General features: G+C 44.5%; 1 protein-coding gene and 2 long non-coding RNA genes across 5 annotated transcripts; 2 read left to right on the top strand and 1 right to left on the bottom strand.

The window, feature by feature from the left end:
• Positions 1-324: 324 nt before the first annotated feature.
• FPGT (fucose-1-phosphate guanylyltransferase) lies at positions 325-11,224 on the bottom strand. The gene is made up of 4 exons (XM_052800711.1): positions 10,989-11,224; positions 10,681-10,848; positions 9,035-9,127; positions 325-8,161 (listed from the first exon to the last, which is right to left on the bottom strand). Exons 1-4 carry the CDS (start codon positions 11,065-11,067, stop codon positions 6,732-6,734), a joined length of 1,770 nt encoding a protein of 589 aa, XP_052656671.1. The 5' UTR covers positions 11,068-11,224; the 3' UTR covers positions 325-6,731.
• A 384-nt stretch (positions 11,225-11,608) lies between these two features.
• Positions 11,609-61,077, top strand: LOC128147750 (uncharacterized). Of its 2 annotated transcripts, none has more exons than XR_008237091.1 (5): positions 11,609-11,977; positions 18,783-18,844; positions 30,089-30,625; positions 31,927-32,026; positions 60,520-61,077. It is a non-coding gene; the product is annotated as an uncharacterized LOC128147750 (long non-coding RNA). The 2 variants fall into 2 exon arrangements; XR_008237090.1 differs by having other exon boundaries at positions 31,830-32,026.
• Positions 61,078-66,398: 5,321 nt separating this feature from the next.
• LOC128147749 (uncharacterized) lies at positions 66,399-85,394 on the top strand. Of its 2 annotated transcripts, none has more exons than XR_008237088.1 (5): positions 66,399-69,544; positions 70,739-70,834; positions 76,223-76,307; positions 76,962-77,079; positions 77,628-85,394. It is a non-coding gene; the product is annotated as an uncharacterized LOC128147749 (long non-coding RNA). The 2 variants fall into 2 exon arrangements; XR_008237089.1 differs by having other exon boundaries at positions 66,400-66,843.
• The last annotated feature ends 36,502 nt before the right edge of the window (positions 85,395-121,896 follow it).

The raw sequence follows: 121,896 nt of genomic DNA, 5'->3' as shown, positions 1-121,896 counted from the left end.
TGACTCACAGCGGGGAGTGAAAAGCTAGCAAAAAAAAAATCTGGAATTGGCAAAATAGGTTTTAGCACACCTCGTGGCCTGAAGAGCAAGACTTTTCTTCCATCCAGACCAAGCAAACTATGACAGAAACAGGACAGACTCCCAAGCCCAAGAAATGTTCTGTTCACTTCTGCACAGAATATGCATTTTAATACAACAGCTTTGTGAAGTAAGAGTGTTAAATTTCCGTGATGAGATAAAATGATTTGCTTTAAAAGAAGTAAATACCTTGCACACTCCTAGTACCATCTACTTTATGAAAATTTATCAAAAAGAAGCCATCAGTTTCTATACCATATTTTTATTCACTCTTTGCAGACATTTGTGTGGGTGAGGATTCATTCATATGGACACTCAGGGAAGACCACTGGAAACTACAGCACAGGAGGATAATCTGGTCAGCCAGCAAAGTCAACGCAACAGCATTTTTCACCATGAAAGCAACTTTCAGGTGAATTCTTGAAGCATTCACATCATAGGCTATGTGAAGCAGTTGTAGAATAATTGAAACTGGGGAGGGGGCAGGGAAGACAAAAATTAATAATTGCAGAGCCTGTTTGCAGAGCGTTTGCAAACAGAGAAGAAAGGAATAACTGCACTGACTACTATGTTAGGCCAGTTCTAATTAACACCTATACAAGTAGCACTAAAATGTCAAGAGCAATGTTTTTCAGAGAGTAAAGTCTTCAGATGTAATGTTTACAGAATACTGAGCTGTACAAAGTTCTTTAAGTTTTCAGAAGTTTTATTGCAGTTTTATGTTTGGAATGTGCAGCTGTCGTGCAATCTTACAAGAGAAACGTGAAAAATTCTTCTCCCATTTCTGGTTTTAAATGTCCTTCACAGGGAGGATTTACATGATTAAGTCTTTTGAAATGATCTTTATGTCAAATTAATTAGAACATATCCATATCTATAATTTACTTCGAGAGGCTGTAAATTGCTCCTATACATTTCAATGTTATTCTGGTGACATTCTGTTTTGTCACAGAAAATGAAACGGGCATTAAAAGACAATGCATTTTTATGAAAATAAAGTACAAGGAACTCTGTAGCCCATATAAGGAAACGGGTGTTTACAATGGCTTCTCTGTGGCAGTGGATTAAAAGAAGTGTACAGAAGAATAGTACTGCTATTTTTGTTCTCACATTATTACACTGGCATTTGCACAGGGATTAATTTTCCACATGTGCAGAGAGCAGAAAATGAAGCTGTTGCATCAGAGATTTACGAAATGAGAAGAAGCTGGAACCGCTGAGCTCCAATACAGACAAACTCCCTGTCCAAGTCAAGAACATTTCTATGCAGATCCAAATGTTGGAGCTTACGTTCTTTCATTGGTTCCCCAAATCCTTCTGGCACAGATACCTTTCAGCTGCTCATTTTTATTTCAGCTGCCTTCCCTTGTGTTCTTTTTTAAGTGCCCAATTTCTCAGATTTCAATTTCCTGCCTAAAAGGTTACTGAAATAATCCTCCTCTCTCAAATTTCATCGTGTAATATATACAGTATGGCTAAATCTCCGTTCATTATAGCATGGTCTCAAAGCATTCAGGGAAATCATTAAGATGATGTTCATTATGAGCCCTATTATTGCACTACACAGCAAAACTAATTAAATAAAGAAAGCTGACATGAATAAAATCATTAAACACTCATCTTGGCTTTATTTGAGACTGTACCAGCCTGAGTTGCATTTCAGGATAGATGGAGCCAGGCAATGATCTAGACAGCCAGACAAAAACTGCATCCATCTAGGAAACTCAGTAAGCTTTAATCAAAATCAAACTCCAAATTTCAATAGATGCCTCCTGTTCTTAGAAGGTCCTACCTGACTGGCATTTTCAGCACTGCATCCTTTATTACTCAGACTGGAGGACAATCACGAGCCAGGATACCCTGATGGTCTTGTTTTCAGAATCTGATATTAGAAACCAGCAAACCCATATTGCTATTATCTTGCTGTTAAGTTTTACTGTGTGGCCTTGCACAAGTCTCAGTTTCCTCAGGACAAGTTTATCCCAGCTGGTTGCAACAGAAAATTGTTGTCATCTACCTTAACAGCAAGCTGTGAAAAAGAAAGATTAGCTAAAGCTTGTAAGATGCAATACGAATAAAATACATATACATATTGTGTACACCAAACTTAGATTATTATAGTCAGGAAGTGTCCAGTCTGAAGACTTTTTGATTTTAATAAGATTTGATCACACTATAACACAGCCCTTTTAAGGACTAGAATTTGTTAGAGCTAAAAATCATGCACACTTCATAAATAGCTGCAATACATACAGCAAAGAGTTATTGCATGCCTAAATAAAGACATTATTTTTCAAATGTGTCAAGGATACATAAAAATACTCGCTTATCTGTCATCTCCTCTCTCTCCTTCAACAGAAATATCGTTAACTCAAAAATGATGTTACATCCACTACAGACTGACTGTTCTCTTTGCAACTACTTCTGTGCTCTGCAGCTCCAGTGCTTTCTCTGCCTACTGATCTCTTGCTCACCCAGTGCCCAACACAACTCAACAAGCTGCATAGCGAGGTGCAGTAGATTAGCGAAGGCTTGTCAGGCGTATGCAGGGTTCTAACACTCGCTGTCAGGATACTCAATGAGAGGTCTGCAGTTCTTGTTCTTCTTCAGAGATTCCTATCCTTGATGGACTCTGGAAACCTTTGCTCCATCTATATGCTTGCCAGGGGCAAAATCCTGGCCCCTGCTTAAATCAAAATCAAAACTCCTAGTGACTTCAATCAAATAGGGTATTCATTCCAGGTTTTCAGATTTTATTCTGAAGCTGGTACAGGAAAATCAACAAAACTAGATACTTTCTGTAGCTTGACAGGGTAAAGCTGCGTTTCAGCATTTAAGACTCACAAAAAAGCCTGCAGAAAAATATGCCTCATATCTACCAAATCCTTTCAACAAAATTCATTAAAGTGCAGTGGATGTGTATTTTAATTTTTAAATTCCAGCAGCCCTTGACAGATGGACGTCTGGATTGCCAATACCATTATCAATCTTCATGCACTAACATTCTCTATGGCACAGTCCATTTTCTCTGAATATTTCCATAAACTTTCTAATCTCATACTTCACAATGATAATCTTACTATCAGTAAAAAAGACCACAAAGGATTATGGATGCATCAGAAATTCAATGGGAAAACATGTGCCTTCTGTGGCTCAAAGGAAGTTAGTGGAAGCTTATATATAAAATTGTGTTTATTCCTAAGTGTGGAGTCCAAGAATGAATTTACAGAATGTGTGTGTGAACAGGCAAACACATAACCCTGTATGATAGAAAAACATATGGGAAAATAGAGCTCTGTATTAAATAAAATATAATTTTTAATGTTTTTCATAAAATTTTAAAATTGATTGCAGTTTAAAAATGAAAAAAATAGTACAAATCCAGGTATTTCAATACCTGTGGAATAAATTCATTAAGGCTGCTGACATTTCCTATGGCTAATATTGACCAAAATCTGCTTTTGAAAATTTGAGACAATAATATTTACTGTAAAAGGAATGCGTGGTGTGGCATAAAGACTTAAAGCAGTCTAATGTGTCTTAGCTAGTAAATCAAATCTAGGCTTATTCCATTACAACAGATTTTTTTTTTTTAATTAAGTTCTTTGCCTCGAGATCTAAATGTTTTATTTCCTAACAGGGCAATTCATTGACATGCTGCTAAGAACTGTTAAATGAGACTGGACATTACATGCTTCACAGGTTTGCCGAAAAAGGTACCTTAGGCCTTTAGTCAAAGGTTAAGAAAATATTTCTAGCTCCTCACTGAAGTGTTTAGCCACAAAGCTTTTCAACTTGGTCACATATTTAAAGAGCTAGAAATGAAGGAGCGTCTGCACATTCGGTGTGTTTAAACACCATTTGTTTAAGCAATAGCTTCATGGGGCTGCGCTTTACAAACTGCATAGTGGAAGAGAAGATAATGAAAAAATTTCAGGTTTTGAGGTGTGCCAACACCCAGCTCTTCTGTGCACTGCCTATAGTACAGCCACACTCCCTGGGGCTGTGGCCAAAGAATACTTTCAGCAAATCTTTACAAAAGTTTTCCTCATTTAGGTCCTTGACAGCAGGACTAAGCAGAGCAAAAGTGTTATTGCCCTTGGTGGGAAAGACGCAACTGAGCTTTCCAGCAGTTATCTGTAAATTGTGTAATCTGGTTTTTTTATGAGCCTTTACTGTTTGCAAGTGCCAGGACCCTAATGAGCACCCACGAGGCTCACAACACTTACCGCAAGAGTGTGAGCCCAGGTTTACAGTCAGACCTGCAGGCTGTCGAGGTTAAGGGATTACCAGTGGAGATTACCGCCCTGTCAAACCAACAGAGTCACTTGCCAACACAGTATGTTAGAATGACAGAATTTTTGTGTAACACTTACTGCTTCATAGTAACTTGGATGATTCTGACTCAGAGGCAAGGTTAAGGAATGACAGTAATGGACAGCACATCCCAGAGGATAATACTTTCTGCAGGGGTGCGAGTAGCTACTTCTTACCCATCCCGGTTGCAGCTGTGTCAGCACCTCTGAGCAGTCCAGGGCTGGACAGGCATGACAGCAGCACACTAGGAAAGGAAAACTGAGAGAGAAATACTCTAACAAAGTACCTCTTACCTCTCCTTGTGCACTTGGTGGACTGACAGAGCCTGAGGCAGCCTGCTGACCCAGGTGCTGGGCACAGTAGTCTAAGACTACAACCAGGATTCCACTCCTGTTGGTTTTTTTTTTTTTTCTTGGAAGCAGTGTTGCTTGGATAGCAGCTGCTGCTTGATCAAGTCTACCCCAACACTTTCCAAAAGCTGTTTAGTCAGTATGGTTTTCCTCTTTGTTTTTTCCCATTACTTATGTGACAGAAGCAAATCCATTTCCTAGTTATATCCAGATTGCTTTCAGTAATGAAATCAATACATGGTACTTAGGGAATTTAGAATAAATGCAATTGTAACAGTTGAAGTGAATAATCATGTTAAATGAATGCAACTTCATTTTACTGTTACTAAACAGCCAGAAAGCTTGTCTAGCAGTAAAGCAATCATCAAGAAGTCTTTTCAGAACAAAATTTGGTCTCCCAATTGAAGATGCAAAGTCTATGTCAAACATTTGTTTTTCCCAAAACATTTTGTATACTCTAACAATAGATGAATAGATTATGCAAATAGGATGATGCACAAACCACAATTTCATGCTCCACGTTCTACGACTATTTTTACTTTGTGACTTTATGCGTTTGTCTTGGACCTCAGTGTTCTCAAATCTGCTGCTGTTTCCATTGTTAAGCTAGTATTCTATAATGACTTTTAAAACCTCTATTTGCTCAGAAATTCTCCTTATTCCTTTGAAGTCAACCTTGGCAATTCCCAACCTCCACATCTAGCTCCTTTGTATTTCTTCTTGCTCAGAAAAGATCCTCAGGAAAAATACTACATCTCTTCAAAGGTTTCTTTATCAGTGAAGAAGAAACTTGGTGAAGGTTAAACCAGCTTGGGTAATATTCAGGAGATATTACACTACTGCCTTGTAGGTGGCATAAGAAAGATGCCATTAGGGAATTGAGTCAGCATAGAGATAAACACTGTTGTAATGAAACATTAAATAAAACATGAAAACCCATAGATAAATGCAAGAGAAAAAGATGCATTGTGTTTACAGTCAAATTACATTGATATAATACACAGCACACTCTTAAAAATAGCATGAAATGGAAAAATTAAAACCGCAGTCATTGTAGAAGCAAAATTAAAAATAAATTATTTGAGGTCTCTGAATATAAACTTAGTGCGAACAAGCTTTTTTCCACCTTGTAGCACTAAAGTATATAACAATTGTTTATGTAATGAGCTGTTGAAAACACAGAGGATCACAGAATTGGATAGGCTTCCACGCTCTCCCTGCACACCATCTTTGCGGTGCCACAGCCCGAGACAGAATATGGGGCTAGACGGAGCACTGGCATGGCCTGCTATGACACTTCCTGTATTTTTAAAAAAGGGGGTGCGGAAGAGGGAACAGAGAAGAGTACATTTAAAGTTGTGCACATACAAAAAGGCACTTTCCTTTTTGATCAGGTCAGAAAAAAAAGTATAAAAAGCATACTTATCTATTTGGAGCTGGATTTTTGGCACCTAAACTAGAAACAAAAGGACATCTTTATTAGTAAAGGGTGGAGAAGGGGAAGAGAGAATAGGTATTGTGTGTTTCTCTGAAGATGTACCAGAAGGCAGCATGAAAAGAGAGAAAAGTAAGTTATTGCTATATCATTCCATGTTGCTGGAGCTAATGTTCTACTCTGAAAAACTTACAGCAGTTTTCAGTCAAATTTCTAATTAATTTGTTCTGTATCATATTCTTACTGACAAAGACTACAAAACATAATAATATGCACCCCTAGAAAAGTCAGCAATTCGTGTTTTCAGAGATCTGAAAAATTTCATTATTTCTTTCACTAAAATAGTTTATATGCATTTGCTGCATTATTAATGTTATGCTACAACAATGTTGTTAATGCAAATTCGTTATTTCTACTGCAATGAAATCAGAGAAAAGATCTGTGTACTTTTTTGTTATGATTTTTACAAGCTGGGAAGCAATCAATCATCCACAAATGAAAACAGGAAATTTGTTCAAGTACTGTTCATTCTACAAATCAGACTTTTCTCTTCATCTTTGCAGACGGATTTCATCGTAAATTTGCTTCCTAAACTTCAACATGTCTTCTACATCTTTGTAGGTGAGCATTTCTTCAACAGACAAGAGCTTAAAGCCATTCAATTTAAAAGCTGACATGTGCTGCACAGAATTTAACATTTGTAACGACAGTCTAACTGATTCACTTAACGTAGAACAAGCAGGAAAAATCCTAGCAGTCCACAAGCCCAAACATGTGCTCTCATTGGAGAAGAGCTGGTCTGAAACCTCTACACCCCAGAGGTCCAAGCATTCCAAGAAGCTGACTCCAAAAAACTGGAGTGAATGTATATCTGACAACAATTTCACACTCTTTTTCAAGTCGTCTTCTACACTAAACACCATACTTACATACTTCACTTGATTGTTAATTTTTACACTTAAGGAGCTCAGGAAGCAGTTTGAAGGTATGTCTACTTTCAAATTTATGTACGCTCCACTAATAATGCTGCTCTTCCCTACTGATACTTCAGGTCCAATTCTAGAGTATTCAATAACGGATCCAGGTCCTACAAAACATCCAGGCTCAAGTATGCTTTGAATGATACTTGTGGATTGATCCAAGGTCTTGGCTTTGTCAGAAGAGATGCTAAAAGCCACAGACAGTAAGTCAAGCTCAAATTTCAGTTTGCTATCAGATGTAAAGTGAAACAGATACTCTTGAGTAGTTCCAATGTGATAGAACTTAGAGTTGTTTAAGACTATAACATTAAGCGCAGTTCCTTTCAGAAGAGAGTATAGTTTCTGCCGTACTTCTACTAACTGTGATTCCTCTGTTGTGACGTTATTTGTGTTTTTTGTGTAATCTTGAGTGGCTCCAGGCCCCAGGGCCTGGAGGAAGTCACCATATGCATCTATTTCACAGCAAAGAGTGCCCATCTGCTTATAAAATGTCAGTAATTGTTTTGCAATGCTATGATCAATGTAAAATATACTGTCTGTATACACACACTCCGAGTCCATTTCTGAGTCGTTGTGGTCTTCAGAGGAACTTAGCTGAGAACAATTCCCTCTTACGCATACTGCGCCACACTGGCGCATTGTCTCAATATCAGGCTTGTGCAGGAAATGATGGCAAGACGTGTATTCAAGCCCTCCTCTTCCTGAAAAACTGGATGGATCTAAAACAAACACTCCGTGAGTAGTCCCAACTGTCAAATCTGAAGGGTGAGCTAATGCGGTAAATCCGGGTTTATCAAACGTGATGGTTTCTGTAACTCCAGTGCTGTAAAGTTCTATGTCATCCGAGCACGTAACAAGAATTCCTGGTTTCATGTGACTAGGGAAATCAATGTACATGGCGAGCTTCAGTTCCAACATCTGGTAAATGGGATCGCCAAAAGGCAAAGCTGTGAAAATCTTTCCCAGGGCACTTGCATTTGGTAAACGTTGACTGTAACCACCTTGAAGAGAAAGACTTTTAATTATACAGAAACACTGTACATAAGTAAGCAAAACCTAAACCTATACAGCTATTCTACATATACAGAGAGGTATTACGCCCCCGCCCCCCCCCCCAGCTTGGTCATTTACTATGTATTCCTCAAAAAATGACAGATGTAAAAAAAATCACCAATCATTCTTCTTCAAACATTTCTCAAAGCAGATCTGACCTTATGTCCAAAATTTAGCATGCCTTAAATAGCTTATATTAAAATTGTGGTTGATTTCATTACCTTTAGTTTGCTTCAGAGCTGGAATATGGACCACTTGTCTACAACTGAAGTGAAGAAAGCAAATGATGCCTGCTTTTTGATTGAAAAAAAGGAGGGCCCCCACAGCCCCGCTAGGAATTTTAAGTCAGGGATGAGTCAAATAAGCAGTGGTTTGGTCAGGTGACTTGTTATTACCTGGTTTGTTTCTCTTCTGCAAAACTGAAGCCCCTTTTGGAAGTGTTCTGACTAACTGGGTAAGGTGGCAAGTATTCAGCCTGCCTGTAGTAATGAGGACCTCTAGGTCACCCTGCCAGAGAGGGCAGTGTTCCTTAAATGGGTATTTCAAGGCAGAAGCTTAATTCAGATACTCTGAATTACACTTCTTTCTCCACTGTGTCATCGAACAACTGAAGTGACGAGAAGAAATGCTTAAGAGAGAGTAATATCTCCTAAGTATCAATCTAAATTTGAATGATCAGATCAGACACATTTGAGATTACTTTTCTGAGGGAACTGTATTTCAGAACTCTGACTCCTCTGCCATCGTATTATCTCTAGGGGGAAAAAAAAAAAAAAAAAAGGTGCACAATTTTAGAGTGTGAAATGTAAACCAGAATTTACCAGAATGAATTAGCAGCACAATAAAAGAAGTCCATTTATCACCATACAGATCTTCCAAGCACCGAAGAACATGAAGTGTTGATCCACCGTTTCCTAAGAAAAAAATGTTTTAGTATCTGCTGAAAAGAGCACCAATAATATCTGCACTGACATGTGAAACATACTGGGATCTGGTGCTGTGGTAGGGTGATCAGGAGGCATGTTTTAAATGCTGCCTTCTGCTGTAGAAAGTAAGTTGCTGTTTATTTTTAAAAAGTCCTTATAACTGCAGAGACGATCTTTTAAACAAACCGAGTGTCAGCGGATGTACAAATACCTATCTGAAATTTCCTAAACCAGTTCTGACAGAACAGTCCTCCTACTGCACCGTAGTTGATAAAGTCATGCAAAGAAGATGAAGGACAGTCACTGTGGAAGCCTTGTGCACTCAGAGGGGAGGGTATCTGGAGTAGGCAGCTCTCGGGAAAACACCGTGTTTTCCCCTCCCAGTCGTTCTCTGAACGGCCCCAGCACCTGAAGCATTTCATCATTTCAACAGGCCATAACCATAAAAACTAGCTCCAGCAGGAAAAAAGTCACACAAAGTTCACTAACGACTTGAAGCAAGCGTTCAAAAGCGCTTCTGACATTTACAATATGGAAATGAGGAGAAAGGTTTGGGATATGAGGAAATGGTTTGGGATATTTTTATGTGCTACTACAACTTAAAATTTCTAGATTTCTGAAAATTAATCTCTGCCTATTATTGTACACTGCAGATAGACTACTGAGATTAGTTACTTTCTACATCAAAGTGAACAGGAATTAAGAAATATAGGATGGTATTACGGACAGTCAGGCTACTTCTAGGTTTTTGCTGCGCTTTGGCTGAAATATTAAAACATATTCAAATTGTTTAAGCAATCAGGTTAAGGTAAGTAGTATGAATTTATACAAAACATGGGTCAGTGTTATTCTGTATTCCATACGATACACTCAGAAGAGCCACACGGTATCACCAACACGCACTCATTCACCACCACCACGATGGAGTCCCAGATATTACAACGGGAAGTGTAACGGCCAAAATCAACTTACGCCAAGTCCAAAAAGCAGCCAACCCACGAAGCTAGGAGTTGCACAACCGAATCAAAACTACGCACTACTTCACGGCATTAGACCCTATGCTTGTGGTTTAATTAATACTTCAGACTTTAGCAGCGTTTTGGAGACAGCTGTCGTAGCACGTATACGCAAAGCCTGCTTCCACCTGACCGAAACCGAGTCCAACTGTGTAAATGTATTATATGAGCATCAACATATTAAACGAAGGCACGGTATATCAAGCGAGAGCAACTCGCGCAGCGACACCGCGAGCCGCTGGGCCTGCTCCCCATGCCCCGTGCCGAGCCGTGCCGTGCCCAGCACACGGGCCGTGCCTGCGAGGGGGCCGGACTCCTCCTTCCTTTTGGGTCTACGCCGACTCCCGCTTGACCTGGAGCAAGAGCCGAGGCCAGGGCAGCCCTCGGCCGGCCCGGCCAGCCGCACGGAGCCCCCTCCGTCCCTCTGAAGCCCGACCGGGCTGCCTGCGGCGCCGACGTGGGGCTCGGCCTGACCAGCCCCTCTTCCCCGCGGGGGCGAGGGGAAAGCCGACAACAGGTGCCCACCGATTTTCGGTCCAGGTGGATCCACGAAGACATGGTAGCGGACCCCCAGCGGCAGCTCCCTTCTGCTCAGCTTCTCGGCCAGCTGCTGCCGGTAGGCCAGCGCCTGCTCCGCGTCGGCGGCCGTCACCGCCACCACGTCCCAGAACTCGCCGGGGCGGGCGGCCCTCCCTGTCGGGCAGAGCGGCATCCGCGTCAGGCCAAAGCCCGGCTCGCCCCCGGGCGAGCGCTCCACAGCCCCGCGCCGAGGGCGGCTCGCCCGGGCCGGGCCCCCGCCGCCTCCCCGCCCGGCCCGGCCCGGCCCGGCCCACCTCTGAGCGCCGCGAACCGCGCCAGCCGCCGCCCCGTGGCCTCCCGCCGCGCCGCGCTCCGCTCGCCCGGCGCCGGCATGGCCGAGGGCCGGGGCCCGCCGCCGAAACCGCGGTGCGAGGCGGCCCCGCAGCGCCCGACCCGGAAGAAGCCGGGCTGGGGCCCGGGGCGGAGCGCGGGGCGGCCGGTGCCCTGGCTCGGCCCCGCGGCGCCGGCGCTGAGCTCAGCCCGCCCGGGGCAGGGGCTGGGTCGGCGGAGGGCTTGTGCCGCCTGCCCCGGCCCGGAGCGGACGGGAGACTCGCCTCGGGCCGCGGCGGGGGTGGGCAGAGCGCGAGGCCGGGCAGCGGGGCCCGAGCGGGGCTGGGCCGGCCCGTCGGTGCGCGGAGAGGGGCGGCTGCTGCGCCGGGCCTCGGCCTCGGCCTCGGCCTCCCTGTGAGGCGACGCCCGGCCCGGGTCTCTGTCGGGTCTGGCGCGGAAGGGGGCACGGCGGGCCGGGCCGGCTGGAGGCCTTTTCTGGCCTGCCACTGCGCTCGCTTGTGCTTTATTTTTCCCTTTTTTTTTTTTTTTTTAAGTGGTACCCGTTCAGTAAGTTCTTGGGTCTAAAGACGTGGCAGGTGGCGTTAGGAAAACACGCCGCGTCCGCCGAGCTCGGCGGCTGCCTGTTGGTGCGCCGGCCCGCTGAACGGGCACCTTCCCTCGCCTGCGCCTTGTCCGCCACGGCCCTTGGGTTACTGCATGCAGACGAGGGTTTTTAAGGAAAGAAATCTCTTTCCCGTTCTTGCTAGCTGTACAACTTGCAGAAAATCCATTCGTACACGCAGGCTCGGGTGGGGAGTACCTGGCTGACCCAACCGCGGGTCCGGGGCTGAGCTGAGGATCCGAAGGGCCGGGTTTCCCCGGGGCGGATGCGGTCAGCCTGCGTGCTGGTAGAAATCGATCATCCTGTTGAGGCCCACGTTACATCTCCGTGGCAGTCACAGGAGCGAGTAGGGTGAGTCAGATTGCTGGTTTGGTGATCTAATTAGGAACGGACTCCAGATTGCACGTGAACTAGTCCACTTCGGTCTTCCTTGTCCATACCTGACCAGTTGGCATTTGCTGTGACGCTCCCCAGCCGTACCCGGGGTACGCTTGCTGAGCAGGGTTTGGATTTGATGAATCGATCCTACAGGGGCTTGCTGCGGGCTCTTTGATTGTGTGTAATTATCTGTTATCTGCTGGCAGTATTCACACAGCTGAAAGTTTTTCGCACTGCAGTTCTTTCCCCTGGATATTGTGATTTTTGATCTGTGGACTTCATTTGTCTTCCTGAATTTAGAGTCTGCTGACTACAGATACCAAAGACAAACAGATGAAAATGAAAGGAGGGTTTGTCTTGCTAAGATCTCATTATACATAAATCTTACAATAAAAAGTAGCTGTAAAAGCCCTATAGGAGCTACTGAAAAAAAGGGAGTAAAAAAAAAGTTTAAAAAATCCATAGTTTTTCATGATTGTAAACAGCTGACAGAGAAGATTAAAGAAAAAAAGGTGACTACTTCACTGCTGCTTTATCAGTTTGAGACTTTTCTGTGATGTATGTGGTAACAGCCTTAATCAGAGTAATGTACACCACAAAGATCTGTTTGATCCTTCCTTATGTTCTTAACTTACTCTAGTAAGGAACACAGTCTATTTTGTTGGAACTGTACTTTTGCTCTTTTCTTTTGTATTGAGTTTTCATTGTTGACAACAACTCTCTTGACCTCAGTGAGAAAAAGTTCCTGAATCCCAAGTCCAGCTTTAGAGATGTAAGGTTTAGTTACCTAAGGTACCTAAGGTTTAGTTAGGTGAAGATTCACTGCTTTTTACAGTTGGTTTTTTTTAATACTGTTTTCTCCTTTCTTACCTTCTGGCTAATGTAGCTTTAGTGGTGAATCCTATCAATTTGACTGTGTTTTAGGAACCCAATTAAAAACTGCATTGCCCCGCTTACATTAAAAAGTGCTCTAGACATTAAGCAAACATTTTCCATTTTAAGTCAGAAGAATGAGTGATTCTTAACATAGCTGGGAACCCTCACATATTAACCAGCAAGTTTTCCTGTGTCCCATTCCTTATGAGTAATTTATTTGCCAAAGGAGAATTCCTAGCTTTCTGAATTGGAAAAAAGGAATCGGAAGTTGGGAAATCTTTTTATTGTGTTGTGGTAGATTCCCCCTTACTGATTGTGCTCTTAATCCATCTCTGACTCATGTGTCTTAAGACATTGTATATAATAAATACAGTTTGGGAGAGGTGTCTTTTATAACTCACATACATTTCTCTCAATAGTGACACAGTTTTCACAGTGTGATTAAAAGTACATGCTAATTTACAAGTAATTTAGGAAACTACTAGAGATACAAAGTAATTAATGGTTTACTGACAATAACACTGACTTCTTTTTAACTGCAGCAAGCCTTTGAAGCTATAATTGGGACCCTAATGCTTGCAAGAAAATATTGCTGCAGTTCAACAGAATTTTTGTTTTGAACTTTTCATCATTAGTCAAACTTCCTAATGCATATGTTTCTGTTTGCACTCTCTAGAATAATCTTTGCACTCTCTAAGATAATCTAAGTCTAGAATAATTATTGGATCCAACTATTCATGGTAATAATTTCTTTTAAAATTATTTCAGTTGGGTGGTTATTCATACTTTTAATAGTAGTATTTTATAATCACTTAACCTGATAGTTGATTCCAGGAAATAATAGATTTTCATCAATACTGCATTGCTCTGTCCCCCTAAATTTCAAATAATACATAAAGTGATGTTGGTGATTCATTAGATTCAATGGCAGAGCCAGTAAAATGCTCCAGGAAATACATTTTGTCTGAGCGAGGGAAGTGGAGGTGTTCACTGTTTGTGCTTAGTGGAGAATCCCAGGAGAGCTTTTGTAAGAGCAAAACTATTTACACTGGTATTTAACTGAAGTGTAAGTCCCCAAATTGTGTTTTCCTATGGAAATTGTGGTTACAAAACAGCAGAAAACTCATATGTTGGTGTGTGTTGCTGAAAGCTACCTCACCTCCCATCTGATCATGCTGGTCTCCCTTATCCTTCAGTGTTTGGTGTAAACAGCCTTAGATCCAGCCCAGGTCTACAATCCTCGTGTCAAGTAGAGAGAATGGATTGATACACAGCTCATTGTATTTGTGCATGAACATTTGGTTGAGTAAATGTGAGTGTTGTGGAATCTTGCCAGTAGTTAGCAAAGTACTTTCTGTCACCCTTTGGAATGCAATATGTCGTGTACAATATGTTGTTAGCACAACAGTATTTCTTACTTAAACAATTAGTGCCACTGGAGTTTTTTCTACCCTGTGGGTGTATGGTATTTCATAAGTAGTATTATAACAAATACTTGGATGTTTTCTTTAGTTATCTGAAATTCTCCTTTTAAAGCTGAACACGTAGCCTTTTACATAGTCTTTGTATTCTTCTTTTCCTGGATCTCAAAGCAGAGAGCTTATCATGAGGAAGTTAACTGAATACTGAGCATCTTGTTTCTACTTCAAAAAAAGTCTGATACTTGAATCATCAAACTATTGATCAAAGTCTGTTGTAAAAAAGTTAGAAGGTCTGGTCATAGTTTAGTTAAATGGGCTGTATCTAAGGAATAGGGGGCATTTGCAGTATTGTTTTTTCCCTTAAAATATACATCCTCTGAAATAATTACATTATGAATATTGATTCATTTGGTGTTGTGCTGGAGGTCCACGCACATCAGGTAAATAATAATATTTGTGAAGATGCAAAAAATGAAGTTGATGTGTCTTTAGACTTGTGTAATTGTATTCCTTAGGAGCAATATATATTTTGAATAAGGTATGATTTCTTCACGGACGAAACTCTTCTGACTGAGTATATTCATTTTTTTACTAGGAACAGGTGGTTACATCTTGGCCTCACAGAATTTTTGCCATTTGTGATAAAAAGGCCAATGCTTTTGCCATGTCCACCCTGCTGTTAGGTGAGAAGGCCTGATACCAGGAGTTGCAGTGACTGAGGTCTCCCTTCCTTTATAAATGAGCGGAAAGGATGACGATGATAACATGGTTAGTTACATGTGAATTCAAGATTTTTCAGTATTGAAATGGATTTGGCTTAAGGGCTGTCGTTTGGGAAAATAAAAGTCTTTGCTGTACAGAGAAGACGATAGAACAACTTCTTGCAAGTATTTTGTACGTGTTTTAAATGACATAAGTAAACAATAGGAAAAGTTTATATGACAGCTTACATATTGTAAGCTGGTAATGATTTATTGTTCCTACTGTGCATTGACCCCTATCCCCAAACTGACTCAGAAGGTTTTTCTGTAGGTATTTGGTATACATTTTCCAGTTCTCAGTTTTAATCTACTGTTAATCTACTATTTAATCTTTCAGTTCATGGAGCAAAAGTTGAACTTTAACCTGCAGTTTCACATTTGGCCTTCTGAGCTCTATATGTGCTGGAGATAAAATGAGACAGAACAAGCCAGAAACAGAAAAATTCTGCAACACTGCTTAGAGCAACCTAATCCAAAATTCCAGTCTAATGGAAGATTTGCAGTAGGCCCAGTTTTGTTACATGTGTAAAAAGATGGCGCCATATGGAATGGCTCAAAGGCTGCCTGGTGTTTCATAGCTGCTGCCGTGACCTCTGAGTTTCGCATGATCATCCTGCAGTCGTGAAGGCCAGGTTCAGCCCTTGTCTAGTTGGTAAATTTACTTCTATTTATTCCAGTATTGAGCTGGCTTGTGTATGATGGTTTATAATCTTAGGTGTTAATAAATTACATTTTTCTGAAGGATGAATTTTCATCATTATTTCGGATATGGCATCTTCCAGGTCCAGTGTGTTGGGAAGGCATGAAGGAATTAAGTCTGCTGTATCTTTGTGATAATGAAATTGGAAAAATGGCTAATGTGCATTCATTATCTTTCAGTCCTAATCTGATAGGCCTCTCCTTGTATGATACTCCACTGAGTCTGCAAATAGCCTGTAGGCGTATTGTTGTTAATGGCATTTTCTCCCTCAAAGCACGGGGTTACTATGTAATTTCTGATGAGGAAATTGTTGGGAAATGGAAACTTCCTGACAAATAGAAATGTTTTTGCCATTGTCTTCTCCTTGACATCTCTCCTGTTGCTAGAGAGGTAAGCCAGCTTGTAGCATGCTGTTCCCTAAAAGGTTCGGTTGTGAGGATGTTTTTTCTAATTGCATGGCTCTTGTTTGATTAGAGAGTCATTAACACAATACTTTATTGAACTGTGTTCGATCTAATAGGATTAGGGATCCATTACTGAAAATGTTTATTTCATGTGGCTGCATAATAAACCAGTTGAGCCTCCCAATTTGAGCTTTTTGCAGAACTTGTGCTGGGTTCCAGTACTGGGGTCCACTCCTGAGATGCGTAGAAGTGGTGCTTGCCTCCCTGCGTGCGGTTAGAGCAGCCCTGGCAGCAGCGGGGGGCTGGCGGTCCCCCCGTGCCAGCAGCCCGGGGACTCTGCTCCGAGCCGGGCTCAGCCCCGTGGGCTGCCCCGCTGCCGTCTCTTGTCCCTGCCTTCCGGCAGGTGAATTAAACAAGCTGGGGACATTGCTCTGCCCCTGGGGCCAAATGGCCCGCGTGGAGATCTTTTAGAAATCTTACTTCATCCCTCCTTACTTGGTAGGACAAGAAAGATGCAGATGTAGACAGATAGGAAGCCCGTGCTCTATTGCTTTCTGGCGTTCCCTTCTCACCCCGGACTATATCGTCCCATCTTTCTCTACATTCCCACGTCTGTTTTCTCTAGAAGTCTTTTCAGCGTGCATTTTCTCAACTTGGCTAGATTTACAGCTAAATGAAATATTTCTTGTTTACTGCAAAATCATACTAATTTGTTTTCCTCTATATTCAAGGCTTTCCATTGGGCTTTTTAAAACTTCCCCGTTTATTCTTTGTGAGAGTCCTTCCTAAACATTTTCATTATCATTTCTGTTACTTTGTCTTTGGGGAACCCAAGTCCTTTGCCTGAAAGCAGATAGGGAAAAACTCATTCTCCTGCTTCTAACCATTCTCTAAGCCTAGTAGTTATTGTAAAATATTTTCCATTTTCTAGGCCACTGGGCGTATGATAAATCTTTCATCAAAACTAGCTACCTGAAGACATTTCATGATAAAGCTATTTTTTTTATTACAAATGTTCATCAAAATCCATGACTTAAATACAGACAAGCTCTCACATTACTGTTTGTGCATAGGACAATATTTTTCGTAGGCTATTTGTAAATTGATCGTTGCCTTGGTGACAAAGGATAGCAAAGACACCAGCAAAACCATTTAAACTGTCTTTTAAAATTTCTGACCATATTTCTGTAAATGATCACTCAGTTTTGCTCAGGTCCCTTTTGATGTAACAAAACTATTGCTTATGGAAATAATTTCAAGGTCTGTTAATAGTCAATCATTATTTAATCTATACAGTTTTAAATATGCTAGTGGTCTAAAAAATAATACTTCCAGAAGTTAAAAAGCAGTATGAAAAATTCTCTGCATAGAACAGACTATGCTTTTACTTAACATAGCATAATTTGATTTTACAGGATATGTAAATCCACTAATGTTATGAGATATGAAAGCTTCTATGTTATTTGCTTTTGCCAAAGTATGGTAACATGAGATTCTACCTCAAAATAAAAAATACACAATGACTGTACTGTGAGCCAGGACATTGGATCTGCACAACTCTGTGCAGAACTTGGTGTCTTTCATACCATATGCTTTCAAGGACGTTATATTAGAACTATATTGCCCAGAGAAGTTGTGGATGCCCACTCCCTGGAAGTGTTCTATGATTCTGTGTGCACGCTGCATTCAACAAGATACTTCTTTTGTCATTGAGGATGAACTTTTGGAATCTCAGCATTTGTTTACTAATATACTTAGTTTAAATTGTTAAACTCAGGTGAATGGCAGAAAACAAGTATTGTAAATAGCATCTAATGCAGATAAAATCATTACTGCATTTTCATTTTATCTCTTACATTGTTAAGAACTTGATTCTCTTTCATTGTGAAGATGTAAAATAACTTAATTTGCATGTAAACCTGCCCATACTTCGTAACTATAAGAACAATCACTCCAGTAATAATATTAAAAAGCAGAAGGTATTTGATATCTGTATTTATTCAGTTGGATGACTTTATCAAAAAGTTTATGTATTAGGATTTTAGTGTTTTGTCAGATCCCAGTGCTGAAACTATTTACAGAAGTTATCCAGACTTGATGCATTTTTACTGTTTGGTGAAGCTAACAGATGCGGTTCTGTTGGTCAAAACATTTCTTCATTCAAACCTTTTTTGATAAGTCAGTGTAGTGCATCCTGACTCTGTAGGTGACATGGTTTATTTTCTGTGCCTTTCTGTCTAGCTTGTATGTTTAGCTGTGCTTTTACCAGGTACAGCAATTTGTGCTATTCCCCACCGTTACTTGTGTACTTGGATTGGCATAATTTTCCTGGGCCTGGAGGCTTTCTGCAGTTTGTTGACATTTTAACATACAGATGTTGTCTTATTATTTTCATGAAGTAGGCTATTTTCTTGCAGCTTTCCAGAACAAGGTTGTACCTAACGCTTTTTCTTTACCAACTCTACTGTCTAGTATAAGAACGTATTAATGGAACATCACAGTATTAGTATTCTTCAAAAGGGGAAAGGGGAGGGGCTAACTGCATTTGACAGAATTTCCTTCTTTTGACTCTCACAAGCTTTGGTAACCTGTAGCATATTTATGCTCTTTTCCTAGGATTGAAAGCATGTTCTCATGAGCAAGTGAGGGAGAAATGCAGAAGAATGCCTGTGGAGGAGGTAAAACATACAGTTACTCAACTTTGTTTGACATAGACAATAAAAGATTGCTTTTGAGGATAGGTTATTCCTTCCTTCCCCAAAATAGGTGGTGGTTTAAGTGCAGCCTTAGCTTTGGTTACCAAGTTTTTGCAGAACTGTAGTTTCAAGTACAGCAGAGTCAGTTTTGGCCCTGACCTTTCTGTAGTGATGGCTAAGGTCCATGGAATTTACCCTGCATAGGTTGCTGTTCCTGTCTTTAGATGATGTGTTTGCTTTATATCTGGTTAAAAGCTCTCGGGTTTTTTTTTTTTTTTTCAGAGGAAGACTTGCCTTTTGGGTGGTCTTGTGAAAAATTCCCTGTTCGTGACTGGTGCTATAATTGGATCTTTTTGGTATTTTTTGTATTTTCTCAACTCACATTCTTTTCCTGAGGATCATTTTTTATTTGTATTCTGGCCATCAGAATTTTAATCAGGACAGACAGAGGATCATGGCATTATTTTTCTGCCTATTGATCCTTCTTCTTTCAGTTTGTTTCAGTGATATTTTAGTCTGTTTTTACTTAGTGGATAAATAAAAGAGATAAAAAAATTTCTGTGCCTCAGTGATAGTTTTCTTGAACTACTAAGCTTGTGAAGAGTGACAGCGTCTGTATTATTTTGAAAGATCAAGTTTTTCCTCTGGGAGAGTGACATTTTCTCACTCCAGCTACATAATTAAAAACAATCTTGGAACGCTAATGCTGTGGGTATGCAGAGTGGTGTGCTGCTTTCGGGGAAAGCTGATGGAACTGGTTATTAACCACTGTGCTCTGACTAGGATGTCGGTGTGGGTACCTGGGGAACCCTGCGAGCTTCCTTTGGTGTCTCAGAAGCTGCGTTTGAAATGATGGGAAGGGGTTTTGCTCATGCTGTTTGATGCGCAGTATCTGAAGAGCCATAGTCTTTGTTAGCAGAGGTAGGCCACCTCACTAGTTCACTAACCGGCTGCAGCTCTTAAAAACGTCTTCTGGGTGTCTGAGGGTGGAAACTGTTAAAATGGAGAAATAATATCTCCAGAATTTTCCGTTCTGCTGTAGTGGCCTGCCTGATTTTGCCTGTTATTTTGCATAATCCTCAAGTTATGGTAACTTCATATCCAAGTGATCCAGAAAAAACCAGTCTGCGATTTTTATTAACTCATGACTAATCATGCGGAGGATAGACCACCACCACCACAGGGCTGGCAGATAAGTGCTGTGCAAGGTTGGTGGTGACTTCCAATGGCGCTGGGCCGTCAGAGAGGCCCGTGAGGCGGGGGCTGCTGGCAGGCCCCCCTCGGCCGCGCGCGGCGGGGTGAGCTTGCCCGCAGTGGCCCTTTGCAGCACGGCCCAGCGTCCGTCCGCTCGCCGCTGGCTGTGGGACGCGCTGCAGAGGTGGCGGGGCGAGCCAGGCACCTTGGCGATGGCAGAGCATCCCTTCGTCCCGCCTGGCAGAGTGCGTGCGTGCGGGGAATGGGCGGGAGGCACTGGGGAGGCACTGGAGGACGCAGCAGCGAGCGGGTCAGGATTCCGAGTGAGCAGAGAAACGGTGGGAGGAGGGAGAGCAGGAGCGGTACTGCGGGAGAGGCAGGAGGGAGAAGACGGGGAGCGTGGCACGGCACCAACAGTAGGGAAACCCGCAGCAGGAGACGCAGCCGGCGGGGCTGGAATAGTGGCTCTGTCCCCGAGTCAGCCAGGTGCCAAGCACACCGAGAGGGTGATTTTTCAAACACCCTTGTTAAGGTGATGTGGGGTTATGGCAGGAGAAAAGCGCTACCTTGCTTTAATGCTTTGCTGGGAGATTATGTGTGTGCTGATGTGATTCCAAGGAGGACGTGGGCTTAATTCTTGCCAGCTGTACCTGGAGCCTGATACCAAATACTCCAAATAGGTACAAGGAACATACTGTGCACTGGTAATTTTGGGTTCTTAAAACAGATAGCAGGATTAAATATGATCATTGCCACAATGACAAAGCTTGCACGTTTTTCTGCAAATTGGACACAAAACACATTGTCTTATTTATTCCAGTGTAGCAGCTGAGCTGTGTTTATTACAGAGCAACAAGACTTGTCTTGCAGGCTTTTCTGTCCAAGTCTCATGTTGTCCTTCCAGGAGAGAATGGAAATGGTGCCGATGCCCTGATTGTTTTCAGACAGAGGCAAATAGCTGCAATTACTAAACACAGCTGTACTCTTAAACAAATAGCTGTTCAAAGCAGGGACCTTTAACATTTTTGTTCTTCATGCTTATGCATTTTATGGGGTTTTATTGCCATATTACATATTACCATAAAAACCTTGGTGTCTCCATAATGGCTTGAAAACTGTTTCATTATTATGTTAATATGAAGTCCTTTGCAGATAATGTTTCGTCAATCTTTTTGAAGTACTGTACATTACATTCTGAAAATTATATACTTATTCTTTATACTTACTGAATATTAACTGTGACTAGTACGGGTTTCCTTGAAATGTGAAGATCACTTCCAGACAATGTTTCATTTGATTAAACTCTTGTTTTTGTAACAGACCAGAGTCAAAGCTTTCAGGACAAAAAATATCCTTTTATAAAAACATCCTAATTTTTCTCATTTCTGAGACATTAAAATCCGTCTCTACTTTAAGCAAGGAATACCTGTGTAAAATTAATTTAGAATGACTGATGCTCCTTCAGTAACAAACCAGACTTAAATTAAACCAAAGATGAACATGGTACCATGTCTTTTTCATTTACAAGTGCCATCTGGATGAGAAGAAGAGTAAGAAAATTCATGAAAAATCATGATTCTAGAATTTAACTTATTTTCATATGCTAAACATATGGAAACATATGAACATGAAATATATGGAAACCCACGTTTAACATTTTATATGTTAAAAGCCTGTCTTTAGGCAGTATGCCAGTACTATAAGGGGAATGCTACACTAGAGCATCCACTCTTCAACTCGCAGCAGTTGTGGGCTTGGGGGAGGAGAGGCTGGGCTTTCCTTTCCCTGGGGTTGAGTGCTCCTCTCCCCATCACCACGCTGTGCTGATGTCCCACCCTTCCACAGGCAGAATTATGCATTCCTTAAAGACCACTTATTCCTTAAAGACCATTATCTCATTCCTTTTGGTTGCTTTTGAATTTGACATTTTTAAATGGAGTTGTATTTGCCTGTTTTGTACTCTGGGAAACAGAGTGGGAGTCTCCAGCCTCCTTTCTGATCCTTACAGGATTTATTTGAATACTTGTTTCAATGCGCATTTGTATTTATTTTATTCCTTATCAATAGTAGTGATCTTCATTAGAATGCTTATCTATGCCTTACATAATTTCCATTTTTCCATAGGTGAACTTTTCCCCAACATCATCTTTTCTAGTTGGTATAACCAGAACTGAACAGTATTCTGGGTGAGAATATACAATTGACCTAAAAAGTGTTACCGTATCCAATTTAATTTCTTTGGCACTCATTTATTGCATACTATTGTTACATTTTTTCATTGATGGTGCACTGTTTCTTTTCACGATTTTATGGGAATTTTAGAAATCAATGAAGTTTATCAATAACATCATATTATCAGAACATATCAATGTTATCAGAATATTCCTTTACATGTGCGCTAACCTTGCATTTATCAACACTGAATTTCACCAGCTGCTATTTGTTCATTTGCTTACCTCTGTTAGGTTCCTCTAAAGATCCTCCAGACTGTATTATCTCATTTGTTTTGTGAGATGCACTTTTTGCAATTTCACAAAATTATATTTATTAAAGAAGGTTAATAAATCCTCCTTAGAGGTCTGGAGAGTATGCCCTGAGTCACACTGACCACATTTGCTAGTGTACTGCCCTGTTAAAATGCCAGCAGAGAGCAAGGCGGCATTTTAATTTCTGCTCAGAAACTTTGCTGCTTTGTCCATAAGGTATGGGAGCTTTTATTTCTGTTTTAGTTTCAGTCATTTTATTTGGCACTGAAATGGGGCTCACTAGTGGTCCTTAATTTGCAGGATTACTGCTGGCACCTTAAAAAGACGTGGGGCTTTTACCATACACTGGCACTCCTATGTAGCCACTGATTTTAAACAAGAAAGAGTATTTTCTGTTAGCATCTCACCCTTCAGCTTAAACATCCTTCAAAGAAACCCCAAGTTAATACTGCAGTTCTGCGTGGGGTTACATGGGGTGAGGTCCTGTAATTGATTTCAGTGGGAGAATCCACTCTGTGCGCATGGTGAACCCTGGACGAGGGTGGAAGGGGCATAACTAGAGCTTTGGATTTTTGTGACAGTGAGATGGAGTAAAGTTGGGACCAGAGAGCCGGAAGATTTCCTCTCACTGCCTGACGATGGTGCTACAGTGCTGTGGGAAAATTTGCTCCTCTTCATGGTACGTCATGGATTCAGTTCTTGTGATCACTACCATTGTTTCTTGGGCTGTGTCGGTATGAGATTGGTTATGTCTAATGCTGTTCAAGTGAGAATATGTCACTCATTGTACCTAAGTAGGTTTGTTAATTGTAAATAGGCAAAGAGAGGGAAGACTTGATTATCCTTACTGGAATACTGTACTATTCATGTTAACATCCATAAAAAGAAAGTAAACAATATGACAAGTCAAGTAGTAACCCTGGGGTAGATTCCCCTTTTCAGTAGACAGGTTCACCTTACAAGCAGGCTGTGCAAATCCTAATTTGGATGGGTCTAACTTTGACTGATATAAGCAGACCTTTCTATAGCCTATTTTCTTTGTTATTGATGGCAGCCAGTCAGTCCACCCCAGCTTGGCAGACTTCTTGCCCAAAGAATCTGAGAAGACCCTTATGTTTGTATTGGCTCTGCATATATCACTGCATATTGTATATGAAAAAATCCTTCATTGTTCATCCATCCTGCTGAGATATGTTAAATAAGCTTTGAGGGGTTTAAATATGGATTTTCTTAAATTTTCTAAGGTTTCAGGCTAGATATTTCATTAATATTAAGTAAACATTTCAGTATGGCAGTTCACTTAATTTCAGCTGCGACAAAAGAATTTACTCAGCTTTATTCCAATTTTGTGTACTACCTGCTTTTTTATATACTGCGAAATAGTCTCAAAGGTTGTTTTTACAGTAGAATTCCTTTGCCTGAACTTCCACTGCGGAGACATTATGTCAGAGATGAAGATAAACGAATTAACAGTCAAAGCACACCCTCAGTGTGTGATAGGAAAAACTTTATGTACCACATCATTAAACCAGAACAGAACACTAAGGGTGAAGAGCATTCATCTGGGAAACGAGTAAGTGCACTATTCAAAACATTTTTTTCTAAGAAAAATGAACTCTGCAAACAGAGGAAAGAACCATTCTAAGAATTCTGGGAAAGTGATAAAAACAGAGACTATATATAGGAAATTGTCACAGAATCGCAGGCCTGTCGAAGTTGGTGGAGACCTCTGGATGTTGTCTAGTCCAACCCCCTGCTCAGGCAGGGCCACCCAGAGCTGGTGGCCCAGGACCGTGTCCAGAGGGGTTCCGAGTTATCTCCAAGGATGGAGACTCCACCACCTCCCTGGTGGTACTCGGTCACCCTCACCATGAGAATGTGTCTCCCGATGTCCAGAGGGACCCTCCCGCGTGTCAGTGTGTGCCCGTGGCCTCTGGTCCTGGCACTGGGCACCACTGGAAGAGCCTGGCTCTGTCCTCTCGGCACCCTTCCCGCAGGTGTTTATCCACATGGATGAGATCCCCCTGAGCCTGCTCTGCTCCGGGCTGAGCAGTCCCAGCTCTCCCAGCCTCTCCTCGCGGGAGAGATGCTCCCGTTCCTTCAGCATCTTGGTGGCCCCTCGCTGGACTCTCTGCAGTGTGTGCATGTCTCTCTCGCACCAGGGAGCTGGACCCAGCACAGCTGGTGTGGTCCCACCAGTGCTGGGTGGAGGGACGGACCACCTCCACCTGCTGGCAACCCTCCTCCTCAAAAGTCCCAGGACACTGCCGCCTTTCTTACGGTTATGTTGACATATGACACAAATATGAGATAGGGGTAGATCTCTAGGTTTAAATCCTGTATTTATGTATGTGAAATCTGAAGCCTTGATAAGTTAACTGGCCTTTAAATGTCCTGGTGCTTGAAAGTAAGTTCTTGAGGAATGGGTGGGGGACTGGAGGCAAAGGAGAGTCGGGGGGGGGGGGTACAGGGAATCAGGGGCTGGGAGTTACTGCAGGGGGGTGGTTTTGGGGTAATTTTTGTTATACTGTTACTGCAATATGATCCCATTGCTACTGCAACTGAAACACAGGTACGTATTATGTATTTTCTGTATTTATGTATTGCAGTCATCTCTAGGTTATGTCTATACATATATAGCGCTTCACTGTATTAGTTGTTATTGTGTGAGCTCCCTGCCACTGAGCACAAAGTGCATATTTAGATGTGCCATCTTTTATGGTGCTTAAATAAGAACTGCTGTACTATCTTAGTGGTATCAAGTATAAAAAGCATTAGAAATTCCACTTTTATGAATAGAAGAAAAAGTTTGCTTCCTTTTTAGATATAACTTTTCTGCTTTTCTGCCTTTCCAACACCTTTTTGCCCTTTACACTTTCAAGGTAGGATGGTATTGTCCTACTCTTCTCAGTTAATGGTAATTTTCACCTCAGAGAACAGAACTAGGATTTTTTTCTTTTTAAGTTTAAAAATAACAAAATTATACCATGTAGACCATATGGCAGAAAAAGGAGGTGAGAAAGATGAAGGAAAGTTCAGAGCAAGAGGGTTGGTACAATTGTTGGATTTGGTCCTTTCTCTTTTCTGTAGGTGACTTATCTACAACATTACTCTGTTCCTTCTTTAAATGGGCTTATATTCTACAATATTAATTTCATAATGACTTCTATGTAGAAAATTCCTGCCATAATGGGGAGTGAGATTATTATTAATTTTGAACTAACAATGCTGATTATTTGAACCTGAAAAGCAAAATTTGCTGAAGAGGTGGATTCATCCATCCTTTCTGAGAACCGAGTATTCAATGATAGACACAATAAAGTAACCACTTATGGAGTCTTTAACGTTTGGGGTTTTTCTTGTCATGTGTCTTTCCGGAGAAAGTATTTTACATTTCTTTCCACTGCTCCAAGAAGAGCAGAAAAGTTCACAGAGCATTTCTTCCAAGTCTTTGATAACTTAGGAAATATCTGGCCTTAATATGACAGTTTGTATTAGGACTTTGCCCTTCCTTTCCCTGGATTCATTTCATGTATTTTAACAAGCATATGATGAAGTATGAGAGGAGCAGATCTGTGCATTATTCTTGTGAGTTTGGTCGCTGGCTTCAGTAGATCAGGCTCTAACATTTGATTAAGTGACTTGATCAAGAGGTTTCACATATATGTTGCCTTGCCCTTAACGTGCTGTTTGTGGCGTATGTGCTATAGCTGGAGTTGGAGTAAAGGGTAGAGAGAAGCAAATGAACAGCAGAACTTCCCCATGACGCACAGGGTTGATTTCTATCTATCTGTTGTGAATTACTGGAGTTTAAAACTGTCACTATTCTTTTCAGTGCAGCAATGCATTTTGGCACAGATATAGAATCGGTGTAGTGAGTTTCCGTAAATAACATAAGCTGTAACTAAATGAAGTTTTGAACTCTGGAAAGCAATAACTGGGACCCTCATAGGAGATGTGCTGCTGAAGGTACTGTTCTTGAGTAAGACACTGAGAAAAGTCCTGACAACTTGCAGCTGTTAGAGGAGCAATTGAGGCAGAGGGGTGGAAGCGGCTCTGGGAAGTACACCAAGGTATTCATTTATATTAAATCCTGTAGCAAAAGTGTTTCGAGGATTTATAAATATAAATGAAATAGCCTTTTGAGAACTTTTGTTTAAATGTGTGGAAGAGTAGTTGATGTAACAGAGAGGTACGGTGTCTTAAAACAGGTGTGTACTAGTTTATCATAGGAGAAAGCACAGGATTTTGTGAGGGGAGTATTTTGTAAAGGGCAATTACTCCTGATGTAAGATCTGAAATGCTTTCAAACCAGACAGTCCTGAGCCAGCAATGAGATACTTCACGTTTTCATCAGTTACATCAGGTTTTCTCATAATGTCTCTGCCTGTGCGTGGGAGTGGCCTTGAAGCGGCGGGCAAGGTCCTACCCCTTGTTTCCCCAGCTGCTGGAAATCCATCTACGGGTGGGTTAAGCTTTGGCAAACACAAGCTTCGACATTCAAGCAGACATTTGTGGGTCTAATTCTAGTAGAAGGTTAGCTATTTCCAAGATAAGATGTGGTGAAAACACTGCTTTTTGTCCATATTAGGAAAAATAAGATCAAATTGGTCTTCCTCTTGTATTTGGCTTTGGATACAGTAGCTGGAAAGCTTGGTAGGGATCGGCTGTGGCAGGGATTATTGTGTTCCATTCTCGTGAGGGTCTGGCCAGGTTGGGAGTGCCAGAGCCATCTCCAAACTGCGGCTGCCGCCACTGCTCCGGGGCCAGGGCTGCGGGCCCTGCTTGGTCTCTCCTGTGCATTCATCCTCTCTCTCTCCTGGGTTGAAAAATTACTGTTTGATTTGGAAAAAACCCACGAGGCCTCGGGAAACGGCAGCAGTGTCGTGCGAGGAGTGGTTTGTGGATGGGAGAGGGTCCCTCGGCTCCTCGTTTCACCTGTGACGTGGCACAACGTTGTCCACCTGCTTTCCTGGTGGCGCGCGGGCTCGGGGAATGCGGCGCAGGCGGCACGGGCCGTGCCCCGCGTCTCCGCGCGCAGCCAGGCGAGCGGCAGCGCTGCCGGTGTCGCGGCTGCGACGTGCCCTGGCTTTGCCAAGGCAGACCTTGCGTTTGGCGCGCTGTGCCTGGCCCGAGAAGAGTTGTCCCCAGAAACGTCCTCACGCCTGGCATGTCCTGCCTTGTGCCGTACCCGCGGTGCCCGCGCCGGTCTCGCTCTGCCGCGGGGCTCGTCCTCGCGTCCCTGTGCTGCCGCTGTCACGGCTGCTGTGTCCAGGTGCGGCGGCCGGAGGGGTGAGCGCTGCTGGCCGCAGCTGCAGTCCCTGCTGCGCCGGGGCGAAGGGTGGCATTGGGGCTCCTGCGGCGCAGCGGGTCGTGTCCTGTGGAGGTTTTGTAACGTGGGCCGATTCGGAGCCGATTGTACCGCTTGTTTCGGAGTGTTGGGGCCTTCGATATTCTTTTGCGTTCTGTTAATGAAAAGGAAAACATTTGGATACAAATACGACAATTGTGCCGATGTTTATAAAACATACTGCTCTAGTTACACAAATGTTGAAAAGATGGTGCGATTATCCTTTCGGTTGCAAAAACCTGATTTTCTAATTGTGTTTAGTTCTTCTTAATACCCATCCTCATAGTCATGCTTGGTACGTGTCATACCATGCATCATCTTCCAGGATAATACAAAACTGTCATTAGATAACGGTTGCATTCAATGATCTGAAAAGTCTTTTCCAACCTAAATGATTCTATGATTCTATATTAGGGAGGCACTTGGACATATACTGCAAATACCAGCTAGTAAAACTATGCTAATGAGGATGTGTGAAGCAGTTAGGAGTTAATACATCAGTTCTGAAGTATTGATGTTAGCTGCTCCTTCACTCAGTGGTCCTCCTGAACTTTATCCTTTCTGCAGCCCGGTTTCCGACAGCCGCCCTCTCCCAGGCCCGAGGGGCCCCTCACCTCTCCGTTTCCCCATCGCGGGTGGCCCCATGGGGACGAGATGTTCAAGTTACAGTTTCCCTGTCTGCAGCATTGCATCCGTGTTCGTGGGAGCCCAGTCGTTTTGCCCCGTGTCCCTCATTAAGTGACGGTAGACGAAGGCTGTTCCTCCTTGAGCGGCTGCGTGCAGGCAGGCGGGTGCCTTCCAGCAAAGGCTCGTGAAACTGCGGCAGCTTGGCGACTCCAGAAAATAGTGTCTTGTCGCCAGACAAATTCTGAACTTGCCACAGACGTTCGACCTATCCGATCTACAGAGCACTGAAAGAGTAAATGAAGTTTAGACTAAACGGGGGGAGGCTGGGGTTCTCTCGTGTCCTGGCAATCCTCTTTCGGCAGTGAGCAGCGTGAGCGCGGGAAGAGCAGTCCGAATTCTGGCTTCCCTCCCTGTACCTTCCTTGTACCGAGAGTGGAAAGGCTAATCCTTTTTAATCTGCCTTTGATAAATTGTTCACACTACCTCCAAAGTAGTATCAGTGGAAAGTACAAAAAATCAGGCAGAAGAAGGATGTGTTGTAACTTCTGGAGTGCTGCACAGTCTTAGAAACAGAACACTTGTTTTGCAAACAAAATCCCCTGCAAAAGTAATTCACCGTCTTGTATATGGTCATGCTGAGAAAATTTTCCTCGTAAGTAAAGTAAAATAGACACTATTTTAGTCTGGTTTATATCGGGATTATGAAAAACAGGAGAATTGGATTTTAAGTGTGAATATAGTAGATGGAATATACGTTTTCACATAAATCTGATGCATAATTTCAAAGGAGATACTCGAAGAACTATTGTACCAGTAGAGAAGGAATACATTTCAAATATGGACATGCAGAAACATCATTTGTATTATTATCTTCTACTCGTATACAATTTTATGCAGTGAGTTTTGCATTGTCAGAAGATTTTTTAAAATCTATTTTAAAAAGCAGCTACTGCAGGAAGTTGTGAAACTTTCAGAAAATTATTGATTTTTACTTACTTTGTTTATAGAGTTTAGGGTCTAGAAGTTGTTTATTGAAAGGCTTGGTTTGACTTCAGTGGGAACAGTGCTGGACTTTGTCTTGGCAGTCACAGCGAGCACTTGTGCTGTCTCAAGGGAAGGTCCTTACGAGCTTTTTACTTTGAGCCATGGTGTAGGCTTCATCAGCGTGTTTGGGCAGATTCTGGGAGATGGTGGCATAATATATAGAGGGCAACCTGTTTAAGTCATATTTCAAAGGACTATGATACTTAATTCAACACAGCAAGACAGAAGCTCATGTTACACAATAAATCTGTTGTCAACAAATACTAAATTCTAAGAAAAAGTGAGAATTTTTGTAATTGTACATTTTTATAGTCCAAAGACTGGATTTAATGCTATGTTCTTTTCTTCATCAGCCCACTAAAAATGGAAAACACTGATATAGAGAAACAAACAGAAATGAAATTTGGCCCTTCCAGGTGTACAAATCTGTTCCAGCAGCGAGGGATAAGCTGGCAGCCCTGCAGTGTGAGTGGGGTGCCTGCAGTGCCCTGCAAGTCTCATTTTCACAGTCGTTCTGCTCCGCAGGACAATGCCCGACTCTGCCCCATTAACTTAGAAAAAAGCGATTTTGCTGGAGTGCGTGGATCTAGAAGATTTGGCCCATTTCATTTTGCTGCTAAAGCTACTCAAAAAGTGAACAACATGACAGCTATGCTCCGATGCTGCACAGGGTTACACAAATGTAAACTGACACAGAGAAAGGCAGCTGGTATTTTCAAGAGTTTCTTGAAGAGAAACAATGTGGAATTCAGAAAACGTGTGAAGAAGAGGTCTTGAGACCTGGAAGAGCTTTACAACAGCATCAAATGAAAAGATCAAGATTATTGAAACTGTGAGGCAAAGGTATACTTGGTTCTTCGGAAGCAAGAAACAAAACCCATTTCAGTGTTCATTAGGTCAAGACTTCAGTGCTTGACGTGTTGCTTTGACATGGGCTTGGTTAAGACTTGACAGATGGAGGAATCATGAAGGTACCATAAAGACAAGACAAAGAACTGTTGAGGAAAATAGAGAACAAATGAAGAAATATTAGCAGCTGATTAAAAATTTTCAGGATGAGAGGTATGTCTCTACTATAAATGTGGATGTATTGCACAAAAGGAGTTTATTTTTGTATACGTAAATGCATCTGTGTGCTTGAAGGATATTTTCCGCAAGTACTTGTTTGTTGAATAAACCAAATCACAGATAAATCACATTCAGCTTCACAAATAGATCAAAATATTGACTATAGTATTGTAAAGAAAAAGCTCTACTAAAATAAAAAATACAAACGCAAAAGAAACATAATGTCTTCTACTGCTCTGGTAAATCGGACGAGTGAGATCATCTTAGGACTCCAGTAGCTCGTGTAGTCGTATACTTGCTTCTGTGGTGAAATACTAGCACGTGCCCAAAGGGTGGATGGAGAGGGGCTGCGCGTGGGTCCCACTTGACGCGTGGTGTGGAAGCTCCCCCTCGCCAACACTGCTGGGGGAAGGGTCCTTCGTGCTTTGCCCTTGCTGTAAGAGAAAATTGCAGGGTTGGAGCTTCGCTTAAAGCGGGTGGCTCGCTCTTTCCTTTGTGTCTTTGAATAACAGAAAATAATAATGAATATTTATACTCTGCCATGCTGCTGCTGAAAATATTTGCTTAGTAATATCTTGCTTAGGTTAGACACAAGCACTTTAATCTATTTATGTGTTGCACAGTACATTGTTAAATTGAATGCTGAATTGAAATTAGTGATGCAAAACTTTTAAGTGTTTCCTAACTTAAGCCATTTTGGGTGCAAAAAAAAAAAAGAATCAAGCACGTCGCTATGTATTTTGGAATATATCCTGGTTCGGTTAGGATAAGATCTTGAACCAGAAAGGTTAATTTTTTTAAATGAATGGTAAAAGTAAATTGCCTAATACAGTTTTTCTCTATACCCAGAAATTGCTTTTTTATCATTTTATTTGTAAGTATTCTTCTCAAAGGCACTTTACAAGTTGCCATTTGCTCTGAAAATTGACTTAAAAATAAATGTGAAGTTCTGTGTTTGTTGGATTGGAGAGATGAGATAATCCATTTCCATTTTGAGTTTCATTAGTGTTTGTAAAAGTTCTGTGGGATGAAGTAAGTTACAGCTGTGCCACTGATCCCTTGATTTATGACCTCCGTGTCACCCAAGCCCATCGACTATGCTCTTTTGATTTACACTTGGGATGAATAGTAAATTAATAAATGATGCACAAAACATAATTGAGTGCTGCTCACTACCCTTAAGCTGTTTATTCTTCAGGCTAAGTGGAACAAGAAACAATAATGGTGTTGCAAAAGAGAAATCAATTACGGAGAGACATGTGAATTGACGGGAGAAGTTTGTCTCGTTTGTCCAGGAGATGGTGAGGAAGCAACATCATCCTGGTCTGTGAGAACCTTTGTGGAGAATTTCTTCTGTGACTGGAAGCTGATGCTATAGGCAAACTTGGAGAATAAGTAAGTTGCAGTTATTTAACAGCCAGTGCAATTTGCCATAGGAACAGCTCACTTAGAGGTGTAGTTGATCACTTGAAGTCACTAAATCAAATTGGGTGGATGTCTCTGCATTAATCAGCCAGAAATTATGGGCTTCATATGGAAATCACAGAATGAAAATTGGTTATGTTATCTAGAAGGTCAGGCTAGATAGCCATTATAGTCTCTTTCTAGCTGTAAAATCAGCAAATCGGTAAATGCTTATTTTTGTCACAAATGTCAGTGGGTATGATTCTGAATGCACACAGGTTGCAGCACTGAGGAGAAACCCCTTTGGTTAGGTTTCTCCCACTGCTAGATTTATCCCTAAACAGGTATATTATTTCACTAACAGTAATACTAGAGTATGATATAATAAAACAAGCATAAGCATTTATTTCTGAACATGATTATTCAACATCATCAGGCTAAACCCAAATCCTATCAAACTGTGTTTCTCTACCAGGAATAGCTTTGCTACATTTGCGGTATGAGAAGCAGCAACCTGTGCTTCCAGTGGAAGACACATAGTCACTCTAATGCCTGAGATGAAACATGTTCAGACCCTCAATATTTATGGAAGTGCTGAAATTTGATGTAAATTTTATAATTTGAACTGAGCTCTTATACAGACACAATGAAAAAGCACTCATTCTTAGAAATTACAGAACTGTAATACTAGACCCGCTGCTCACATTTGCCTGGCTAAAACAACCACAAAAATTAACTACCACACTGTAGTCTCTGATTTAGCTCAGGTTTTTCTGTAATCCCGTCCGAACAGTAAATATCTGATATTTCAGACTGAATAGTGTGGCATTGAATATTTATGTTGATGAAATAAGCATTGCAGATCTGTGCAGTTACCTGTCCTTTTTCTTAGAACTAGATTTTTAATACTGCATAATAATGGGAGGAAATGCCTCCATTGTTAAGGTGGCAAAATATAAATCAGAACCTTGACTCGAGCTCCTTGCGGGTGCTGTGCTAAGGCTGTGCCCCGAGCCTGGGGACGGGCAGTGCCTGGCACCGCTCCTTCCCCAGGGATGCATTTTCACCCTCCCTCTGCCCACTTCTGATACAGCAATTTTTTCCTGGCTGCTAACTGTCATTAACTCATTTTCTACTTTGATTAGTTTCCCTGTTTTCATACATACAGTTACTTATGCTTCGGGTTTATTTTGCATAAATTATTTGTGTATCTGTGTCACTGTGGAAATATACCTGGTGTGTGTTGGTGGCCACACTACAGACATCCTCCTCTAGGTCCCAGATCAAATATGTATTGTTATTAGTATTAACACCACTGTGTGTTCAGGTTATTTGCCTGTAAGTAGCCTTTTCCCCCCTAAAACTAGTCTTTCTGCGTAGAATCGCAAATTTTTTGGCCATACATAATTTGATTAGAAAAAGTTTTAAAAAAATAGAGATAAAATATTTTATAAAAGTTATATGTTAGACAAATGTTAAATATTTTACAAGCATATCAGCTGTGCCTGAAACTTCTTTGCTGTGCTTAGTTACCAGTTGAAGGTAATATCTGTAAATTTTTTGGAGAAAAAGCAATTGAAATACTCAGCGTAAGATAAATGATCTTTTTAGCTGGAGTATAGAGTCCACAATTACAGTATGAACAGATTAGGAAAAATAACATTCCATCATATCTCCTGTTCAGCATTTACAGAAATTCTGGGTATTTATTTAATATTTAAGTAGCCCATCTCCAAGAATGTTTTCATTGTTTGATGTGGTCGAGCAGTTCTCTGACACCTTTCATCATTCATCTAGATTATTTTTGTAGGCCTACAATATTTTAAAATTCTGTCTTTTTATCTGCTGAATATTTTTACCCAGGCATTTTGTTAAACTGCTAATGAGACCCACGGGGCAATATGTTTAAATTAAACATACATTAATACCTGTTACAAAAAAAAACCAACAAAAAAGTCTCACTACATATGTATAAAACCAAATACGAAGCTAGAGCTATGCTGTTAAATAATAGATTAGGAGTACAGCTGCCTTCCCGGTGTCTTTGGCGTAGGCGAGCTGTCCGGGAGGCGAGACGGGTCGGTCTGGCGGGGCCTGGGGAGCCGAGCTGGGGCCGGGGGACGCGCAGGTCCAGCGGCTTCGGGTGCTCACGGAGGGGTTTTTCACGCCAGCACCGCGAGGGCACGTCCAGCCGCGAGCCGGCCGCGCGGTCGGCCCCCCAACGCGGCACGGTTGCTGCGGCCTCACCGGTGCCTGCCCAGTCCTGGCGCGGCTCTGCCGGGAGCCAAGGACCGTCGGGGCTGTAACCTGCGCCCCGGCATCGTCCTCTCAGCTCCGCCGGGGCCTGCGCCGTTACCCGGTGGTCCTCCGTCTCCTCCGTTGCTCCCGGCGTCAACGGGACGTGACGGCAGCACCGCGAAGACGCAGCGGGTGCCCGTGTCCCCGCGTGTCTGACTGCGAGCGTTGTTTTGCTCTGTTTTCATCCTGCGAGCTCTCCCTCTGCCGCGGTGGCGGGCTGGGATCGGGGCGAGCTGGCAGCGAGAGTGCGCGTGCCCGTCAGTGCGCGCACCTCCTCCTCAGACAGGAGCGTCCTTCGCCGGCTGGCCCCGGGAGAATTTTTAGCCCACGAGACTCCTCCGCCCAAGCAGCAGCTCGGCCGATGGGGTCCTCAGGGCGGCGTGGGTCGGTCAGCTGGAGAGGACGGTGCAGGCTTATACAGCGACTTTCCGTAACGTGTTTCCTGGAAGTGAAGGGTTCGATGCTGCCTCTTGTGTTCCGTGGTGATCGCTTTCCCTCGCCGTGCTGCTCGGGCGGCGTCGGTGCCGATGCCTGCCCCGCTGCAGGAGCCGCCTTCGCAGCTCGTCGACAGAAAAGGAGGAGGTGGGCTTGCCTGAAATGGGCCCTTTTACCTGATCTTACCCACCTCGTGCTGTGGGAGGGCCAGGAGGTCTCACCAAGGTTTCAGCTGCATCTGAAACAGTGATGGTGGCTGCAGCAAATGCACCTAGCTCTCAGGAGAATTTGTTGCTTTTGGAGGGGCAGGGATGCAGCCGCGTGAGCATCTCTGTTACCTCTTTATTTCTGACTTCACAGGTTGACCTGCCCCTCATGTGAACTTGCAAATGAAATTAAATCCCACTGAGTAGCTTTATCTGTAAATATGAAGTTGCTTCGAACTTCACGAAGGACAGGCAAAGTTAATTTTCAGTGAAGAATAAACAGTTGTAACCTTAGGTCAGTTCTTTTAATCCCACAGTTTGATAGCGTAAGCCACTAAAACCTTTCCCCTGTGCATCCTGCACCAGGCCACCTTGGCATTTCAGGTGTTGCCATTAGCTCTGATTTCCCGGTGGTGACAAAATGTCGGGTGCTGACGCCTCGGTGGGCAAGAGATGGCGATTGCAGCGGTTCCCGACGGCAGCCGGGCTGGGAGCAGCTCATGAGCTGCCGCCTGCGGCGTGGGAGAGTTTGCTGCCCTGGGGAGAGGAGGTTTGGGCAGCGATGTGGGTGTCCACGGACACGTCGCCAGGACACCACGTCAGGCTTGCTGCTTTTCAGCTGGCACTGAAGTGCTGCCCTGAAGAAGTGCAGGCTGTTATTTCAGTTTATTTGGCTGAGAAGCGCTGTTTGGTGACACCGGTGCTGCCTGTGCGTTTTCAGAGGAAAAGGGCACCCAGCGCAGAGGTCTGGTGGGGAGGGGAGGACCCGGTTGGGTCGGTGCAGTCGGGGAGGAGGCCAGGGGTGGCTGCCTTCTCCTCTCGGTCGGACCCGCCGTCTCCTCCGGTGCAGCACGCTCATGTGGGATTTATGTGAGATTTTGCATTGTCCTTCACATTACCAGCGAAGGGACAGGAAAGAACAGCTTGCTAAGGACTGAGCTTCACAGAACCCTCCATATTTGGAGAAAATTAATCACTGTACTTTGCTAGTTAATAGCTACTTGCTTGTGGCAGTTTTCTTGGTCATATTTTTCCTTCAGTTGTTTGGACAATAGTTTGTTTTCATCTTGTCAGTAAATCAAGTTACCTGGTAATGATATTTTAAAGCTAAATCATGCCTAGTTTGTTCTAGCTGTCCAATGCTGCAAAGATAATCCCCTTTTTAAAGATTGTTAGGCCAAATGTTTGCCAAGACTCGGCTTTCATTAGTCCATATTCTTTCTCTACCTGTTGCTCTTCTTCAGCATAAGAGGATTTGTTCCTAAATGCTTGCTTTGAAATTCCCTTGCTGCTGGTCCTAACCTCTCTGTATGTTGAGTTAAACTGGTCAATGCTTTCCCGCTGCGCACCCCACAGCTGAGACCCTCTTGGCATTTCTCCTGTTGGGCATCAGGAATACTTTGCCATTTACTGGTCTCTTGGTGCCCCTTCTACTGTTGTATTGGGCTGTATACTTAACATTCCTAGGTGCTGTCAAAACAAATTTTTCACTGATACTTTTACCTGAATAACCTCTGTAATCATCTAGCTGTGTTTACTCAGAAATGAGTATTTAAGTGAAAGACTTCTTTTACTTCCCTTTGTACTTCTCCATCTTTGTACCTCATCCTGTATTGTTTCCTTCCCAAGTTTATTTGAGAGTTTATTCTATTTCTTCCCCAGTACTGTCCTTTAATGGATGTATTGAATTTGCAGAGGAATCTGTAGACAGCTCTTACTTCTGTAAGCACTTTTTACTAACATAATACCTTGTGCTTTTTTTAATGATGTTTGCTTCTAGACCTTATTGCGACGTCTTCCCAGTCCTCCATATGTTCTCTAGTTCTAGTTAAATAGAACTTTTATCCAGCATCAAAAAAGCTGCATTGTCTTAATGGGCAAGGCCAGCTGGGCGCTTCAGGTCTGGGCATCCTTCTAGCAGTGTGGGGTAGCTGAGGTGAGGCAGGCTCTCCCCAGGGTATACCCGAGATATCCCCCAGCTGTCTCAAAAGGAATGGGAGTTATCTTACTGGGCAATTGCATCTGAGTGACGAGTGTCCTGTGCATCAGCTCTCAGTTGTGTCATCCCTCCTGCTTGGCATGCTGTTGTATTGGCAGCTACAGCCTCTTCTGACCTGGAAAAAAAACCCAAAACAAAAAATGGAGAAACAGCTGTTTTTCACTGATTCACTAATATGGTAATAACTGGAATTGCAGAAGAATAGTGTGAGTCTCCTGAGACACCAGTAAGTGCTTTAGAGACCAAAACTTAGGAATGCAGGTTAAGAGTGCTGGAGCTTTCACTTTAAAAGGACACTTGGGCTATGCCCTACCAAAACGTGCAGAAATAGTAATTGTTTATTTTCCCCTGTACTGTAAGCAATAGACCTGACAAGCGCTGCCCGAACATAGTGTGTTTTCTGCAGCTGAACGGCCGTCTTGTGAAGGGCACGTACGTGGTTGGGGACGGAGCTGTGCCGACGGAGCGCTCTGGCCCCACGGGCTCGCTCCAGCTCCCGGGGAGCAGCCCAGGCGTGGGCACTGCTTGCTCCCTGGATTTGCTCCCCGTGCCTGGTGGGGAGCACACCAACGCTGACCGCTGGCGACGATGGGTCGGATGCTGGAGGGCAAGGACTAATCCTCTGCTGACTTGAAGAGCAGGGTGAGAAGCGTCAGTCTGGGTGGGGAAGAGATTCAGTTGAGACTAATACCGAGCATCTAGCAGTGCTTTGAAACTGTTCTCCATGTTCTTTCTGAGAGTCAGCAGGCTGTAAGGAGTGTGGCCAGACAGTAACGCATGAATACCACCTAATTCCTTCCTTACCAAAAGCTCAGATATGTATTCCAGCAAAAAAAATGTAATTTACCTATTTGTTCTCACCAGTAACAAGTAAAACTTGCAGAAGGTGCAGTAAGCCTCTGCAGTGAGTTTTGCTCCTAGTATGGGGCAAACAAACAGTTGAGGCATATTAGGTATTTTTTTTGTTTACCATTTTAGCTTATTTTTCACTGTTTTAAATATAGTCTTGTATATATATGCTTAATGTTAAGGACCAGAGTTAAGCAGAGCAACTGTAGGGAAGTAAAGTTGATCCCTTCTCAAGGTTTTTGGGGAAAAACATTTAAATTTTGCTTGATGAAGTTACACCTTCCAGTAGATGGCAGCATATATTCAGTCTTTAAAAAAAAAAAAAAAAAAAAAGTAAAATCTTTAGAAAGTGTGAAGGAAATGCTTACAGAAGTCCAAAATATATTCTTTGCAATGTTGTTTACAAGTATCTATTTTTGATATAATCACTGAATATTTGATAACTATTGGTCCTAATGTTAATAAATCCTTTTAGAAATTGCTGTTGAGTCGCACACTGTAGGAGCTCAATAGAGAAAATTCAGTGAAGTGTGCAGTAAGTGTAAGAAAGTCTCTATTTCTGACTGTAAGGTATTTTTTGGCCCTGAAACACGAATGACAAAGGCAGGGGTGTGGGGCTGTTTTTTTCCCCACAGGAAAATGAAGGCCTATGACACATGCTTTAATCTAAAAGTAATGCTGCAGTAAGGCTTTGATTCAAGTTCCCTAATATCAAACACACCTTGAGAAACATTTTTTGGGTGGTTTTTTTTTTTTTTTTTTTTTTATATAGCCCGTGTTGCAGTGCTATTTAAAACCAGCCAAGGATCCCACCTCTTGGGTTGTTGTACCAAGCACTGTGGATTACGTGCTGTGGGGAGATGCCATGGCAGGCTGCGGCTCAGCCAAGGGGCTCACTCGCCTTGGCCCCGACCCGGAGGGACTCTGAGCAAGGCCAGCTCTCAGTGTCTATGGGGGACTCTGACCCACAGAGGTCTAGCCTTGTAACTTCACACTTGCATGGAAATGAGGGGTTTTGTAGCAAAATCTTGTGTGCTTTGCATTCTCTAGGTATGCTCCCTGAAAAGTGATGCTAATGCAGGAAGACGTGAATGATTATTTTGTACTGCTCTCAGCAGTGGTTTCAATATTCTTATTTTCTGTTTATTGCCAGCACTTTCTTTTTCCCTTTTCAATACTGTACTTTTTTTCTTTAATACATGACTTTTGTTTCTGTTACACTTATTTATTATAAGTACATAATTCTGCTACTGGTTGCACTAATGTCTTTTGGGCACTTTTTTCCTTCAAAGATAGGGAAGGAAAGAGGAAAAGAAAAGAGTTTTAGTTCTTCTTTTGGGCCTGGTCAGTGCTGCCCACAGAATGGGTAGATTTGCAACTTCTTTTGTGAGAGGCTCCTTCAAAATACCACGCTCCATACTGCTACCTGTCAGTGACTCTGACTTTTGAGGCTACAGGAAAGTTACCTAGATACCAAGGCGTGGACTTGATTTTATATAAGTCCATGCTGATAGAGGAGGTCACTTGCGTTGGATGGGGCATGGGTGTCCAAACTGACACTACACCTGCTGGGTGTCCAGCATGTTGCTGATGGGAAGCTGCCGCCGCGCTTACAGGTGACGGCGTGGCTCTTGGAGCAAGGTCAAGCTTTGTCTGTCAAAATCCCATGTGTGTGAGTTCATCCCTGCCCTTCCCTGGTGTCCCAACACAAGTCCAGCCTGAGTTTGTCTTGCCAGGGCAATGGAAGCCAAGCGGGTGCAGCACCCCTCTTGTCAAGCGGTGCTTTTACATAAAGCCATATGTGATCTAACCATTAGAGAAACCACCTTGTTCTCCTGTGCTTTAGAGGGCTGCCTGCACCCGTTGCTCCAAAATCCTTTGCCTTCCTGGACCCTGGAGACGTGCTTGCAGGGCATGTGAGAATGCTCAGATTTTGAGAGGATGGAGAAACGAGGCAGGGACAAATGGTTGTGTTGGCAGGATGCAATGGTTAGGGTTGATATACTGTGGCTGGTTAATACCTGGCCTGGGGAGTTAGAAGCAGCTTGTGTCTTTATTGTTTGTTTTTATTTTATAGCTTTTGGCAGATACCCAGAGAACTAGATGAGTCCCTTTTTTTGTTTTCTCCTGTTACAACACCCCTCCCCCCCCAACAGCCCTATGCTATGCACCACTGAGTATATAAACATAAAAAATAGCCTCTGACACAAAGCAGTACTTCGTTTCTGCAGGAATGCTGTGTACTTCTCTTGTGAACCAGGGAAGTATTGTCAACCCCGTCTCATGAGCAGGGAGCGAAACCCCAGGGCATCCTGGCTCTTCTGCAAGCAGTAAATGGTTTCCCCTTAGAGACGACGGGGCTGTGCCGGCAGTGCAGGAGTTGGAGTAGCTTCCCAAGTCTCCAGCTGAACCGGGGGATTCATGTCCCCTGTTTGAGTCCGGTTTGTTATCCACAGCCATTTCCTCTGTGTGTTTGTTATTGAATTGGGGAACACCTGGCAGACACAAATGATGAACTCTGCACAAGGGTGAGTGGTTTTAGGTGATATAACTGGCATTTCTCCATTCAGTTTCCATGAACTCACGTTCATCCCTAAAATATTGGAACTCAGTGAGCAGCACAGCTCAGATAAATCTCAATGTTTTCATGACATTTCTTAAAGAGTTACAAGTTTTCACTAGCACATAGACAGTAAATGGCTACATTGTTGGTTTTTTTAAGAAGAGTCAAAGTGTTTACCCCAGCTGTGGTTCTAGAGGCTTTTGACTCTTCTGTATATTAAGCAGAGAATTCTGGTTTTCTATTTTTTTTTTTTTTTAAATCCACTGATTGAATTCAAGACTACTAAAGCAGGACCTTCAGACCAAGAGACTTGACGGGGGGTGGCAGTGAACTGCGTCACTGAGTCGCCCGTTCCTTCCACGCTGGCTTCAAGCACAGACGGAGGGTGTGTACCACAGATGCTACCAAAGACGAGCCAATGAAGTTAACTTTTTTCATCTTCATCCATCCTCGGGTACGGCTCGGGGCAGGAGGGTTCCATCCTGACGGGAGGTGCTTTGAGAAATCTCATGTGTATATGAAACATACCAATGCACACCTAAACAAATATGTAATATATTATATATACATGCATGTATATAGGTATGCATACCTATGTGCACACACACACTAGCTGCCTTCCCCCGTTGTTTGAGGCCCCCCTGATGGGATCCTGATGCCTCTCTCCTTGGAAGGAAACCCAAGCGTTCCAGTGTGTTCTGCCCACTTACCTCTGTATGAGCAGAATGAAACAAGTGCTCCATTACGGTGCAAAAAAGTCTGTGTTGAGTGATTTGGTGTGCCCACAGCCAGCGCAAATGTGCAGGACACGTGGTCTGGCTCCTGGTAACCCACACCGCCTTCCATTGCTGTTCACAATAGGGAGCAGCATGGAGCAATCCTCCTGAGGCGGGTGGAGTGCTAGATGATGCTCTTGCTCTTCTCCAGCTCTATTTTTCCCAAGAGTCTCTTAAAGATAAAGCTGTGAGCTGATTTTACATACCTATCTGTAGGGGATGTTGCCCTCGTGCTGTCAGGACTCCCGCTGGCTGCCAGAGTCGGTTCGTAGCCGTTGGGCTTCTTCAGCCCATGGAGCCAGCATGCAGTGTACTGTACGTGACAGATAAGCCAGGTTCTCGCTGAACTCTTCTTGAGCAATTTCTCTAATGTATTAGGCATAAACAATCTTTCTTTCAGAGTCAGGCATGCATGTCTCATTCTAATTATTTTTTTCCCCTCTAACCCGTTTTTGTTGAAGTTGTTGCCACAAGCAGTGGTGATAATGTTCTCTTTGCATTGTTACTATAGAGAGGGGATCTGCTATAATTATTGCTTAAATTGAGTTTTTCTTCATTGAAAATGTTAAAATAGCTGTGGATGCATGATAATGGATTCATAGATCTACCAAATATGTCATCTTCAGGCCAGGCAGAGATGCTCCTTCCGTGTCTCGGTCATCCTGCTGTCGTGGGTGTGCAGGACAGGACCTGGCTGCGCTGGGGATGCAGGCAGGAGAGGAGGCATGAGACATAGTGCGGGCGGGTGCTGCTGCACCAGCCGCAGCAGCATATGGAGTGCTGCATCCTCTGTGCACACACAAAGAGCTGCAGTACTCATTGTCCTCTTGAAAGACTGTCTGATTCCTCAGGCATTGTCGTTAGCCAGTGGCAGGTAGCTTACCTATTCTTCTGTGCCTTTCCAGAAGGACGGCGTTTACACCACCAAAAAACATCTGAGAAAACACTGCTCCAGCAGTGCTGTCTGCTCAGTGGTTGAGCCATCACCCAGATAAAGCTGTCCCAGTGCTTGTGCTACTTGGCATAATGGGATCTAAAACTACGCTGGTTGCTTACAGTCACTGGACAGTTGTGTTCCAATGTTTTACAGGGCTACAGCTGAGCTCTGATGTACGTGAGATGTGTTCATCTCAGACCCAGCCTGACATGATGCTTTTGGGAGTGCTGTCAGCTTTCAAATGTGGTTTAGTATTGTCTGTTTTAAATGCAACTATCCTTAAAGCTGGGTTAGCTCACTGCCAGCCTGGACAGGGCTTGCGTCAGCTTCCGTGCCAGCTTGTAATGCTGTGAGCAGTTATGGGTGTGAGCAGGGGCAGACAGCTGAACGTGGGTGGCAGCAGCAGAGAGGAGAAGCTGATGCTGGAAAGTCACTCAAATTGCTGCTTTGAGGAGGCTGCAGAAGGAAGACTTGAGCAAAGAAAGGCACAAAAGCCATGGGCCAAACTTTCATTTGATGGCATTCATTTATCCTGGGGTTCTTGCTAGGTCCTTGAAAATCCATTTTTCTCCCTTCAGAGTCCCTTTGTTCCTGACTACAGAAAATGTTAAGAGACCTCTCTTTGGAAACTGAAGCACTGCCCGTTAATTGCCCCCAGAACTGCTGTGGAGCAATGCTACCCTCGCTCTCACCTTTGCTGCCTCAGCATAGGCAGCAGCAGCTTGCGAGCAGGAGGTAGCGTAGTTTTCTGTGCGTCTTCACGGGGTGCTGCTGTGGGGCCTCGGCTTTACCGCCCATTGCCGCGGGCTCAGTGTGTCGGCTGCTCTGTGTCTGCAGCACAAGCCATGGTAGGATCCTTCTTCCTAGTTATTCACTACTTGGGGTGTTACATGGTCACCCAGCCAACTAATGGGATGACGTGGCTTATCTTTTTCTCTTTTAACTGGTTTCCAGTGTGCCCCAGTCACAGTTGAAGCCCACACCAGAAGGTCCTGTGCTTTTCCAACAAATCCAGGCAGGTGTTGAACCTGTTGATATGAGACTTGCTGAGGCGCAGCCTGAGATGCAGCTCAGCAGCCTTTGTGGTATGTGAAGGCACTTCTGTAAGCATCTGGGGTTTAGGAGAATGACTCTATACATTCATTTCTGTAAACTGGGTTCCTAAGAAAATGAGATTTAAACAGTGGTATGCTCTGTTTGTCTAGGTTTTTCCCAAAGGTCTTTGGAAGCTCTTAGCTAAGCCAAAGTAACATTGAAAGAAGGATGGAAATCTTTAAGATAATCAAGCACTTGCTTTCAAAAACAGGTAGGAAGCTGGGTGGGTGGGAAATGACCTCAGCTCAGCCAAATGCTGATATGTTTATATTCTGATGGAATTAGACCCTGAATGTGACCCAAATCCATGTACAGTCTCAGTCAAGCCCATTTCAAACTTTTTGGTAAGTCTCCTATTTATCTGAAAAAAAATTCGTCTTACCCTTGTGTGGCCAGCGGAGATCTGTCTGGTCTGTATCAGTGGCCACTGGGAAGACACATGGAAACACTTTCATGGCAGCTACTTTTCCCTTTAAAAAAAGAAAAAAGTAAAAAAATTTACAAATAATTCTCTCTTTTCCTAGCCCTGTCTTTAATAAAAGTCTAATGAAACCATGTCAAAATGGGTGAGTAACTGTTAGATGTATAATTAAACCTTCCTCTGTAATATGGGGCACTGCAAGATCAAATGAATTATGAGATTTCCCTTCTGGATATATTACCTTACTGAAAGCTGTCAATATTTTTTAACAAGAAAGACTGAAAGGATGTGGGTATTTCAAAGAATGGGAAAGCTGTAAGCTACGCAGCTGTCTAAAACTAGCTCTGAAAGGAAAAAAGTATAGTCTATAAAGAAATATTATTGGTTGTATTGACACCTGAGACGAGGCGATGCCTTTAGTTGACTGGATACAGTATATCTTAAGTGTTGTGTTGTTGTTGTTCTGAGCCCTTTGTTTACAAGTTCATTGCCAAGATTTAGTCCTGTAATGGTTTCTGGTTGATAAAAAGATGAAGAATGTGATCGATGGCATTTTAGATGCAAACAATGGATGCTTGATTTTGTCCTCTTTATCACATCCTTACGGGAAGAAGAAATAGGTATGAGGAGCCCTTCACAGCTGGGGAAGGAAATGAGGCTCTGGGAAGACTTTTGAATGCTGCTCTGAACAGATTCCAGATGCTGCAAAAGAGCAAAGCAGCTTCTAAAGTGCAGGGAAAAATAAATATTTTTAAAGGATTTCAGCATATTTAACATAAAACATGTTGATTTATAAGAGTCTAATTATTACAATCATTAAAAGACCATGATTACCATTAAAAGGCTATTATCAGAAATGAAATGCTAAAAACAAATGGTATATATTAAATAGGATCATACATATTTCATAGAACATATTATACTGCAAAATAAGTTGTCATGTAGCCATGGCAATGACTTTTAAGTTACCCTTTTTGATGCCTTAATGCACTGCTCTGCATGTTTTAGTGTCACGCCTCTGAACATGCCCAGCACTCAAAAGCTCCAACTGAGAATGAATATAAAGGGGCAATTATACACCCAACCGGTCACTTGCATATATAAATACTGTTTACCGGCCCAGGACACGTCCCCCGCAGTTGCGGGTGTTTAAACAGAAGCTGGCAGTTGTGGGCGATCTGGCCATTTTTCGTCTCCGAGGACCTCGCTGGGAGCGGCTGGTGGCAGCTTAGCTCCGCCGGCCCCACCGTGGTCCCGGGTGCTCGTCCCTGCCTCCGGGTGCTCATCCCTGCCGGACGGTCCCCTCGCCTCCCTGGGGCTGGGCTGGCCGCCCTGCCGTGCCTCCCTGCCGGGGGACGCTGCCCTGCCCGGGGCACTGCGGCTCCAGGTTCCCCTGGCAGGGCTCCGGAGAGCCCAGCCGTGACATGGCTAGCTGCGCAGCACAGCTGCGAAAAAAGAGTTCGTTTTCTTGCTAGTTAGTATGCAATGGTTCGGTGCCTCATAAGCTTAACTTTCAATATCGGGTTTTCCATGGAGTTCCCGGTACAAGGCATTTAAGCTTCAGATGTACGTGCCTGGATCTCACAAACCACAGGCAAATGTATTTATGAGGACCTAGATTGTCTGCACTTCTAAATGCCCCCTAACTAAGAAAGTTTTCAGAATGCAATTAAAATGCAAAGGCCAATATTGACGTCTCAATTAAATTCAAGGCCAGGATAGGTAGGAATGGTTTTATTGTAGGCAATGGGGCTACTCCTGATCGTCTTTGTTCTGAATTGGACATCCGGCTGCAACAACTTTTTTTTAAAAAAAAGGGGGTTCTGAAATACATTTGTGCATTTAAAGTTCATAATGTTTTTATAGATATCCTCCTTTTTCATTTTATGTCCGTCTCCTTTTATTTTGAGTGTTTTCTTTGATTTTTGTGTCAAAGAGCTGATAGGTACAGCATGTCTGATAAGATCCAACTGAGATTAAAATAAATTCTGTTTTGTGGTACAGAAGAGAACAGTTTTTACATATCAGATCTCATAAAAGCAGGAGAGATGTATGTGTGGTGGGTGCTGAACTCTCATTTACCCTCTCATTATATCCCCTGGAACAGAAGCCCGTGCTCGGTCCTGACACTGCAGAAGCCATTGGAAGGCTTTTATTACAGCGTTTAAACACCGAGCTGTTTCTTCTGTCACAAAAGCTTCCCCGACGCTGAGGAGTCAGAGATGTAATTATCCACGTGAAGTTCTTGCCGACGGTGTGGAATTCCTTGTGAAAAACCTCTCCTCTGTCACATCAAGTTTGTTTTGCTGTCTGGGCTTTCCCCATTTCCCCCTCAGCCGGGGCCGGTATTTGAGCTCCTGTGGCGTGGCTGCCGCCAGTGGAGAGAGACCGGCGGGTGCGAGCGGACGGTGTTCTCCGAGAGGAGGGCTCCAGGGCGAGGAACTGTCACCGAAATACACCCTGGAAAATGTCCGGGTGCCTGGCCTGGGAGACAGCTCGGAAGACAAACCCTGGAGGCAGAGTTGCATAGACCTGGCTGCGTCAAGTAGGGCAGCTTCTTGTTTCTTTCTTAATATTTCAACACAATGCATTGTGATCTTCTCTTTTTATGGGTACGGCATGCTCTCTTTCTGTGCTTGTTTGGCTTTTAAAGAGGCATTGTAGGAAAATATTCCAGATTGTGCCTTCATTCTTCAGTTACACATTAATTAGTATGTTCAAGGCCAGGCTTTATGTCCTCACCTGTCTGGGGATTAAAGTACGTCTATCCAAGGATGTCCCCACAGGCCTCTCTCCTGCAAGGCTGGGGAGAAGGGGCTGGACAAGGCGGGGGAGAGGCTGGTCCGGGCAGGAGGAGGTGGGCAGCGGGAGGAGACCCGCCTGTGTAATTAGCAAAAGAAAAGCAAATGGGAGTGAGTCATGGGAGAGCTTTGAACACTTCAGGTACCCGAGTAATGTTTTCTCAGTTCACTTCAAGAATGCTTTTCTTTCGTGGATCAGTGTAAATACTGTAGCTTCAATAGGAGAAGAATTGGGAATCCTGTCCATTTTAAAGGGACAAAATTTCTTGTCCTATGTATAACATTATGATTAATACCTGGTTAGATTTTGATTATTGAGCTGAAAGAAAGGGGGGAGAGAGGTGCAGTTTTGTGAAATGCAGCTCTGTTTATGTTAATCCATGAAAACATTCAACATGACACATACCACTTGTTTTGTTGTTGTCGGTCCTCAAGCTCCTTCTTTCTCCCCCCCCTTCAGTTTCTTGATCAAAAGTATTTTTCTTCAAATTCCAAAAGAATAAGGATTTCCACAGCATCTCTTAACTCATTCTTCCAAAGTAGTAGGTTCAGAGGATTATTTTCCTCCATTCTTTCCCCCCAGCTCCACTGCTGGTGACTCGCATGTTGCCGTCACACTGGTGTTAGCGAGTGGCCAGGCCTGCGGAGCCACGAGCTGGCACAGAGCAGCGAACCTGACATCCACCCCCGAGCCCTTTGGGGCGAGCTCCCGCCTGGCCCAGCACTTAGGATGGGGATATGAGCCAGGATGAGCACCGGGCGTCATCCAGGATCACCCCTTGAGGGCTGCATTCGCGTGTCCTAGCTGGTGTCGGACAGCATGCTCTTCCAGGCAGAGAAGAGAGAAAAGAAGAGAAAAGCCACCGAAATCTGCCTGCTCTTCATTTAGCTTCTGTGTATTGCACGGACTGTGGTCATTAGCTCAGGATTACCAGATCTAAGCCTCAGAGTATGGAGAAAACAGTGTTTCCAAGTGTGTGAGTGCATGTGCGGGAGGAGTTCAAGTGGGAGCTAAGCTGAAGGTGAAGAAAGTTATTTTGGTTCATTTTTGTTGTTAGCTTTGCTTTGGTTGCAGGCTTTTTGGTGACTGCGGGTGAAACGGTGTTATGCGACTGCAGCGGTCGTAGCGTATGCCTGCACCCAAACGGCACACCCAATGCATGGGGCAATATTGCAATCATGTCATCGTTACCACCATCAGAGTGCCTTAAACAACCTTCAAGGTGACACCTAGTCACTCAGAAATTACACAGATGTGTTAGATAGTGACATTCATGTCATCCTGACACAATGGTGACATTAGCATCTAATTATCTTGTAGTCAATTTAACATCAGTCACATCCTGTATATCATGTATCGTACCACCTTGACTTACTGATTCTCCCGGGGACATTAAATAAGTTCAGATCACCAAGAATTCAGGTGATCAAGGAAGCGTTCAATAAATTCGATAGGCATTGTGGCGCTGAACTGTGTTTTGAACGACAGGGCAGTTTGCTGCTGTAAGGCCTGGATAAACAGCGATGCACATAATGGTGAAAATGAATGGAAAGAAAAATGAGAAGCTTGGACTCAGAAAACCAGACAGGAATAGCATTACGGCTGTCTGGGTTCCAGAGCCACCCACCTCGCTGGGACCTGTTGTCTGCTGGACGTGGCAGCAGCCCTGCCAGTGCAGGGCCGAGGAACGGGCGTGCAGGAAGCACGACAGAAACCCCAGCTTTTCTGGGATGACCATCCCAGTGATTAGCCCAGTGCAACTATAGCTCACCCAACTTAAATTTGTTCAGCTTCTTCCTATTGTTAGGGCTTCACTAATTTCTCATTAGCACCAGCTGCAGCCAGGGTTGTCAGGGCATTATTGTGTGAGATGGTGAAACTTAGTTTGGATGAGCAGAGGACAGGGTGATCATTACTGTCATTACTGAAGACTGATCGTTTCATCCAGACATCTGAGCCATCACTGAGGTTGGTCAAGTAATAGGAGAAAACAGTAAGTAATGTATTCCACAGAAATTCCAATGTGAGTGAGATAAACAATCCGCATTAAATGATTCAGCCAGTTATGCAGTCCTGAAGTCTTCAAATTCTGCTCTCATGTGAGATGCTCATTGTCCCCAAAAGAGTGAATTTTATTGAATAATATCAAACTCTTCTGTAAGAGCATGCACATTGCTCTAAAACAATACCACTATTCTTACTAATAAGCGCTCCTGAAGAACAACTGTGATGTTAGGGTTCTGGGAGTCTAGCCACCAGAATGTTTTCCTCTATTTAATTAGATAACAGTCAACATATTTCAGAAATAATGTCTCTCCCTCAAGAACCATTTGTTGTAAGTGTCAAGTTTTCTGTTTCTCAATTACCCTTTTTTCAGGAAGCATTTCTGATTTTGATTGATCTTCAGTTGTTATTAATGCCTTCCTGGCTGTTTTATCCAGAGATGAGAACTATAAATTCATATCTCTGAAGGTAATCATACCTGTATTACAGGCTCCTCACAGAAAATAAAACAAAAAAATGAATGCATCTTTACATGTCAGTATTATTCAAATGAGTTCTTATTTTTCTTTTTTTATGGGTGACCTGGTTTGGGGGTAGTTTTATGCATGTTTATTGTGTAGGTAATCACACCTAAATATTATCTTCTTGCTTAGCACTTAAGGTCATTTAAGGTAATTGCAAAACTTAGTTTTAATGACATGGTTAGTAATGAATTGCATTGGCTACCCAGAGCAGTTGTCCTAATGTTATCAGTCAGCTGCTTAGATACTCACAAGGGAAATCTTATCGTTATTCACAGAGACAGAGAAACAAACATTAAATTTAATTGCACTACGGAGCACCAGAGTCATAATCTTTATATGACAGTTAATGCTTTCATTACTTATCAATTCACTTATTGTGTTACTCTTTCAAAAAGCTAAGCATCTAACAAATAGAAGTAGATCTTTCTCTTCTACATATGTAAAGACAGATAAATGACAGAGTATGTTTGAATAAGTATACTGAATAATTTTATTTTATATGAATAGTTTTACTAACTCCTGATGGCATCTTTATATATCTTGCTAAATACATTTCCCTTTCAAATTTAGAAAAAAGTTTTCATCCATTTTATGTAGGCCTTATTTCAGCAAAGCCCGCAGTACCTCATTAGACTTAGGCAGTTCCTAAAGCACATCCCTTTTCAGAAGCATCCTTAGGCACAGACCTAATTCATACAGCTGGGATTCACAGTGTGTCGACTCTGATCCAGCAGGATTCCTACATGCACAATTAACGTTATGTACATGAGCAATCCCGTGTATGTCGACAGTGTTTCTACATGTCGAAAATTAGTCGTGTCCTTTAGTACCCTCCTGATTGTTTTCCTTCAATGCACTTTACCTGTTTAAATATTTGGAGGAATGAAGTCTATAAGAGAATCAAAGAACAGCAAGAAAGTCCAAAAGTCATATTGAAATTTTGATGCTACTTTAATGAGTTTCATGAAGTTTTTGCATGCAGTTGTTTTATGTAGAACCAAGCTGTAGTGGCCATTCCAAGCTAGTGTTATCAAAGAGCTGCTGATCTCCGATTTCAAACTATATCTGATAATAAAAACATGGCCCCTGATTGATCAGTCTGTGTGGACACCTAGAAGGAGCTAGTGGAGTGCGCTCTGTGAAGCCTGCTACTTGGTGTTTATAAGCCACATGTTATTGCTGCGGTGTAGTTGTGGTAGTTGCCTTCAATGCAGTCTAGCTTCTTGCTGGGGAAATAACGCAGAGTGCTTGAAAATTTCTGTTTGTTATCTGGAAAGAAATTAGATTTGGCCATATTTTCTACTACCCATTCAGATATGCATGATTGATAGAGGCAAATACAAACAAAAAAAATACAGCATCTTATCAAGTTGCCTGCCCAGTGCTAAGGGACATAGGTAACCGCTGAGCCTCTCTGTTCCATGCTGGCATCAGAAGAGCTATAGCCATAATTTTGCCTTTAATTAAAACTAGGGGTTGTTTAATTTGTTGCCTGCAATGGTATTGGAGATGTATCCAACAGCAGGCACAGTACATGCCAACTTTTTTCCGATTCAGTAATTCTTGCTATGCACCTCTACTTAAGCTCGAAAACCAAAACTCTTCAGCAGTCTAAGTCTTTAGCTTATTTTTAAATGATTATAGTGCTGGTAATAAAGCTTTCATGTGGAGTAAGGAGATGAACATTAAAGTAGTCAGGTTAAGTGGCACAATAATTGAACCTGCTAACAAATGGGGGGAAGCCCTTTTTGTAATAATTTCTTTGCTTTGCATAATATTTGAGTCTAAAGCAAACAGGTTTTTTTCAGTGTGCTGTTGATGTGTGTATACTTGATGTGCCATGTTAATAAAGCACATGAAAATTGAATAATCGGCAGGTTGTCCTCTTAACACGCAGGCTTGCCATTACCCAGAGTGCGCACAGCAAATGAAGAGTTCAATAATTCATAAACAGTGCTTTGTGCTTGGCAGAATTGAGGAAGTAAGGGTAATCCTGCCTTATAATGCAAGATCACCCTGAAGTAAAGCCCTTTAGGAAGAGCAAACCTTAATAAACAAAAACTGTCTGGAGCCACTGATCTTTTTGTTTCAGACAGACAGCTCCGCTGTTACTACATTCCAGACTCGTTTGATCGTTACGGTTTGCATCGCTCTCTTTGGGCCCAGCACCCTCCCAGCGTTCCGAGATTTTGTTCCTACATTCACTTTCGCTGGGCTCCTGCTGCTGCTTTGCCGGCACTGGGTGATCTGCTGCCTGGCCCTAATGAGCCGGCACAGACAATGGCTCTCTAACTAACTACGTCTGCCTGTTCGTCTGCTCCTTGTGCCCCTTGGTCCAGGGTACCACAGTGCATTCAGAGAGGTGACGCGCTGTTTGAGGATGGCTGAGAGTCGCTCCCCCAGGAGCAGCAGTGGAGCTCAGGATGGATCCCCATGGGGATGCAGCTTCCTCAGGCTGCCCGCTGCCTGCTGCCCGCTGCCCGCTGCCCGCTGCCTGCTTCTGGCTGCCCGCTGCCTGGGGACCCGGTGCCGCCCTGCCTCTCGTCCTTCTGCCATGCTGTCACCATCAGGACCCTGCTCCAAAACACACTGTGACCGCGTTGTCATTTCCCCATCTGATTTATGTTTCTGTGCATTATCGAGCGGCATAGCTACCTCTCGGCATCTCTGCGTTGCTGTTTCCGTCCTCCCCATTACTGTCTGCAGATGCTGAAATGCACAAACAACTTAGTAAAATCACTCTCTTAGTGCAGGATCCAATGTGTTTCTGTCATTTTTAATACAGCACCCAATTTACAATCTTCAGCACACTTACGAAGCAGTAAAACGATAACAAATTACCAACCTCATTTATTTTGTTGCATAGTTTGTTTTGTAATTATCGAAGGATGGTGGCTGCTGACTGGCAGGGCTGGCTCTCGGGCTGCGTTGGGTGCGTGTCTGTCTCAGGAGCGGTGAATGCTCCCGACGTGGCGTTGGGCATTCGGTCACCCTCGGAGGAAGGCCGGCAAAGCCATTCGAACGTCTCTGGTTGGAAGGAGGGCTGGCCGTGCCGTTTCGTTTCGTGTTGCTTCGGGCGAATCGCCCCTCGATCGTGACTGAAGCCGTGACTGAAAGGCCTGGGGCCCCGGGTGGCTCTGGCCAGAGCGATGGCTCCGCGGCGCTGGGCAGCCCCAGTGGCTCTGGTGGCCCGGCCCCCGTGGTTGCCGGCCCTCAGCGGCGATGGCCAGTGCTCCGGCAGCGCCTCGGGGCTGTGGAGGAACCGGCGCCTTCCCTTCATCCCTCCCCTGGGCGGCACGGAGTGGCCTGGGACCCGTCATGGCTCTGCCCGGCGCCCTCGGCTTTCCCTCAGCCTGCGGCAACGCCGCGGCCGGGCCCCGAGCAGCGCAGATGGTGTATGATTCTTCCTACCAAAATGGCGCTCAGTGCTACTGAGGCAGCGTGACTTCCCGGCGCTGTACTTTGTGCATTGACTTTTAATCTACGGGATTTAAATGTGCCTCGTAATTGTGCGTAAGATTGATGAATGCAGTGTTAAATTGCACGTCTGGGAGGGTTTTTTAAAATAACAAAATGTAAATTGCCAAGCTTTTCTGAAGTTTACAAAATACTTATCTATAGGTCTATCAGTTTGCTACCAAAAGCCAGCCAGGCTTGTGGTACTAATCATCTGTCTGGGTGGCATACTGAGGGGAAAATGTCCAAATTAACAGTTAACGTAGATTACTTAATGCATAAACTTTCCTAGGCAGAACTAATGTGGCTTTTCTTTGACTTAGTCAGCCATTTTTCAGTCTCTGTTTCAGGGAGCCCTGGGGTTTGCTTGAAAAATGAATCCGGCAGAAGCATGTTGTCCAGAGCCGTGCACTGCTCCACGGTGGTCTGCAGCATCTCCCTCCGACAGTTCTGGTGCCTGCAAATCCTAGGAACCCTGAAAGCTGCCAGTTTATTGTAATATAGTTTGTAAGAGAATTAAGTTTAAGGCAATCAGGGGAATTTTCCTTCTGAATAAGAGTGTCCACACAAACATACAATGACATTTAAGTAATCTGCTCTAGATTCACAACTCTTGTTAATTTAGATTAGCTTCTGCCAAGCGCCTTCTTGAAGATGAGCATGTTGGTGTGGGGAGGCATTGAGTTTGTTTGTGTTTTGTCCACAGGGCATTTGTTGCCAGGAAGAAGTTTCCACCACGTAATAGGACTATTGGAAATACTTCTGCATGTCTGATTGTGGTGCTCGTGTTCCCCTCTCTTCATGGCGTTGCCTTTTCAGACCAGGTGGCTGCTGGAGGCGGAGGTCTCCACCGTGGTATTGCTGTCCTCGCCAGCAGGCGCCTGTTAAACAAACGCCCAGCACAGGGGAACTGGTTGGACCCTGCTGCCTCCAATGCCCCAACACCCTCGTCTACTCACCGACTCGCTGGGTTCGTAACGCCGTGCTTACAGACTGAGAGGAGTATCGCCCTTTCCCGGGACGTGGTGCCGAAAGCGGGGCTGCAGGCTCCGTGCCCGTGGTGGAGGATGGGTGACTCCGAGCAGGTGAAGCAGGAGCTCAGGGGCGCACCGAGCTGCCCTGGGGAGGTCCCACCTCTCCGGCCGAGGCACGTTGCGTGAGAGCTGAAGGGAGCCTGTGTCGGCACCCCTGGGGAGCGGCAGGTACCAGGGCAGACGGGGAAGTCCAGCCTGCCAGTCAAATGAGAAATGCATAAGGAAAATCGTCACACATCTCATTTTTAACTGTCATTTTTTTTTAATGACTGTTACTATTGGATTCTTCAGAAAAACGCCTCTCCAGGCTTAATGAAATTTGCAGCCTGGCCATGATTTAAGCCTGGTTTGTAAGTGACGCTAAAGGTGATGTGGTTAAACAGTTGCCACATCCTGTATAATGCCACAGATAACTGAGACTGTAAAAGAAAATACAAGCAATATCTGCATTAATGAGCAAATGAATTTGCTCTGCCTGTGCTAATATTGATTTTTTTTTCTTCACTTTTTGCAAATCCTGGCTAATGAATTTCCTGGCAAGAGTGCTTGCCAAAGAAGAAAGTTTTGGTCAAATGTTGTAAAATTTTGATGGCATATAAAGTGAGGGTTTAGATCCCAGAGTGTATTTGCTAGAACCCAATTGTGGAGTTCATCTTGCCAAGAAAAATATGAAATATTATCTGACTTGCTTGCAAACAGGCAGCAGACAAAATTACTTCCAGGATGTATTCAGTGAATGGCTTAAAACTCCATAAAAGAGAACTGCGGTCTCTGAGGCAAAGGCTGTTGAATAGTTAGAACAGTTACTTGCTGTATTTTATTTACCTAACTCCCAGTGCACATTGCGACCTCTTAGAATTTCACAGCTGAACATATCTCAGGAGCTTCTGCTGTAATACTCAGTGCTTAAAGTCAAGCTAAAAAAAAATCTTGTTTAATTATAGCAGTGTTAAGGCCCATCTCCTCCATGGCCGAATGACTAGAAGGCGATGTGATCGATGTGTGTCCAACAGGGATGTATCAGCTAGTTGGTTACCCACGCATCTCCTCCCTCCCTAAAAGGTCCTAGCAATAGTCATTGCAACTCTTGTCTCTCCTCTGGCTAGGAGCAGCAGGAATAGGAGGCTTTAGTCTAGGTGTCTAGCACTTTTCAACAGCACCTCTCAAGCACTGTACAGAGAAGGCTAGTGGTGTTAGCCCCATCATTTCCAGATGGGAAAATGAAGCAACAGAGCTTGTGGCTAGAGGCAGACATGGTCAGGATCTGAATGAGCCTCTGTTGTGTTTGATGTCATTGGAGTTATTTTAATTTTAAGCTAATTTTTTCTATTGTCAGACTCAATATCATCAGTGTCACTACCACGCCTATCTGCAGCAAGGCCATCGCTGCTGCTGACACTGTGGTCATGGTGTCACTGCTGATAATTTAAGTCTGACATTAGAAAGATTAATTTACTATGAAAATGACCCTCGAGAGACTAGTTCACACACAGGATGAATCATATTTGAAAAATTGGATGTCTCCTTGTTTCAGAAGTTCTAATTAACTTTTTTAACCATCAAAAGTAGTGGATACAGATATATCCTGGCTGCCAACAATCAAATATTTGTGCAAATCTTTTCCTGCTCTTTGTGAGCTCATGTCAGATACTCAGTCTGACCAAGTGCTTGTAGTTGCATGTGGTGCAAGATGGATTAGAATCAGAAGAAAGAGTAAGGTTTTTGCATAGGCCTTGCTAGCACAGGAGTGTTTATCACATCTGAAGATGTCAATGCTCAGTGTAGGCTGTCTCCAGCCAGAGGTCTATGAAGCAGCTTCCTTCTGAAAAACATTTGCACAGTGCCTCTGTTATAGTGGGTGGTGATATGGACAATTAAGAGCAGAAAACTTTTAAAATATTGGTTTAGAAGTGCACTATTACGAGAATCGCCAGCTCTGCACAACCCTCCAAAGGTGTACATGCACTGGCTGATTACCAGAGACTCTGTTTGGGATGTGTGAGTCTGGAGAACAGGAGAAATTAAACCAAACTTAATGTTTTAAATCTGAAACTTGCTAAGTTTTCTGGTAACTTATCTGCTTTTCTTTTTTTCTGATGTTATTCTCATTTTCCTCACTGTTTCTCCTGATGACACCTTTCATCCAATATTCTATAAAAGATGATAATACAAAACTCTCAAGACACGGAGGCTATGATAAGACCCAACAGTGACTCTAACTAGGGAATTTCTGCCACTTAAGTATTTTTGTCTTACTATTTTGACCTGTTTTATATGCCCTAGCAGCTTCTTACTTTAGGAAATTTTGTGTCTCAGCCATTCAGAAAAAGCTGGGATATCTCTGAGATATGTTCGAGGTGAGCTAATACACCTGCTTGCACATGAAAGGTGTAGGAAGAGGAGAAAGAGGATATGACACAACCAGCAGCATGAATTCAGTCTAGTAGTCTGCTAGCAGTAGATCAAAAGAAAAGAAAAAGTATTTCCCTCTTTATTTTCTTGACTCGTGTTTGTGAAGTGGGGTCATGCAATGCCTGCAAAACACCGTTCCTTACATATTTTCAGTCTGAGACTTTGGGTGCTCAAAGCACTTCTGCAGCAGACCTCCAGGGTTTGGTCTGCTTTTCTCTGCAGAAAGCCACATGTCTGCGTTCTTGGCTCAGTGCTGTTAACTGTCCAAACCATCATCTGAACATTAATAATGGATTCTGAGCAAGCTCTCTAGAGCAGTGATATAACTGTAAAAACTCCCCATATTTCCCATGCACTTTCCTCTCTCTGTTCTCCCAGGATCAAAAAGCATGAGCTCAGCTCAGTGCAATTGGAGTGCCAGCCCGAAGGCGTGTTTATGCAAGGCTGCCGAGGATTTTTCTAATGTGGATTGCTGAGTTTGGTTTGTAAGAGCTGAGGTTGGTTTTGCAAATCCACTCGTCCTCTGTGAATTGCCATATTTGTTGAGGTAAGACAATAATTGAAAACAGTAATTTCTGGGTCCATGTGCCAAGGTGCTAGAAGCAGGTTCCTTTCATTGGAATGTGAAATGCGTTGTTTGAGAAGGACCACTGGGATGTGTCTGTGCCTAGCCAGTACAACTAGTGTCTCTGCTGCTGAGTTACTCAAGGATATACAATTAAAGGAAGCTCTGAGTGTGCTCTCACCAGGACTGCTCTCCCTGCCTCGCCTCGGTCCTGCTGCACAGCTGCAGTTCAGACTTCAGGCTCCTGCTCTTTCTCACATCCGTGCTAATCAGCAAGGTACTACTCATGCCAGCGCTGTCAGCCGTGCCTGCAAACTGGCCTCTCCCTGCCGGTTCTGGGGCACCGGTGGGATTTTTGTTTCATTTCATATGTAAAAGCTCTGTCTTGAATGTATATGGTTGAAAGCTTCCTGATGGCTCTTGCTTGGAAACTTGGCACTGATGAAGTTGGAGGACAGACAACTCATGCATTAGATTTCTTAGAACAGCTTTCTTGTTTGAAAAGGAAAAAAAACCCCAAAACCTACATTCACAAAAAAGCATTTGGTAGCATGTGTCAAATCCATCTGCACATGTAAAACATGAAAAGGAGGTGAAAACTGTTATTAAAATGTAAATGCCAAAATTCTGTAATAGATGGGAGATTCAAATGACCTTGTTTCAGCAATAACCAACCATAGGATTCCCAATTTATCGGTCTATGTGTACAATAAATACATCTCGTTCAGCATCTCTGGCTGACGTTTGTGGGCCATCCTGTGCACAGTGCCTGGGCTACTCACATCCACTGCTCCAAAACCAGACCGTGGGCTGGCAGCCAAGAGATGTCAGTGACCTTCCAAGTTCATTTGCTTGTATTCACTAAAGCAACTCAATTTTGAATGCAGCTTTTCCCTGGCCATCTTCTGTGGAATTTTGTCTGAGCTTTTGTATGGGTGTGTTAAACAAAGGCAGACACTTCTTGTCAGTGAGAGGCATTATTTAAAAGATGATAGGCTCCTAAAGATGCAGTTAGGTGCCCGCTAGGATTTTTCTGAGAGCTTATTTGTTCTGGAAATATGCCTAATTCATACTAGTATCAGTATTTTCATCAACTTCAATTTCAGCTGGGCATCTAGGTAGTTTGGAAGGCTGTCTGAGTGGTTATGAGCATGTATTTATACCCCAAACTCCTCAGAAGTCAGGCCTTTCACTATTGCCATGACGGATGACAGCGGTAAGTTCCCGAGTGGATCGTTTATCTCCCAGCGGCTGCTGAGCCTCGGCCGGCCGCACGGGCCGGCTCTGCCCACCACTTTCAGAGCTGGGAAAGAGGGCAGCGCTGCAGCGGCAGGGGATGCGAGCCGTCGGGCGCCTGGCACTTGGTGAGGTCTGGAGAAGTTCCTCCTGGGCTGGGGAATGTCATTTGCGTCGCTATCTGCTAGACCGAGAAGCTGTTGTAGAAGGTCTTTGATCTTGGCGCCCTTTTAAATTTCTTACTGCCAAAATAGCTTCTGCCTGTGGGGAGTGCGGGAACCAGGCACCATATAGCAATAGCAATGCGAGCACTTGGAGCAAAGATATTAGTGGACAATGTAATAAGTGAGCGAGCAAATGAATACCTCGGGCCATTTATCATGAGCCAGATACGCAGGCAGAGCTCTCTGCAGCTCTGTTAAAGAGAAAAATAGCTCCATGACAACTTGTCTGTCAGTGTCAAGGAGACTCTCTAATTTACTGACGTCCGGAGATAGCTGCCTCTGGGGGAAGGAAGATCGTGGTTATCTACTCGGGCACCAGCCAATACGCAGAGCATGCTGTGCGCTATATTGAACGGTGCTGGTAGCGCTGAGATGGAGGAAGAGCCTTGCCCGGTACATGCAGTGCTGAACATACCTTTCTCGAAAATTACTCTGGAGATCTGCCCAGATGGTGTACTACATCTATTTCTCCAATGTACCAATTAGCATTTAAGCAGGCAATGTGGATGGTTACTAGCACTTTCTCAGTGGGTCTAGTATTGGGATTTTACTACTTTCCTTTAAAAAAATTATTGGCTGCTACTAGCTAGCTGGCAAGCGCAAACTCCGGCACCTGTGTTGCTAGCTACTGCCTGAGCGAGGAGCAGCACGGGTGACTGCTGGGCCATCTGCAGTGTGTCACACGCCGTTTGCACCGCTGCGGTGGGGAGGGAAGGATCACCCGGAGACAGGGAGCACAGCGATGGTGACCCTGAGATGCAGTTCCCCACCCCCGGCGTTTTTAAGGCTCCACACCTCGACGTCTCCCTTCGGCTCTGACGCGGGAGGACAGGCACCGGCGTGCTGCCGGGCAGGAGCGGGCTGAGGGCCAGTGCCGGCACAGCCCGGCGCACTGCCAGGCGTGGGAGGTATTCCGCTGTCGGCAAGTGGACAAGGGAACACGTTCGAGTGGGGAAAAGAGTGTTTCAGATTATGTTCACCTTTGATTAAAAGGCTGTTGGGAGGATGTTGTGAGAGGATGGGAATGTACTTCAAAGTTGTTTTGGATTGACAAGTAGTGATAGCACGTTTATAGGTACAGATGGGAGAAAAGTCAACCACAAAGGGAACTCAATTTTATTTACCATTAATTTTGACTTGCTTCAGCAGATGTTTGCTGGGAACTGTTTTAACCTGCTTAATTTGTCTCGGTGTAAGGGGAAGCAGATAGCCTCAATTAAGAGACTGATTAGTAAGTTCTTTAATGACTTTCAGTAGTTTTAGTCATTATTGCTGATACAGGATGCTGAATCCTGGGAGCTGGGATTTAAATATTACATAAAATCTGAAACACATCACAGTTATTTGTATCCAGTGAATTTGCTACTTGTCTGTTTCCCTTCTTGTCTGTGTGGAATGTTGCTAGGTATTTGCTGCGCGTGATGTTAAATTCTGATGTACGCAAAATGATTTTGAAACGTGTGATGCCACCCGCTTACCTACCGGGTAGGACAGAATGTTCCCTTGGCCCTCCTTCGGTATGTCACTCAGGGAGCTAGTTCTGATGGACCACAGGGAATCAATGGCAGCAGATCCCTCAATAGGAATTTAAGTAAAATGTTAAGACTAACAAGCTGGGTTTTTTTTTGTTGTTGTTTCTTGAAGCACTTCTAGTCAAGAAGTTTACAAGAGCAAACATAATGCAGTAAAACCTCATGTTAGCAACTGTGTTTCAAAGGATATATTATACACAACCTTTCAGATATCTGGTATGTATACACTTTCTTTTTTTAATACCAATACATATACGTTCGATACATACCTCTTACATTAACAGGGTAAATGGCATAACTCCGTGGCTGTTACATTTATTCTGCATCCCCTAACATTTTTGCCTGCATCACACCTAATAATCCATCCTGTCTGGGACTGTCCTTAATGTTTGAAGCTTCCATGATTGCTGGGCAGCAATTGCCCATTGCAGACATCTGAGCGACCAGCCTGCAAGTCAGCTTTTCCTCTTCTGCCACGCAGAGAAGTTTATAAAATGGACCGAGTCCTAACCAACAGCGGGTCACATTTTTGGTTTTGTGGTGTTGATGAAAGGGAAGTTAATTGAAGAATGTTACTCAAAATACTTGTCTGAAATGTCTTGGGTTGGGCAGACCACCGACAAGCCAAAGAGAGCTTTGTGGTGCCAGCAGCCACGCAGCAAAGGTGCCAGGGCAGCCGGCACTGCTGGAGCGCAGCAAGGGGACTAGCACTCCTTCAGGAAAAAAAACATTTTCATCCCTGTTTTCTGCTCTGCAAGGAATTCTGAGATGCGAATCTTTTTTTTCTTTTTTTTTTTTTTCTCTCAAAGAATGAGAGTGAAGTAGTTGAGACAGATGTGAAATAAAGTTAAAAAATAATGTTGAAATGAAAGATTAATGTGCTCTCTTGAATGTATAGATTCAAAACAGGGTACTTTGATGTTACTGAATTGTTTTGTTTAATTTTTATTTTTCTGCAGCCTAATTTTTTCTAACTTTGCATATTTCCCATTGTTCATATATATATGAAGTTGTGAGCAGAAAAGTTTCAACAGAAAATTTCCAAACACCACAGACCATGGGGACAAAGCACTAATATTTCAGTATCTTGCAGTGCTATTCTCTTGTTTTTTTCAGGAACTGACCATGTGCAGACTGGTGGATAGAAAAGAAGGCAAGTAATCTGGACTGTGGTTGTGTCAATATTTGTGTCAAAAATATTACTGGGATGAAGTGGACCATTGACTGGGTTTCCCTCCTCACTGCGCCCCAGCGTGGCTTCAGTTTCTCTGTCTGCAAAAGAAATGCATTACTGTTTACTTCCTCCTCACAGGTATGATTCATGACTCTTGCTCAGGCTAGGGTAAATTTGGTGGTAAAAACTGCGAATCATTATTAGGAGGGAGGGATGACACAGTCTGTGTCCCAGAAATCTTGCAATCAAAAACTGTGGTGTGAGCGCACCATCATGCAAAGACATGCTGGGAAGCCTCAATTATCAGCCTGCTTTCTGGGGAATTTTACTGCCTTGTCCTCCTTCTCGATATGTTTCTGTGTGCTTATTTTTGTGTTTCTCTGAACAAGTTCTGGCAAGTACCATGAAAGCTTTTGCCCCTTGCAGTGAAATAATGGAAGTTTTTTCCATTGCACTATTTTATGAGTGCATAAAATTTCATAACACTTACGGAAGTTTGCGTTGTGAAGCAGGTGGCTTGTTAGCCTTTATTTTATTTTACTAGACTCATTTGTACGCATATAATATTAAATCTTTGTCATAAGTTTGTGAATTATGCTAAGATATTGTCTGATATTGCTATCTGAGGAACCTGAGGAATCTTTGTTGGTGGTGACTAAGCAAGCAGGTATATTTATCTAGTCTAGATTTTGGTGTAGTGTTTAAATGCTCCATATCAGATAGGAGTGATAAGGCATAAGAAAGGAGAACAACTGTGAGGCCAGATAGTGGCAATCTGCCACTGATGGCTTGCATATAAATTTAGCCAGCTAGTTTAGGTTCTCTCTTCAATCTATTCTTGTTCTACATAATTACAGGCGTGCTGCAAGCCTGAACTAAGTGGGGATAGTATTTCCTTGGTATGCATAAAATGCCGTGGTAGCTAGCCTAAGAGCTATCTTGGTAGGCATGCAGAGAAATAAGGAAAAGAAATTCAAATGACCCTGACAGTCAAGACTCTGGATTGCCTTCTAATCCAGATGTTCCCCCACGATACTGCTGGGGTGCTGGTTTAGCAGCAGTAAAACCTGACTGCGCACTTCTCTCTCTGCAGGTTATATTCAGCATGTGCCAGCAAAGGCCTTTTTAAAGATGCTCTGCTTTCACCAGGCGAAGGGATTTTTAAAGTTCTGGGATGTAAAAGGGGGGCTTCTGGCTCTCTTTATGCAGAAGGCAGTTGTCAAGTCATTGTTTGCCATGATTAGATGGTTACTGTGAGTGTCCTGCATTACAGTGAAACCTGTATTTATGCCCCCCCACACTTATGGCCACCTGCTTTAGGTGGTCACTGGTGTTAATAGCTGATGAAATCTCATTCCCTGGGAAATGTCCTGTCTTTTGCATAATCCTTCACTCTCTAACAGGCAGCCACCTGCCTGCCATGCTTTGGCCACCTGTGGGCCTGCCCAGCTGTGTAAATTGCATTGCAATCAGCGTGGCAAGGCAGCTCGAAAGAGGCACCACTCAGCACCGGCAGATTACTGTGTAACATGTTTTCAAGCCATTGACTTTTACATTGCAAACAAAGTCTTTTTATTTGACCTTTTAAATGCTCTGTTGCAAAACGCAGAGGAAGTGCAGTGACAGCACGTATGTGGAAATTGCTTTCATGCTGATTTTTGGTGTACTTTGGCCCATTACAGTGGTTACAGAGGTTTCTTTTATTTTATTGTTTTCTTTCTTTTTTTTGGTAGGGGGGTGGTTCCCTAGGGTGTCCATTATTAATATGTTTAACCCATTAATGGCATCCCTGGCTGTATTCCCAGCAGATACATCTCTAAGGCTGGAAGGAGTGACAGGCTTGTCATCTCAAAGATGCATATTCCAGCCCTCCTGCAAGCGTTCCCTGCTTCACTGCAAGTCCAGCACATGTGCCAGGATGAACTTTTCTCCTGGCATCTTATCTAGTACAACTGATTAACTTTTCACGTTATGCCATCTAGCTTCCCCCTGCACTGCACGCAAGCTGAATGCTATTTTCTGTCTGTCACTGTTCCCGAGCCCTGACTGGGGGAGCCGTTCTACCTGCATCTTACCTGGCCACATGCCTGCAGCCACAGAGAGATCAGGCTGGGAAGGGCTGGTCCAGCAAAACACTTAAGTGCACACTTAATATAACTACTCTGGTGCTTAAAAAGGGGTAGGGTCAAAAACACTGGGTCAGTGCCTTGTTTTGCCTAGGCAACAAGTTGCTGGGGAAGGATTTTGATTTAATCGGATGCAAGAGCTCATGTTGTCCTTGCTTCTGCCTGTAGTCTTTGGTCACAGCTTTTCCCCTGGATCTCGAGCGTGGGTTTTCGAACAGTCACCCTGCTCCCGCTGTCCTTGGGACACAAGCATTGGGAACACGATGCCTGCAGACTCGAACACAGCAATCCACTCCATCACCTGTGAAATGCTAGGCTGGCAAATTAAAGCCAGGGCTTAAAATGAAAAATTGGGAATAGATCCAGAACTTTCACATTGCTTGGGATTGTGAGATTCATGTCTGTTCAGCCCTGGAGTAGTGAGACCTTGGACACCTTGCAAAGGGGAAAGAGGAGGGAAGAAAACGAGGAGGCTTTCTGCTAGAGCATCTTTGGGCATGAAGAAAACCTGGGATCAGTTGTTCATCTTGAAATAATTTTATATCCTGATTCTGAACATTATTCCAGACCAAGACTCTAATCACATGGTGACAGAGTTACACAATTGCCGTCGTCTATAAAAAATGAATTAACTAGGAGTAAGAGACACTGACTCTGTAGCCTTCTTGCTCAGCGACTCACCCTGGCTGCAGAGATCCACCTTGAAACAGACAGCACAGGGCCCTCGGCCGGCTGCCCCGACCCAGGTGGTGCCCACGCCGTCGGGCTCCCTCCTCTTCTGCAGGAGGCAAAGCAGCAGCAATTCTCTCTCGTTTGCTGTCTCCGAGCAGTCATTCTTGTGAAAAGCTTCAGTTTTCAAATGTCAGCCTCTTTGACCCAAATGTAAGCTCATTGTGTAATTAGAAGCGTGGCAGGCAGCTCCAGCGCTTGGCCATCTCTCCCTCGGCCGCGGCCACGTGCCGTTGGGAGCGCGGTTTGGCAGCGGCTGCTGAGCCCTGGCCAGCACGACCCGCTGGAGCCGGCACAGCAGCTCAGCGCCCAGGGCGGGCGCAGCACAGATGTTGCTGCCTCTCACTCATCAAAGGCTTATTAACGAGTGCTCAGCCGGGCACGGGCTGGGGGGGTTCTCTGGGCTACAACAGAGTGACAATAGCTGCCAGGAATCTCACTTTTTGGGGATTTTCAAAGAAAAAAGTTTGAAGAGGAAGATACTACTTAACACGATATGACAGATGTATTTACACTAGCAGAATTACATTGTATCTTGTGCTTATTTTCACCAGATTTGAAAGGAAGTTGGAGATCTTGGCCAAGAGATTAGAAGCGTGGCCACATTGTCTGAGGAGTTATTTTCCTCTCACCATGCTCATCTGAGTTATCTGGCCAGACCGTAATCTTAATTACTTAGGTGGGTATAATCCAGGAACAAATCCTCAGCGTGAAGTTAAGCTGGTGTTGATAAACTCAGGCTTGGATAATATCGTTTAGTGTGGTATGTATGTGGCTGCTGAGCATTAGCTGGAGCATGGCCACAGTGGCAAGCCCACAGGTCTAGGATCTGTTCCTGCTATGACCCTGAGGATAAGGACAGCAAAGTGCTCTCTTTTGCCTTGGGCTTTCCAGTAGATTTAGCCTTGGTTTCTCAGTTCACTGGTAAAACTTCAGGTAGCAAAATACCCAGTGTTTGGATATTAACTAGGTATTGAATGTTTCAGCTGAGTGCTATTAAAGCACTTAAACAGCAGTAAAGTAACATGAGGCATCCTTTTGCCTATAGATATTAATGGCAGAGTGCGACTGACTTCAAGTCTTCATTAGGACTTCCATTTTTCCCATAAATGGTGACAATGAATAACATTTACAGCTTCTGTTTCAGTTCTCAGGTAGGAGTTGTGTGTATTTTTGCCATTTATACCAGAAGTCAGCTATTCATTGACTTACTAAAATACGTTATTCCTCCCTGCAAATCTTGCCTCCTTTTGCATCCTTTCGCCAGCATGATTGCCACAACAGCACTGCTGAGGTTGTTTGCAATGAATGTGCAGGTGCACTTGAGTCTTTTTTTGTGGCCTGGATGCTGAAGGACCTGTTGGTTCTTACAGCGTCACTGTATCTGGGATTGTCGTTTGTTTTATGCTAAGGCTGGTGGTAACACTTGCTCGTGTTTCATGTTTCATATTTAGTGGAAACACTGCTTGCACAAAGAGTGCAGCCAAAATTTTTGAAAGGAATAGTTATTTTGAGGGCCTCCATTTCCAAAAAAATAAAAAATTAAATAATATGCTGAGAAATGACATGCTGAAAAAGTTGCAAGCTGAACACACAAAGCAGTCAGTCATTTTTTGAAATCTTGACCAGCAATATTTTGGCTTGTTAGGCACATCTCAGTTTACACATACCAGTGCTCTATCCAGAAGCCAATATGTGCTTTGATCACTGAGAATTAAGTCAATACATGAATGTGTAGAAAACTCAGCCAAGGGGAAAAATCTGTCCTACAGCAACTGTAAAGAGGTGTTGATTTATTTATTTGTATTGTCACTCAAAGAATGTTGCTACAATCACATTAAAGTATTAAATAGACTGTGGCTGAAAATTACATTTCAGACAGCCGAAGCAAGTTTTTCTGTTAAAAAAGTAAAATAAAGCAAACACAGAAAAGAAGCTCTGGGAGAAGGAGCCACAGGAAAGCAGTAAATCTGCAAAACAGAAGGGTAAAACACGCTGTCCAAAATATCTCGTTTGAGATTTATGGTGAACAATAGTTAAGCACTAGTGAAACAAGGCACTCAGTCTTTAGCTGACTTCACTTGTATGTAATGATTGTCACCGGACTGCAAGATGAGACCTTAATGATCTTTGTGTGTAGTGTGTAGCTAAAAATTCACTTCAGTAATCTATTCTCAAGCCTCTTTCTGTCTGGAAAGCTTGAGAGGAAAGTTGTGCAGCGGTGAGGGGAGGATCTGGTGGTGGAGCCTTGTGATGGACCCACTCTTAGATGGTTCAAGCTGCAGCGCTGAGCACAAAATGCAGCTTCTGCAGTGGCGATGCTGGCAGAACTGCAAACAAGGGATTACAGTATTCCCATCTAGATGTTACTAAGCTGTGCAACTGCTTTCAGAACAGCAAGGGACCAGGCAAGATTTAGTCCAGGAAATGTTTATAAGATAGCAAAAGGCTGTTTCAGTTACATTTTAATATGTGAGGCTCTTACCTCTCTGTTGACAAGCATAACTCCTTGACTTTTTGCAGATGTTTAATATGCATATAATAAGCTCTGGAAATGTGTTTGGAGTAAATGATTATTTTCAAGGATAAGAGAAAGAAACCAAACTTTCAGTTATGGTTAGGATTTTGGTTTCACCAGTCAAAGTTCCTCTTCATCTAAAACATCATAAACAATCTTTTCAGCTGTAGAAGGGCCTGTCAAGAGACATATATAAGGATGTGAAGTAACAAGTGGAAAGGCACACATTGACTGTCCCTCAGGCTGGTCTTGTTAAAAGGTACTACTGACGTACATATTACAAGTTTTTATGGAGAGGGTTTTTCTGGAATTGTTACATCAACACCTACGATCATTACAGCAGAAAAGAGACCCAGAGGGATTGATTTCTTCTGCAGGTTTTGAGTCTCCTTATTTTGAACACTTAACGCTGTGAATTTTCCATCTCTTTCTTTCTCAGTAAGGCCGTTGCTATGCCTTATGCACGTTGAATCCCTCACTGAGTCCAATGGACCAGCATCCATGACAAGAGCTAAGTGCGTGGGCAAGAGCTCTGCTGGTCTGGAGCCAGAGTTAGTATTCCCTTGTTCTTTAAAGATAATGTTACAGCGAAGATGGAAGTTATTTTTTTTGAGTAGGGAAGTGGGATGATAAGGCAATAAAAGTGGTGAAGAGACCTGTTACGAATCATGGCGTAATGCGTACATGGAATAACCTTATCTAAACATGCCGAAGTTGGTTGTTTTGAGTGGAGGCTGAGGGTCAGCAATATACTTCAAATCATTCAGCTATCCAGGAGAGATAGCAAGACCTCAGCCCTGGCCAGCTCTTCAGACCAAAGTGAAAGTATTCCCGTGGTGATGCTGGTATGGACTTCAGTGAAACCCCACCTCTGGAGTGACAGCTGGACCTAGGTAAGAGCTGCACGCCAGGCATGAATATTCAGAGAAGTCAACACAAGGGTGAAACAGGACAGGTAGCATCAGAAAGCAGGAGAAGACAAAGGCATATCTGGTCATTAGCTTTATAATTGTTCTAAAAAACATTTTGTATTTGGGCAAAATTATGAGGATTATTTGTAACAACTGAATGACAGCCTGATAATTCAATTTTGATTTGCTCTGGCAAGAGCATTTATAAGGACACATTAGCAATGGGGAGCTCTCAAAACACATGTATACATGCCAGTGCCAAAGAGACTGGGCATGTGCTCCTGCCTACGTGTGAGGCAGCCAATTCCTGCCACAAGTCCTGGGAATCAACAGCACTTTGTCTCCCATTGCGCGGCCTCACCAGCCTTGGGCACATGGGGAACGGTTGTCTGAAGTCTCTGTGGCAGTGCCTTAGCCCCCAGGAAGGAGCCCTGGGTCTGGAAAAGGATGCTGTGAAAGGTCTGCAGTGCCATGCTATTTTTGCTTGTTTATCTGGTCAGCGCCAGCCTATTTTGTGGGCAGCTTGTGCTTGTCTCAAGGTATTTGGATTTGATAATCTGATCAGTGCCAGTCCATTCTTGGCTTCTCTGTCCACCTGCTGACTCCCTTGTGTTACCCTTCTGGTGCTCTATCCATCTGTTAAGAATTTACTTACAAAATGCATTAAAATAAATCACTATGCTTTTATGTGCATAGGGATCCTGTTTCCAGCATCTCAAAAATCCTAATAAATAACTGTGTCTGTTAGTAACAGTATCATAAAGTCTTGTATTTTATCATTAGTGATTTACAGGGGATGCCATGATGCTTAGAAAACAGCCTTTTAACATTCAAATTTGGTGGTTTTCAGAATTCATTTTATACTTTGCTGTCAGGTAATACAGGTTTTCAGACCAGGTGCATGTGCTGAACACTATTATCAAGGAAATAAATTCAGATACAGACTACAACAACAGCTTCTATCGAATTACTGCTTGACTGTAAAGAAGACCACAGCTAAGACCTGGGGCAATGGAAATGCTGTGGATCCAGACATTTTTTAGTCTGGACTATTGATTTTTCCATGGGGGAGGACGGGACGACCCTGCTAGGAGAGAGAAGACCGTTTTCCATCCTCTGCAGAAGCTGACGTGAGCATTGTTTGTACCAGCACGAGTCATGCGAGAGCTGGGGGAACCCGAACAGGCTGATGCCACCAGCCAGCGCCGCTCGGGCAGGGCCATGAGACCGGGCACCGGCCGAGACCCTGCCGGTCGCGGGGCTGGAGGCCACGGGGGAAGCACTTGGTGTTCAGAACTTCTTAACCCACTGTGGAGCAACCCTGAGCTTCAGGAGCAGTGCCCGATGGGACGGCCGCTGAAGGTGTAGTTCCATAACCACCAAACCATGGAAAACGCTGGAGAGGAGAAAGACTTACTGGAGGCAAGGTGGAGACAGGTCGCAGACATGCTGGCATTTGGAAGCTGCTGAAAGGCTGCGGGGAGGCTTCGCAGCCGAGCGGCTCTGGTCCCCCCTTGCCCTTTGGTGTGGGTTCCTGCCGCTCATCGCCACTGAGCTTCCAGCTGTTTCCAGGGGACTGACCCTGAAGGGGGAATGCTGAATACAGTGTAGTTGATGCCATTTATCTTCGTGTTGAATACTTGCGAGCTGTAGTTCATTTAAATGAAGCCTTTATGTGTAATATATAAATTAAAGCCATAATGTTATAGGAAAAGAAGGGCAGCTTGGCTGATCCAGGGATTAAAATCTTTTAACGTTATGTCCCAGATAGTGCGTAATGTGATATAAAAGGATTCTAATGCGTTCAACAAAGCCAAACACAGCAAGACCTGAACAAACCCCAGAGGACACCAAGACAACCAACCTAAAATATAGGTCAATGTTTTCAAATTTGGTGTAAGTTCTTTTTGTCTAATTAATCTATATCTACCAATATGTTAGTGAGAGGAAGATACAGAAAGCTGACTGCCACTGAAACGTTCCCAAGGCTGAAAGAAAACAGTCTCAGCTTGTGGCTAATTATTTTTTTCCTTGAAATTTATGCCCTGAAAGATAAGCAAACATGGTGTTTATTTGACCTGTGCACCTTGTACCAGACTCTTTTTCCAAATACTGTTCTTTAAAACAGCTATTAAAATGATAGAAAAAGAGAAGAAAATGCTGCTGAAAACACAGCAGCACAACAGTGAAGGAAGAGGATGAACACAGCTTGAGATTACAGCAGTCACTGCATCAAGATGTTCATCATCCTTGTGCGTGGCCATGCAAGATGTGGGCTGAGTTTCCAGCCCTGCTGATTTTCCTCATGGGTCTCATGACATCTGCTGTTTTCTTCCTGAGAACCCAAGCCTGGAAGTGTGTGGCTAAAGGATAGTCTCAGCTTTCCTTTAAGAGGTGCCTCTGCCCCATTTTCCAAGGGAGTAAGGCACGGCCATGGGACCCCAGGGTGGTCTGCCAGCGGCCGTCTGCTGCCCTTGTCCATCCTCTCGGCTCGGCTGTCCCCTCGCGCCCGCACACGTGGAGCAGCGTCGGCTGCGGCATGGGACTGTGCCAAGCACGGGGAGCGTGGGGGGTCGTGGGACCGCAGCCGGCACGTTGCCCTTCACACGTCAGGGTATGGGCATCTGTTATCAAGTGCTGTCGTTACCCGTGCCTCGTTTACAGCTTTACATCCCTCACCAAGGTAAGCTGTAATCCTCAGGGAGCTATCAGGATATCTGATTTATGCAAGAGTCTGTAATGAAGTTATGACAGTTATTTCTGTAGCTAATGGGAATGTAAAAATTCAGATAACATATGTTAATACTGATAAGCAAAATCTCTGATAAGGACACCCCACCACCACTAAATAGGAAGACTCTGCTCTGACTGCTGTAGTGGCTCTGCTGCCCCTTACTGTCAGTGAGGAACTTTCCTGAAGGATGAATTTGTGGAATAGAAGTAGACTACCAACACTGAAGGTGTCCGTCACTTGACATAGACCTTGTTCTTCCCAAGCAGTTAAGTTGGTTGTGCCTGTGTACGGTGACTCTGTTTAACCAAAGTTGAGGCAAAGAAGGGGAACTTTCTGGTTTACATTGTGTTGCATCTTTGGGAAACAAATTTAAAAAATACGATGCCCAGTCAAAGCTCCTGGCGATGACGGTGCTAGCTACTGCACACAGCTGCTTCCACTAGTGACTGACTGGAGCCCAAAGGCTCGACATGAGTGCTTTGATCATTTGTCTATGCTTTTGAAATGCACAGCCTTTCTTCTTCCGTCCTAATGGCTTTATAACTGATTCATAATCTCACTCTTCTGAATGAGGTTAAGATATGGCTGAATATGTTGCTGAGTAAATGGCTTGCTTTGTGGTATTTCTATTAGGCTTGAAAGAAAGTATCACTGACTTGCCTAAGAAGAGGTTTATATTTCATATAATAGAGGATATACATCCTGATGTGCATGCTGTTTATAATGCATTGGTAGAATTTATCATAGGAACATCCAGACCTCTTAAACACGCACTAAATTTAACTTTAAAGCAATGCTAATTCAGGGGGAAAAACAGTATGCATCATCTGTCGTCAATTTGATAGTCTGTGATATGTGTAACCAATTGTTCTTATTTACATTAATTTGCATTGTGAAAAGCAATTTTACAGTTTCAGTCAGACTTAATAGGCAATTTGCAGCTCACTGCCTAATGGCGTAGTTACTTAAGCCTGCCCCCAGGGTGCTTTCTAGACCTGATATGAGACTAAACCTTTTAAATGTTCAATTGAACATCTTAAAAAGTCAAAAAGTCTTTAGCTGTTAGACCCAGTTCATACTTGCCTTGTCATATTTGATATTATTGCTACAGATGCCCTTTGATTCAGATATATTTTGCCCTAGACTGCAGAAGTGGTGATTTGATTCCGGAAAACATCGTGGCATGTGAGTGGCTCCCCCCCGCCCCCAGAGGCACTTTGCTGAAGGAAGAAGGTGAAGGTAAGAATGTCCTGGCAAGCCTTGCACCATGGCTTTTGTGGTTCAGTAGAGCTACTACCTGCATTTAATGACTGACTTTTCACCAAGGCATCTCATCCTAATGATACGTTTCCACATTTATGAATACATGAACCATCTTTGGTAGGTGTGATAAAAGCTAATTTTACAAGAAGACTGAATGAAAGCCCTTAATTCACAACAATTTTACTTCGGATTGAATGTATTAGGGGCAAACTGAAAAACAACCTACATTTGGGTGATGCTGCAAGGCTATTGTGATTTTGGCACTCTTGGAGCACTACCTAAGAAAGGTTCTTTGCCCTGTCAATTTGCATTAGGAGATTGTCGTTCTTCTAATAGTATGTTTGATTGTTGAAGAGGTGCTTTGAGAAAGCATATAAGGAGTCCCATAAGGGAAGGTTGCGGGTTCTGAGCATTGCAGATGAGGGAGGAAGTAGCAAAGACCTTCTCAAAAGATGGAGCCCCAATTCTTAATTCCTTACGCTGGATACATGCAACAAGTGAAGGTCATGGAATGTTTTAATTTATGTGCTGTAGGAAGAATGCAATGTACATGAGACTGAAGCAGGTTGCTGATGGTGGATGGAGTGAGCAATGACCATGGTTGTATCTCTGGCCTTTGTACCTAGTGGGTCATGTGGAAGAGTCAAGCAGGAGTGAGTTTTGTAAGAATTACACAAAAGATGTCTTGTTTGGTCATCCTTGTACTAATGGTTAATAAAGACATAGAGGTGGGATACTCACTCATTTACATGAAGATATTGACAAGTTTGAGATCATGATGAATCAAGACCTATCTTATTGTTGTAGTTTGACAGTGATCTTCTTTCACATTCAGCAGTTTTCATTTCCAACACACTTCCGGATATTGAGATATTTGTTTCTAACCCATGCTGATATCACATAGATATATGCACTTCGCAACAGATTATGAAAATCTGTGAATGTTATTGGATTTCTGTCTTCTCTAATAGGATAAAGCAAATACAAGGTTTGCTAAATGCCATTTTCTAGGAAAGAATATTGTGCCACACTGAACTAATGTAATGCCACCGTCCTTCTTCTTTAGGAGTCTGCTTTATTTCTGCAAGAGGGTTTTACTTCAAAAGATGTCGCAATTCACTTCACAGTAGTACTCTAGAGAGGTTCCAAAAAATTGCTATAGCTGTGTGCTACTTGGCATATCTTGCATTTGCAGCATTGTGCAGAGCGTGGAAAGATAGTCAAGGAAAGTTACGTATCAAATCAACCCATGTCATAATGCAAAAAGTCCCTTATCTACAATGAGCTCAAAGTATTTGAGGCTGTGAATATCCCAGCCAGTTTAGCAAAAAATAGCAAAGTAAAATTATGATTTTATAATGTTTTTCAACTAGATTGGGCTAGTTTGAGGCCATCTGAGCTTTGTGATGCATGGAGGTGGTGTAGGTAGCCTAGGCAATCTGGTACTGTCTATATTTGTACTTCAGAATAGCAGTGATCTAACCTATTTTCAGTTTTAAACCTTGTTTTTTCAGATGGCCTTTGCTGTTTTCTCACTGCTACGTAATTAAAAAGCACAAAAGTTCAGAAACCAAAGTGTGAGAGGTTGAAGACAGCCTTTTGAAATGGGAGCTAGAGGGCATTTTTACAGCACTAGCATGAATCTTTACTACTTTTCTGAGGTTCACTTGTAACACGGCTAATATTTTTAGCTTTTTATGAAAAGAAGTGACAATTACGGCTGCACACAATGTGAACTGTATTCCGTGGCTGAAGGCGGTGTTCGACCTGGGGCAGGAAGGTGGCTGGAGCTCCTCTCCCTCCACCCACGCCCTGGACAGCCTTGGTTAAGGTCTGACTAACCCCACCGAGGCCTCGCCGCAGCCCGGGACTCTCGCAGGTGACTTTGCTGTTGTCCTCTCACACCAGCTACTTTGGTAATCCTGCTACAGAGTTTGTCTCAAAACCCACCAGGGAATAATGTTTATTTTCAACCTGCTCTGCATTCTTCCTCTGCACTTACCAAGAAGTCCATACCTAGTGATAAAGGCTCCTCACCTGAGACAACCATCCACAACTAAGGTTTGGTTTGCTCCCCCTCACTCTGGGGTGTCCACTCAAAATCCTAAGGGCATTGGGAGCAGTCCTGTTTGTTGACCACACATTTTAGAAGAATGATCTTGTGGAACTGCCACCCAGCCTTTGTTCTGTTTCCTGGACACTCAGCTGTCTGCAAATCTCTCTAAGTCAGTCAGGTTTTGTGTTTCAAAGTCTATATTCTCCAAATGCAGAGGTAATGTTTAAGAAAAAGATCACAATAATGGAGGATTTTGGATTAGTTGAGTTCTTTTACCTTTAAATAGATGACTGAGAAGGAAAATTTCTAGTTTGCTGCAGCACAGTGCAGACACAAAGCTGTTTTTCATTGTTTATTACTGTTTAATAAACAGCAACCTGCAGATATAAGACAGTACTTTACAGACTAGTACTGCTATGTTGTTGTGAAGATGATGCACTGCATCTAACCCTTCAGGTAATGGACATGGGTCTTTTCATCTTCTATTGATTTTTGCAAGATGGGTTTTATCAGCTGAGCTGCATACACTCTAGGTTCATGCTGAATACCGAGTATATTCATTAAAGCGTAGAGAAGAACTCAGGAAAGACATTAGTCCATTAATCACTTGCACATATAATGACCTTCATGCCTATATGTCAAAGTGGCCAGCCATGTCACCGTGAGTGGCAATGCCAAAACACGTTAATTCTCAGCCCAGGCGAGAAGCAGGGCAGTGCACTCTCTGGAGGCGGCCACAGGAGGAACAGCGTCCTGCGAGGAGCAGGGTGAGTGTGCAAACAGGTCATCCCAGAACATAAAGAGTACAACCAAAAGCAAACAGCTGCAGGAGCATGGTCGGTCCCAGCAGACCCTGGCAGAGAGCAGCCCCCCCCACCACCTCCGTGCCCATCAGCACCCATGCTGGACCTGGCCCTCGCTGCGGGAGCTGGGGGTGCCCGCGGGCGTAATGCAGCACAGAGAGGTTTTCACCAACAGAATAAGGTGATGTTGTTCTTTAAAATGCTGATATCCACAGAGAGAGGAGTCTAGCATTTTGACGTACTGAATTTAACTCCTGTACAGATTGCTCACAACTTATTTGCATAGACTGATCCCTGTCCAGAGTCCTTTTGAGTGTCTAGGAATGATCATTAAGGCAAATTGGAAATCAAATGGACAGACATGTTGTGCTTTCAATGATTATGCCAGCATTTTAAAACTGTGGTTATAGCATAGAACAAGGCAGAACACATTTCTTTAAAAGGAATTATGTACAAAAGCATGAAACCTTTTCTGCAGCTATTCTGGTAACAGAGTGCAAAGACTGTCTGCAAAAACAGCACAAACAGCCATAAGATGTTCAGCCTGAGTGAAATTTCTGCTTGTGCTGGTACCATGTCCTCCACTGCTGCGGCTGTGGGCTGCTTCAAACGTGGTGGGACCTTGTGAAGGAGAGACTATGGCCCATGATAGCTGCCAAAACCAGCATCCGTACAATCTCACCACTTGACATTAAAGAGTGATTTAATCCCCTCCATCAGAGCTTTTGTGACGCGATATTTGGCTTGTGTTTCTGCGGGACTATTGCAGGAGGCAACCCTGCGGCTGCAGGCAGGGCTGGGGGCAGGCAGGAGTGCTGTGCTGCCCTCACGCTGCCCAGCCTGGAGCAGCCTGGAAGCCAGCGTACCCCAGCATGGTCCTGTGCCCTCCTGAAGGATGGTGTGTGCTTCCCTCACCTGCTGCCTCCTCACCCATGACGTGGGGAAGAGCACTCCAGCAGGAGCTGTGACGGAGAGTTGAAGGTGGACTTCGCTTCGTGTGCCTCGGGGAGCACGTGCATCAGGCAGGGATGGGCAGGATGGATGCTTAGCAGGGAGCCAGAGCCAAAGCGCATGCCACATGGAGGGATGATTTTGAGGATGCTCTGTGAAGTTACAAAAACAGCACTTAGGCTAACCGGGGATGTGAGTCTGACCCAGCTTCACGGATGGGTCCTTACGCTCGTGATGTGTGGGTATTCAGCCAAATTGTCCGCCACGGAGATCAGCTGGATCTTTGTCTATGTTTCTCGGAGTGAGATCAAACTTTATCGTTCAGCACAACTTTCTGCCTTTTCTCCAGAAGTTTTCCTTCTCCTTTTCCCTCATTGTGGTGTTTTGGCGGCGGTGGGAGGTACGCAATGCAAATCCCCAAGCAAACACAAGGTCAGTCACCTCATGTCAAGGGCTGATGTTGTTAGTGGAGGTCTCCTGATGTGAGCTAGGCATGGCAGGGAGAAACGAGGGGAAACTTAACAAAATGGTGACCCTCCACTGTGCACAAATGGCACCGTCATGGCAGTGTCCTGGGCGAATCCACCCAGGGCATCACCATACCCTGGGCATGCGCGGGGCTCTGGGCAGAGGCATCGGCAGGCAGGAGGGGTTGGACAATACCTGCCTACTAAAATAAGCATAGCCTCGAGTGTGGAAACATTGTCAAATGGGGCTGTCCGTGGCTGAGATCACTTGTTTCCCACTTGAGCAGGAATGCTTCAAACTGCTGCTATGATACAGCCTATGAGCTGTGTAAGTGATATAAAAACACTTTTTAATTTATCCTGAAATGGTTCTGATATACACTGAAAATCCTGATCGCACTAACTGCTTTTGATTTACTTTTCTTCCTCATCCATAGTGCTGTATACTTTCCAAATAACTCCAGTGTCTAATTTGCCAAGTCTTTGTTTTCCTTTACCAAATCTCTGCTAGACTTTGAAAAAAAGAGGTGACTCTGTCAGCTTTCTTGGCGAGGTTTTGTTGACTGTCCTCAGAACACCCTCATTCGAGCAGCTTGTCTGTGGATTTTTAGTTAACTGCTGGGGAAGCTGCTTTATGACAAAAGTATGATTAATGATTGCTTTTGCATGTTTCTTATAAATGAGATGCTCTGTCACTAAATAAATACACAAATAAATGGGCTGGGTGTAGAAGAACATGTTTTTCACCAAAAATGACATCCTTACTTGTAAATTTTAACAGATGTCATGAAACCAAATATATTATAATCTATTACAAAAAGCCTTTGAAGTTCTATTTTAATTAACTTGCAAAGCCATCAGGACTCTTGGAGAGAAAATGATATGTGTCATGTATCTTAAGAACCGCTTGAATGTGATCACGCGGATGTGATGGGCATGGCTGGAAAATAAAAGTAGCAAAGAACAGAAGCTAAGAGCAGTCACTACTGTAGCAACGCATAGTTGATATTTAGCAAAGCAACCCTGGCATGGAAAGCAACTGTGAAAAAATTGCTACCACCCCCTTAAAAAGCCCTTCTTATTCCAGCAGCAAAAGGGGAAAGGCTCTGAAGCTGAAGCCAGCGTTCGAAGAAGCTGAGCCTTAACAGAAGCAGAGAATGGTATATCCTGGGGTAAGAGTATATTCATATACAGATGATAAAATTCTTTTAAATGGTTTTCCCTGGATGCTCTTGCTCTCGATCGATGTCAGTGGCTTGCAGCCCCCTCGCAGGTCCCTGTCCCCACTCCCGCTGCGGCAGTGTGGGGCGGTGGGGGTGATGCGGGGCACAGCATCCCCTGCCCAGCCAGCTGGACCTGCCCTCACTGGGTAGTGCGGATGGGGCCTGTCCGGACTGCCGTAGAAATAAATGCTGTGAAGCTGCTCCAGAGCAGCATCCTCCCAGACCAAAGCCCCAGCCGGCCTCCGGATTCAGGCAAATGCAGGAGCCCCAGCACCAAAACAAGGCTCAACATACCTTGTACAAAAAGGATGTAAATACGTCTTGAACTTCTGATGACGGTGATGCCTGTGAAACTGAAACACATATCTCAGGCGGAGCAAGTACTCAAACCAGCCAGAACTAGGTCTGAAGCAGTTTGCAACTTGCTTTCCTCCCGTGCTGCCCCAGGCAGGTGTTAGCATTGTAAAGATCGCTGCCCCTCCACAGCCTTTGCACAGACTCTGGGGCTGATCTTCAGCAAGTGCAGCGTGGCTTGTTCGTTGTGTGAGTGTTGGTGGGCGCTCCATCACACGCTGCAGAGACCTTGCAGCTTTTCTCTTCCAGAAACCTCTGACTGAATGAATGGAGATGGGGACCATACTGGATTTGTCTCTGAATATATTATAATGGCTATGGATGGAGCTCCTGCTTGCTCTACAGCATCGCTGTTTTTTGACTGAAGGTAACCATATGCTGTATTTCCAGAGCATGTGTTTCAATGAGATTTCCATACCAGAGCAGATGGGCATGCTCCAGTATGGGAGAATTGTTTCTCTGTGGCACTGCTATGAGCCCCGGTGTGTACCCATGGAGTAGATGGCACTTCACGTTTGTGTATGATAAGCATGTTTTAAGTAGGTTTGTGATTCCCCTAACTAATATAAATTCCAATTAATCACTCTTCTAAAATCCCAGTTGCATGCCCACTGCTCGCTGGCTTTCCAGTTTCATATTGTCACTCTTTTTGCTCCTACTGATGCCATCATCCACTGTATCACTGCTGCTGCATTATGGAGGTCTTCCAGCCTGATGTAAAGATATTCTTACAAACCGTCTATTGTGTGCTTGATCATCAGCTAGACGAAGCAGCAGCAGAGCAGTCGCAGGCGAGTCAGTCACCAGCCTACTTCTTATCCTGTCTGTGCTCAATGTCTTGCTCTACTGTAGACTGCTTGCATAATATTGGGCAAGTAATTTAGAAGCACGTAGATATCTAATTTCTCATTACAGTAAACAGGAGTTAATCCCTGTAGCCTGTGAGCTGTCCCATGCTGCCCAAGGCCCCGCTCCCTCACCGAAGGCTTGGCAAGGCTGCTCTGCCTTTCATGGGCACCGCGGGAGAACTCACCACCGGCTCCTGCCCGGGGAGGTGGCACCGAGGCAAGACGCAGGTAAGGCTCAAGCGGAGCAAAGAGAACGTGACCTGCGGCAGCGCGTTGAAACGCCGTGGTAAGCGAGATATCTACGACCCCTCGAGAAGAAGCATCGAGGCGTTCAGCACTCAGTTCTGCTGCCTGCAGCCGGCTCCCCCTGCCCTCCCCTGCCCTCCCCTGCCCTGCCTTGCCTTCCCCTTCCCTCCCCTGCCCTCCCCTGCCCTGCACTCCTGCTTTTGCTGCTCCGTCCCCCGGCTGGTGTTTCCTCGGTGGCTGTCACCGCTTACCACCCAGGTACGCGCAGACCATTTTCTTTCACCCACTGATTTCCTGGTTTATTTGATTCTGAAATAATTGTGCTCAAGCATTAGAATAGTGTGATTAAAATTATTTTTAAAGAGCTACATGACTGCTCAGGGGCTTACATGGAAGAAATAATGGGATGAATAAATGGATGACTGGTGGATCTGAGTTTAAAACGCAAAAAAAGGACCAAGTTCCCTCTGTCATAAATGTGGGATTTAGAAAGTCTTATTTGAAGGTTTATCTAAAGGGTATATGTTTGATTATGTCTGCAATTTACAGATTGATCCCCAGTGTGAAGTTTTGCAGAGAAAAAGCTATTATTTTAGGGTCCAGGAATAGTAAGCAGGGCTAGATCCACCAGAACTAGGTGGATTTTCAGCGTGGAGGGAGCCAGGCAGCACTTGCCCTTCATCGGTATTTGAATGTGGGCTCTCAACTAGAAAAGAAACCCTGGAGGGCTGTCAGAGGATTATCTCCGCTGCTCTGCAGAAGTTCAGGGTATTGCCACCAGAGCAGCGTGTGCCTCCGATTTTATACCAACTTAGCCAAGATAAAAATCAGGCTCAGTTCTCCCAGCCTCTGAAGGCAGCCTGATAAAATTAGCAGGAGTAATTTTTTGTACAAAGTTCTTTTGATAGCTTGGCAAAGGCCAGAAGATTGAATACAAGGAGGAGGACTTCAAGCCACGTTTTCTCTGTTGGTGTAAACAGGTATCATTACGCTGAAACAAATGGAAGTGCTCTTACTTTACACCACCTGAAGGCCTGACAAATTCCCATTTGTTTGATGCTATAATGAATAGCCATTTCATGGGTATGAGATGAGTTCAGGTACAAACCTTAGTTTTCAGTTTCCTGCCTGCCTCTGAATAGCAACCAGCATTATTTCACTGCAGTTGTTTTAAAAATTAACTTGTAATGCATTCTAGCCAATCCTTCCTACTGAATGATGATATTTTTTTTTAATTTAATTTTTGGTTTTTAGATTGATGTCCTCATTGTAATGCATCTTCATTCTGCTTTCCACTAAAAGCTCAATATTGTGACTTATGTGGAATATTTAATGGGCAGACTTCTCATATAAATTTTGCAACTACCAGTAATTAGACTCACCCGCGTGCAATGCAGAGAGCAGGAACCTCTGTAGTCATCAAAGGTGCAGAGTCAGGGAAAGAAGCAAAGCTTTGTTTTCCCAGTGAAGCAGAGGGAGCTGCCCCTGAGTTTGCTATGCGTTATTGCGAACAGCTTAGTGGCAAAGTTCCATTATTTCTGACCTTTCTGTCCATATTGTAGCACAACCGTTGCCATTTGGGACAATTCAAGGTACTGCAGGTAGTTCTGTAATAGTCAGCAAACTGTTCTAGCATCATCATTAGCTGTCTCTGTGGCTGGCATGGAGTGAAGGCGAACACTTTGGGGCAATTCTGAGCAAGAGTTCCTTCGGCATCGTTTTCTTCTCCGGTAGTCTGATGCCAAATACGAATTTCCATTTATTATTGTACTGAGCAGCATAAAACATTTCTCAGGTTTTTGCTGCTATCTTCCAAGATCCCAGAGAAGAGTACATTCATCTGAACCTATAATTTATTGGTGTAATGACCAAGAATTAAAGACTGAGGATAACTAGCAACATCAAGCCTTTTTGATCTTTAAAAAATCTCCCATTTTTTAAGGTTACTTGCTACGTGCTTTGCTGTATCCAACAGACATAATTTCGATCTCAGTTAACCTGCACTTTAGGTCAAAAGGAACAACAGAAAAATTAAAAGAGTTCGACCAGCAAGAAATAATTGTGAGTTTCTTACAAAGTGGATGAAAGAGAGCAAGAACTGCAGCTGTGGAGTCAGACCGTGGAGGCTTAAAGGGACTTTGGAAATGGTGAATTTCACACGCCCAAAGCCTGCCGGGTCATCAGGGGAAACCCCACACCATTCCTGCAGCTTTCACAAGCTTGCCACGCACGAGAAGCTGTAGTGCCCACCCCACCTATTTTTAGGGCAGTTCCAGCTCTCCATCCTGCCCAAGCCTCTCCTGGCAAACCCGTTCCTGTCTTGAACTCTCTTGCATCAGTTTGCATAGCGCAGCGCTGCTTTATTTCGGAGCAGCAGTGAGATAACTGGGGGCTGGTGCTGACACTGGTCTTGGGTGACACTGGGCAGGACAGAGACCTCACCTCAGAGCCAGGTTCCTGCAACCCCCCCCGGTCTGACGCAGCACAAAGTGGTGAAACCAAGTTGGTGCAGACAGGCTGTGGGAAACGCGGGGAGAGACCCGCTGCTGGCGATTCTGGCAGTGAGCACCGCCAGCTTCGGCGGCCGATGCGGCGAGGAGAGGAGAAGCAGGGCACGCGCCCCAGCATCGCATGCCTTCGCTCCGCCGACCTGCCCGGGCTTTCTCAGGGCTCCCTATTTCGAACTGCGTATTACATTTACTGTCCCTGTCTAACCTGAAATTTCATGAATGATCTTTTTGATAAATTTTACTTTTAATGTTTTCTCCATCCTGTTAGGAAATATGCTGTTTACTGATGATTACGTTTTCTAAATGACTGCACTTGCTTCTTAGCTTTTAAGTGAAATGCCTGGAAAAATGTGTTTCTGTAGCCTTCAAGGGAAATAATGGGAAGTCCCTCCCTCCCTGTTCAAGACTGCTCTCAAAAAAATACCCAGGTTTTAGCACTGGATTTATCTCAACAATGCACAGTCATTTAAAAGCTTCCTGAGCTGTTTGTACTTACAAGGAGCATTTCTAATGCAACTTTAGAGGACACAAAGTAAATATGTCTAGCTTGGCAGACGGCTTGAAGAAAACCTACTTAGTTCAATCATTAGGTCAAGCCAAATAAATTTCTGCCTTCCTCAGAGAAAATTACTAGTGAATGTCGAGGCTGAAGTGATTTTAACTTCCTTGACATGGAAGATTTAGTTACATCAAACAGTAATGAACAGCTGAAAGATGTAATTTTGGTTATAAAAGGAGTGCAGCCACTACATGTTCAAAGACAAAATAATTCTTACTATTCACTGCACCATAATATTTAAATACTTACGGCATTAAATATTAGTAAGACATATTTAGAGGCAGCTGATGGCTCTGAAGCTTAGTCCCCACTCAGTTTGTCAGATCCTTGAGTTTCAGAGGAAAAACTGTGCAGGAAATCTCGTTCTTTCGTCGTGCTTTTCATTGCGTTACAGATCAGTAAATGGCAGTAAATGGAGCTCTGGCAATGGGAAGGTCGCTGCAGGGCATTTGGAAATGAAAGGACTATTTTGTGTCTCGTTTAGAGACTTCTCTTTATTTATTGGTGTGTGTTATCCAGTGGCCGGGGTAATGGGCCTCAGAAGAAAGTGTTGTTTAAGTAAAATAGCTGTGGTTTGGGGGGGAGTAACTAAATCAGAAGTTCTGAGAAGCAGCGGCCACGTTCTCAGGCATCTGAAATGTGTCTACTACTAAGAGCAAAGCAATTTTTTCTAATTCCAAAATCCCAGTTTGCAAGGATGTTAAATCATCCTTGGGCTTAACACAATAGTCTCTTGGCAACTGCAGATGCTTATCTTGAAAGATTCATTTTTACAACAGACTGAATTCTCAGAAAAGAGGCCAAACATAAAGATGTTAGAAATCAAAGCGAAAATCCAAAAGGGTTTTGAGGCTTGATTTAGTTAAGCATCCAAATGTTTGGCTATGTATTTGAAACTTATTCAAGCTGCTTAAATCTAGAAAACTGGTAATAGGCTCTATCCTCCCTGCTCTGTGACGGAAAGTCTTGGCACATACAGTTCCAAATTGCATTGACCTTTTTTTGCTGCCAAATTCTATTGCATTTTCATTTCTAATTTACTGTCCAATCCAGCCCCAAGGTCTCTAGCTTTTACTGCCTTTCTAGGTTTCCATTTCCTATTCAATATGTGCTTTTCCCCCTTGCTTAATAGTTTTCATTTTTCGCCAGTTAAGTCTCATCTTATTACTCAAAAATTTAGGGACCGATATATGAGGTCAGACTGACAATCCATCCATTTTGTTATTCTTTCTTCTATAATTTACCAGGTTCAGATGCTTCAGAAGGCACAGAAGAAACACAGAAATGGATCATTGTGGAAACCTTTGTCCATAGGAAAAATCCATAGTGTATTTCTGTGCTAATGCAGAAGGGTTTATAGCTTCTTCCCAGCTGAAATAAGTGTTTCATCTCAGCACCTATGTACAAATCTATGTTTTTCTGAATTCTATTAAATGTTCACTCTCAGTAATATCCATTGGCAATGAGTTCTACAGGTTTATTCTGGAGGTTTATTGGTTGTTTCTGCCTACATTTGTATTTCCTCTGATGATACTGATATTATTTATCTTTCTTGCTGGTTTGCTAATTTTCCACAGTAGTGTCACTTGTGATTGTCATTAATATGCTTCCTTTTGAGTGGGAAGGAGGATGCTGTGTAAAAGGAATTATAATACACATTCTCCCTCTAAGTTTTAAAGTACATTTGTGTAGAGTATATTTTTAAGGTATATTGTAAAGGCTTTTCTCTGAAATCCGTGGTTGGAATTACTGACCTCTTCCTTTCTGGCAGCTCTTTTGCATTGCCATCTTTTGGTAAGACCTGGCCCGGATGGGCTGCGTGAGCCCCACTTTTGGGCGGACGGCACCGGTGGTTCAGTGCGAGCCTCGCGGCCGGGTCAGACCCCATGTCCGCAGTTACCTGGCACTTTCTCTGTTTCCTTCTGCTTATTTCTTTATTTTAGCATTCAAGGCTTGCCAGCCACACTGGACTGGTGGGACCTTTGCAAATCTTCTTGGCAGCACTTCCCATCTTTCACTCGGCTTTCTTTCTCTGTATTGGATGCTTTTGATTCGTGCTTGGGATTTATCGGTTTAATTAATCTAATCTCTGCAGTATCATCCATGCTAACTGAAATAATTCCTGACAATGTTTCGTTGATCCCTGTGATTGCTGAATGAGAGTGAAGCTATGTGGCAGCATATGGCAGTATTTCTTATCTGTGGTGGCTAAGTTTAGCATTTTAGAGGGTTTTTTTAGTCCTTTTTCTTTTAATCAGAGTTGTCTATTTGCTTAGAGATTAGGCCATTTTTGTGTGTTTCCTCATTGATAAAACTGTGCTTTTTAATGTTCTGTAAAATCCTATTGTGTTCCCACAGACTTTTGCAGGAGCAAGCTTCATACACAATATCACAGGGCATTGCTACAGTGAAATGCACAGAAGTGGTGTGGTGCACAGGCTTTTTTTGAAGTATTAAAATTTGTTGTTTAAACATTTGCAGAAAGAACAATGCTTTATAAATAAGTACATGATTAGATTAATCCAGGACTACTCTCAGTAAGGGCAGTGGTACAGCCTCAAGCCCTCAGTGGTTATACCAACAGTGATTTTATATCGGTAATGTTTCTTTACTTATAAACTGCCAGTGAGTTGAGAGTTGCGATGACAATCCTGTCTTCCAAGGATGCGCTGAAGTGTTTTGGATCCCAGGGCCTGGTATTTACGGAAGGTTTTTATAGTACAGACTCAGCAGTTTGCACAGTTTGGTGAATTCGTTTAGAGTAATTAGTGTAACACCAGGCTGGATTTGCAAGTCTGTTTAAGCCATTCTACTTCGAGTGTATCAAACTTTAAAACATCTACAGTACAAACATTGATTTTGTTTGGATTATTTCACGTATTTTTCCAGCTCTACTAAAACAGTGGTGAGTAACTCAACGGTTGGTTGACACAGGTCCTGGTCGTTCCTTAGCCTTGTGGACCAAGGGCCTGGCCGCATCCCGCGTGGATTCCAAGATGGACCCCTTGCCTCTGAATCGATGACTTCCCTGGCCCTGCTGATGCAAAGGGATGATAGCAATTCTCCACCAATCCCCAGCAGCCAGTAGTGCAATATACTGTGCTTCTCATACCGTAATGGAAATCTGTATTGTCACTGTTGCAATATGTCATGCTGTACCTGCAGGCCAGTGGGTTTGCCTTCCTGTTATCCTGATCTGGGGTAGTTGTTTATGTTGGCAACAAAGGAGCCAATCAAAAATTTACTCCCATTTGATTTATTTTTGACTTGCAAAACAGAGAATCAGTCTGCATATTTTTAATACAATTTTTTTTCCCCAGGGATGGGCCAGTTTTATTCCACATCTCTTCTCTGGGATGTGCAGAAAGCCCTACAATGCTATCTGGAGACATTGTGTGGCAGAAATTGCCTCAAGAGAATTTTCTTTTATGCTTTATCCCAAAATGCTTATATGGCTGTTCACCACTCTTCCATCATTTATTAAAAGAAGCTTGTGCTCGTGTGGTGTCCTGTGAATGTGACTTGCTGAACAGACCTCCGGCAAATTTGCTGGAGTAAAGCAGATTGCTGCCCTGGAGAAGATCCAGACAGCGTGGGAGTGGCATTCTGTTTTGTTTTCTGTAGAAAAATTATAATTGCCTAGATATCAATTAACCCTATGATACTGGCCTTCCCTTTTTGCAGTTTGTTCATTTGAAATCATAGATAGCTTCATAGATAGTATGAAGAGAAGTTGGGTTTTGGTTTTTTTTTTTTGCAAATCCTGGTCTAGGTTCCCTGTTAAATTTAATTTTTTTTTTCCTCCGGAAATAATTTTTACCCTTGTTCACCTAAAATAAGTGACAAGAAGATGGATGAAGCTCTCCTGCCCCCTACGTGTGTTTTTAGGGAAGAAGTAGGGTGGCTTGACTGGTAGCTCTGAGTCAGTGTTGGTACCTTGTACTGGCCAGCTGATTTGTACTGCTGAATTGCCATATTTTTCTGGACATCACCAGAAATTGTGTTGCTTGTGCTCATTAATTCCTTAATTTTTACAGGTAAGATAATTCAGCGTAGCTGAACCACGTCTTTTTTCTCAGACGTAGTCCACCCAGGTAGTCATATTCTCTCCTCTTCCACAAGCAGCTGGCACTAATGCAGTCAGTTTTCGTGGTTGCAGTGGTATTTAAGCAGTAGCCTAAATACCTGGGTGGTGCTTTGCTTCAGACCATTGAACTGTGGCCACTTTTTCCCTGGTGGGTGCCGTGAAGGTATACTGGTACTCCTTGTCTGTGTATTAGTTTTGAATCATACAAATTCAAAGTTCTAAAATTAACATCTCCTTGTTTTTTCCTCACCAGTAGAACTGGCCAGAAAAAAGTGGAAAAGCGATGGTTCAGGCTGCAGCCCGCGTCCCTGCCAGCCCAAGCTGCCAGCGCGGGCTCCGAGCACCGGGGGACTGGGCAGCGCGGGCCAGGCTCCGCGCGGGCAGGAGGTGGAGGAACGCAAATTTGTGCCAGTACTGGAGGACTGATCCGTACGACGCGGATGTTAGCACATCACTGACCCCAGGCACAATAACAGAATAGCTGATGTGAGACTTGATTAATGAATAATTAATTAGAATGTATTCTAATTAGTGTCAATCAACTTGCTGGTATGGAAAATAGGACCAGTAGATAAGACTGACTGTTTTTTTTAATGAGATGACAAATGTGGTAGATGAGGAGAGTGTCGATACACCAGCCGTCTGTGTGGCATTTACTTCGACAGCAGCGTGACATCTGGGGAGGAACTGGGATGCTGCCGGAGCGTCACGCGTGCCGGACCATCAGGCGGCCGTCACCTCTGCCGAGGGCTCGGCCGGCACCCTCTGCGCCCGCAGGGACGGGCAGTCGGGGAAGGTGCAGGCTGCTCGGGTCCGGCTGCTGTGGAAACCCTCCGCTGAGCTGTGGTGGATGTGCGTGGGGAGAGGGACCACCCAGAGGGGTCATGCAAGGCGGTGGGGAGCGGCAGGGTGAGGGCCAGGAGAAGAAGCCAGGCACCGACGGGCTCGAAGGAGTCAGTCTGCTGAATTCAGTCATGAGATGGGCAAGGCATGAGTTGATCCCAGCCTGTGAGTATGAACACAGGGAGCAGAAGTTTGATAACAGAAAGCTTTTCAGTTTAGTGGATGGGGATGTAAGGAGATGTAAAGCTGGAGGCTGAGATAAACGCACATTATATGTATGGCGAGGGTAATTTGGTAACTGGAGCATCCTGCCAGAGCTGATGGCCGACTCCTCATTGCCAAAATGTCTTAATGGAGATCGGTTTGTGGTTTTCTGAAAGGGTGCTCTACTTGGAAAGGAATTAATCCTGGAAAGTTTTATGCCCAGGCCACAGCGGATGCTCACAACAGCCCTTCCTGGCTGCAGACCCACAATTACTTGCTCCAGTTAATTTCACTGGAAGCAGGATCAGACCCTCACCCAGCTGATGGCGGTCACGGCGCTGTGGCACGTGGGCAAGTGGCACTGGTGTGGTGGAGCCACTGGTGGTGGCTCTGCGGCTAATCAACACGTCCGCTAAAGTGGATTTGATTTTGAGAAGTGTTATGGACCCCAATAAAGATCAGTAATCATTAAAATTAACCACACGCTGATTTAATCAACATATAGCTTTGTTAATTACTAGCTCTTTCTTCGTGTCCATCTGTTTTAAAGATTTTAGTGAACCTGCAGCAGATGTTCATGTAAATATAATAAACCGGTTGCCATGCAAATATAAAATTTTCAGGAGTGTTTGTGTAACAGACATCCAATTTATTTGTGCTGTTGTCAGTATCACGTCTTTAGTGGTTTAAACACAAAACTGATAACTTTGTTAAAATCCCTGTTAGAATCAGCCTCTGCTGTCAGGCTGTCCCTCTGCCTGGCCTCCCCGCCGCATCCCACTCCTGTGTTTTGTCCTCGATGGCCCAGGCCCTGGAGATGTGCCGCGGCATTCCGGTGCTGTCCTGGGAACTGCCACATAAAAATGAAATAGGACCCGTCTATTGACACTCCCTTCCAGGGTATAAAAAATAATTTCCGCGCTCGCGGTGAATACGATTTGTTCGTTGCAAGTGGTGTAAGCGGGGAGCGGCTCGTGGAGCGGAACGCTGCGGGTTTGCAGCCAGCTTTCCCCTCTGGCCCGTCGTGCCGGCGGGGTGGCTGGTTCGGGGAGCGGGAGGTGGGCAGGGGAGCGGAGGGGGATGCTCGCGCGGGGTCCTGCCTGGGTGTGGGGTGGCCAGGGGACACGGCGGTGAAACTGGGCTGGCCTGACAGTACAGAAAGCCAACAGGCAAGTGTTTTAGAACTTGAAATTGCTTTTTTAAAAATGAATACCCAGTGGCATGAACTGAAAAAAACCCCCAAAACCCACAACCCTAGATTTTATTTTGCCGCTAGTGACTAAATGGGGTGCGTTTTGCTGGATTAATTTTTTTCTGATTAAACAGAATCCCCAATACAATGGGAAAAAATGCATGAAAAAGTCTGACATTTGCAGAAGAGCTGTGTTTTGCTGAAAATACTTTAAAAGTTTAAGACTTAGCTTTTGAGTCCACAAGCTTAACAGCAGGTTAAGGTGGACAGAACTCGCAGTAAGGATGTGAAGCAGAGCAGCCAAGGGCAGGTCCCATTTCATCGCTGGGCAACAGGTGCTTCTCCAAGGTAAGCAAACTGGGAGCTCTGGGGAGGGGGGCACTGGCTGCAGTGAGTTGTTCATGCCGTGGCGAGGATGAGCCAGGCTGGGTTTTGGCGAGGTGGTGGTACGGATGTGGTCCAGTCCTTACGCTCAAGGAGGTGCAGCCATGAGCGCTTCTGCACGCACAGCCCGTCCATCCCCGGAGGGTGGGCTGCGACCTCTGAAAATAGGGAGCGTCAGCTCTTACTGTGCCCAGGTGGCAATCCCTTCTCAGCTGCAGATTACCCTCATAAAAGGCACCAGCAAAACTCCCTGAGCCCTCACAGGGATTGATACAATAGGTTCAGATTGTGAATTCAGGGAGGAATCTCTTTTTTTGTTGAGTTTGCACAGAGAAGGCCCTGGTCGATACAAGGGGTTCCTACATGCGACTGCAGTGCAGTTAAGTGATAATAATCCCAGAGGCAATCAAACAACAAAGGAAGAAATTCACTGCTTGTCTGCAGAAGGTGAAAGCCCACTGATTCTCAAATTCACTTGGCAATGTCAAAGACATATAGCCATACACCCCCTTTAAGTTGTGTCACCTCCACGTCCGAGCTGGAGACCTCTGCCTCCGACCGGCTGCGCCTGCAGTCGTGTCTGGAAAGGGGTAAAACCCCAGCAGACCCCCACGACATGCGACGTTGCTCGGTCGTCCCACCGGCTCTGCTGTCCCCCCGAGTTGATGAAAAGGTGGGGGGGTCTCCTTCCCTGCCGGGAAGAGACGCTGGCTCCGCGGGGTCCCTGCGGCCAGGCGGGCGTCCCTGCGGGGTGACGGTGAGAGGGGACCGGCAAGAGGCACGGGCACCCTCAGCACCGGCGGGGCAGGCTCTTGGCTCGTTTGCAAAGCCTCCTTTAAGATGGATTTTAAAGTCAATTAGAGATGACCTTGCGGCGTAATGGGAAAACTGACAAAACACAGAATTGTCTATTCATATTGGTTGTCTAGATTTTCCATCTGCCTTCAGAAAATAATTAATCTAATAAATAGTAGAACTTTAGCCTCAGATTATGCGTTTCCCTAATCCACCGCGTGCGTTTATTGCTCCCTGCGTTCAGCAGGTACACCCACCAGGCACGGATGCCGGGCAGGGCACAGATCCTTGGCTGCTGGGTGCCGCGGGGACGCCCCAACCTCCCTGCTCCCGGGGCTTCCCCGCACCGCTCCTGTCCCCGAGCCACCCCAGGCAGGGTCCCCACGCCGGGGGTGACCCCCCCTCTGCGAGGGCCCTGACGCTGGGCAGTGAGAGCCTGGGAGCCGCCGGCTGCGGTGAGCCCCGGGAATTTGTCCCCACCAGCCCCGCTGCCGTCCCCCCCGTCCTCTCTGTGTCCCTCCAGGGCCAGGCAGCTCAGGGGTCCCGTAGAAATACCAGAGAGCGATGTTGCTTGCTGCTGGCTTCTCCAGAGCGGATCACCGTGTACCGCACGCCGACAGCCTGCCGCGATGGCGAAGCTGCTGGCGGACGAGCGATGGAGGGTGTGAGCCCAGCTCGGTGCACGGATTTGCCCACGGTCTGATGCTTCCGTCCCCACAAAACATTTGCAGCCTGGCGCTCGTCTCTCTCTCTCTTGCATGCATTTATCTTTGTAAAGCATTAACCAGCAGCTGATTCTGCACGCTTGTTGGAGGTGACATGAAAAATGAAATGTATATTTTGGTGCTGGTCGGGGGAGTAGAGGGAAAGATGGATCTTAACTCAAAGTTTCCTGCAGAGAGCTGAGTCTGGAGTTATCTTTCGTTTATGTCTGCACTTGAAAAGAGCTCCGCTTTCTGATTTCTTCCCTTAGTTTTTAGCTTCTGAGGATTTTGGTTTCATTTAGCTCTGCATTGGCAATGACTTCAGGAGCCTAGAGAGGAGGATGAGAGCAAGTGAAGGCAGATCATTAAACAGCTCTCTTCAGGCGCCTTTTGATCTGTGCAGTCCTTACTCTCAGATTGGCCAGACAGACCACTGCTGGCATGAAATTCCTGTGCACGGTAGAAGATTTATGATTTTTCAGGGAAGGGAGCACAAAGAAACACACACCCACAAGTGACTGGAAAGTCCCAAGAGCAGAGGCGTCAGCCCCTGCGTGCCCTTCCCAAAGCAGGCGTGAGGAAGTGGAGATGAACAGCGAGGTGGGGCTGGGCAGAAATCTGGCGTCTCAGCAAGGGCAATTCAGCATCAGCAACGAAAAAGGAATTTAAAGATGTTGGGAAATGATCAGCAATGGTGAGCGGAAGTTGATCTAAACCAAACTCACTGAATTATTTATATAAAGAAGTATTTTTGCAATTCCTAGTAATCTTTGCATAATATTACTAATTTTTCTATTAATACTAAAAATATGCCCTTCTTGACCGAACACAGCAAATGGTAGAGAAGCTTCTATTTCCCACCACAGTTGAGTCTTACTCCAACAAATCCTTAGATTTCAGATGACAGTGGAAATTAATAGCAAGAATAAAATCTTATAATTGAAACTGAAATGAAACTAAATCTTACAGATGGGATACTATCTTGAACTTTGGTCTGAGTGTCTAAAGAATCACTGTGCTTTTTTAATTCTTTGACTCTTCTCCATAAATGTTTTGACGTGCTCAGAAATTTATCTTCATTATTAAGGCTGCTAGAGCATCACATAGTGGTGAGGCCAAAGTCAAAATTTTTACTTACCATTTGCTCAGAAATAAATTTCCAACTGGAAATCTACATTATGGGCTTATTTCTCCTATTAGTCACAAGAGGCAACACTTTGTTTTACGCCAGAGTGCAGCACGTGTCTGTGCCCTCCCTGGGCGCCCAGGGCTGCTCGGCGCCGCCAGGGCCGGGAGCATCCCGACTCCTGCGGGCGCTCGGGGAACAATCCCATATCCCACCAGGGTCAGTGCCTTTCATTTTTATTACTGATACTAGAAACCTGTTTGGTAAGAATATGGCACTCCTATAATCTGCATTCTCTGACTATTACTCCTGCCTAGGAGCCCTGGTAACTGTTCTTTTTAAAAGAAGATAATTATGGTTTTAGACCATATTGATATTTTAGTTAATAGATTCAAGACCTTCCCTTTTGCATCTGTTTCTCTTCAACCCTGTCCTTTCAGATGTTGCATTTCTCTTGTGTACATAATTAAAAGATGGCCTTAAATGCGTAGGAAATGAGAGGCTATGAAATGGAGGAGGAATGCCTTTAATTTTATGCCTTTGTCCCACGATGGTGTTATGTGAATTAAGAAAAGAGCTTCTTACCAGTGTGAGTATGCGTTTCTGGTGCTGGTGTCTCAGGTGGGCAGATGCTGAGCCGGTGCCGGTGAACCATCCCTCTGACGGCACAGCTGCCAGTCCAAGGGCAGCGGGAGCCAACGCTGGGCTGGGATTTGGTTCTGAGGGCTTGGACCCAGCACCCACTTTGGTGCTCCCGACAAACACTCGTTGGTGATTTACTGTGATCACGCTAAGCCTCTTGCCTTTAGAGAGGAATTAAAATAATTGTGGGACATAATGGAGGAAAAATCCTTTAGTATTTCCTTCTTTATAATTCATATTTCTATAATATCCTTTAATTTCCTCTAAGCTCCTTAAGTGCCTGTGAAACTGAAGAGTTCAGACCCTTTCTACACTGTTTTATTATTGAGGTGTGAAATATGTGGTGCTCCCATTACTGATCCTTATGAGCCCTCGTGGTCCCTTTTCCAGCAGCTGTGCTGGTGGTGGGGCCGGACCGCTCGATGCGGTAAGGATTATTTCTGAAACGAGCTGCGTGTCACTGCTGATTGTGAGAAAGGACATGAGATGATACTTTTATTTACTAGTTTTGTGCGTGAGTTTAGGGTAAGTATTACAAAAAGTACTTGCTGTTCCTTTGCATCACCTATGCATCTGTCACTCTCCACTTGCAAAAAGCGAGCGAGGAAACCACGGCTTTCAGGGTTAGGCCATTTTACTGAGTAAGCACAGAGCTCTGAACCCGGTGGTTTCTGCCATCCTCTGCCTTTCCCTGTGCCATGGCACCGACGGCTGACGAAGTCCCTACGGTGGTGGCACTGGTCCCGAGGAGGGGCTGGCATTGCGCCGGTTCCCGCGCTGCCCGCCTGCAGCGTGCCACGCTGAGCAGCGGTTTGGGAGGGCGCAGGGCTCGTCCCCCGCTGTCGGAGCGGGAGGCGAAGGGACGTTACAGCTGGCAGACCCCCTCGGGAGGCCCCGCTGTGACCAGCCCCTGCTCCCGGCTGTGGGTGTGCGAGGACATCTCCCGCTCCGTCTCCGAGCATCTCGGGTCTTTGTGCAGCTCCCCCCGCCCGCCGGCAGCGTTGCTCTCTGACAGGGCGAGCGTTACCGCTGAGGTGCTCCAATACATATTGCAAACCCCCGTCCAAAAACGGTGCCGGCGTACCCGTGACCGGCGTGGCTTGCCGTAAGCATCAGCTCATAGCGTTTGCTGCCTCAGTTGATGTCAAGGACCAGCTTCAGGTCATTGAAACTGTCACAGACCTGTGTTAATTTGCCCAAAGCTGGTGAAATGCGTGGGATTTACACAGTGTAATTCAGATAGCAGTCTTTTCTGATCGATTCCTGGAAGATTTATCTGTTTCGGTGCCCGTTGGCTGCAGTGCAGACCTCTGAAGTTTGGTGCTGGACAACCACCAAAGCATCGCTCGGGGTGGATCTTCTTTTTTGGTAATACTGGAGGTGGTCGATTCCTCAGCAATATGCAGTAACAGCTACTAAATATCCTCCGTCTTGAAGCTGAAAGATTTATTGCAGTATTTCTTGGTGTTTGTTGCCAGTTTTGAATTTAATAACACCTTAAATATTGTCCAGTTAAAACACTGATTTTAATAATATATAATGCTTTTAAATCTGAGTGGTAGGAAACAGGTTAAATATCTCTCTGTTAACAGATGTGTGGATTATTTGGCAAAAGTGTCTGTCGTGGTCACCTAGTTTGACCTCTTGCATAACAGACACTTTAAAATTAAACCTGAAAATCCTTCCTAAAGCCCTTTTCCTTTTCCTTGTTTAGAAAAAAAAAATCCATTTTGATTTATTCACAATTGTCTCATTTCTTCATAACGTGAAGACGGTTTTGTGCACTAATACAGAATCCTCTACTATCAGTTTAAGTCACCTTCTGAACATTTCAGAATGAAATGAATCGCCGATCTTCTCAAATCTTTTACTGCAAGGTTTCCGGATGCAAATTATTCTTGTAGGTCTGCTCTGTGCTGCTTCTAACGTTTCAGCACAATTTTGATGTACTGATGACAGCACAAGGTTCAGTATTTCACTGCAAATCTCACAGTGGAGGTGGATAAAGTTTTTCAACCCGTATTTTTTCTGCTTTAAAAGAATAAAAAGTTAAAACCAAATTAATGTGTGCTTTGTCAAATTGTCTATCAAGTGTGCTGTTCACAAATCAAGACAATCTCAGAACTTTTCTTCAGATGATGCTTTCTTTTTTCAAACATGTTGTCTTTAGACAATTCCGACGTTTATATTACAGAAAGCATATCCCCTCTTATTTTTACTTTGGTGGCAGTAGTGAATACTTTGTTCCAAGTCAACCTTAAACATTTTTAAAGTTATTTTTCAACTCAGCCAGCTAATTTCATCTTCTGAAAATCAGTTTTTAAGAACTTTATTTTTTATCTTCCTTTCCCTTGATTTGGGAGACTATGGGAAACATTTATGACTAAACCATATATGTTTTTATAAAATGGATATCAGGCAGAGATAAGTTAAAAAATGAGTTACCACAATATTGCAGATTAGGTTTTTGAAGTCTGTCAAACCAACGAGCAATGAAAAATGGAATAAAGGAGTTTCAGATTGCAATTGGGTGGCTATTTGGTATTTGTATTTATTAATGCTGCAAATCAGTACAAATTTGCTGAAGAACCAAATTTACTAGCCTTATGTGTTCATTTGAATATTCACTGCCAATAAATATCTCAATAAGCCACCATTTAGAAAGTAATTTTCATAAAAAATAACGGCCAGATCCTCTGCAGTTATGAACTTTCATGCAGAGCGTGTTTACAGCAGCTGACAGCCCGACCCCCTCTGCTGCAGGCCCTGCAGTTTTTATTAACCTCCCTCTCCCTGTAATTTTCAGTGTTTTGAATTGAAAAGCTCTGTGGCAGGCTGCTGTGGGGAGCTGGTCATGATTTTACTTCTCAGCAGCATCACGGATCTGCACCAGAAAGTGTGCATTCCTCGCTACGCAACCCGCTACTGGAAAGGTCCAAAAAATGGCATTTGTGGAAAAGCCGCTTGCTCCCGCTGGGAGCCTGGTGCTGCCGCCCCTGGGTGCGCAGGGAGCGAGGTGGGCTGCAGCACCCAGGGAGACTGCAAACACAGCTGCCCAGACCCAGAGGGTCAGAAACCCCCGACGAAATGGTCTGAGAAAGAAAACAAACCCAAAATAAACAGATCTCATTTCTGGGACAACTCTCTGCTATGGAAACGAAAAAGTCACTTTGGGGACCTTTGCTTGTCCTGTCATGTCTGCTAAAATAGTTGGATATTTTTGCTTTTTGAAGTGCTTGGACTACAAAAAGCATGCACCAGATTCTCCTTTGTTAGCTTAAAAAATAAGTAAGAACAGAACATTGTCTTTCTTTCTGACTAATTGCGTACTGAATTGCTTTGCAGTTGCACCAGAGAAAGCCCATTCCGTTTGTTTGTTTTTTTGGTTTTTTTTGTTTGTTTGTTTTGTTTTTTTTCCTGAGTGAAAGATCTTTATCTCTAGATGTTCCCAGGAAGGCATTTTCATAACAAGAGTCTATTAAGAGATGCTTACAGACTTCCAGGCCGTCTGAGAGGTTACAGGAAAAAAAAAAAAAAAGCAGCCGAAAATGCTGTGACATCGTACACATTCCAGCTAAAGTGTCCGTTGCTATAGCAAATGAAGGCGCATAGCTAACCTCTAACACAGCCTGCTTTGAAAATCTGTGTGGTTTGTTAAGGCTCTTTTGTTCCGAGGCATTCATTTTCTCCATTTCTGCTGCAGTGCTAAACTGCTCCCAAATTATTGGAATTTATAGTCTAGGAACGGTGGTAGATGTTAGGTGTGATCTATAAAACCTTAAAGCAATGATGAGTAAATCTTCTGTGGCATCCTCACTAGCACATTAGTACATTAATGCAATACTTGTGGAGCAATTTCAATGTTTTATCTTATTTTTCAGATTAAAGATGAATCAAAGCTAGAGGAGAGATAGCATGGCTTATCCAAGCTGGAAGCTTTTCTGGAAATGGAAACATTTCTGGTTTAGGGTAACATCTGTTGAGGTTTCTGCTTTCTCCAAGCTTTTATTGGTTTGAATGCACCTCCAGACTGCCTCTTCCCTTGATGCTGTCAGCACCTTTCTGAAGTGCATGCTTTTTCTGTTAGTCTTTCGTGCAGTTTTGCAGCCCAACCTGCTCTAAGCCCCCAGAAGCAGCACAGAGCCCCTGGGCTGCCAGAAAACGGGAGCTCAGCCTTTCCAAGAGCGCTGCCCTTCCAGGGGACTTGTGGCCGGTACAAAGAAAACAGTCGTAGGTTGCAAATACAAATATAAATACAGGGAAATACGTGGTTTTCAAAAGTAATTGCTATTTACCTTAGCTAGCGCAGGAAATAAATCTGGTCAAAACTTCTGTTGTTTGCTCTGGAAAACAGCACCTTGCATGAACTAAGGACCGGCTAGGCTTAATGGTCACTGGCTGATTTAAAAAAGCAAAAACCAGTAGGCATAGGTAAACCCAGAGCTTGCTCTCTGAAAGATACAGAGAATTCCCAATATGAAACACAGTAAATTACTGTAACCCGAACTGCTATAATTTTGCAGAAAGAAATAGCCTGGTGAATGTCTATAGAAAAGTCTGTTTGGATTCGATTGAGATAACAAACTATAAAATTGATGTTAAATTAAAATGAAGGGAGCTTCCAACACTGCCCGTTAGGAATTGGACTGATGTCAACTTACTGGCCCAGCCTGCCCAAGAGCCTGTACAGTGCCAGGTGTTGCAGGCAAGACATTGCAGGATGCTGCCATTTAAAGTGCAGAAACCCAAATGAAGTTGTGTTTTCTGAGGGAGGACTGTAAACCGCAGGGATCTCTGCCCTGTCCGGAGGCATACGCAAACCCTCAGTGTAACCTGCTGTGGCCACAGCCCCACGCATCCTCAGCAGAGGCAGCGGCTGCCTTTTAGATACGTAATATAACCTTCCGTGCACAATAATGAAATCGCAGATACTGCTATTCTGCTGTCTTCAGGTGTCAGAGTGGTGCTCTGTAACGGTGAGGATTTACTGCCCTCATGTCCTGCAGGGTGGGAAAGGCCATAAAAGCAATGCCACTGAGACTGCAATAAAGTCAGAGTCAATTCTCCTGAGTCGCCTTTGAGGACAGAAACACTTGCTGGGCCCCGGCTGGTCCGTGCTCCGGTTCTTTCCCTGCTCGTGTGGGCTCACCCAGGCGTTCGGGGCGGTGGAGTCCACAGCTCCCGCGCGCGCAGGCAGAAGATGCAATTGCCTGTGCTGCTGTACCAGCCCTGTGGGGGGAACTGCACCTGCAATACCAGCAGCAGCTTTAAAAAATGCAGACAGTTTATGGTTAAATGTACTTTGTTTACTCTCTTGAGTTTACTCTTTGTTTAATCTCTCGGAATGGAAAGGTTGTGCCTTGTTCTAAAACTGGAGTGAACAGAGCGGCAAAGAAATGCACTTGTGCCTCTTGAAAAGCTCCATCCCACCACCCGTGGAAAAAGGCTATTTTTCAGCTCTAAAATAAGTTGTCTGGACCCTAAGGGGACAAACAGCATCACTGAACACCCGTACCGGTGCTGCAGGAATTTTTTGTGGCTGGGGAAAGACCTCGTCTCCCTGTGGTTGGATTTATGCCGGGGCTGTCAGAAAGTCCGGCTTTGGCAAACAGCTATGGAGCTCTTGCACTGAAGCAGCTGAGCTAAGCTTGAAGCCGTATTAAATCTTGACATTTTAAGAGAGTAAAATAAATAAAAAATTACTTGCTGTTTCACTATAGCCTGAGCAGAACCTGCACTGCTCCTAAAGCCCAAGAATAGCAGTCACTGTATACAAAGAAAGCTCTTACGAGTTAGTCATTTGGGAAATAAATCTAAAAGTCAAGCCAACCAGCAAAATATTGAATTTGTTTGAAAAAGAGCATACTGTAGTGGTCTGTTTCTCCACGAGGAGGTTGATTATAACTGACATCATGGGGCCTTACGGCCACAAAAGCTCCGGCTTTCATGGAGTTTGCAATCCTCGTAGCACTGAACTGCGTCGGCCCTTGGGCCCCCACATCCCGTGAGCACCGGGTGAAATCTCTCCTCCTCCACCTTGCAGCTGGGACCTGTTAGCAAGATGCACCTATCGTGGTCTTCTCCTCTTGTCTCGCCTTGTTGTCCTTTACTGCAATATTTCCTTTCCAGCTGTCCTGAAAGAGCGACTCTTACTTGAGTGTGTTTTGGTCCATTAAAGAAATAAAGAACTGCATGAAAAAAGGATTACATGCTATGTAATCCCAACAGAATTAATGTTAAAGTCTGTGTTTATATTAGGTTTTTCTTTCTTTCTCACTTCTTTAGGTTGTGACAGATGTGTGTAACAAAGAAAATGGAGAAACATGTACTGCATCTCTCTGTGTGCATGTATTTTAATAAGGTTTTGAATGCCATTAAGCCCAAACCCCCCAAATCTTGAGCTTCAGTGGAGCCTGTGATCAGCTGTTTTTGAAATTATAAATCCAAAATGTACAGCTGGAGAACAAGCATTTGAAATCTGAAAATATTGTGCCTGTAGGACTAATTATGCTTTTGCAAACTTTATCAAAACATTGCTGTTTATTTAAAGTTAGCAGCACAAGAACGCCATCGAAATGAATGGTGACTATTATGACTCATGCATACAAACATCTATTTTCTGGAGAAAGTGACAATTAAGGGCTTGTAATGGATTTTGGTTGTTCTAATCTCTCTGCCAGGACAATGCAGAATTAGAGACACTGTAAACGTAAAGGATGCTGAAAACCTGTTCCCCGATTTCACAGGACAGCTCTCGGTTTCCTACGAGGTGCACACTGAGGGTTGACTCACCACTCGGAGTTTAATCTTAATTCTGGAAACGGGACGCTGATGATGCAAACTGATCAAAGTGATGGGAATTAAAAGTGCGTATCTCGAAAGTTCCCTCTTCTTCAACCTTTGTAGGGAAAAAACCCAAATCCACATGACACATGTAAGGTTTTTCTCAGGCGTGGTGGAGAAATGCCGGTACCTCTCCCAGCAGATACACACACGATGGCAAAATACTTGGAATTATTCAAAATGCTGAGTCAAGGCTTAACAATGAGAAGAGTTTCATAGTTCAGCACAGCAGTCCCTTGTAAGGATACCTAAATTGGGAGCTAATTTTCTTGCCTGCTAAAGATAAAGATGTAAAAAAGCTTTTTTCTGTCTACTTGTCTGTGGATCTGATCTCAGCAAGTGAAATTAGTCTGCAGTTAGGTATCTAGCTCCTCTGCAGTTAGGTATCTGGCTCCTATTTAAATATGAATAATCTGGAATTTATTGTCTCTCTTGTAATTTACTTCATTTTGGGGGTGTGAGATTTCTCTTCTTGCCTTCTTGATCCCGCCTTGTCATTTTTACCCGGCAGGGTTTTTTTCCATGTGTCCGTGCAATCCTAGGATACATCATCTTGGGATACATCATGCCTAGGTTGTTCCTAGACACCAGGATTATTGCAAAATCGTGTGCAAAACTCCTGGCTGCCTGCACGCTCGGCACTGCCGTGGGGGATCCCCGGCACGGGGACCGTGGCTGCCTGCGCTCCGTGTCCCCCACGGCGGTGGGCACCCACCCCGGCCACGACAGGCTCTTCCCCTCGGCCGGGCAGATGCTCCCAAACTGCTGTTTCACCCCAGATGGAAATCAGGTAGGAAATGCTGGGTCAGCTGCAGCTGCAGGGTCCGGATCAGCGGCAGTTCCCACCGGGCTTATTCGCATGCCAAGGCTGCATTTGCAAATGGTGTCCAGAAAGCTGAGAAAGAGACAACAGGCTTTTATTTGTACGCTCATGAGTGTATCACATTATGATTTGACATTACTCAGATGGAGGTCACAAGCTGTGCCCAGCTGAAGTGAGAAAACTGTTCTGGCAAATGCTTTAAAAAGCTAAAAACTATTAAATTAGACACAGAAAACCCTTGAGAGAGGATGTTAACATCTTTATCATTTCCTCACTTAAATTTTTTGTCGCCTCTTACGCAGACATGGTTACAAATTAAAACTCATATTTTTATAGGCTGGTAGATCCTGTGCTGTGGAGGTTTTCTGACTTAGAAGCACCTTTCGTCATGAACGTTACCGTATCAGATTACTTCAGCTGGTGTTATGTATGAGAACAAAAAGAAACTCCTCTGTAAGAGGAGGGCAGGTATGCCTGGACAGAGATGCTGTGCCGTGAGCAGCGCGGGGTACCCCCGTCCCACCCAGCGGAAGGCTCGGGGTCCGCGCTGCCTGTACGTGCCTGTACCCAGCCGTGCGGCTCTCGCAGGGGACCCGGGAAGGGTGTTCGGCAGGCTGAGTTGATAAAGCTGTGGTCTTCCAATTAATTTATCCCCGTGGCATTGCTCAGTCACAGGCATCTTCTCACAGGAGAAGGCTGTGACAGAACAGGTTAGGCAGATCCTTTCAGAAAAGGTACCATTTATCATTCGGTTGCAGTTTTAGGGGAAAGATGAAGTATCATGCCTTTCTGGGAGATTTCAAAGCACCAGAAAATTTGCATCGGGAAAAGGCCATGAAACAGGCATTTGCTGGAGGGTCGAGGGGGCTGGGTGGTGGTCGTCCATCGTCCTGCGGGGCAGAGCATCGGCAGCCGTGGTTGTTTTCATTTGTGGCTCTTTCGGTGCCCCATGCCCGGAGTTGTCTTCCAAGGAGATGATGCAGAACAAGAGGATTCATGAGGCATAAAATAGAGCAGTTACTAACAGAATAAATGCACTAGAAACACCCCGCTGCAGCCAGTTTGTTTGCCATCTTCCCCGCTCTTTCTTTGAGGGGCAGCAGAAGTGAAATCAGATCTGAAGTGGTTATGCTGTGAGCCAAAGGGAAAATCACAGTAACTCTCCCACAAGGAAATATTGCAACTATAATCGAGGGATAAAAAGAGGTGAGACTGCGGTGTTTTATGTATGAGGATGGTACAGAAGGGAAGAGCTGTCTGCCATTGGCTGAGCGTACCCAGGTTTGCTGAGGGGACTGCAGACACGTATGTGACCCAGGGATGCTGAGCAAGTGCCACATCATGCTGGAAATTATACTGTGTAAAAAAGTCCCTGCTCCTAACTCCAAAGTTAGGAAACAATGTACAGTGTAATCTCTTCTGTCCTGTGGATGGAAATAATTACAAGAATGGCTAACGCAACAGACAAACTTCCATGAGTGGTGAAGAAGAGGGGACAAATAAAAAAAAAAGACAAGAAGTGAAGCCTGAGCGACAAACCAGCCAGTCCTGTGGGGTTACTAGGAGAGGTGGCCTTTCCCACTGCTGCTAAAACGTCTCATGCTGAAAACCTGATGCTATCAGACCATTTTGGACACCCTGGGAAGCACATACTGCAATACATTTGCGAGAGGAAATGCATGCATTAGGGACTGCTATTAGCAAAAAGCTTGATCAAAATACTGATTTCCCTGGAGACAAAGTAGGTGCTCAGGACTTGGAGAGTAAATCCAGGTCTTTGACAGCTGTGCTGTGGATTGCAGTGATTCCCCACAGGATTCATCAGTCTTTGATTTTTCTCTCCTCCATGGCTCTTCCTCCAGCTGCGTGAGTCAGCCATGTTCCTCACAGATGGAGGAAAAATTCCCCAAACCTGGAACTGGTAAATTTGAGTGTTTCCTTCCGAGGAACCAATTTCCTGACAAATACGTTTTACAGGTATGAAAAAGTCACCTGAGACATAAGCCCCAGAAAATGTGAGACTTTCAACTTGCAGAAAGCTTTTGATCATTAGTTCTCACTCTTTTGGAAGTGTTGAAAATATTGCCTCCATTGTCCAAGGGAGTTTTATGTTTCCTTTAATGCTCTAGTATATTGATATTATAAATATTTACAGTATAAAATACACTTATATCATAGCTGTCCCACTTCGCTTTCTCTGGTCAATCCTGTTTAACATCATCCCTGAGAGACTAATGCAATTACCAATGTGCACTTTACTTTGTGGTGAGGTTCAGATTTGGCTTGAAGTTGCCTGTACGTATTTCCCTAGAGGAAAATTCTGTAGAGGTAGGACAGACTGAGCCAGACTGGCTCACCCTCCTGTTTAGCATATGACCCCTCAAAGCAGCAGAGCCATGCCGCGTGTGCACAGAAAGCGTGCCAGGACTAACACGACCAAGAGCTCTGCTTTTAGCTCGTTGTTCGGCTCCTCCGGGGGCTGTGGCTTCTGTGGAGGCCCTCGGTGTCCGGGGAATCCCGTGGCCCACGTTAGGCAGAGGGTCAGAGCAGACGGTCGTCCCACCAGCAGCAGGCAAACCAAACCGTGGGGGTCGGTGGGGACTCAAGCGCGTGTAGTCACATCACTGTCTTGTCCCATCTCAGTGCATGGGAAATCAGGCCTGAGCCACAGAAAAGTACCAACTGTTTCAAAGAGTTTGCAGATGGGAGGGAATGGGACACAGCAACGCTCCGTCTGTTCCTTCACCTGCCTCTGGCTCAGTCGAAGCCAGAGCACATCTCTGCGTTCCCTGCACGAGTTCTTTCTCCTCTGTAAGCAGCTGAAGTGCTACTTAGACAGCTGCAATCTTACTCTTAGTGATGTCAACGTAGAGAGTTATTATAGCCAATTCACCTGGGATCAGTAGATTTGATTTCGTATGCGCATAACTTCGGAATTCAGACAGATGCCTGTTACTGACAACAAGTGCCCTGCATGCCTTGTTTTGTAGGAGAGAAGGGAGAGGAGGAAGAAGAGGTCAGACTGCAGTCTATGAAGCTGATTACATGATACAAGTCTGCCAATACATCCCGTGGACAGACATGGGTCCTGGTATCTTTTTTTTTCTGGACAATTAATTTTGACTACTGAATACACTTAACTTATGCAGGAAGAGTGAACTATTTGTTAGCATTTGATGCAGTTCTTTTAAAGTGCCAAAGTCTGGCATTGCAATTACTACTCTTACACTATGCAGCTGCAGTCATTTACAGTGGAAGTCAGAGACATCTCCAAGTTAAAAGCAGATCTCCTGCGAGGAGGATGTGATGAAGTTTAAGTAGAAAGCTGATCCCCTCTGCAGGAATTCAGAGATGCATCTTGATAGCTTTAAGGCCTTGTAGGATGCGGGTTTTGGCCTTGTGCTTTCAAATTGATATTCTGATGCTGAATCTAGGCCAGCTTCACTTAAAGTTCTTTTTTTTTTATGCTGTCTCACTTGTTTAATTATTGAGCTCAACTCTACAATGGTCTGACTCTTTTTGAAGTACAGCAGCTGGTCGTGGACTCTGCAAGGAGGACTGTATTTGAAAATCAGACTAAGGAAAACGCTGGTGGAAAAAGGATAAAACATCAGTTATTTCCCGTAGACAATAAGAGAACTGCTGTGTATGCAGTGTCGCCCGTGATTGAGTATGCTGCTGCAACGCGCCGTGCGTGAGTTTGTGTTGCACAGTCGGCTGGAGCGATTTGGGAGAGCGGAGTGCTCTGGAGTAATGGGAACATCATTCACCGCTCCAGAAGTCCCGGATACGGAGCAGCCATATGGGAACCTCAATATTTATCCTTCCGGATCTATATCATAGCCTGCGTGGACAGCATACTGTAAACGTAACCTGGGCAGCCAGAGGAGCGATAAATCAGGAGCAAGCCCTGGAAACCGAGGCTGGTATGAGCTTGTGCTGCAGTGAGGGGTTTGTGATGGATATCTGACCTTTCAGAGGTGGGGGAAAGAGAATATATTTCTCTGTTTATAGATACTAGGGTTTATGATTAAAACTGTATAAAAACAATCTCTTTCGTGCATTGTGCTTTGAGGGCTCAGCCTGAGAGTATTATTGAACCAGTTCATAAAAACATGACCCAATTCCTATACAGCGATGGCTTTCAGCAACGGTCCCTGCAAGAGGCAGGGCTCCATCCAAAGTCCACTCAGTTAATGGAAAAACTCCTATTTATTTCAGTAGGCTTTGGGTCAGGTCCTTAGCAAGCAACTTGGGTAGTGAGGTGAGAAATTTGGGATGGCCAGCGTATCAATAACATGAGCATCGAGCTCCACTATTTTCACGTCAGTTCACAGAAAAAAATTCCCATCCAAATGCTAAGCAGCTGATCTTCTGCACATTGCCAAGGCAGATGCAGATACTAAAAGGTATATTTGTAAATGGGTCTTTTTAATGCATATCTCTAGTGTGTTATTTTTGTACATTTATTCTTAATTTGGTCGTGGATTCTGGTTTTAGTTACTGTCCTAAGGTGATGCTCTGACTGTACCAACACCTGTTAGACCCAAATTTTAATGTGATTTAGATGAGAGGAGGGTGGGCACTTTCTACTCCACTGACCCAGTCTCGTGTTTGCTGAGAGAAGCAGTGGAGCAATGCAGATTTTTCCCAGTAACTTTATGAAAGGCCCTTGTTCCAATAGGATCCAAGTTCCTTTTTTCCTTTCAATATTTATTTCTCAAGCTCAGCATCCATGGAGAAAAACACTGGGCGTTGATGACTTTTTACAGCAGCAGTGCCCCTTCCTGATGGACACCACTGATGACCCTCATGTTCCTGGCACAGAAAACCCGTGCCTTGCCGCTGTGCTGCAGCACGCTGGGCTGGGGAGGGTGGGGGCAGAGGCACTGGCTGAAGCCAAGTGCCTTCGTTAAGTCCATCTGCATAAACATCAGCGTGTTTTGAGTGATAGTACTTATTTGAGGAGGAGGCACATGTCTTACTGAGGACATCAATAGCTTCATGCTTCAGATGTTGTTAGTGTGGTTTTCCTATGAAATGTTGATTGGGTAAAATGGGATTTGGGGCAAAATCATCAAAACTTGCATTCAGCATTGCCCTGAAAGAGCAAGGGCGGGGCGGGGGGGATGCTTCTCTCTGCTGCTCTGTTCAGTGCACTGTGAGGGTGCATTTCTGGATTTAGGTAAATAAACAGGCAATTAGGCGGGGATTCATACACCAGCTTTCATACACATACATCCCCTCACAGTCCCTCTGTCCTAAGAAAGAAAGAAATTTCAAGAGGCTAATTCAAATTAGTATCTGAAGGCACATTTTTGTATTTCTTTCTATCCAATACAAGAATGCTCAGGGTGGACAACCCTAACTTCTCTGCCTCTCTGAGCGTGGGGGTGAGGCACATGGTCCCACAAAACTGGGTCTCCCAGCAGGAGCAGCCTTTCTCTGCTGGCCTGGGTGTCCCAGGGCCACCACCATTGCTCTGGGGCATAGGAAGGGCCGAGGGCGCGCTGGGTGCTGCTCTGCAGACCTGTGCTTGGACCCAGCGGTCCCATCGTGCTGCTGCTGTGCAGGTCTCTCCCCTCGCGCAGAAGGGTCAGAAGTCCTACACGTCTTTGGACCTGTGCGGTGGTTCAAACCCCACAACGCTGAAGGCCTTGGTCTTGCAAGCCCTGTGCTTCTGCACGTGTAAAATAATTCCATGCCTCTGCAGCACGTTCTCAGATGTTTGTCAATGCCGATTGCTGGGTTTCGTGATTGCCCGATATACTTTATAGTGGTTCCTACTGCCACATGCCTAGGCAAGCTCACCTGGCTTGTTTCCTGCCAGGTGACAGGGCAAGCAGGGTCATTGGGATAGCTCACAGCCAAAGTCTGTTAGCCCAGGGAAGGCAGGGATCAGGTCCAGATGCCCATCCGACATTACTGTACAACTTGATCGTTGTCTGCCATCATAAATGATTTCTAATTTTTTTTATGGTTTGTCACAAATTTAGTCTTGCAGAAAAGTCTTGCTCTTGTCATTGCCTTGTAACTTACTAAAAAGGGTACAGGACAATGATGTCCCTGATCATATGTGATTGCTGCTGGATAAGTGCTTGGAGAGGCCAGGGAAGTAATGAGAAGAATATAAATCTCAGTCACAGAAAGAGATGTTACTGGACTCCTGTGGCAATTTCCTATGGTAATAAGCATCCAGGAGGATATTAAAAATGTCATTTGTGCTTTAAAAGTAATAATAATTGAAATAGATTCTGGCATCTTTTATAACAACAGAGCCAACAATTATTACTGAGGATATTTTAAAAGAAAAAAACCACATTAAATAATTAGTTAATGAATTGCCGATATGCTGATGCTGCTGAAATTAATCTGAAAAATATGAGATTATCAGCGTGGTTTTGCACAATTATAGTTGGTTGGAGAAAATATTAAGAGGAGGACTGGGATGCGTTCAGCTGGAAAGCAGACTCAGCTGGCACCAAGCTGGTCAGTGGTGCGGGGTCCCGCGGGACCCCGGTGCTCAGGGACCTCGCGGCAGCCTGGGGCACGGTGGGCCCTTCCTCGAAGGCAGAGTGGAAAAGGGACCAGGGTGGTCACCTCCGCTGGCCGGGGGAGCTGCGAGGGCTCCCTGCCCCGGGCACACCGACCCGGGGCTGGTGACACCGTCCGGGGGGGAGAACTGAGATCCACTGTCGTGCCCTGTGCACTTGCCTGGTATCAACTTCTGTGAGCAATGCCCTTTTTATTCAGAGGCGTAAAGTTACTACTCTGCAAGCAAGCTAGGCTATACATTTCTTATCATTCCTGGTTTTACAACTACAGAGGTAGAAATTTAATGTATATTTTGAAAAATTAGCTCCTTGGATCAGGACAGGACAAACGAGTCAGGAGGCTATGTTCAGCCAGAAGCCCCTGATCCAAGCCTGCAGATACTTCCCCATCAGATTATTTCACCTCTTTGGAGACTGTTTATAATGGGACTGAGGCTTTTACTGTGACTGATAACTCAGAAAGAAGTCATTTTTTTCCCCCAAAATAGGCAGGAAAGTCAGCCCATGGCTGTGCAGGACCAGTATGCGGTGCCTGCAGAGTCCTGGCCACGCACGGGGTGAGGACAGCATCGAACAAGCCGTGCTGCTGGGGGGTTGTTCACACGCGGCCAGACCTCTGAGGTGGGCTGCCATGAAGACACAGGTGGCCACAAAGACAACATTTTTGCAACCCCCCCCCCTTCTGTCTAGATCATAATTTTTTAAGCCTTGAGTGTTGTAAACATTACCCATGTGAAGGGGAGAACATATGTGGATATGGTGGATGTTGTCTACCTAGACTTTAGTAAAGCCTTTGACACCATTTCCCATGGCATTCACCTGGATAAACTGGCTGCTCATGGCTTGGACGGGCGTACTCTTCACTGGGTAAAAAGCTGTCTGGGTGGCCGGGGCCAAATTGTTGCGGTGAATGGAGTCAAATCCAGTTGGCAGCTGGTCACAAGTGGTGTTCCCCAGGGCTCCGTATTGGGGCCAGTTCTGTTTAATATCTTTATCCATGATCTGGACGAGGGGATCGAGTGCACCATCAGTAAGTTTGCAGATGACACCAAGTTGGGCGAGAGGGTTGATCTGCTCGAGGGTAGCAAGGCTCTTCAGAGGGATCTGGACAGGCTGGATCGATGAGCCCTGGCCAATTGTATGAGGTTCAACAAGGCCAAGTGCCGGGTCCTGTACTTGGGTCACAGCAACCCCATGCAAGACTACAGGCTTGGGGAAGAGTGGCTGGAAAGCTGCCCAGCAGAGAAAGACCTGGGGTTCTGAAGATGAGCCGGCAGTGTGCCCGGGTGGCCAAGAAGGCCAACGGCATCCTGGCCTCTATCAGAAATAGCGTGGCCGGCGGGACTAGGGCAGGGACCGTCCCCCTGTACTGGGCACTGGTGAGGCCGCGCCTCGAGTCCTGTGTTCAGTTTTGGGCCCCTCACTGCAGGAAAGACATGGAGGTGCTGGAGCGTGTCCAGAGAAGGGCAACGAAGCTGGTGAAGGGTCTGGAGCACAAGTCTTGTGAGGAGCGGCTGAGGGAACGGGCGTTCTTCAGCCTGGAGAAAAGGAGGCTGAGGGGAGACCTTGTCGCTCTCTACAGCTACCTGAAAGGGGGTTGTAGTGAGGTGGGGGTTTGTATCTTCTCCCAAGTAACAGGCAATGGGACGAGAGGAAACGGCCTGAAGTTGTGCCAGGGGAGGCTTAGATTGGATATTAGGAAAAATTTCTTCACTGAAAGGGCTGTCAAGCATTGGAACAGGCTGCCCAGGGAAGGGGTTGAGTCACCATCCCTGGAGGTATTTAAAAGACGTGTAGATGTGGTGCTTAGGACATGGGTTAGTGGTGTGCTAGGTTAATGGTTGGACTTGGTGATCTTAAAGGTCTTTTCCAACCTGAACAATTCTATGATACTATGATTCTATATTTAAATATCTATAGCACTTTCCTGAATAGTCTATCATGTCTGGCACAGATACACACACTTTATAAAATGTGTCAGTGTTTCTCTGAATCTGTTTTATTTAACCATTAGAGCTGTGTACCATAAACATTTCCCTTGGAAAGCCTCTTCTCCCACCCTGCCTGCTGGTACAGGCTCAGCCCTCTGTGCGAGGTCTAGGCTTCCAAATGCACTCCTCCATTTGGGCACCAAAACAGATTTTGAAAAGCAGTCAGCACATTGGGTGATCCCCGTGAAATCTGGCTGTTCAGTGCTCACAGAGAAGGTAATCTGGCTGAAAAATCTGTCCTCTGCACGCTGAGCTCCTGGAAAGGGCAGGGCCCTTCCCAAACCTGTTGTTGGGTGCACGCCTTACACCATCAGGTGCAAGCAAAAGGTCCACTGCTTCACGGTCCGAAAGCTGTCGTTGTCCTCTTGTGGCAGGATTCTGCAGGTGCCACAGGAGCTGTCACTGTGTCATCCACTGCTTGCATCCCCCTGACTGCGGGAGACTGACGGCTTAGAGCTCATGGCAAGATTGCTGCTTAGACAACCCGGCGGTTCCATGCTGAAAACAGACCTTGCCGATGTAAAATGCTGCCTTCTCTCCTCTCACAAGCAGGAATTATTTTTTTCTTCAAGTGCTGGTGTGCGGGCTCCCTGCACTTCACTCGAAATACAGCACAAGAGCTACAAAAGCAGCTTTCAGCTTCGCACGCCTTCAAGTTTATTCTTTCTGCTGTAGCTGGGTCGCCACGACCCAAGGCTCAGCCATGGTTTTCCCCGCTACATTTCCATTTTCTTCTATAGTTTCATTAAGCCAGTCACACACAAAGTTGCATATAGATGTATACATACACACGTGCAAGAATTTACATGCATGTTCAGCGGTGTGACAGCCCTGGTTTCCAGGGAGAGCTGGAAATAAGAGGGTCAGCATGTATCAAGTTAAAAATACAATCTTTTATGACAAAACAAGATTGCTAATGTGTCTTTTATCAAACTACAGCTCTCATAGCAGTAAAACAGTGTGGGGAGTATTGCTATTGTGAGAAGAAAGTACAGATTGTGGTCCCTTGATGCCAGGGACAGGGCAGGGTGCCCCGGGGGGGGTCTCCCTGCTGCAGGGGCTCTGCCCCTGCCTTCTCCCCACGGCAGGACACGGGCATCTATTACTGTGCTCTTTAGAGACCTCCAAAGACTGAATTGATTGTCATTATCATAATGCACTTAACAGATATTTTCTTTCTTTAAAGAAAACAAGTGCATTGTTTATTTCAAAACCGAAGAAGATATGCGTGCAATTTATTTCCATCATGCAGACAGCAGGAAGCATAATGTCTGATGAAAACTTATTTTGCCACACTTGCCTGTCTCTGAACTCGTCAGTAGGAGCACAGAGATCTGAGAATCTTGTTCATCATAAAGTACCAGGTAATACCCATTGTGTGTTGTCCTAGTTTTAAAAGAAATAAAAATAGTTTGAAATTGGTATTTCCTGCTGCAGCCTTGATGACTGTTGTGTAGTATTACTTCTTCACCTCTCCCCTCTGATGAAACAGAGAAAATTTTTCTGAGTGTTAGCAGTGAAACTGGATGTTTAAATGTTTGAAATTCTGCCTGCGCGTCTCACGGCGCTGGGTGGAGAGGCACTTGGACACGCCTGGGAAAGCACGAGGACTGGCAAGGCAGCAGCATCCGTACCTGCAGCATCTGCGTTAGGAACCTGTGGAAGGGAGCTCCCAAAGCACTGCTCACAGAGCAGCCACGGATTAAATGTGGAAGCCACAGGACTCTCAGCGGTTGGAACGGCAGAGCTCTGGTTTAACAGCAGCAGCAACAAAAGCGACCCGTCTGTCCCCACCGCGCCGTGTGCCTGGGCGCTTGTGTGGCCACCCGGTGCAAAACCGGGGGCTGCTGGCACGTACCCCTCCGGCCCTGCGCTGGCGGGGCATTGGCACGGAGGTTTCGGCAGCCTTGGAATTACGACGTCCTGCAGCGACTGGCTTTGCAGAAATGCCCAAACCAGCTTTCCTAAGCCCTACACCACCGGGAGCTGCCGCCGCGGCTCGGTGCTTTGGCTCTGCCGCGCGGCACGGAGTCGAGTGTGTCCGTGCCCCGGCACCACGGGTGCCCTCCGGCTCCCGGCCATTGTGGGGTTTGCCGTTCTGTGCGTGGCTGTTTTGTTCTGTCTTCTCTGCCTAGGGCTGGCAAATCTCTGTAAGGCAAATCTCCTGATCTTATGATGCAGTCGGGGAAGAAAGCCAGTTTCTGGAAACTATTATATTTCAGCTGAATAGTCCAGGTGAATGCAGTCAAAGGGAACGTGACATTTTTATGTTGGCACTCCGTATCTTGCTTGCTTTTTTCCTGGGTTAAATAAAACACCAACATGCTTTGAGCCCAACAGGAGAGAGCTTTCCCAGGTAGCACTGTGCTCCTAATTGTACTTTTTATTTTTATTCAGCATCAGCAAGTCTGTCTCACAAGAGTTTTACCTTTTACCCTTTTTTCCCCCATATGTTTTTACTCTTACCCATTCTCAAGAAACACTCACTAAACCAGCCAGACCTAATCTAAATGGCTTCATTCAGACTGCAATCTCCAGGCATCCGGCCCTGCCGTGTACTACTGCTCTCTCTCTTTCTCTTTATACAAATTCTAAAATACATCAAAAACATTTTCTTGTTGTAAGTCTGAAGACATAACCATTATTTCTGACTGGTGTTCAGAGTGAACAAAATTTCTTTATTACAGCTTATCAAGCCATGCCACTTGTCAATTTTATGAGTTTTTAAAATAACATCTAATGTTAACTTGGCAATGAATCTGTCTTAAGACACACTACCCACTCACATTTTATTTCCTCTATTAAAGGAAATGATGTATAAACACTACGGGAAAGCACGGATCAAACTTTTTAGTATCACATATAATACAAAGAAATCCAAGCACAGGTAACTAAAGGAAAGGGGAGTGCCATGCACATGTTCCTCTGGGCTACAGAAACCAGCAATTATTTTATCTTGATCCAGCTGCACAATAAATGGGAACAAATACCCCATTGTGGAGAGACTTTATTTTTGGTTTCACCGTATTTATAGAGAACGGGTATTGCTTGCTGTAAAAAGTATGTTTAGGTCAGATGGTTATGCTTTAGCATTTATTTTATTTTTGAAGCTTTATGATTACACTGTTAGACCCTGATTCATGGGTGACCTTCATGCATGAACCCAACTTAAGGCATATAAATAGTCCTATTGATTTGAATTTTAACATTGATTATAGTGGGGTGAGGTGGAAGTCAATGTGAATAAAAGTAATATACAGTGTGCCACCATTGTTCTCAGTAACACAACAATGGAATTACAATCGCATCTTGCCAGAAAAAATAGCGGGCTCCCTTTTTGTGATGAAATATAGATTTTAATCACTCTCGAATATACTGAAGTTCAATGAATTCTATTTTGTCCTTACTTACAAATCCACACAAAAAGTATATTTTTTGAATTTCTAGAGTTGAGAATGTCAGTGGTTCAATTTAATCCTCTCCTTTAAAAAAAGATCTCTGGAGTGGGTATAACACCCACTTCTGACAATTTTACTCTCAGTAGTTGTATGTATTGTCATTCACACAAAAAGATGCGTTTAACCTCTCACTTCAGAAGAGATTCTTTTGTAACATGAAGTCTGATTAGTTGTGACACAAACTATGTTATCTATATAATTAAGTGTCCTTGTGGGTTAGTCCGTGTTGGGGAGATGCTGTGACCCTTAATGACGAGTACAAATGAGCAGAGGAGCCCAGCCCGAGGGGGGAGATGAAGTCTCCCGCGGCCGCCTGTTTTTATCCAGCGGAAGATGCTAGCAATATAGAGGAATTTACCATTTCCAAAGTGCTCTGCAAGCACGGATTGCTCCCGCAGCCCCTCAGCGAGACGCGAGCTGTGAGACGCCGTGCTGCTCCTGCCCAGGTTACCTGCGGCGTGGTGGGCTGGCGGCTGCAGCCCCCGCTCCTCGGCCGGGTCCCGGCGGTGCCCGCCGCACCACGAGCGATGCCGTAACGCCGGCCGCACGCGCTCTGGGGAAGCGTGCATGGCAAAGCGCTTCCCTTAGGTAAGTGCTGAAAAACCCAGAACGGGAAGTTTTTAGCTGGGGCGCAGGCAGCCACCCTGAGCCACCACATCGCAGATCTTGCTCTTACCCCTTTGGTGTCAAGGGGTAACGGGGCTGTATCCCCTTCCCTTCCTCCCCAGCGGGAACGGTCGCTCCTCTGAAGTCTGGTAACGAGCCTTTCTGTGACTGGAGGGGTCAGCATCGCTGGGGCAGGCCTGTGCATGAAACTGGGGAGGAAATTCTTGTTTTGAATACCGCGTCAGCCTTGAATCGTATTTGTGAGGCTTTCATGCATGAGTGTTTGGAGAACGTGAATACAAAAGCAGGGTAAACACAGCTGAAGCAAATTCATTAAACATTAAAGCAAATATTTGCGGAGATTTTGGTTTGCAGCCTTTACACATTTCCAGAATTATAGTAATGGAACACGGGCACGTGTTCAGCTGGCAACGGCAAGATGAAGAAAATCAGGGTGAGCGACAAAGAGGCAGAGGCGGGTGGCAGGAGGTGGCTCCTCCGGCCACGACAGACAGGTTGTTCTGCTCCTCCCTGGGGACAGACCTCTAGCGATGTGTCACCGCTCCTCGGCTTCTTGTTGCAGTGAACTTCTTGTTCACAGCGAGACTGTCCTATGGTTGGAGTAGACCAGGAGCAATTTACCACTTAGAAGTCCACACACTGGAGCCTGGAAAAATAAGTTGTCTGGTGAAAGAATAAATGAAGCAGCAAATGGCAGTGCAAGAGGTGCGGAGGGTCCCGCGGGGCAGGCGGCCCTGGCTCCCCGCTCCTCTCCGGGGCAGAGCGAGCTGGTGGATGGGGAGAGGCAGGAGAGAGCAAGGGGAATGGTAAAGGGAAAAGAGTTAAGAGAAAATGTGGACACGGACTAAACTCTGCTGAAAAGTACACAGATAAGTATAAATTTAATTGCCTAATATTTACACGTTGGATAAGCTGAGAATCAGCCGCTATCCATTATTTCAGCCAGCAGTTGGCCAGATGATATTATTTCTGCTCTGATGGAAGGACTGAAACTTCTGAAACAGAAGAATGATGGCCAATATTAACCCAAACATTTTGTTGTGTTTTTCCTCAGCTCCTAATCGCTGGATTTGAAAACGTTTGCAGATTGTCTCAAAATCACTGAATAAGTAACACATGGCAGGAGGGGGAAAGCATCATACCGTGACTCACCAAAATACCAACAAGGCAAAGGCTGTAATATTCCACTATCTTTAGTGTTACCTTGAAATCCAGCCTGTATTTTGGGGCATGTTCATGTTCCTCAATGGAGAGCATTTCTCGTGTCGGAGTGGTGAGCAGCAGCCTCCTCTCACCTCTGCAGCACAGCTGGGATGGTGCCATCTGTCAAAAATTCTATTAAAATACACACACGTGTAATGTACCTGTTTTCAAAGAGGTAACAAATGGGAGGCTTTATCTCTCTGCAGCGGGTGCACATGTGCTGCCATTAGAAACACGTACACCAGGGACAGTATAAGCCTTGATGTCAAAACATTGATTGATATTAATGAGGATGGCTGCCCACCGGGATGTTCCCATCACAATTTTTTGCATATATTTCCCTTTAATGAAGTATGTGTTGATTCCTGTTAACGGATCTTGCCGGGGCAGAAACCCCAGAGGATGCAAACACAACCGAGGGAGCGTGGGCAGAGGGGACAGTCGTCAGAGGGGTGCAGCAGAGCGGTGCACCGACGGCTGCGTTCACGGCGAGCACAGCCAAGAGCATGGGCGCGTGGCAAGGGTCACCCCAGCCATTTTTCAAGGTAACACACAGTTGGAAGAGCCATACAAAATTGACACCTTTCCAGTGAGCAGAGAGAAGCTTGAGTTAATGAGTTATAAATGGTAAAGCAAAGCATTTACTACTGTTTCAACATTAGATTAAAGTAACTTTAGAGCATGCAATAAGCTGCAGATAGGGTTGCAAAAAACCGCTGTTAACACTTAACTGATGAAGTGCAAAGGAAATCAGAAGCTGTTCTTTGACTCCTTACTAGAAGTTATTGTGCGATATTTGTATGTAAATGTATGAAAGGGAAGTCACGGGTATAAATTATCTTTACCTTGGAAAGCATTTTTAGATTGAACTGACATTGCAGGAGTTGAATAACCGTTCAGCTTTATCATTTGCTATTTTAGAGTTAGCTTTGGTTGAACAGTCATTGACAATTGCCTAAATAGGATTCTCAAAACATGTAACTGGCCCAAATCTGTTGAGAGGATAGCTACAGCACCACCTGGATGTTAACATTTCCTCCCTGAATGCTGTAGAAACAGGTAAAGTTGTTCAGGCTTTCATTTGCTTTTTTTCTTAATTTTTAACTTTTAGCCATATTTTCAACAATTTTATTCACACCTGACAAATGCAATCTTCTTTATTTTACTGTCTGTAAATTTTACCTTAAATTCTGTTTGGTTAGCAAGGTAAATCCAAAGCATGCTGGTTTAATGAGCATTTTGTAGACCCAGCCGAGCCTCATGCCCAGCAGGGCAGCAGCCCCCGTCAGGCCCCTCTCCAGAGGATCCACACTTCATAACCGCAGCTCGGGGCTCCTCTTTCTGCCTCTTTTCAGAAGGATCAGCTGCAATCTGAGGCTGTGAAAATCCATTTGACGATCGCCTGCTTTTTCTGTGTCTCTCTCCGTGTTCAAAGAGCAGTCATGGTGACGTAGAGGTGGTGGTACTTCAGTACGATTGTTCATTTTTTTTACACAAGCTCTATGCCAAATTAGGGTGAACAATGGGAAATGCTCTAGTAGAGGCTGGAAGGAAAGTTAAGCCCAGGTACTGCACATCTCACACCGGTTATCCCTCTACCGCGATACAGGGATGGGGGATCAATCCTGGCATTACAAGAGATCAACCTCAGCATTGCAAGGTGGCCTTGGTCACAGAACAAACAATGCCCAAATGTAAAAAAGGAGACTCTTACATGTCTTACTTTTGCCATGTCTCACTATTTTTTAACATATATTCATTCATTATCCATGTGGCAGCTATACAGAACAGCCCCACAACAAACTTATGTCTCCTATGACTGTGATTTTTAACGCACACACAGTTTCCATTGGGTTGCTGTCATTTTGCATTTAGTTTGCTGTTGCGGTGCATACCAAAGGACGAGGCATTCTCCTCACGCTAACAACTCTAAGAAACAGGGGAAAGCTAATTTTTTTCAAGCTTAATAAGCAGCGATCAAGGGTCCGTACAGAGCCTTGGCAAACCCTGGATCCAGACCTCCCCAACGCGATGGAGCGGCAGGGCTCAGGCCACCGGCACTGGCGCTTTGACCACGTTTCTGCCCTTACAGGAGCTGTTCGTCCCTACGCTGTCCTGCGTCTCACCGAGCGGAACAGCCCAGCTTCAGCCCCGTCCCTGCAGCTGCACGGCACAGTCCGGGACCGGCAGTGTTGGCTGCAGGACGGGTCCGGTGCCGGTGCCGGTCATGCAGCTGCCGGGGCAGCCAGCTGCGGGGGCAGAGGCTGCTGCCGCCCCTGTGGCAGCAGGGCGAGGTGCACGGCGCTGCACGTCTTACCGCCGTGGCTTTGCTTGCTTTTGTCCCACGTGCTGCTTATTGTACTCCGGGTTTTAACGGTATCCACGTATTTCTGCTCCTTGGGTTATGGAGAGATGAAGGAAGAGGTGTTTGCAGGAATATGACCCTTCTGAAAGATGAGATTACACCACAGAGTGGGCAGAAGGGAGTACGTCAATGGTGAGAGGAGATACAGCAACGGAGAAAAACACTGAGGAGCACAGTGCTCTGGCGGGGGCGTGGGGAGGAGGACCGAGATGACTGGGGAACGCGGGAAGAGCCCACTGGACCCTGTGGAGGTGCTCCGGGGAGCTGTGCTGGGGCTGCGCCGGGCGGGAGGAGCAGCCCCCGGGAGGATGCTGGTGCCAGCCCGGCTGCTGGCGAGGAGGAGGAGGAGGAGGAGGAGGATGCTCCCAGTGCCGCCTGCGAGGGAGGGCTCCAGCCGGGGCTGGGGGCTGCCCAGCCCTGCTCTCAGGGTACGTGGGGAGTTCACTGCTGCCGCTGAAGGAGGTGCCCATCCAGGTGAGATGAGACACTTGACAGCTCTCTCTGAATGGAGACCTGATTTAATTATTACGATGCCAGTTTCCCTGGGGGAAAAAAACCCCACTTGGCTGCTGCTTTCAGCTGTGCAGCTCATCACCTTCATTTAGACCCTCATCAGAGCCACCTTGGGCCACTCAGAGGCACCTCTGATTAGGGTCCCTCTGAAACAGCCGCAGGATTCAGGCGGTGCAGAACGTGCTTTTTCGCTTGCATTGCAGGCATGGCAAAAGCACCACAAGGGATGCTGCCGGGGTGCAGCTGCTCTGACATCGCCTTCGCCTAGTGCCTTGCCAGAGGAGAGAGAGGAATGGCTCGTTCCCACCTCACAGTGGCACTACCTCTTGAATGAATGGGGGCACACACAACATTGTGTCTGCAAGCAAAACACGGAATACCTCCATCAGCAGCGGGTCTGCTTATTTTTGCTGGTCTTCCTTATATGCAAAAGTATAATCCCTTGACAACCAAGACTTCCACATTTTAGAGCCTTAAAATGTTGCCACAACAAAGTATCCATCCTTTGCCAGCCTAGTCAATCTTCTAAGAACAAAGAAAAATGAAATTATAGAGTAACAGTAATCCTATTTCAGTTAATGATCTCATATAATAGCTTGTTTGTGACAAAACTCATCTCTTTCTCCTGAACACTGTTCAGCCACTAAACTGTGGAATCAGGATCAATTTCTGGAATAGGAAAGAACATGTTCTTGTTTGTTTCATTTGAATTTCTCTTTTAATGTGTTGGTAATATCTGCAATGCCCACTGCTGATGTAATATAGATCTAATTCTCAGCTCATTTAGTTGCTGCCTCAATAGGAAAACAATGCCTAGTGGGAGTGATGATTAGAAAGCAACAGCAGAGATATAAAGCATAGATAAATGAAATAAATTTCAGAAAAGTTACTAATGACATGATCTCTGGCCACATCAGTCAACTGGTACTCTGAAGCACTAAATTGCTGCTTTTTAAAAAAAAAAAAAAAAAAAAGCTGCTTTATAAAGCAGCAAAGAGGAGGAAAGCAAGAAAGAATGCATAATACAGACTCTCCTCCCAACCCCAATGTCATGGGAGCATCAAGTGTGGAGGAGACGGAGTCATAAAAATGAATTGCATAGAGCATGCCTCTCAAGCTGTTATCTGTTATTTATAAAGAATTAAAATGAGCTAGTTATTTCATATGTGCCAGAAAAATGGGTTCATCAGTATTGTGCTGAAATGCATTATGACTTACTGATTCCTGATTTCATAGCTGTTGTACTTATTTGAAAACATATTTATAAGCTTTGTATCAACTGCTAACCATTGAATTTTTATTGTACATTACGGAGAAAAAATCTTATGTTTCAATTTGCATGTCACTTGATTCATTGACATACAATACATAATTCTGGTCTTGTGTGATTTACTTGGGAAATATCTGATCATAAGCTTTGAGACTACCCCTTCCTAATGCACACAGGTAACTGCTGTTAATGCCCGTCACACCGCATGGTTGCGTAGGTAAATGGAGTTCCAGCCTCTACCCACAACCAGAAGTAGCGTGTTAGAAATTACTTTATTTACATAAAGACTAGCAAAATCTACTCGTTGAACGAAAAGCGACTGGAAAGATTCAGATTTCATGAAGGGCACTGAGGAGCTGAAAGGAATGAAATGCATGAAGAGCTTTTGGTCTCGTGTCCGGCTCCGCTCCCAGGGTGGCTGCTCGAAGGCAGGCGAGGGCGGAGAGCACAGGTGGGAGATGGAGCAGTCTCTTATCTTAATGTATGTAACACTTAGACTGCTCTAAGACTGGTCCACGGATCAGTAGTCCTTGGTGAATTCTACATCTATGCCAAGGTATGCTTAGCAGGGCCAGAGGATCTAGGTCAGTATCTTAATTAACTTTTAAGTTGATTGAAAGATGGGAAAGTTCTTTCCTTTCTATCTCACCACCAGTTAACAAGCAGTTTGTTTTTTTTTTTAAAAAACGACTTCTTGATTTTTAAGAAACTGTACAGACAGGCAGCATTTTAGCTGTCAGTGGGATCTACTGCTGCTTAGTGCATCTGAAATTCAGACTGCTGTTATTGAGGAGAATAAGTGTGATTTCCAAAGCCCCGTGTGAGGCACCCCCACCTGAAACGTCCGTGTTCGCTGTGCAGAGCAGAGCCCTTGCGTTCCCGACACGGAGCCCGGCGTTCCCCGGGGGAGAGCGGCACTGCCCCGGGGAGGTGGCCCTGCGTGGCAGTGGGGCTGACCGTCCCGAGCGGGACAGTGATGCCCACCATACGGGTACCAGCACCGTCGCAACCTGCGCGAGGGGAAGGTAAACGCGCGGCTGGACGAGGCAGGCTCCTCAGCAACCGTCTTCAACGTGGCATTAGTGGTAAAGCTTCTCAGCAAGATTCTGCTCAATCCTAGATGAATGAGCTGAGAAATAACAAGTGCAGTTTCGTCATCCTGCTAAACAAAATGGCAAAACTTCCATTGCCTTTAAAGTTTTTCACGTGCGATGTTTTTTATCTCAAATCATTATCAGAACATTTCTATTAATTTTATCCCTAACCTCCAGGTACAGAAAATTCCCAGCGACTTGTAGGTCTGGGCTGTCAAGGAAGACTGGTTTACAAATTTAACTGCGTTTCTTAAACTGAGTAGTTAGACTCCAATTAATGTAATCAAGGTATAGAAGGCCCAAAAGGCCTTGTTGGAAAGATCAGCCGGAATGAAGGGTACTGGTAGTGCCCATGGTAGGATTAGCAAAAGCATATTGCTGAGAAAGAAGCTGAAATTATAATAAAATAATGGTCTATATTTAATCTGCCTAGTTTGCAAGCTTAATTTATTTATATTTATACACAATGAGATTCCCCTGAGCCTGCTCTGCTCCAGGCTGAACAGTCCCAGCTCTCCCAGCCTCTCCTCGTGGGAGAGATGCTCCCGTCCCTTCAGCATCTCGGTGGCCCCTCGCTGGACTCTCTGCAGTGTGTCCATGTCCCTTTTGTACTGGGGAGCCCAGCACTGGACCCAGGACTCCAGGTGTGGCCTCACCAGTGCCGGGTAGAGGGGAAGGACCTGCTGGCAGCACTCCTCCTGATGCAGCCCGGGTACCGTCGGCCTCCTTCGCCGCAAGGTCACATTGCTGGCTCACGGTCAGCACGTTTGACACACACCACGTCTCTCCATCAGGCCTCTTGCAGTCTGAATTTGCTAACGTTGCCACGAAGCGTGTCCTATCTGCAGTGATTCCCGGTGCGTGTGTGTCAGTCTACAGCCACCCACAGCCTTATCTGATGTTCCCTAACAGAATAAGGCAGTTTGCATTAAACCATCTGAGTTCCCAACATCCTGAGAAGGTCATCAGAGTGACAGTGGGGAAAGGTGTCATACCTCCCATCCATCGCTGCAGAGCTCCTTGCAAACTTTGCTCAGCACTGTTTCTCAGCAACCCTGAAAGAAAAGTTTGGATTTTGAGGAATTGTGTTCCTTCTCATGGGCGACATTGAAACTACCCTGTGCTGAATGTCCTATAATTTGATTTGATGGTTACTTCTGCTCATTGCTTGAAAACCCAATAAACTTTGGGTTTATTTTTAAGGTCAGGAATGCAAGGCATTGGGCAGGCTTTCCTGCAGTTCTGACGGTGATATTCCTGATCGTGAGGTTTGGGTTTTCGCATCACTCTACCCCTTTCAGAAAGACTTGGTGATCCTTTGGGCTCAGCTAGGAACGATCAAATTAGAATTAATCTGAAGGGCCAAATCCTCACTTCACGGTGGTGAGGGAAATCAGCTTCATTGGATACAGCTGGATACTCAAGACTTAAGATCTAATACATGCCAAAGTACAGCTGGCTACAGTAGCTATAATCTGTACAACTCTCTCAAATCAGTACACTTCCAACGAGGAATTTGGGAGGTAACCTTAACTGCAGATCTCACGTTGCACAGGGAAATGAGATGCAGAAAATCCTAGTGTATATCACAACTGCAGAGACTTGAATGAGCATGGCTCTGTGCAGTGTTTCATCAATTGTAGGATATTGCTTTTCTCTATTGGGAATAAGCAATGTACTTGAACAAAAATTTCTGGAAAAACAAATATGAAATGCTTTTATATTAACCATTGCCATAATAGAAGAAAAATTACACTCAAAGGAAAGTTAACATTGAAAGTCTTCTGCTATACTTGCTTTTCATTTGTGCAAGTATTCACCTCACTTTCTTCAGCATCTTAAATTTTTAACCCTTTACTCTCTGCTGAAACAGCTGTACCCCCACATCAGTATATGGAAAGTGATGTTATATTCAGGTAGACTAATTCTCCTCTCTGTTACCTTGGTTTTATACCAGAGAAACACCTTTGAAATCGAAGGCAGGTAACTGCCTGAAAAATCAAACGTGATATCTACTTCCCCTTGATACATAAAGAAGCTAATGGACCAGTTCCATCCATTGATTTATGCAGTGGTTGACTTTGGTTTCAGAGGTTTAACAACTTCTACTGGTCATTGGAATGACCCCTGAAATCGAAAGGAAGAATAGTATTCACCTTTTCTTTTGGTAGAGTAATAAATGCAAAGATCCAGAGAGGGTCAGGCACAAGTTTCTGTCTCATAAAAGAGGTGGCAACCAACTTAAAACTGCTCTTACTTTACACCAAGAATTAATATCTATTTAATTCACTGCTGAAAGCTGTCATCTGAGTCATTATCAACATCCAATATTCATAATAAACACTAAGAATTTCCACATGCTGTAACTGTGGAAAATACAGAAAATATTTAATAGTATTTAATATTATTAGCTAGAAGCTTCAGAGCATAAATTATCATTGCATGACAGTAGCTTTGCTGTGCATCTTGTGTTTGTCAACTATCAGTGGAGGGGTTTATCGGCTTCCCTGTACACCCTCTGACGCTGGACGCTTCAGGAAACAGGCGCTGGAGCAGATGCTTTGGATTTGCCTATACAGCATGGAAATTGTGATGGTCCTATAGAGATAAAATGAAAAATAGAGTGATTAGGTTACACAGAAAATAAAGAATCCCCACTTGCTTCTACAGTCTGACATAAACGCCTCCAAAATTCATTTTAGGGTGAGTTAAGAATGGGAAAATGCACTTTATAGATTCACATTATTTAAATGTAATTCTCTACCTTCATATATAGCATCCTTAAGGTAAAATATCTCACAGTTAGCAATGTGAGGAGAAATCAACATAAAAATATCTCAAAAGGGACAGTTTACTTTCAAACTCTCTCCTTTCCCCTGCGTCCATATATATTTAGATTTGTCCATCTGGATGCTTACCAACAGAAGCTATCACCTCTCCTCTGCTTCCACTGGAGTCAGATGGGGCCAAAGCCACCCGGTTTTGGCAGGATCCTCTGCAGACGGTATGATCTGAGGGTCAGATTTTTATTGCCATTGTTCTGCTTTGTGATCCATACTGCATTGAGTAAAGTTTTGGAAGAAATAATAATTTAATTTAGAACCCCTTAACAGACCGAACTAATGTAGTAATAAAAACCCAGTTGTGACACAAGGAACTTTACAAGACGGCCACTTCCAAGTTTCCTGTGAAACACCCACACCTGCAGACATTAAGCAAGGGTGACATGCTTTGTCGTGACTTGTCACCTGTATCAAAATACCCAGCAGGCTGAATGCTATGTAGTTAAATCCAAGTCCAGTGAAAATCAGAAACGTGTCCAGCAGGAAACCCTCTTCAACAGCAGCTCATCTCAGTGAGAAATGGGTGCCCAAGCCAGCACAGGCATGATGCCTAGTGCCTGCGCTGCTGTTGGCGTTTACGTAGTATGGCTCCGAAATGGCTGGGACCGAGCACAACCTCGGCCCCCGTTCACCTTGCAGGACCCGTTCTTCCGACCTGCTCTTACTGAAGCCAGATGAGCCATCTCTGCTTTGAGGCAACACAATTTTGGGGATCATGAGTGCAGCCCGTTTCATGCCCAGTCACCCTGGTGTGAGTGCAGATGGACGCGTTACTGCCAGCAGAGTGACTCTGGATTTTCCTCGTTACAATTACTGCGATGTACTTGGATTTCAAATCCAGCACCGAGAAGTAATTTGTTGGGTTGTGGCAGTAATGAGGGCTGCTGGCAGAAGAGTGTTTAGTAGATGTATGGTTCCACTTTCCCCATGCAATGGCTGATCTATCCGGACTGACGCTGAACGGAGGATTTCCATCAACAGGATTGCTGCTTGTTGTGCCAAGTAAGACCGTGCACTGCACAGTGCTGCGTTAACATTGCAGAACTGCCATTAAAGAACATAAGACAAATATTTATACAAAGCATTAAAACAATGCTAATAGTATACTGGCAATAGATGATTATTGCAAAAAAGTGCTGAGCTCATTTTTACAGCTATGGTAGACATGAGTGAGATGTGGTCGTGGTGTTTGTAAATTCCAGTGCTGTGGGAAGGGTTGTCCAAGGTACTGGAAATGTTTAAGGTTTTAATCTACTGGCTGTCCTTCTGCTTTAGACAACCATTATTTCTAGTAGCACAAATACATAATGTTCTATCTCACCCCTGAATCTCAACTTTTGACCTACAACAAAACCACCATTTTGTTTATTTTTACTGACTTTCGTAGCTAGGAAATCCTGAGTGCAGTAGTATATCTTGATAAGCTTAAATAGCATCCTGCATAGAGACTGTACATTTAC

Source organism: Harpia harpyja, chromosome 11 (genome assembly GCF_026419915.1).
Source record: "Harpia harpyja isolate bHarHar1 chromosome 11, bHarHar1 primary haplotype, whole genome shotgun sequence".
Taxonomy (NCBI): domain Eukaryota; kingdom Metazoa; phylum Chordata; class Aves; order Accipitriformes; family Accipitridae; genus Harpia; species Harpia harpyja.
The sequence above is the reverse complement of the archived record's forward strand: the minus strand, read 5'-3'. Positions and strand labels throughout refer to the sequence as shown.

Excerpts from the sequence above, each read along its gene's own strand:
- FPGT (XM_052800711.1), bottom strand. The coding sequence starts at position 11,067 with ATGCCGGCGCCGGGCGAGCGGAGCGCGGCGCGGCGGGAGGCCACGGGG. Across the intron at positions 10,849-10,988 it reads GCGGTTCGCGGCGCTCAGAG|GGAGGGCCGCCCGCCCCGGC; the intron begins GTGGGCCGGGCC and ends TCTGCCCGACAG. Across the intron at positions 8,162-9,034 it reads TGTGCTGCTAATTCATTCTG|GTGGTTACAGTCAACGTTTA; the intron begins GTAAATTCTGGT and ends TTTCTCTTCAAG.